At 43.7% G+C, this 144,179-nt stretch overlaps 3 protein-coding genes across 6 annotated transcripts in view; 1 reads left to right on the top strand and 2 right to left on the bottom strand.

Annotated features, from left to right (window-relative positions):
* Positions 1–39,261, top strand: part of tcf7 (transcription factor 7) — a 139,926-nt gene extending 100,665 nt beyond the window's left edge. Inside the window, exons 6-12 of one of the 4 annotated variants that reach the window (XM_083635470.1) lie at positions 7,291–7,380; positions 10,019–10,135; positions 12,531–12,693; positions 19,791–19,898; positions 20,999–21,046; positions 28,718–28,766; positions 39,041–39,261. In XM_083635470.1, coding sequence (XP_083491596.1) covers positions 7,291–7,380; positions 10,019–10,135; positions 12,531–12,693; positions 19,791–19,898; positions 20,999–21,046; positions 28,718–28,766; positions 39,041–39,117 — 652 coding nt within the window. In that variant the 3' untranslated portion in view covers positions 39,118–39,261. Of the gene's footprint in view, positions 1–7,290; positions 7,381–10,018; positions 10,136–12,530; positions 12,694–19,790; positions 19,899–20,998; positions 21,047–28,717; positions 28,767–39,017 lie in introns of all 4 variants that reach the window. The other 3 variants (XM_083635472.1, XM_083635471.1, XM_083635473.1) reach the window with 3 other exon arrangements.
* Positions 39,262–43,676: 4,415 nt separating this feature from the next.
* skp1 (S-phase kinase-associated protein 1) lies at positions 43,677–73,119 on the bottom strand. The gene is made up of 6 exons (XM_083641438.1): positions 73,006–73,119; positions 72,190–72,289; positions 71,889–71,962; positions 66,763–66,906; positions 49,670–49,810; positions 43,677–45,076 (listed from the first exon to the last, which is right to left on the bottom strand). The coding sequence occupies exons 2-6, from the start codon at positions 72,284–72,286 to the stop codon at positions 45,041–45,043; spliced, it is 492 nt and encodes a 163-aa protein (XP_083497564.1). The 5' UTR covers positions 72,287–72,289; positions 73,006–73,119; the 3' UTR covers positions 43,677–45,040.
* A 1,104-nt stretch (positions 73,120–74,223) lies between these two features.
* ppp2cab (protein phosphatase 2 catalytic subunit alpha b) lies at positions 74,224–102,816 on the bottom strand. Its single transcript, XM_083641772.1, has 7 exons — positions 102,532–102,816; positions 82,108–82,317; positions 80,087–80,260; positions 79,601–79,690; positions 77,275–77,436; positions 76,022–76,140; positions 74,224–75,824 (listed from the first exon to the last, which is right to left on the bottom strand). Exons 1-7 carry the CDS (start codon positions 102,631–102,633, stop codon positions 75,752–75,754), a joined length of 930 nt encoding a protein of 309 aa, XP_083497898.1. The 5' UTR covers positions 102,634–102,816; the 3' UTR covers positions 74,224–75,751.
* Positions 102,817–144,179: the final 41,363 nt, after the last annotated feature.

Raw genomic sequence — 144,179 nt, 5'->3', positions numbered from 1 at the left:
GATGTCCAGCACTTCACTCGTCCTCATATAGCCTGCTACTACTGGATAGCTTTAGCTTTAGCTTTAGATCAAGACTGGATTGGCCTCATCATAGCGGAAAATACGAACGTGTCTTCTCTGCTATCAGCGGAGACTCCTGTTTAACGTTCTGGTGACATCATTCACCTTATATGGACCAAGAATATGAGGCATCCCATCGATGGTGACTGCATGTCGAATAGGGCTGTGAATCTTCACTGGCCTCACGATTCGATTCGATTACGATTCAGAGGGCTACGATTCGATTCGATAACGATTATCGATGCATCTCGATGCATCTCGATGCATCTTAAATCGATGCATCACTTTTTTTCCCGAATACATGATTTTTTTTCTCACTTTCTTTTTTCTCATTGTGTGGCTACTTTTAAAGTAAAAGTGCATTTGGAATTGCATTGTATTATGATCCATAATTAAAATAAACAACTGCATGTACTTCCATTATATTTTATTTGATTATATAATTTTTTTTTTTTTTTTTTTTTTTTTTAAATAATCGATTTTTGACATTTGTGAATCGATGCAGAATCGTGCAGGTCCGCATCGCGATGCATCTTATAATTGATTATTTTCGACACCCCTAATGTCTAATGTTTACAACTGCATTGGTCCTTTGGGGTCCTTTGCTTATATAGGCGGCTAAAAGTGCCTGACGGAAAAAATTGCTTATTATGTTCATAGCTGGGTAAGTCCCGCTAGCATTGATGCTAAGTTAGCATCGACTTTTAGCTGTGGTAAAGAGATGGCCCGCAGTGACAACATAATAAACACACAGGCTTAGCTAAGGGTCTTACCTACATGTGTATGATGGGGGCATAATTTGTGCTCATAACATGTATAACTAACGTTACTTGCTGGTCTAAGCAGAGATGATGAACAGTGCAGCGGCAGCCACACTGCAGCCCAGAGGGAGCGCTTGTAATTTACCCCGGCATGTGCTGAAACTGGCACAAGTGGGCAGAGTTTTTTCTTTCATTTCTTGCTCCATAAACATGAACGGTCTTACCGGTGGACATGTTATTTAATTGGTGTATGCCCCACCACTGTGTAACACCGGTGTAACACCGGTAACATCGACTACTTAGGGGAAATGTAGTGGAGTAAAAGTATGCATTTTATTTAGGAAATGTAGTGAAGTAAAAGTGAAGGTTGACAGAAATATAAATACTCAAGTAAAGTACAGATTCTACTAAAAAGTGGTAGTGTAATGAAGTATTACTACTTAGTTACATTACACTACTGCAAACTCAGCGTGTTATAGTCATTGAGATCTAGAGGCATGATAAAAACCCACAGCAGGCAAGCAGTCCCCCGTGAAATCACCAGGGAGAATTGATGAACTTACTTCTTATATGATCTTATCATGGTGCTTTGCAGGAGAGATCCACTTAAAGGGTAAAGAGACTGCATATGGCTTTAAACTGCATGGCAAGAAAATGTCTTGTAAAGGAGGGAAAAGAGTAATCTGGTGGAAGAAGTGAGGAAAAGTCACGTCATTTCATTTAATGCCTTCTAATATTCAACTTGCCCTGTTCTCCATTGGAACCGAAGTAACGTCTCAAATAAACTAGAAACTAAAGTAGGCGAGTTCACAAAGCAAAGCCTCGCTCCAACATCATATCATAGATGAGTGTGTGTTTGTCTCAGATTATACATTGTTTCCATTGTGGAAGTCCCTCAGCCTGCATCTATCGTGGATTCGATTTTTCCAAACAGTTCCTCCTGAGGGTGGAGCAGCAGTGTAGTGCAGAAAATAGTCCGGTGTGGGACCTCTGTACAGTCTGTAGTGGCCATCTGTAACATATTCCATCCTCGTATTGAATGGCTTCTCATTTCATTAACTCATAATGTCAGGCTTCCATTGATTTATGGATCAGCAACACACATCCATTTATTACAACCTATCTCAAATCCCCTCCAATAACACTTAAAGGCTTACATCAAATGTCATGGAGATTTGGAATGGAAGTGTGTGTGTGTGTGTGTGTGTGTGTGTGTGTGTGTGTGTGTGTGTGTGTGTGTGTGTGTGTGTGTGTGTGTGTGTGCGTGTGCGTGCGTTTGCGTGTGCGTGTGTGTGTGTGTGCGTGTGCGTGCGTGCGCTTGCGTGTGTGTGCGTGTGCGTTTGTGTGTGTGTGTGTGTGTGTGTGTGTGTGTGTGTGTGTGTGTGTGTGTATGCGCGTGCGTGCATGCACGTTTGCTTATGTATTTGCTTACATACTTCAACAGTGTTTCAACAGGACACTTAGCTGTCTCTCTCCAGACTTTTCCCATGTCTCGCAATTGTGATTCATAGACTTTCTTAGACAAGAGTAACTCACTGTGGATTTTCAATAGTATTATTAACAACTAATCTCCTCTAACCCAGATGATCTGCTTGTCTTGGCTCCTTGTGGTGTGTTTCTGTGTTGAGAAGGGGGCAGACAATGAATGGTTAAATGTCAAACAGTTGTCTTCCATTGTTTGGACCATGGCCTCCTGTCCCTCCAGGACCAGCTCCATCTGTCCCGTGGCTGGCTGGCTGGTGGGTTAGCACTTAGCAGCTAACCCCGTCAGCTGACGGGGGCGTCAGGACTTAACTGAAGAGGAGTATTGTGTTTCTCCCCCATGAGGAGGCAGCATTACAGTGAAGAATCCCTGCGGTGGCCCAGCGGGATGCTGCGATACTGTACTGTATCTATCTGAAGTTAAAGGGGCGTTAAGTAATCTGTAGTCCCGCTTGTAGAGACTATCTCCACACTTTGTTTAGCGCTGTACCAGCGCTGGAGAGAGTCTGGCTCCACCTACTCACATTCCCCTATAGGGAAAAAAAACACTCTGCCTTGTTTGCATTCCTTTAAACCAATCACAATCGTGGTCGGCGCTATGCCCAGCGATGGTGTCCTTGCGAAATAGCCTCGAGTGGGAACTTGTTTTGGTCGGACCAAATTGCTAAATCGAATGAGAAATGAAAATGCCACAGAAAACAGTAAAAACGTACGTCGAGCATGTCAAACTTTCCATTGTCAACATGTAGGTCTAGGTCATGTAGGTCTAAGTCGCAGGTTGTTGTTTCACGTAGTGACAGGTACTTTGAAAACACGCCAACGGCGGCCAATCAGAGCAGCGCCTCATTATCATGGCAAAATCACCCCTCAGAACAGTGCATAATTAATGAGGGGAGAAACTGAGAGGATGGAGAGGCTCCACAGAGCCTGAATTTGTGCGTTGTTGTTTTTTGCAACATAATTCATAACCTTATTTTAAAGACCACTGAGAAATGTTTTAAACAGCTAAAAAGAGCATTATATGGGCCCTTTAAGGCCGTTTGTGTCGCTATATAAGTATATGGTTGGCTTTTACTGAAAATAGGAGCAAAGCATGATAGCTATTTGCCACTGACGTTTTCAAACCCAACAGTGCTGACTGAACACGATGTCACTTTGCAGTCTTGTAATGACTTTGTAGTAATTTCTAGTCAAATGACAAGAATAATAGACACAAGGTCACGATTTCAGACGGACAAGCCCGTCTTTATTGTCACACGGTTACACATCAACACATGCACGGACGGCCACAAACACACACATGCTGACGGTGGCCGGTGAAATTTGTCCTCTGCATTTAACCCATCCTGGCTTGTCCTTTCCTCCGGGGGGCAGGCCAGGAGCAGTGGTCGCTTTTCTCGTACAGCGCCCGGGGACCAACTTCGGATGTTGTCGTCACTGGTCAGATGACGATGACGATCTGATCTTCTGCATGTTTTTAATGGGGGGGGGGGGGGGTTATATACGGAGGAACCCCCTGGGGGAGCACGGGGAGAACATGCAAACTCCACACAGACAGAAAGGCCCTTACGACGAGATACCCCACCTGGGCAGTAGGCACTGAGGATATGGGGGGGAACACAGCCACAGCGCTCACAGTGTCCCAGGCGAGAATCGAACTCAGGACCTTCTGACTGCGAGGCGACAGCTCTACCACTGAGCCACTGTGCCCCCTAGGTATGGGCCAGTACAATAGGGTGGGTTGCTCCGCCTCATGTGAGCGTGGAAACTTCCATTCCCAGCATTCCTCTGTCCAGCCAGGCCTTTCACACTGAGGAATGTCTGTCTGGCTGTCAGCGTCCAGTCGCGTCACTAAGAAGCTGCTGTCTGCAGACAGTTATTACGACAAAATGGAGGGGAGATGACAGTGTTTTGTGTCACGTTGTGTATTTGTCTGCGCGTGTGTGGTAACATCCTACTTGCTTGCGTGGACACATACATTTGCATCAGCACGTGAGCTTGAGGTTGTGTGTCAGTGTGTGCATGTTGTCGAGATTCTGTCAGTGTCTGCAGGTCCTGAAATAATCTTCAAATGTCTTCAATGACCTAAACTGGCCTAGAGAATCGTATTGATTTGAGTTAAATACAGCATTTTAAGTCTTACATTTGGTTTTAGAGGTCTTATAAATGTTGTGGTTCCTTAGTATGCGTGTGTGAGAAATCAACCTACATATACTCTGATATTCTGAGCTGGTCTGATCTCAACTATAAAGTCCCATTAAAAGGTGTGAAATCTTAAATTTAACTTGATAAAACTTCTGCTAAACTAAAGGCTAGGTCCACTGGATGATTTTAACACTGATTCTTCTAACACCAACTGGACTGGACCATCCCAACCGTGGGGGGTGGTGAGGGGGTTATCCTGTACAGTGAATTGTTCTGAGTCTGAGCGGCTCTGATCACAGTCAAGTTTAGTTCTGATTACCACATGATCGGTCCTCCAGGTTTAGACCCAGTCGTCCCTGGATCTGTCCCCAGCTGAGACTCTCTGCTCCCTGGCCTGATGTGTAGTGCTGCCTCCTGCATGGAGGATGGATGGAGAAGAGGGGGGGAATAGAGATGGGGAAGAGTGTGTGTGGGGGGGGATGGGTGAATATGATTGGAAAGGTGGGTCGGATGAAGGTGGGGAAACAACAACCCAGAAGGGTAAACGGGGGTTGTTAGTTAGACTGGAAGGTGGAAGGGGCTCTTCTACATATGAAAGGCTCCTGCTTACGTTCTCCTCCCCACCCACCTACCCCCCATGGTGTGTGTGCGTGCGTGCGTGCCGTGCACGTGTACATACGTACGTGTGTGTATGTGTATGTGTGTGTGTGTGTGTGTGTGTGTGTGTGTGTGTTAGCTTTTCTTTTCCCGTGAGGCCTTGTATTGACACACAGAGTCACAGCTGACTTCTCCACAGGGGTATCAGCATGCATCACAGCATCACAAGAGGTTGTGCAGCTCCACAGTCTGGATCATTAGATCACGTTGTGTGCAGATGCTTCCACAGGTGCAGAGGGTGTAAAGGAAGCATTAAGCCAGTGGTTCCCAACCTTAGGGTCGCGACCCTAAGTGGGGTCGCCTGGAATTCAAATAGGGTCGCCTGACATTTCTAAAACAAAAAACTAGCGAAGATGATTAGGGTCACTTGCGATTTTTTTGTTTTTGTTCTGAGTTTAAAGTCCCTGGAAACCAGAAATATTTCTTTATTATTTAGCATTTTGAGTTCATCACATCACAGGACCCTATGTTAATAAGCCACCAGCCAAATTTGAACGATGATGAACGTCGCAAAGTATATAAATTTAGGTTTGACAGTCATGGCAAAAGTCATGAGAATCAATTAGTTTTTAGAGTGTATTTTCTCCCGCGGACTGTGTGGGCGTGTCCTGTCTGCAGCAGGGAAATTTCTCTCTCCTTCTCTCTCTCTCGGAGAGAGAGGGAGATAAGGAGAGAGAGAGAAGGAAAGAGACATACATGGGGTGAGTGAGTGTGTGTGTGTGTGTGTGTGTGTGTGTGTGTGTGTGTGTGTGTGTGTGTTCGCGCGTTGCTCTGTGCATAGCGTACTGAGAGGAAGAGATCTCTGTTCTGCGAGTGCACAGCGCTACCGTGTGTGTGTGTGTGTGAGTAACCTCGCACACACTGCCTGCTCTCTCTCTCTCTCTCTCTCTCTCTCTCTCTCTCTCTCTCACTACTCCCAAGAGAGAGAGAGAGAGAGAGAGAGAGAGAGCGAGCAGGCAGATAGCGCTGACACACAGCAGCACACAGAGTGGGAGGGAGACAGACACTGAGCGAGCGCTGTCGGGCAAAGAATGGACAAAAGGAGAAGGGCAAGTTGCGCGCGTGTAGAAAGGTTATATAGAGCTTATGACGTCATAAGATTCTGCATTTGGGCACCTCGCGCACTGCTCTCTTCAATGAGGAAGTACCTTGTAGAATCTTGTAGAAAAGTGTCGATTTTAAGGCTTTGGGTTGAAAGTAATGTACCGTAAATTTCGGACTATAAGCCGCGGCTTTTTCCCCGTTTTTTGGCCCTGCGGCTTATATAACGGTGCGGCTTATCTATGGATTTTTTCGGGAAAAAAAAAAAAAAAAAAAAAAACGGAATTCTCTCTTCTTTAGCACTCTTTCTAACTATAAATCCACTTCTGTTTTAATTTCCTCTCTTGCCCTCTTTTCACCACACCGCGGACACTGTGTGCACTGTAAAAAAAAACACAGGTGGTGTTGTGTTATGTTGTTTTGTTGAAATGTTAATAAATGGGAGCTTCCTCAAACAGCCATCTCTTTCCCGACAATCCCCTCTGTGCATGAACCCTTACATATGGTAATTAAACATTAAAACACAATAAAAAAAAAAAAAAAAAAAACATTAAAACACCTGCGGCTTATAGTCCGGTGCGGCTTATATATGTAACAAACAGGCAATTTTGCTGCTGCGGCTTATACTCCGGTGCGGCTTATAGTGCGGAAATTACGGTATAATAATTTCGGAGGGACACAATTAGTAACATAAGACCCTAAATAACATAGTTAGAACGTTTTTGTGGATTTTGGTTTCCAGGGACTTTAAAGTGAAAGTGATAATCTCAAAATGTTCTGTTTTGTTCTCTTGGATGATGTCACTGATGATATTATCGATGGTGTACCGGAATTTGAATGTCTCGGGTCCCTAGATTTTTGTGACGTCAAAATCGGGTCACAAGCCAAAAAAGGTTGGGAACCGCTGCATTAAGCCATGGGGTTTCATCATAGACTATAGAGGCATGAAGCAAGTGATTTCAAAGTGATCTTAACTTAGACAAAACTGAACGGAATACACAGAATTTCACTGATTTTAAACGTGGAATTGAATTGACTAGAATTGAATTGAATTGAATTGGAAAAGCTGAATTTGCCTATGGGGATGAATGAAGTCTCTGAGCTGGCTGAACATCTGTCCCCCTTGTGTGCTGTGCGGAGGCAGGCAGGGCCAGCCTGTCTACCCCACCCTGTCCTCCTGTGGCTTCAGGCAGTCCTACCCCTCCAACCTGCCCAGCGCCTCCTCCTACTCCAGGTACCAGACCGAGCCGGGCCGTGCCGAGAGAAAGACGCTGGCTACGCTGTACAGTACATCAGCTCATGTTTACAGCACCTTCAAAACGGCTCAACCAGAGGTTCCATTGGACCTGGTACGCTCATGACATGAGCACGGGTTCAAGCCCTGTGTCAGCTGTCACTAGGCAGCTAACCCTAACCCTAACCTGTGTCAGCTGTCACTAGTCTGAGGCCGTGTGGATGTGCTGTAAACAGGAGCAAGCCAAACTGAGCCAAGCCGAGCTACTCGCTGCCGCAAAGGCCATCGCTATGCAGTGTTGCTCAGACATGAATCTTGCATCTGCCTGCACACACACACACACACACACACACACACACACACACACACACACACACACACACACACACACACACACACACAAACACACACACACACACACACACACACACACACACACCTTTAAACCCAGATCTTTTATTGTTTTGGTCAGTTGTTTTTCACACACACAACATCTCTCATTCATTCCCAAATGAGCGCCTCTTTCCCTTTCTTTTGTTGTGTTTTTTTTACTATTATGTCCTGTTGCTTTTTCCCCTGAATTGTGTATGTGATCCTGCTCCCTGCTCACATCCCTTACACCCTTACACTCCCTTACACACATGCAAATATTTCTGCTTCTCCATCACTTATGTATGATCCTGCCATGCTGTTCCATGCAGCAGGGCCAGCGAGAGTGTGTTTGTTTTGTGTGTCAGTGAGAGAGAGAGCTTGCATAAGTATGTATGTGCATAGCAATTCTCTCTCTCTCTCTCTCTCTCTCTCTCTCTCTCTCTCTCTCGCTCTCTCTCTCGCTCTCTCTCTTGTGCTGCTTGCTCAATTTGATTCTGGATTCTGTACCATAGCAAGACATTGTAGACACACACACAACATACAGTACATGGTAAGTCTTCCTGATCAGTGCTTGCGACAGAAATATGCTTCCCTGCTGCAAAGCTTTGCCAGTCCACCAGGTTCTCCAGTGGGTTTCAAACACAGCAGTGTGATGATATGACCGTTTCACTTCTACAAATCCTGGATATGATTTGTTTAATGGTGCCACAGGTGGGTTTTCCATATAGGATGAAATAATGAGTAAGTTTAGACAATCCCAGGAAGGCATTTGAAAGCTTACAGCAGTAGATGCCTCTTACACGCTACACCTTGCAGGTTAAAACTAATATTATTAATTGACCACAAATGGCCAGCAGCTTCCGTCTGTTGCCACTTCCTCATCAGCAGTGTCGGGAGTAACTATTACTAGTTACTGTAATTCTACTACTTTTTTGCAATAACTAGTAATCTAACCAATTACTTTTTTTAAATTGAATAACTCAATTGCAATTAATAACATTTAAAAGGGCTAGTTACTAGTTACTTGTTACTTGAATACGTGAAAATAACGGACAACTGCAGAGGATTATCCGCTTTATGATCATCAGGCCAAGTCTGGGGAGAATCGCCGCCTGCCACACGCTGCAGCCAAAGCCTCCAGGCTATAAGCCTCCCCAATAAGCTCATGTTCAAGTGTCCCATGCAGGTACACTGATAGATACAATACAATCTATCAGTATGTCTTCTTGTCCCACACTGTGCCACAGCAACACTAAAATAATATGTGCATTATTAACTGAATCCAAGCAGACTTTTAAAAGTAACACAAAAGTCACTTTCCCTAGTGACTTAATTACTTTTATTATGCAGTAATTTGTAAAGTAATTCAATTACTTTTTTGAGAGAAGTAACTACGGTACTAACCCTAATTACAAATTTCCAGTAACTTGCCCAACACTGCTCATCAGTCAGACTGTGTGTTGTGGCAGTTATATCTGTGAAGCAGCTGACAGAACCAGACATGGTAACCCACCTCACCACCAGCTATAATAACCTTATCTGAGGACGCGTGTCAAGCGTCCATCTTTCTCTTCTCTCTGTTGAATGGAGTTGTTTCAATAACAGCAGCAGACAGCTGAAAACGGCTGTCTCTTTAGATTTTAATGCAGACTTGAACCAGACTACACTGATAAAAGCAAAGCTTTATTGACAACATGTTCTTAGTGTGTTACCTGAATGAAGACCTCACAGCTAAACTGCTTGAGCTTGAGATATGAAAGAGGATTGTCTTTGCCTCCCAGCCTCTCCTTCAGCATGGCTAGGTCGCCCTCTAGTGTTGACAAGGGGTTACATTCTCACTGTGGCAAAATACACAGCAAAGTAAACAGCAGCCACCAGCTAAATGTTTCAAAATTGTACTAACTACACTAAAACTGTAGAACCAGATAGAAAACCTGTATTCAACTTCAGTCAGTCTTTTCTATTAAAAAATGCTTTTGGAGGCTATGAAATCCAACTTTGAGGCTACTAGCCACTGTGCCCAGCTGACCTAAATGAAGCATTTGTTGTTTGGCTTTTCACGCTTACAGGCTCATCGCTACCTCATAAACCTCACAACCGCTTCAGCTCTCCTCCTCCCTCCACGCTGCCACACACAGGTGACACTGTTTCCTGTGAATTGACCAAAGCCATCTGTCTCTCTCTACCCTCTCTCCCTCTGTCTCTGTACTCTCATTCTCTCTCTCTCTCTCTCTTTCTCTCTCTCTCTCTCTCTCTCTCTTCTCAGGTTCTCTCACAGTCTGATGCTGGGCCCATCTGGGATGCACCCCACAGGGATTCCCCACCCGGCCATAGTGCCCCCTACAGGCAAACAGGAGCATGACCACTATGACAGGATGTACGCGTAAGTGGCTTTTTCCCCATCGCACTATGTATCACGTCGCACTCCGTCTCTTGTCTCACTATAGCCCTTTTCCCACATGCGCTTTGTACCGCAAAATGACCGGAACGTGGTCTAATGCCTGCAAGTGAGAAAGGCGCCGTGCCGGTATAAGCGCGACCCCGTCGTCCCCGACATTTCACCACTTTCGACCAAGTCAGAAGAGCGGTATGCTCTTAAGGGGACGCAAGTGGAAACGGGTGCAGTCATTTTCCGCGACAGCGGTCCTTCAATCATGGGCGAGGAGTAGCCTACACACGTTGCTTAATGTTCCAGCGGGCATAATCTAATCATTCGCGCACATTAAAGCAAACTGGCGAAATTATCTTGTGATAGCCTAATAAGAGCAGTAGCCTATGTCAGCTTGCTGATTTCCGAAGGCAACCCCGGACACATCAAACGAAGCCAGTCTGCTTTCTCTACATACATACAAGCGTTGAGCAGCTTGCAAGCCTTTCTCGCTGTGTCTGTCTGTGGCTGCTGCTCTCGAGCAGACAGGGGAGGGGGTAAATCGGCTGTGTTGATTACGCTGGCGGCTTGACGCTGCTCTTAAGTCAAACGAGTGTGATTTATTGTGTGACAACTGACAAGCGAACTTATTTCGAGTTTTGCCGACCCCCCAAATAAGCTCCCCCTTCCCCCCGCCCCCCCCAACATACAGGTAAATTCGCTGATAGATTCCCACATGCGCGAGCCGAAGTGTGAAGGGAAATGTCCGATATTGACTTACAGGTAATTTTCCGGTATGCATGTGGGAAAAGGGCTTTTGTCTCTCTCCTCCTGTCTCCTCTTCACCTCTCTCCTCCTCTCCCCTGTCTCCTCTCCTCCTCTCTCCTGTCTCCTCTCCTCCTCTCTCCTCTCCTCCTCCCTCTTGTCTCCTCTCCTCCTCTCTCCTGTCTCCTCTCCTCCTCTCTCCTGTCTCCTCTCCTCCTCTTTCCTATCTCCTCTTTTCCTGTCTCTCTTCTCTCCTGTCTCATCTCCTCCTCTCTCCTCTTCTCCTCTCTCCTGTCTCCTCTCCTCCTGTCACTCCTGTCTCCTCTCCTCCTCTCTCCTGTCTCATATCCTCCTGTCTCCTCTCCTCCTCTCTCCTGTCTCATCTCCTTCTCTCTCCTGTCTCCTTTCCTCCTCTCGCTGTCTCTTCTCCTCCTCTATCCTGTCTCCTCTCCTCCTCTATCCTGTCTCCTCTCCTCCTCTATCCTGTCTCCTCTCCTCCTCTATCCTGTCTTCTCTCCTCCTCTATCCTGTCTCGTCTCCTCCTGTCTCCTGTCTCGTCTCCTCCTTCCTGTTTCATCACTCCATCCCACCTCTCCTCTCATGCCTGTCATTCCCCATCTCCTCTTTCAATGCTCAGCAATTGTCAACTCTTAGATATTCAACTCTGTTCTGGCTGTGTAGTTATATTTGTATACCAATGTATACTCTGTTTACCATTCCAACTTGTGGACAGCTTTTTTCCCCCTTTGCAGTGTTCAAAATATGTTGTGCGATATCCTCGTTATCTGTATATATTTGGGTTTATTCTTCTATTATTGACTTCTAGAGTTCCATCAATTATGTACATCTTCAATGCTGATGCTGATACTAATGTTTAAAGGTCCCAATTCGTGCAGCTGTAACCTCTTAAAAACGTGTGTCTCTGGTCCATAAAACATGATTCTGGATTAATTTGTCGAAAATATAGCAACCCCGTTTGTTGTGACGGAGTTCTCACTTCCTCATCTCGTCGCTTCCCAAGAATGGTCTGTTTCTATAATATATTCAGAACTAACAGTTCCCATTGGCCGCTGAGGGAGAGCCCGCCCCAGGCTCCCAGCGGCCAATCAGATTAGCGTCTGTGGACCAGCACGCTAGGTTGCGAGCTATTGCTAACTTAACAGTTACTACGCTAAAGAGGACATCTCAAAATGCCTAGACTTACCGAATGCACCTCCGCAGTTGCTGGATCACGTACAGTTGGCGTCGCTCCAGCTAGAAGTGTTAATTTTGTGGCTATAGACAAAATGGTGCAGGTAGCTTGTGTGAGAGAGACCCACGCAGTATGCTTGAGGACCATCGTGACGTCCCGATACCCCGTCTGGGGAAACGAAGCGTTTGGGGGTGTGGCTTGAAGGAGACTGCAGGGGGAAGCTGGATAGGGACAAATCCAACTGTGGCAGTTCTGAGGTTGTGACCACTCATTACAGGGAGGGCTGACAGCAGTATATATGCATGTACAAGTAAAAACAGCTTTTGCATGGAATGGGACCTTTAATGTGACCAAGGTAAGCAACCCATCGAGGCAAATTCATTGTACGTGACCCCCCTGCCCCCCCTCTCTCTCCATCTCTCTCTCTTTCTCTCTCTCCTCCCCTCCCCCCAGGAAGCCCCAGGTGGAGGCTAAGCGGGAGAAGGAGCCTAAGAAGCCGGTGATCAAGAAGCCGCTGAACGCCTTCATGCTTTACATGAAGGAGATGAGGGCAAAGGTCATCGCAGAGTGCACACTGAAGGAGAGTGCCGCCATCAACCAGATACTCGGCCGGAGGGTGAGACGCCGTGAACACACACAATCACACACACACACACACACACACACACACACACACACACACACACACACACGTGTGCACAAACATCCAAAGTAGAGCTGCAGTCATTAGTAGATTCATTGATTAGTCGATGAACAGAAAATGTATCTCCAACTATTTTTACAATCACTTAATTGTTTAGACCAGCGGTTCCCATCTTTTTCGACTCATGACCCACCCCACCTTTGCGGTCCACATCTGACCTCAACAGTACAGATAACGTGTTCTGAGAGCTTCTTCTTTTTTCAATAACAGGAGCTGTCCATCAGCACCACACAGAAATCAGAAACTAAAAGTGAGGAAATGTCTGCAATAGGCTAATTAACGGATAATTGATTACAAATTTAATGACGGTATCATTCAACAATGGAAAAATGCATTCTCATACATAATAATAATAATTACTTATTACTTACTACAACGGAAAGGATGCTGGCGCGCTTGGCTGCCGCTTCTCCCTCCAAAAGTTTGAATTAGTTTGTTTTCTCTGCAATCGTTTTGATTTGATTCAGATTTAAAAATACTACCTCTCGATCTGCCTTAACAATCGTTTGCCCACAACGGATTACTCTGCTATCTACCTGGACTACCAACACAATCTACTGCCCTCCTTCTACTTCATCTGGCTAACGTTAACGTTACAACTTCACCGCTTAGGCACTCACCTGTGTCTGCCGGACTTCATCCACCACTGCAACTGCAAGCTGGAAGGTAGACCCCGGACAGGCCACCACCTGTCTCGGTGCGGTTAGCCCTCACTGGCTAGGACCGCTGCCTTCTACCTCGAGCCAAACTAGCTCCCCTCAGCTTCCAACCTGGGCCTAGGCCGGCTCGTTTCTCCATCTGCCATGCTGTGGTTGGTCTTGTTTTATCTGCTGTCAATTTGTCTGTCACAGCCATCATCCACCTCCACCACCTGTCCCAGCTCTGTTTCGGCCATGGCGTTACGCTACACAGCCATGCAACTCATCCGGCTAAATCATCTGCCTCCTATGGAATCCATCACGTCAATAAAAACTCTTCTTCTACATCGCCACCGTTACATCCATAGAGGCTCCCGCCGCAAGTTTATTTATAAATCCACCAGCATAAACACCATCCCATCTCTATGGTCCGAAAACAGCTCCCGCACTTCCTCATTACGTCACCACAACAACACGTCACGCCATCAGAACAACCCCCACGTGAATGCTTTCAACTTCCGCCCATTACCCACTTCCTCTACGTCAACTTCAAAACAAAAGCACCTGAAACCCACCCTGTTCAACACAAGATCCCTCAACAATATCCCCCTGGCCAAAGCACCACAGCCCATTCAAACTCAACCACTTCTGAAAGTTGCTCTGTTTAACGCCCGGTCCATAAATAACAAGGGCCTCATTGTAAATGAATTCATAACTGACAATAATCTGGACTTTCTGAGCATAACCGAAACATGGCAAAAACCTCAAGAATATTTCTCACTCAACCAGACCACACCCCCCGGACAATCCTACATGGATAAACCTCGCCACCATAAGCTCGTGGTGGTATTGCCACAATTCATCGACAAAACATCAGAACAACTGCAATAACCCTCTCCTCTTTTGAACACCTTGTTTTTAAACTATCTGGTCCTAAACCGCTGGTCTTTGCAGTCATTTACCGCCCCCCCAAACCTAACCCTGCCTTTCCCTCAGAACTGTCAGAGTTCCTCACACAACTCTGTGCCATCTCTCCATCTGTTCTGTTACTTGGTGGTTTCAAAATACTGTACATGTTGACTCTACTGACTCCAAATCCGCTACTGAACTCCTGGACATTCTCAACTTTTTCAATATCACCCAACATGTAGATTTTCCCACCCACAACAAAGGACACACTCTGGATCTGATCTGCACCTCCAGCATCTCCATCAACAGCTATGACCTCACCATCTCTGACCATCTCGCCATCACCCTGGACATTCTCATCCCCACCCCCCTCGTGAAACAGAAGCGCTCCATAACCTTCCGGAACTTTAAATCCATCCACCCCACCTCCCTTTCCCCCCTATTGGTCGACACCGTCCCTGACCCCGCCCTCATCCAGAACTCCCCCCCCACTGAACTAGTCAACACCTACAACCACACTCTCACCTCCTGTCTCAACCAACTCGCTCCCTTAAAAAACAAATCGGTCTCCTTCACTCACTCCGCCCCCTGGTACACTGACCATCTCCATCATCTCAAATCCAAGGGCCGCCAGCTTGAACGGCTAGCAAATAAAACCGGTCTCACTGTCCATAAAGATGCCTACAAACTCCATCAACAGCACTACAAGGAAGCCCTCAACAATGCACGCTCCTCCCACTACTCCTCTGTCATACAATCTGGCAGCAACAACCCAAGGACACTTTTCTCCACCATAAGCAAACTCCTCAAGCCCATGGACACCATCTCCATTCTCCAACTCCTTTACTGTCAGTCAATGTGACTCATTTCTCTCCCACTTTCAAAGTAAAATTGACACAATACACACCCAACTGGCTAATTCCTCCACCTCCACTGTCTCTGATCCGGAACCCGACCTCCCCCCACCTCCAAATCAACCACTCTCATCCTTCTCTGAAATCACAGCATCTGATCTATCCACCATCATGACTGGCATGAAATCTTCAACCTGCATCCTGGACCCCATCCCCTCCTCCTTAGTCAAGGCCTGCCTCCCCTCACTCTCTCCTCTGATAACTACTGTTATAAACTCCTCTCTGTCCACTGGCCTTGTCCCCCCTGCCCTGAAACTCGCTGCCATTACCCCGTTACTAAAAAAGAACGGACTAAATCCTGACAACCTCAACAACTTCCGACCCATCTCCAACCTCCCATTCCTGTCAAAGATCTTAGAACGAGCTGTTGCCTCTCAGTTAATATCTCACCTTAAATCCAATAACCTCTATGAAACCTTTCAATCCGGTTTTCGCTCCAGACACAGTACAGAAACTGCTCTATTAACGGTCACCAATGACATTCTCCTATCTGCTGACTCTGGTTCCCTCTCCATCCTCATCCTCCTTGACCTCAGCGCTGCCTTCAACACCATCAACCACTCCATCCTCATCTCTCGCCTCCAGTCCACCATTGGGATCACAGGCACTGCCCTCTCCTGGATCAAATCATATCTCTCTGACAGACTCCATTTCATCTACATCAACAACTCCCAATCACCCACTGCCCCAGTCCCTCACGGTGTCCCCCAGGGTTCAGTACTTGGTCCCCTACTGTTCATCATCTACATGCTACCACTTGGACAGATCCTCCGCAAACATGGCCTCCGGTTCCACTGTTAAGGCTGCTTTATGCTCACCATGCCATGAAGGGCGCGGGGGTGGAGCGAGGGCCGGACGCGTCAAATTACATAAATGTGTTGGGCGTGGTTGGGCGCTACCTCCGTAAGGCGCCCACCGTGTACCTAAAGATCTTTCTCACAGCGCGACCTCCGCACGGCTTCTCTCCAAACATGGCCGCTTTCAAGCCACTGAGCCCTGAACACTGAGCTGTGTTTTCACCACATTTCTTGACCCATGTGGTAGGCTAAACTTTAATTTGCAACTGTTAGTTTTTAGTCATTTCACCAAGTGTGTTGTGTTGAGAGCATGAGAGAGATTAAAAGCAGCACAGAGTAGGCTATCAGGGCTGAGAACTGAAACGGCTTTCAGTAAAAACAAGTTTGGTGATTCATTCATGTGCTGATGTATGGTCGTTTGAGAGTGAAAGCACACTCAGTACTGCACATAATAGCGTTTCATTGCGACTTTTCACGGGCTGTTCTCGCTATTACCATTGAACAATACATGCTGATCACTTGGCTGATCACTTCTGAGTATAAAAGCATCTGCCCCAGCGCGAGGTCCGCACGGTGACTCGCGGAGACTCGCGGAGCTCCACCCCACGGAGCTTGCTTGAGTATAATGAGCCCTTTACACTGACGACACACAGCTCTATCTTTCCACCAAGACCATCACCGCCGACACCCACTCCACCCTCACCACCTGCCTTTCTGATATTAAAATCTGGATGCAAAAAAACTTTCTGAAACTCAACTGTAACAAATCTGAGATCATTATCATTGGCCCAAATTCCCTGACCCGCTCCACCCAGGATTTTTCACTTACCATTGACGCCTCCATTGTCACCCCCTCCAACCACGTCCGCAACCTTGGTATCATCAGAATCAGAATCAGAATCACTTTTATTGCCACAGTATGCAAGTTACATATGAGGAATTTGTCTTAGTGTCTGTATGCAGCATAGCGGTCACATCAATATACAGAGATAAGAAGTAGGAAGATAACTAAAGACAATCGCAAAGTTGCAAGTGCAATCAAATTGAGTAAATATATACAATATGTACATGAGTGGTGAAGTGTTCTGTGGATGATAAATATGAATTTACGTTGGATTTACATGAGATTTACAGACCGAGTTAAATAAGAGTTTACATTGAATGTACATGAAATTTACAGGCTAAATTAAATAGGCATTCATGTGCAGGGAATTTACATGAATTTACAGTCCCAGTTAGACAGGCATTAAATTAGATATGAGTTCCAGTTTTATGGGGGGGCGGGGTTCAGTTGAGTTTAGGAGGAGGTAGTGAGTTTGTGAGTGGGGGGGGGGGGGGGGGGGGTTGTTGGTGAGGTCCTTGGCGGAAGGGGTTTACGGGGCTTGTTGGTGAGGCTGATGGCGGTTGGGAAGAAGCTGGTCTTGTGGCGGGTGGTTCTGGTCTTGGCAGACCTCAGTCTCTTGCCGTGGGGGAGTGTCTTAAAGAGTTTGTGGCCAGGGTGGGAGGGGTCAGCCATGATCTTGCGAGACCGCTTCAGTGTCCTGGCTGCGTGCAGGTCCTGGAGGGATGGCAGGTTGCATCCGATTATTTCTCAGCGCAGCGGATGATGTGCTGAAGTCTGTTGATGTCTTTGAGAGTGGCAGCAGCATACCAGACGGTGATGGAGGAGGTGAGGATGGACTCAACGATGGAGGTGTAGAAGTGCACCATCGTGGCCTTTGGCACTTTGAATTCCTTCAGCTGCCGCACAAAGTACATCCTCTGCTGTGCCTTCTTGGTTCCCATTTTAGGTCCTGGCTGATCCCCAGCCTGGCTGGTCCCCAGGAAGCGGAAGGACTCCACAGTGTTGACTGGGGAGTCACCCAGGGTGATGGGGGAAGGTGGGGCTTTGTTCTTCCTGTAATCCACAATCATCTCCATTATTTTTTAAGCATTTAACACCAGGTTGTTTTGACTGCACCAAGTCACCAGATGGTCAACTTCCTGTATCTGTATTTGTACCGACTCATCTCCGTCTGTGATGAGCCCTATGAGGGTGGTATCGTCTGCGAACTTCAGGAGCTTGACGGACTGGTGACTGGAGGTGCAGGTGATCATTCTTGACCCCACCCTCTCCTTCCAAACGCATGTCAACCAGATCACCAAAACCGCCTTCTTTCACCTTAGGAACATTGCCCGTCTACGCCCCTCACTATCCTTCTCTGCTGCTGAAACACTGACCCATGCATTCATCACATTCCGACTGGACTACTGCAACAGCATCCTTTATGGCACACCCTCCAAAATCGTCAATAAATTACAATACGTCCAAAACTGTCTCACCTTTCTTATTTCTTATTTCTTTATTTTTCTCTATTAAAGTTGTTTTTGTGTGTGTATTGTAAAGCATCTTTGAGCACTAGGAAAAGCGCTATATAAATCAGATGTATTATTATTATTATTATTACTTTCTCTCTCTGTCTCTCTCTTTCTCTCTCCCTCTCTCCCCATGAAGATCGTAATGCACATGATTTGGCAGCCCACTTGCAAAACCTTCATGAGATTCAAATTCAAGATTCAAGATTTTTATTGTCACTCCATGGTACAAGTATCACGTGTGAAATTCTTGTGCTGTGGACTCCGTTTACAACATAGTACAAATGTAGGCATATGAGTGCAAAAACAACAAGAGACACAACAAGCAATAAGGCATGAGGTTGGGGATGGCTGGTTTAGACACATTTTTAAGAAAAAAAAATAGTAAAATTATCTCGTTCCATCTTCTAAAACATTTTCTGGTTTCTTTAGTCTTCTATGACAGTACACCTGGGTATCTTTGGGTTGTGGACTGTTGGTCAGGACAAAAGAAGACATTTGAGGACGACATCTTGGGCTTTGGGGTGATCAACATTTTTCACCATTTTGTGACATTTTAAACGACAAATCGATTAGTCGAGAAAATAATCGACAGATTACTCAATGAAAATAATCTTGAGTTGCAGACACAAATATCATACAGACACACACTTTCATGCTTACATTCAGTCATATGGGGTACAGTGTAACTAACACACACGCGCACACAGACTAATCCCCTATCTTGGTCAGTCTGTAATTTCACACATGAGGAACATGAGAGAGCTGTGGTAATGTGAACTGCTGCCATGTGACCCGTCCCTTCTGCTCAGCTCTGCACTGCTGGGATCAAAACACTGACCGGCAGACAGTTTAGGAATGAACTTGTGAATTCAAATTCGGCTGAGCAACTGGAAACAGAATTACATTCTGTTCCCCAGGGGAACTGGGGGGATTATCATGATCCTCCCACGTGCTATGTCCTGCCGGTGATACTCCTTGCTGTCAGGTGAAAAGAAGCGGCTGGCACATGTATCAGAGGAAGCATGTGCTAGTTTACAACTCTCCCCAGATCAGCAGAGGGGGTGGAGCAACGACCAGGATGGCAGGGGGAATTGGCCATGTACAATTGGGGAGAAAACCCCCCCAAAAAACTACGAAAAAAATGTGGGGGTGGTGGGGGGTAACAAAAAGCAAGGTTTTCACCCGACGGCAATGATTCATAGGCCAACAGCAATGTGCGACATCTAGGTCTGAACAATAATAATCTCTCCTTCTGCGTGTGCGTGTGTGTGTGTGTGTGTGTGTGTGTGTGTGTGTGTGTGTGTGTGTGTGTGTGTGTGTGTGTGTGTGTGTGTGTGTGTGTGTGTGTGTGTGTGTGTGTGTGTGTGTGTGTGTGTGTGTGTGTGTGTCTCCAGTGGCATGCGCTGACCCGTGAGGAACAGGCCAAGTACTATGAGTTGGCCAGGAAGGAGAGACAGCTCCACATGCAGCTCTACCCCAGCTGGTCTGCCAGGGACAACTATGTAAGACCTCCTATTCCTCCTCATCTTCCTTTTCCTCTCTTACTCTAGACTGGCTTCCCGCTGCTCATGCAATTTCTGGAATATCATGGAATTTTTAGAGAGGTGTTTTCCAAACAGGGAAAGACAGGTAATTTGATCAATTATCTGGTGAAGTTGGCTGTTTTCCTCCATAAACCCAGCTGTTTACCGCTTTACAACTTTTAAACAACATTCAACAAACCTGAAAGGAATACACTTTTTAGGTCATGGAGTTTCATATCAGGGCCACAGCGGGAGTCCTTTCTAGAGTAAAGAAGTCATTGGGTTGCTCTGAAACTGAAACAACTGCTCCTCTAAATGTGTCCAAAATGGAATAAATCCTGATATTGTGATACTTTTTGATTGATAATTGGCAAATATCACACACAAGGATGTACCTTTTTTAATTATTACAGTCAGTCAATGAGTCTGAAGATGTTATTACGTTATCTGGAGACTGATTAGAGCACATTAACATGTTTAGAGGGACATTTTAGTACAATTTGACAAGTTATTACAGTATTCAACATTTACTATATAATCAGCTGATATACGCCCCAACATAGACATAGACATGAGATTTGCTAAGTGATACAAATTGTAATTGGCAGCAATTGCATCTTGAAAATGTCAAAAGCTGTGTAAACGTAAAAAAAAAACATCAATTGATTCAATTGGTCATTTTGATTATTTTCTTTTACTTTCAAAACCTACAAATGCTAAAATTTTTAATTATGAAACCAGGCCAACCACTTGACTTCTTTGCCCCCCTTGACTTGCTATGAAACTAAGAGTTAAGGCGGGGTTTGACAAGTGCACTCCATTTCTCATTGTACATCTCCCTCCAGACCTGAAGAAGTAGCCTTACCTCGCTTATTCTTCCTAGCTCCTGCCTCCACACCCCCGCATGATCATTGGCTCCCAGGCCTGTCAGTCAAATGGGACACACTCCTATTGCATGAAATGATTTCAGTTAGTTTTGCCGTATACCAGAGTTGACCAGGCATAATGTCTCTGTATGGATAATGTATCTGGGCTGCTGTGTGCCTCTGACTTGTCAGTTTGCTGTTGAACTCTTGCAGGAGGCGGGCCTTAGCGGGGTCGCAGGGGAAAAGAGTAAAGCTGATTGGGTAGGGACTCGTCTTATGGTGGATTTATGCCTCTGTGATGAAAAGAATATGAGTATGTGGAGAGCTGCACGAAAACGGGTTGTGGGCATTTCTGTGCAGAGTTTGCATGCAGCTTCCAACAGATTTTCACTGTGCCCTGTCTCGCACGTCAGTCTCACAAACAGCGCACAGGCAAGAGTGGTTGTCTCTCAGCAGGAGGTGGTCGTGTGATGGGTCAGCTATAGATGCATTCTGAATAGAAACGCAAAAGAAAAAAGCTGCATGTTGCTGCTGGGCTGTTAGACTACACCTCGTCCAACACTGAATCACACAGAGGTATAAATCAACCTTTACTAACAGAGCAGGGTCGCATGGCTGGCCTCGCCACTCACTGGCACCGTTTATTTTGTAACCCCATTAAAATACAGCACCTTTGTTTCCCTCATTAATATTCAATTAGACAACAACAACATAATATGTGGTATGAGTTGTTATTGTACCAAAAACTATTAACACTGCAAGAGGGGCTGTTTATAGGTTTAGCTGTAATGGGTAAATAGGGTTGTAATATCCAGAAAGTATTCAGTCAAGATCAGGTGAATGAAAAGTTCTTTGGTGGTAACAGAAGCTGCTTAAACCAGCGTGGGGTCCTGGAGGGTGTTCCAGGGGGTTCAACTTAAACCATGAAACCGTTATTTCTTTTACAAGATGTTAAGACATTTAGAGAATGTAGAAGAATGACTGTTTTTGGTCATAGTTTCACTGTTATCTCTCAAACTACAATACAGATATGATAGAGAGGAAATTCTGGATAAAATCAAACCTAACAATAAAAGCATCCTCGGGTCTGAGAGACAGAATCTCATCAAATAGGGGTCCGTGGCCGGTGGCCCTAATGGGAACTATATGAGGCTCCTTGATATGAAAAGGGTGGAGAATCCCTGCAGTAAGGAGGACAGTGGGAAGCGGTTAAAACTCTCCTGTGTGACTGTCTGTGTATGTGACTGGGCTGAGCTGTGCAGAGCGATGGGCAGGATATAGTGAAGTTATGGTGACACTTTACTCGCACTGTGGTTTATAACACATTCATAACAGCTGAACACGCGCTTCATAACAGCTACATGTCACATTCATGCACACTAATTAAGTGCTAATGTCAACTTGCATTTATTTTTCACCTAATTCCAATGCCATTTCTGACAAAACATGCCAATTTATAGAGCAGATTTCTTTTTAAATAAAATTATTATTATGATATCATGAATGTGTTACAAATCGGAGTTCTAGTAAATAATCTGTGTAGCGACTATTTCCATATGCATGGAGCTTATAGCTCATTCTATTCTAGTTCTGTTGTGTGCAACTTGGCAAGGAATGGATGGATGTTATGGCTTTAAGACTTTTAGCTAACTCACCCAGGCATAGTGCTCGCTGTCAGTTAGCTAACTCACCCAGGAATAGTGCTTGCTGACAGTTCGCTAACTCACTCAGGCATAGTGGCTTGCTGACAGTTAGCTAACTCACCCAGGCATAGTGGCTTGCTGACAGTTACAGTGGGTGATCTGTTCATATTTAACCACCGGGATGCTGGGCAGGTAACTTTTTGCCATCTCTTAACCTTTTCCTAAAATCTATTTTTAACAACGATGCATTAATACTTTCTGCCAACAAAGGGGACACTGTGCCCCTTTTAACTCCTCCTGAATTAACCTTGTGATCAATTGGCACTTTCCTTTCAAACTGGCAGTGAAGGATTTCACGGTTGAGTGACGTGCCGAGTTGTCGACATTCCATTTAAACAGTCGGTAAACCAGCCAGGGTTAGCTCTAGCCAGGCTAGCCATTGTTAGCAATAACAGCTGATAACAATGCATTTCGCTGTATTTTGCTCATACAAACACTGCAGCAACATGTCCACACAGATAGAAGTTAGACCGTGCTGTGTGTGTACAGCTGATTTAATGAGACGCAAACAAGACAGAAGTGCTAATAAACAGTATTTACTACGATTTTAACTACTATTGATGCGCAGAGCAGCCATCTTGGATTTTTGAGGTCGGGGCTGCTGAGGCTCCTATGAGTTTGGGAGAGAAACGAGCACTGGTGACGTCACCGTCGGGGCTCATGACCTTTGAACCGTCACATTCCCATTTCCCAGTTTTAAAGGAATGGGCCAATACTACCAAGACCCCCATCCTGCATCTAACCTGCAGCAGTACTGCAGTGTCCAAAGCTTATGTTCCCCCCAAAGAAGGTTTGGGGTGAATAGGGCTGGGCGATATGGACAAAATCAAATGTCACAATATATTTTGACCAAATACCTCTATATCGATATTGTTGCGACAGTATTGTAGGGATTGTTGCTATCACAAAATATTTACACAATGAGATTTTTGATATGTAATCATAAGTAATGGGTAGTGTAGAAGTAAAAAGCACTCGCATACCAACGCGGACCCCCCAATTCCTGGCAGCGGTACTTCTGGCTCGGTCAGACGTTACTACAGAAACAAGTGGCCGTGTCTGTGGGTGGGAAGCCCTCGTCGCGTATGAGTTCTGGTCGCTGCACAAGCGCCTCCTCTGGTCGGTCGGGGCGTCTGTTCGGGGGGAGGATGGGGAGTGAACTGGGGGAAAGGCATGATCCTCCCACGCACTACGTCCTACCAGTGAAACGCCTCGCTGTCAGGTGAAAAGAAGCGGCTGGTGGCTGCATCAGAGGTAACATAATCAGAGGGGGTAGAGTAACGACCAGGACAGGGAATTGGCCAAGTACAATTGGGCAGAAAATGGGGGGAGGGGGTTTGTGGGACTAAAACAATTTGGTTAGTTCAGAAAAGTACATGACTTTTCAGTAATGCAGCCTTTAAAACCAGGAAAAGACAACACTTATGACACATCATGATATTATGATATCTAGTGTCATATCACAATATTGATATCATTTTGATATATTGCCCAGCCTGATGTTGCTCCAGATATTCCTCTGAGGCTGAGCAACAGAGTGCAGAAACACAGCAAGCAGCAACACAAAGAGCATGCAACACAAAGAGCATGCAACACAAAGAGCATGCAACACAAAGAGCATGCAACACAAAGAGCATGCAACACAAAGAGCATGCAACACAAAGAGCATGCAACACAAAGAGCATGCAACACAAGCAGCATGCAACACAAAGAGCATGCAACACAAAGAGCATGCAACACAAAGAGCATGCAACACAAAGAGCATGCAACACAAAGAGCATGCAACACAAAGAGCATGCAACACAAGCAGCATGCAACACAAAGAGCATGCAACACAAAGAGCATGCAACACAAAGAGCATGCAACACAAAGAGCATGCAACACAAGCAGCATGCAACACAAAGAGCATGCAACACAAAGAGCATGCAACACAAAGAGCATGCAACACAAAGAGCATGCAACACAAAGAGCATGCAACACAAGCAGCATGCAACACAAAGAGCATGCAACACAAAGAGCATGCAACACAAAGAGCATGCAACACAAAGAGCATGCAACACAAAGAGCATGCAACACAAAGAGCATGCAACACAAAGAGCATGCAACACAAAGAGCATGCAACACAAAGAGCATGCAACACAAGCAGCATGCAACACAAAGAGCATGCAACACAAAGAGCATGCAACACAAGCAGCATGCAACACAAAGAGCATGCAACACAAAGAGCATGCAACACAAAGAGCATGCAACACAAGCAGCATGCAACACAAAGAGCAAATCCTGCGCAAACTACAGACACACGTTTGAAATAATGTCAGCTCCGTCCTCAAGTAAACCCCAACACCCCTTCCTTCTCCACCTGAGACTGCAAAACCAGAACAGTCACCGGACCCACGAGCAAAACAGGAAGTGAAGTTCCACATGTCGCCCACGCAACTGTGGGGGGTTTCTCCTCCGAGTCAAAAACACATGTACAAAAACAGACACACACACACATACGCCCACAGACACATTGCCTCAGAGCGCTGGATTTGCAGGTAGTAGTTGTTGTAAACCACACAGACGATGCTGAGAGTGAGCTGAGGAGGGCAGACACTGTAGTGTAGGCGTTGATTTCTCTACCCACTTCCTTCATCTCGCCATTCTCACCCCAAAATATGAGACGAATACACTTCACCATCTGTGTTAACAACTCTTGATGCTGACGTTCACATCAACAGTCTCACATTACAGTCTACAGTACCTGGAGATGGGCAGCATGGGTACACAAAGACGAGTTACTAGATGTTTAAAAAGATCAGCACAAGAATATGTCAAAAAGCCTTTATTCGGTACTACAGTAGTTAACTCATAGTTTAGGATGCAGTGGTTCTCAAACCTTTTCATGTCAAGGAACCCCTAAACTTACACAAATTAGACCACGGACCCCCATTTGATAAGACTTTGTCCCAGGGTCCCCCCATCTGATAAGATTTCTACTTTTAGATGTTTTATTACAGAAAGTGTATGACCAGAATAGTTATACATTATTGTGTTACTTATGGTTGGAATGATAGTGAAAATGAATTATTCCCCTTTTTGCTGGGGACTCCCTGGAAACCTCTCAAGGACCCTTGGGGGTCCTCGGACCCCACTGTGAGAACCACTGTAGACAAGCAGAATAAAGGCTTTTTTGACAGATGTGTATGGATTATGGAGTGCATCAGATCTCTATTTTCCACGATTACCACCCATTTATATCCAAAGAGCACCAATCCCTGATTGAGAGCTTAGCTTTATACTAACACTTTGCAACATAACCTCCTATCTGTTCTACATGTAGTATGCTTAGCTTTATACTAACACTTTGAAACATAACCTCCTATCTGTTCTACATGAAGTATGCTTAGCTTTATACTAACATTTTGCAATGTAATTATCTTTTTGTTTTATTTTTGTTGTTCTTGTTTCTATAAAGCATCGAAGACCTGACCCAAAACTGTCCTGCACTTTGCATGTTTTGCATATCCTCAGTTCTAAATATTGTTCTGACTTTACATTTTGGGACCAGGCATCATCATGAAAAATTCAATGTTATGTCAGACTCAAGAGTTGGTGATTTCAGATGAAGGTGGTAAGCAAACGTATATCAAACAAATGGGGAAAGAAGACCAAATGAGACAATATAACTAACTATCCTCTGATCCTATTGGGGCATTCCTTTAAAACTGGGCAATGGGAATGTGACTGTTAAAAGGTCATGAGCTTATACGAGCACCAGTGCTCGTATTTTCTCTCCCAAACTCATAGGAGCCTCAGCAGCCCCGACCACAAAAATCCAAGATTAAAATTATTGCTCTGCGCATCAATAGTAGTTAAAATCGTAGTAAATACTGTTTATTAGCACTTCTGTCTTGTTTGCGTCTCATTAAATCAGCTGTACACACAGCACTGTCTAACTTCTTCTGTGTGGACATGTTGCTGCAGTGTTTGTATGCGCAAAATGCCTTACTATCAACTGTTATTGCTAACGATGGCTAGCTTGGCTAGCGACCGGATCTGACATGTTTAAACAAATGTGACGCAATTCAACAGTGAACTTGCCAGCTCGCAGTTTTATGCGAATGGAATGCTAACAAAACGGATGTGACGTCATTCAACCGCCACATCCCACTTTGTTTGCGATAAAGGAACGGGCCATATTATCTTTACAAACTAATCTGAGTCTGTTATCATGCCGCCTGACTGAAGACCAACTCCTCAGTCTGTTATCATGCCGCCTGACTGAAGACCGACTCCTCAGTCTGTTATCATGCCACCTGACTGAAGACCAACTCCTCAGTCTGTTATCATGCCGCCTGACTGAAGACTGACTCCTCAGTCTGTTATCATGCCACCTGACTGAAGACCAACTCCTCAGTCTGTTATCATGCCGCCTGACTGAAGACCAACTCCTCAGTCTGTTATCATGCCACCTGACTGAAGACCAACTCCTCAGTCTGTTATCATGCCGCCTGACTGAAGACCGACTCCTCAGTCTGTTATCATGCCGCCTGACTGAAGACCAACTCCTCAGTCTGTTATCATGCCGCCTGACTGAAGACCGACTCCTCAGTCTGTTATCATGCCGCCTGACTGAAGACCAACTCCTCAGTCTGTTATCATGCCGCCTGACTGAAGACCAACTCCTCAGTCTGTTATCATGCCAGCTGACTGAAGACTGACTCCTCAGTCTGTTATCATGCCACCTGACTGAAGACTGACTCCTCAGTCTGTTATCATGCCACCTGACTGAAGACCAACTCCTCAGTCTGTTATCATGCCGCCTGACTGAAGACTGACTCCTCAGTCTGTTATCATGCCGCCTGACTGAAGACTGACTCCTCAGTCTGTTATCATGCCACCTGACTGAAGACTGACTCCTCAGTCTGTTATCATGCCACCTGACTGAAGACTGACTCCTCAGTCTGTTATCATGCCGCCTGACTGAAGACTGACTCCTCAGTCTGTTATCATGCCACCTGACTGAAGACTGACTCCTCAGTCTGTTATCATGCCGCCTGACTGAAGACTGACTCCTCAGTCTGTTATCATGCCGCCTGACTGAAGACTGACTCCTCAGTCTGTTATCATGCCGCCTGACTGAAGACTGACTCCTCAGTCTGTTATCATGCCACCTGACTGAAGACTGACTCCTCAGTCTGTTATCATGCCGCCTGACTGAAGACTGACTCCTCAGTCTGTTATCATGCCACCTGACTGAAGACTGACTCCTCAGTCTGTTATCATGCCGCCTGACTGAAGACCAACTCCTCAGTCTGTTATCATGCCGCCTGACTGAAGACCAACTCCTCAGTCTGTTATCATGCCGCCTGACTGAAGACCAACTCCTCAGTCTGTTATCATGCCGCCTGACTGAAGACCAACTCCTCAGTCTGTTGCCAAAGTGACACATAGAATTATGGAAAAATAGATCCATTCTTTTTTGTAGGATAAAGCCTTTTCAATTCATTTTGGAGTGGGCGTCTGGGTAGTGCAGCGGTAGATTCCCTGCCTACCAACATGAGGGCTGCAGGTTTGAGCCCTCGTGTTGCCTCCGGCGTGGTCAGGCGTCCATAATTGGACAGATTACGGGTATGTGTCCTGGTCGCTGCACTAGTGCCTCCTCTGGTCAGTCTGGGCGCCTGTTCTTGGGGGGAGGGGAAATGGGGGGATTTAGTGTGATCCTCCCACACGCTACATCCTGCCGGTGAAACGCCTCGCTGTCAGGTGAAAAGAAGCAGCTGGCGACTGCACGTTTCGGAGGAAGCATGTGCTAGTCTACAACTCTCCCCAGATCGAGAGAGGGGGTGGGGCAATGACTGGGACAGCAGGGGGAATTGGCCAAGTACAATTTGTGAGAAAATGGACAGGAAATCAGAGAAAAACTTGATAATTTTTTTTTGAGTCCCTTGAATCTCATTTTTCAGGACTAGCTGGTCTCATTTCATCCAAAGAGAAGCCAATCCTGCAGTCTTTTAAAAGCATCCCAGCCTGCAATCTGACTCATAGAATAGCTGCTTTTATCAGCCACAGACAAATTCTAGCATTCATTTCAAGCCCTCACAGTGAATATACTGAAGCAGTTCCCATATCACACACACACACACACACACACACACACACACACACACACACACACACACACACACACACACTCACAGCTGATCCAGACTCATGGCTCTGGGGGGGATTGTGTGTTTTCTCACAGGGCAAGAAGAAGAGAAGAAAAAGAGAGAAGCAGCAGGACTCCAACACAGGTAACAGCCTGTCTCAACTCGGGATGTCACCATACTAGAATTTCTAGCTTCAGTATCCAGGAAAATATCGATGCTGATTACTACTTACTATACTGATTACTCGATACCATTTCCGATACCAAGGGGGGTGGATGACAACACATCGAGAGGCATAAAAATAAACTAAGACAGATGGACGGACAGACACAGGCTTCTCCATAATCTAGGCCCGATAAAACTCATTAAAAACTTTGCACTTACACAGCAGATTAACCCCTGCTCTAGACTTTTTAGCTTTTAGCTTGTTGAAGCAACAGATACCCACCAATGAGAGGGAGGGAAAAACCAGTAGTGTGTTTGATTTTTCATTAAGAGAAAGCACTGCTGGTATCAATACTGTTGCAAATGAGTAATGTACCTATCTGTTTCCAAAAAAAGAATTATCGATACTATTGATACTTTTGACAACCCGTGTACTCTCAACCGCTCAGGACAATATCCCTGCTTGTTTCAGTATCCGAAAAATCAAACAGCTTGCGTCGACTTTGAGGAGATTTGGTTTGAAAGTTGAACTTGCGCTGGTCGTCTGTAACGCGATCTCTCTTTGGTCTCTTTGAAGCAGGATGTCTCTCTAACCTCAAACCACCCACCCACCCTGCTTTCCACAGCCCTGTTTAAACTGTTGGTCCTCACCCTCTCTGATGATCATGTCGGTTTTCCATATTCTATTCAAAGATTTCAGATTTTCAAGTTTTGGGCGATTAGCCCGTTGGTCAACTTATTTGTCAAGTGATGAGATCGTTGGCTCTGGTGCTTCATGTCAACACTTCTGTAAGCTACACGCTATTTTGAGTGATACCGGTAATTGCGAATTAGCATTAGCACTTAACACCAAAGCGATTAAATTATAACTTGGTGGTACGTAATCTTAGATATGCAGCCAAGTCTGGCAATTTTGTGTAAACTGGAAAAATGTGCACAAAATCATACATGTTTTGAACTAGCAGGGACTACTTTTCCTGCTTCCATAAGTGAATGTGCTGGGTGACATGAAACTGTGTGGAGCTAAAAATAATAATAATAATTAATAATAATAAAATGGGGGGCATGGTGGCTCAGTGGTAGAGCTGTCGCCTCACAGCTAGAAGGTCCTGGGTTCGATTCTCACCTGGGACGCTGTGAGCGCTGAAGGAATGCGTGCCTGTCCGCATGTCCTCGAGTGCCAACCGCCCGGGTGGGGTCGTCAAAAGGGCCTTTCTGTGTGGAGTTTGCATGTTCTCCCCATGCCCCCTGGGGGTTTCCTTCATATAGGAACCCCTCACCAAAACATGCAATATCCTGGTTGCTAATGTGGTTCCTCCTCTGGTCGTTAAGGGCGCCTGTTTGGAGGGAGGGGAACTGGTTGGAATAGCGTGAACCTCCCAGGTGCTATGTCCTACCGGTGAAGCTTCCCCTGTCAGGTGAAAAGAAGCGGCTGGCTAACTGCCCATGTCTCGGAGGAAGCATGGAGCCAGTTTCGGCTCTCCCCAGATCGGCAGAGGGTGGAGCAGCAACCAGGATAAAATAAATTAAATTAGCACTAATGGGGGATAAGAAATCGGGGGGAAATAAAAATAAAATAATAATAATAATAATCACTACGACCACCTGAAATTGTTCCAACAATAAACTTTGCTACATGAACTATATTGAGCTATATTTAATTTTTAACATTTAGGAATCTACCAAAGGCTAATTAGGGCCCGAGCACCGGTCACCGGTGGCGAAAGCCCTATTGCTTTCCAAAGGATTTTTATTATTATTATTATCATTCTAGCGCATTTTTTAAGGGCTAAACTTCTTGTTACTTTTGATCGTGCTAGTGGCCTACTCAACAGTGTATGCTATGTGTAAGTGTTAGCATGTGTCTGTGTAAGTGTTAGCATGGAGCAGCAGAGCGATGTGTAGACTATGTGTAAGTGTTAGCATGGAGCAGCAGAGCGATGTGTAGGCTATGTGTAAGTGTTAGCATGGAGCAGCAGAGCGATGTGTAGGCTATGTGTAAGTGTTAGCATGGAGCAGCAGAGCGATGTGTAGACTATGTGTAAGTGTTAGCATGGAGCAGCAGAGCGATGTGTAGGCTATGTGTGTTAGCATGGAGCAGTAGAGTGATGTGTAGGCTATGTGTAAGTGTTAGCATGGAGCAGCAGAGCGATGTGTAGGCTATGTGTAAGTGTTAGCATGGAGCAGCAGAGCGATGTGTAGACTATGTGTAAGTGTTAGCATGGAGCAGCAGAGCGATGTGTAGGCTATGTGTAAGTGTTAGCATGGAGCAGCAGAGCGATGTGTAGACTATGTGTAAGTGTTAGCATGGAGCAGCAGAGCGATGTGTAGGCTATGTGTGTTAGCATGGAGCAGTAGAGCGATGTGTAGGCTATGTGTAAGTGTTAGCATGGAGCAGCAGAGCGATGTGTAGGCTATGTGTAAGTGTTAGCATGGAGCAGCAGAGCAATGTGTAGGCTATGTGTACGTGTTGGAATGGAGCAGCAGAGCGATGTGTAGGCTATGTGTAAGTGTTAGCATGGAGCAGCAGAGCGATGTGTAGACTATGTGTAAGTGTTAGCATGGAGCAGCAGAGCGATGTGTAGGCTATGTGTGTTAACATGGAGCAGTAGAGCGATGTGTAGGCTATGTGTAAGTGTTAGCATGGAGCAGCAGAGCGATGTGTAGGCTATGTGTAAGTGTTGGCATGGAGCAGCAGAGCGATGTGTAGGCTATGTGTAAGAGTTAGCATGGAGCAGTAGAGCGATGTGTAGGCTATGTGTAAGTGTTAGCATGGAGCAGCAGAGCGATGTGTAGGCTATGTGTAAGTGTTAGCATGGAGCAGCAGAGCGATGTGTAGACTATGTGTAAGTGTTAGCATGGAGCAGCAGAGCGATGTGTAGGCTATGTGTGTTAGCATGGAGCAGTAGAGTGATGTGTAGGCTATGTGTAAGTGTTAGCATGGAGCAGCAGAGCGATGTGTAGGCTATGTGTAAGTGTTAGCATGGAGCAGCAGAGCGATGTGTAGACTATGTGTAAGTGTTAGCATGGAGCAGCAGAGCGATGTGTAGGCTATGTGTAAGTGTTAGCATGGAGCAGCAGAGCGATGTGTAGACTATGTGTAAGTGTTAGCATGGAGCAGCAGAGCGATGTGTAGGCTATGTGTGTTAGCATGGAGCAGTAGAGCGATGTGTAGGCTATGTGTAAGTGTTAGCATGGAGCAGCAGAGCGATGTGTAGGCTATGTGTAAGTGTTAGCATGGAGCAGCAGAGCGATGTGTAGGCTATGTGTAAGTGTTGGCATGGAGCAGCAGAGCGATGTGTAGGCTATGTGTAAGTGTTAGCATGGAGCAGCAGAGCGATGTGTAGACTATGTGTAAGTGTTAGCATGGAGCAGCAGAGCGATGTGTAGGCTATGTGTGTTAGCATGGAGCAGTAGAGCGATGTGTAGGCTATGTGTAAGTGTTAGCATGGAGCAGCAGAGCGATGTGTAGGCTATGTGTAAGTGTTAGCATGGAGCAGCAGAGCGATGTGTAGGCTATGTGTAAGTGTTGGCATGGAGCAGCAGAGCGATGTGTAGGCTATGTGTAAGAGTTAGCATGGAGCAGTAGAGCGATGTGTAGGCTATGTGTAAGTGTTAGCATGGAGCAGCAGAGCGATGTGTAGGCTATGTGTAAGTGTTAGCATGGAGCAGCAGAGCGATGTGTAGGCTATGTGTAAGTGTTAGTATGGAGCAGCAGAGCGATGTGTAGGCTATGTGTAAGTGTTAGCATGGAGCAGCAGAGCGATGTGTAGGCTATGTGTAAGTGTTAGCATGGAGCAGCAGAGTGATATGTAGGCTATGTGTAAGTGTTAGCATGGTATGCTAACAGGTAAGTTGACCAACGGCCGAATCTCCCCAAATCTCTGTGTATAGAATCTGCAATGGCAGTTAATATCTGAAGTACGACTTTTGGAGCGGACAGATGAAACCAGAGAGGCTTGTTACTTTCTGGAGACGCTGTAAAACTGCCTAAAAATCTCATTATAAATCAAACATTGACTTGAAACCCTTATGCCCGACCCAAGCCTCAAACAAGGAGGGGGAAATGTTATTTTGGTGATCGCTGACCGTTTAGAACTAAGGAAGTGAAAAGCCTCTGAAAGCCTGTACTGTACTAACAGTGTGAAAGCATGGCTGCACCGGCGCTCTCTCTCTCTGTCTTCACAGCCTATTTCCTGGATGAGTGACTTGGTTAACAAAGTCGTATGTGTGTCTTGCTTTGTTGCTCTGTTGGTTGTTGTTTTCACTGTAACTGGCCACTAACAGTTTGACTTGATGGCTTTCTGATTGGACAGCTCTGTCAATGCTTCTGTTGCCCTGACAAGCTCGTGTCTCTCTCCATTTCTCTATCTCTCTCTCTCTCTCTCTCCTACTCTTTCTATCCGCACTCTCACTGTAACCCCTTCTTTCTGTCCTCCTGCTTGTCTCTCTCTCCTTTCCGCTCCTCCTTGTTTTGTGCATGCTGTGCGTTGTGCTCAGACCCGGGCTCTCCTAAGAAATGCCGGGCTCGCTTCGGCCTCAACCAACAAACGGACTGGTGCGGTCCCTGCAGGTGGGTACCAGACCTCCACCTCACCACCCCCCTTCCCCCGCACTGCTGCTACCAACCCATGCACTCATCCTCTCTTCCTCTCTCCAACCATTTATCTATCCACTCAGATTTTACTTTACGTTCCCACCACGGCGGGGAAAAGGCTTCACTCACGCAAGTTGGCCACGCAAATTATTCACCAACGTTTATTTTCAACTTGAGCCAAAGGGGCGATGAGGCAAATATCGCGTCATGATTCACACTGTGAATTTGCAAGTTTGTGAAAATCATCCTTATGTGAAGTTTTAACACCCAGTTTAGTTGTACAACTTTTCAGAGCCTCTGTGGAGGCAGAAATAATTTCATTGGTGGAGTTAGTTTTCTGTGGGCAGAGCCAAAAACAGATTTAACTGACTGGCAAACTTGAATGGTAAATAAGGAATGTGAACAGGCAGAGAAATAATATTTTCACTGAGCTTTAGTCTGTTAGCCAGAAAAACGATGGTTCTTATTCAAATTAGCTAAGATGTAATTAAAAATGCACAACTTTGTATATCAGAAAATAAAAAATTAGTAGGGGGGTCTTGATTAATTTACAAAATATCATGTATATGGCAAAATGTCACTTAATTTTCACTATTCATTTAAATATGAATAGTCATATGACAGAATATTTTTGTTTTGAGGAAACAAAGTAACCATTTACCATATATTTGTTTTGGATGATATGCGTATATTTTACGAAACCACAGTAGTTACAGTATGGAGGCAAAATATCTCAAAATTGCCCAAAATCACTTGAGCAGTCCTGCCCAGATAAGCATTTTCCCAGTGATGCCTAAAGTGACACATGAGCCATGCAGTACAGGCCCTGAGCAGTTACTGTGGTTAAAGGGGAATACCACTCAACAGAAAGGACGTCACTGAATGTTTGAATACCACTCAACAGAAAGGACGTCACTGAGTGTTTGAATACCACTCAACAGAAAGGACGTCAGTGAGTGTTTGGAGAGTGGTTGCCTGCGGTTATGAGGGACATGCCACCATGTTGGAGGAGTGATAACAAAAAGAAAGATTATAACGTTTCCCTGCTTCTGCGTTCATCATTTTTCCCTGTTTAAAATATAATTAAAATCACCCTACCACACAGAAATGAGCCATTTTATTTGGTTTCAGCATCGAGGAAGAGATGACAACATTACAGTCTTTCCTTTTGTTGTCACTCGTTGCTTCATAGCCACGGGTAACTGCTCTCTTAACATTCGCCAAAAGAAATTCAGACTTCCTACAAGGAAAAACTTAATGGAACAGCTGTGTTGGTGTGAGAATGGCTGGAATGTTTCTGAATATTGACAACTCCTTTCTAAAGTTATAAAACTACAACCTGAAGCTGTCAGTTTGCAAAGGTCAGTAGACATTTTGTTGTCGGGTACCCTGGCATTAACATTCAGAGTCAGTGTATTTGCCTTCTGCAGTAGAAACTACATTTGAATTTGGGTGCAAAGAGCTTAAAAACATACAGAACAAATCATACCGTCAACATATAAAAACATTTAGATACCGTATAAAAGAGTAAAAAAAAGTGAGATAAAAAAAAATGAGAAGGCAAAATAGCGATTTCTGTGAAATAGGGCCCACCCACAACACTTTGCAAGTCGATTATATCGCAATGGTGGGTTCTTTCAAGAAAACGGCAAAACAGGTTTTGTGCAGGACAGTCCACACAAGCTGTGTGATGTGGTTTGGTGACGATTTGACAACATTTGAAGGAGAAATAGCGAAAAAACGCTTTTGGACAACATTGTAAATGGCGGAAAATCTAGTTAGACAGAGGGCAGCTATAGTGCCACCGTAAGGTCAATCGGTGTAATTCTTTAGACCAGAGTAGAAGAGTACTCTATGAACCTATGTACCCAATTTGGGAACAGTCGCTCTTATGGTTTGTGAGCTACGGGTACTTATTGTTGTCATAGCGCCCTCTATAGTCAAAATGACACAATTGTTTTTTCTCAGCTCAGAGTACATAGCTGCACACCTGTACCAAGGTTCATTCGCAACAGACAATGCGTTCCGGAGTTAGGGCGATTTTTGTGAACTAGGCCATATCCACAAAAGGAAGTCGATTATATTGCAACAGTGTGGTCTTGCAAAAAAAACGTGAAATAAGTTTTGTGCAGGACTCTACGAACGTCAACGTTACCACTCGTTGCTTCGCGGAGCTGCCACCACTGTTTTGCCAGCGGCGTCCCTGATTGGCCCGCTTACATTGTAATTTCAGGAAATCTCTGTGGGTGGGTGGAAGTCCAGAGCGATCCGTGGAGCGAAACAGAATGTGAGGTCATGTGATCAGGATGGTCTTACCAGGCTAGGAATCAGTGTTGTTCTGTAGAAAAAGAACGCTGCTTCCGCCATGGCCTTATAGCAGCCCCGCTGTCTTCCCCATCATCACGTCATGGAAACCTGTGTGTGTTTCGCTTAGAGACAACAAAGGGGGGTGAATGTGGTTAGAGCGAATCCTTATCACCACAGCTCAACACACACACTCTCTCTCTCTCTACTCCACAGCTCAACACACACTCTCTCTCTCTCTCTCTCTACTCCGTGCAGCTTTGCATTTGGACGGTGTTCTCAGGCACATCTGCTTTCAACTTTCTCCATTCATGCAGTGCGGTGCAGCCGCCTTTTGATGGTGAACTCTGACATTTAGAAATCACTTTCTCTCTATTGCCGTCTCACCTTCCCCCCTCTCTCTCTCTAAATATGGCCTAGTGCCTTTCCTTGCGGTTAAACCTGGTGACTCATACCATATTCTGGTAATGAGCATGAGATCCTGTTAACTGCTTTGATGCTGTGCTTAGTGGTATAACACCTCAAGAAGCACAGCAAGCTACAGGCTTTTGTTAAATAGATCAGTTAAACATTTCAGGAGGTGGTGGTTAATATTATTATTCAAGGGATGCTAACAGACATGTATGAGAACAGGGGTACTATAAACTGAAGCTAATTTAGGTATAAAAACTTGTATGAGTCCATAAAATCATTAATTCTCAATGAAAAAGCTTAATTTACTGCATGTTACTGTTGTAGTGAAGTAAGTAATTATTCAACTGAGTGGTATTCCCCCCAAAATAAATAAATAAATATACAGTGATATAAACTGGCACAAATACTGTATTATGTCCTTTTCCATGATGGAAAATATAAATACATTTAGCTCTAAATTGACTGTAAAACCTGGTTCTATTTAATTCACATACTTCTCTGTTCCTATAACAAAACACAGCAATTTGGTGCTAACTCCCCCTTGATTAAATATACAAGTCCCCATATTAAATCTATAGAACCCTGTACAAAAGTTATCTGATCATACCTTAAAGGTGGGGTCAGATTCTACTTTTGTTATTGAAATGATTTATATGAAGAGTTTCATTTCACGATTTGAAAAAAAGGACACCAATTTTACAAAATAAAAAATAAAGATAAACACGTTTTTATTATGTAAATGGTACAGTGATAGCTAACATAAGTCTTGAATTGACAAAATGGTAACAGCTGGTAAGTAGGGAAGGGATCGGATGATATTTCAATATATCGCAATCCGAAAATGTGACAATACGTATCATAGGGCAGGAAAATGAATTGTGATATTAGCTCAGTTACCTAAATTATAATATTTGCACTTTGTTATGACATGTTTAAATTGTTGTTTACATTCTAGCAAGTCAGTACCATCACGAGAAAGATATGTGGCTCAGAAATAAATACAATTCTGCAGTCAGGCTTTGTTGTCTTTGAACTTTTATGTATTACATTGTATCGCGGTTTTATCGAATCATTATCACAAATCGCGTCCCATCCCTATTGGTCAAAGTTTTGCAAATGTATCTTTCCCAAACTGACTGTGAAGTTCTTTCTAAATGAACTGTATACATTGTATAGCTGAAAACACTGACACTAATGACTTTCTTTTGTTGGTTAATACAGTTGTTTTTTTAGCCTGCTAAAACCACCCTGATCATGTGAACTCTGGCCCTCCACATTGATTTCAGTGGGTCAGAGTACTTGTCTTGACAGTCAAGTCAAGCTTATTTGTATAGCCCTAATTCACAAGCATGTCTCAGAGGGCTTTACAGAGAATATATCTAGCTAAATCTAGCTAAGCACAACAACAATAACAACAACAACAACAATAATAATAATAATAACATGATTGAACAATCTTATATTAGAGAGAAGGAGGGGGAAGGGGAGCGAGGAGGGGGAGGAGAGAGAGCAGAACAGAGGGTATACTGGGGCTGAACGATACGGTTGAAATCAATGTCACAAATAGTCACAGGGGTCAGTTTCGAAACATACTAATGTATATCACAATATGGTTTATATAAGCAAAGTCAAATTTAGTCATCCAATTATCATATTATCAATCATATATTATAATAATTACCTAGTGATATGATGCCACTGAATAGGTCTTCACAGAGAATATGTCTAGCTAAATCTAGCTGAACAAAACAATAACAGTAATAATAATAACATGGTTGAACAATCTTATGTTAGAGAGAGACAGAGTGAGGGGAAGATGGGGGAAGGGGAGAAAGTGGGGGAGGAAAAAGCAGGGAAAGGGAGGAGGGGGAGAAAGGTAGGAAGAGAGCAGGGCTAGGGAAGAGGGGAGGAGGAGAGAGCGGAACAGACAGCGTATACTGGGGCTGGGCGATATGGTTTAGAATAGATCAATATCACGAATAGTCACAGGGGTCAGTTTCGAAACATACTAATGTATATCACAATATTGTTTGTATAAGCAAAGTCAAATTTAGCAATCAAGTTATCATGTATTATAATTACCAGGCGATATGATGCCACTGAATAGACAACAAATGATTAGTCTGACATTTATAGCCCAGCCCTAGGGCATACAGCAGTAGCAACAGCTACAGACAATCTGACTACTCTAACTTTAAACAAAACTAGCACACAAGGAATCTAACTAGTCTACAGTCTATTCTGCCCTGTCCTGACCTACTCTAATCTAATTTTAGCCTGAACACTATAACGGTCAAGGCTAATCTACAGCCTAACCGAAACTATTCTGACCTACCGGCTCAATTTTGCTCTCACAATCCCTCAGCCATTGAAGGAGAGCCCCGGCACCCCCCACCCTAGCCTCCACTCCCACACCCACAAAGATGTGAAGTCAAGTCAAGATAACTCCTTCACCCAATTAGCATCGTCAAATCCGCTCAGAAGAACAGCAAACACATATTTTCTGCAGAGAAGCTCAACTGGTGCATACTCTTGTTCTTGTTTAATTGTTGTTATTGAGTCTATTTCTGCAATAACTGCACTTATGACTGTTTTACTCTACTAATGTTAATGTTACCGCTCGTTGCTTCAGGAGACACCATTACTGTTTTGCCAACGACAGCCCTGATTGGCCGGTTACGTTGTCAACTACGGCGCAGTCCATGATTGGCCCGGTTACATTCTAATTTCAGGAAATCGATGTTGGCGAGTAGAAGTCCAGACTGAGATGTAGAGTGAAACAGAACACGAGGTCATGTGATCAGGATGGTCTTACCAGACATGCAGTGATGATGATGATGATGATTATGCCTCAGCATGACTGATGCAACCTGAGTGAAACCCAGATGCTTAAACCATCCACGCTTTATTCACAGATAACTCTCTTGACTGTTCCTAGGAGGAAAAAGAAGTGCATTCGCTACCTTCAAGGAGGAGGCTGCCCCAGTCCAGCTTCTTCAGATGGAAGTGCTATAGACTCAACTCCCTCCCCCCCACCCCCTCCCCGCTGCCCGGCCTGCTCCCCCCTCTCGCCCGCCTCCCCCCCCTCATCGCGCCTCCCTCCGCCCGCCAAGCACACGCAGACACACACGCAAACCAGCAGGGGGAAGCAAGCTACGCTCAAACACACACACCTGGAACTGTCCGGCAAGCACACAACAGCCTCCAGGGCGGAAGGACTTTCTCTCAAAGTCCTGACAGAGACTCAATGATGGCAGGGCGATCTGGGGCGGACCATCCCGCCACACACAGCAAAAAAATCACCATCTTAACAAGTCAGTCTATTATTGAGTCCTAAAAGAGTAATTTTCTTAAAATAAGTGAAGAAATCTACCAATGGCGTTTCATTTGTTTCCATAACAGTAAATCAACTTGTTTAAAGAAACTGTAGAATTAAGTGTCATTTTCCATTTACCATCCATTGTCTTGATGGTAGTGCAGTGATCGGACTTATTTCAAGATACTGACATTTCGAGAACATCCTGAAACAAGTTGAGCAAACAAGTGGGGTTGCACTTCCCACCTCATCAGCAGACTTTTTCTCTTAGTGGAAGAAAAAGAACATTTGAAGGATGAATATGAGACTAAGTGACTTGTTAAGATGACTTTTTTTGCAGTGCACACACCCTCCAGAGCCATGAAGAGCACCTTCATCTTCCTCCCCCGCCGTCATCCGCATGTTCATCCATAGATAGTATATTACTATAGATGGGTCACCACAGGCTCCACCAATTCTAACAAATGGTAGCAGCAAGTCTCCTAAATGGGCGTGGTCAACCATTGACTCAGACCTGCCGAAAGTCTCCTAAGTGGGTGTGTCCATGGAAAACCATGGGCAAAACGGGCAAAACCCACGTGACAAAATGACAGGAAGTGAGTTGAAGTTGGGCCGTCTTGCTTGAATCCCATCGTCTTTGGTTCATCTCTTTCATGTGGGCCTTTTGTTGAAGTAATAATCATTGTTTAAAGGGGTCAGCAGGGGGCGGTAGCCAGGCAGGGTCACCTGGAGATTAGGAAGACTGTCCTTCAACCAGGAGTTTCACCTGGACAAGCATCTCTCAGGCCAAGCTGCTCTGGAGGCACAAATAATCTCATTAGTTGAGTTAAACCAGAGTGGGGGGAGTCACGGTACATACATACAGTATATATATATATATATATAGTATATCTATATATACACACGTATTTGTGTGTGTGCAAATTACTCACCCCCCCCCCCCACCCCCACCCCCACCCATTATAACCAGGGTCAGTGAGTGAGGCAAATCTACCAGGCACCAGCATGTGGCTGGTTATAATTTTGGACCCTGTTCATGACCATGGAGTTCATGATGTTGGAATGTCAACTATTCCCGTGATGTCACATGCATTTCCTATCAATATGGTGCTTTACCATACACACACCTTATTGGCAACTCTGCATCCAACAAAAGTTTGTAGTAAAACTCCAGGGTGCAGCTCCTCAGGTGCTTTTCTACAGCTGAACCTGTGTGTCTCTACGTGGGTAAATGAAAAGAGTATTACACAAAAAATATTTTTGATTTTTTTTTTCTTCAAATGAGCCTTTCAAACAACTGTTTCATAAACAAACACACAGAGCTGAAGCTGCTGCCATTTTTGTCAGACAAGTATAAGTTGATGAAAGGGCTAATTTGGCATCACGCTGTGATTAATCCATACAGCAAGGACTGTGGCAGAAGACTGCCGTAAAGCTCTTTTTCAGCCTGTTGCAGGTATACTTCCCCCCAAATACAGGGGGTTTAATTCTTAACAAAGGAGATGCCACCAGTTCCCGTCTTTGCAAACCATACACAACTATGACTTCAAGCCATTACAGCATCCAGCAGTCACCCAGACCAGAGCAGGAGAGGGGTGCAGAGACCATGGACCAACAACAACAACCAACCAGCCATAGGATGGAGAGTTTCACTGTTTAGCTGAAAAAATGGGGCGGCTTGCACAGACTCAGAGAGACATAATCCTGACAATTGGTTATATGTAAGATTTTTTACAAACACCCGTGCTGCTCTTTTGACATCTTATTTGCAGCAATTCATGATCACAAATTTTGACGGTTACATCTGAGTGAATATTTTCCCTTCAGTGCAAGTTATATTCATTTGTTTTAGGCACTTCCAGGCTGTCAATCTCTTGCTAGACCAACTGTTATGTTTTGTTTTATTCTTTCACTTTGTATGAATCTAACATCGTTTTAAAGTTAGACATATTTTGCCGGTGTGAAACCCAAGGATTTTTTTTTCAAGCTCTGTTGGCTGTTTCCTATGACTGAATTTTCTGCAGCTCTGTAAACTAAACTGAGACCAAATGGGTACTATTATATTTCATTGTGTTGTAAAGTTTTATAAATGTTGGAATTCCCTATCTATAATTAAACTTTTATATGTTTTTATGTAAAAAGAAAGAAAATTTACCAAAAAAAAAGTTCCAGCTGATACTCCTTTTTAGTTCCCTCCATTTCTAAAAGCAATACATTCAATTTGTGTTTGTCCTCAAGAGAAAAAGCATTTTGTGCATAAGTTTACATTGCTATTTTTTGTCATTGTGTTACCGCAGCAGCGTTCAGATGACACTTTGTGTTTATTCCTCAACCAGTGCATGCTCCTGTGTACCAAAAATACAAAGAAAAAAAACAAAGACTTTCATTTCACTGTTTTGTTTGCAGCATCAAACCCGGCTTGCAAAGCTTTGGAGAAACAAGTGTAGGTTTTATCGGTTGTACAGCTGAAACTGTTTTCCTCCACCAGAGAGCGCTCTTGTGCTAGAAATGTTTTTAATTTGTGGGCCTGTTCATATCAGTGAGAACTACGATGTCTTTTGTATTTTGTTAAACGCATTGAATTACTTCTGCCTCTGTTGTAATACTCTTGTTTTTGTTTGATGTATTAAAATGTTTTGAATATCAATGCATCTTTGTAGCAATAAAAATTGAAAAAAATTATAAAAAATTTGAATGGGTTTTCAAGAATGAGGATTCAAGTTACAGATAAGTCAAATGCAGGCCAGGGTTCCTACACATTGTCCATTTCAAAATGCCATACTTTTCCAGACTTCTCTGTGAGACCATATTTGACATCTGAGTACACAAGGGTGTCACTTTGTGTTTAAGTGCCCCATGACACTATGGCCACAACACAGTTTGGAGGTTTTGGGTTTGAGCCTCAGTGAAAGCTTGGACTTTGAAGAACTTCTCAAGTGAAGACTGAAAAGCTCTGACAGAAATGACTTGACCTTGTGAGACTCAGTGACTCAGTTTGACAGCTACATGACAGTTTTGAGATGAAAGACTGAAAAGCTCTGAGAAAACCTGTCAAGAAGTGTAATTGAGTTTGATTGCTGCCTAGCACTGAAGTTGTGGGTTCAAGTCAGTTTTGAAGTGACAGCCAGAGTAAAGAGAGAAAAGTGCTCAGAGAAGAGGTGTGAGAGCAAAAGGGAGGTGGTGCGATAGAGTTGACCACATAGAGACACGGGAGCCAGCGGGTGGCCGGTTCCATTCCCATCTCCACCACCACTACCTGGAGCTAGTAGGGGCCTGAACAACCCACCCACCCCCCACTTCCAGAGATATGAGCAGGGGATTATGAGAGAGGAGACCACAGGCAGCTGAAGTTTTACCGACATTGAAATTAAAATTTCAATGGAAATATGCCCCTTGAAAACATGAAAACACATCTGACTGTTTATATATTTCTCAGTTTGGGCTTCGGCATCTGATTTGAACCAGTAAACTACACACCAAGGAGCTGACTGAGCTAGAGCCAGGGACTCCCGTCTCCATCAGCGTATTGATATCAATGTTCAAACTACTGATGATAGATACATCACTGCTGGGATCTTACAGTCAGCAGTTTATCATGTGAACATTTCTGAAGCCAGAGTCTGATGCAGGGATTGAACGAACAACCTTCTGCACCACGTCCATGTTTATCTGGGTGAGCTACAGTCCATTTCCTCTGGCATAAAGCTGAGCAATATTATGGACAAAATAAATCTATATTTTTAGGCTAAAAGGTGATACATGATATTTCTACAAGTGAGCTTAATGTTCAATTGTAAGTCAAAGCCACATGTGATGTAGGGCTGGGCGATATGGACAAAATCAAACATCACAATATTTTGACCAAATAGCCTACCTCAATTTTGATGCACAATATTGTCGAGATGACTATTGGTGCTTTCACAAAATATTTACACGACATTTTTGATAATCAGTACAGTGGATATAATGACTAAGTGGGTAAAGGCAAATAATAGAACAGCTAGAACAGTCTGGTTAAGTTCAGAAAATGACATCACTTTACTGTAATGCAGCCTTTAAAAGCAGGAAGACAACATTTATGCGGTATCACCATGTGTTTTGAATATCTGTCCATGCCTCTTTGTAGCATTAAAAATCATTTGAAGGGGTTTTCAAGAATGAGGATTCAAGTTACAGATACCGGTAAGTCAAAATGAAAAAAAAAAAAAAATCATGCATGACAGTTTAAACACAAACACAAATGACAGACATGAACCTTTTCATATTTTTTTTATTTACTTCTCTAATGGTTGATAATCCTAAACGCCATAATCAGAGCAGATCTGAGAAGAGTTTCCAATTCAATACAACATGAATTAGAAATGAGTTAACATTACCCAAAGTTGTGTGACAGCACACTACTTCTTTGACAAGTACTTCTAGTCCACAGGACATTATGCACACACACTTTTCCCACCTTAAAACTTCAGTTTTCCTGACAGCTTTATCCTCTCCTTTTACATGAAAGCACAAAGCCGATGCATTTACACCCCCCCCCCCCCCCCCCAAAAAAAAAACTTTCATTTCAATTGTCAAAAAATCCATTTTATTTAGTTAGCTGAGCTAAGAGAAAACATGTCCAGTAAAAAAAGACAACCATAGCAATTAAAAATAGGGAAAATATGAGGTGCACGACCTAATCCCCCAAAAATGGGGGGAGGGGGGTAGAACCAGCACTATCCATTTCATGTGAATATACCAGTGCTTTTGAACCTCTGTGCCATGCAGGTGTGCCATGGGAAATTGACCAAATTCACTTAATTGGTCCATAAAAATGAAAAAAATGCATCAAACCGAAGTTGAGCACTACCGCCACCCACAGGCAGCGTGATTAGTAGCCTAATAAGGATTTCAAACGAGAGCAAGATGAAACAAGAGATGCAGGTAGAGGAAGCTGAAGAGCAAAACCCTGGGCTTAGGTCTCAGAGAGTGGCTAGTAAGAGGTGCTGATTATGCTGCCATTTAGTCTTTTAGCTAGTATTTTGTTTTCCTTGTTTTAATAAGATTTAATAAACCTAACTTAAATTTAATAACCTGAAAAAAGATGCAGGCAGACATGGTCAGAATAAGTGACAACACAACAAAGATGTTAGAATAGAAGAGGAAGAATCCAGACTCGACTTGATCCTCCTGATCAAAGTGCTTCCAGACTTAACCCAGATAAAGAGCCCACAAGCAGGGTCAAAAGAAAGCAACAACAAAAAACGGTGAGCTCGCGGCAACGTACTATGATGCTACCGTTTCATTTAGTAACATTTGGGATGGCGGTGTACCGTGGGATTTTTTTCAATGTGAAAAGTGTGCCTTGGCACAAGGGAGGTTGAAAAACACTGTGGAGTAGATAAAACAAGATAAAGTGTGAAAATGGAAACAAGCTTTTTCTTTCATTTAAATTAAACGCACCACACAGGCAAGTTAAAATGGTCATGCTACTGGTATACAGAAATTAAGGAAGGGACGGGGGAGGGCGTCTGTGGCTCTAAATATACTAAATGTAAATATTAACAAGTATGAACAACGCCAGTGCAACCAGTTAACTGGAACAATCCTCTTCAGTGTGGTAGTGTTGGCAGGCTCCTCCCCTTACTTCTCTTCACACCACTGGTTCTCTTTGCGTACCTGCGGATGGAGAGGACAGAAGAGCACTCACTCAGTTTGCTTACATATTCTAAAGCATGTCCATGAAACAGACTGTGCAGGTGAATACTATGATCCCTCCCTTATGTGTTCAATTCAATCATGATACAGGTGATGGGCGAAGTAGTAATACAAGTTAAATGATGGTCTCGACCTAGTTTCAAGATGAAGACCAGACACGCTGCCACACGCCACACGTAATCTAGTGACATAGCGACCCCATCATCACATGTAATCCTAGCGTGACGACAAGTGCAGTAATCCCAGCGTGACGTTGCGTGACGCACTTGCCTAGGTGACGCCGCTAATGTCGTCAGTGCAGTAATCCCAGCGTGACGTCCGCGTGACACACTTGCCTAGGTGACGGCGTTAACGTCGTCAGTACCGAGGCTATGACGCGGCAGTATTTATAGCCACGCCGGGCACACCACCGTCCTTGTTCCCTGTCCTCTAGCCGCTGCACTAAGCTGATCTAATTCCCTCTCTGGAAGCCGCGTTTCACCCCACCCACCTCCCCAGTCCACCACCAATGTATTGACTCCCGAAGAATCCCCTACGGCGGGGGGTTCTCTATTCTAGCCCGAGCAGATGCCCTCCCGCCTCAAGAAGAGAGGCATCTTGCCATGGAGTCACTACGCCAAAGAATCAGTTGCCATGCTGCCACGCCATCAGAATTAATGCCATACCGCTTCAGGCCATGAATCTCATCGCCATGCCATACTTTAATAAAGCTTGCTGATTAACCTTACCCTCTGGTCTCTCATGATTGAAAAGGGATTTTCAGGCTATTTTTGAGGCCTCATTCAAATGAATTGGAAGTCGAAATCTGAACGTCCCAGCTGCATCCAAACCCGGTGAGTAGTTTTCGCCGCTGTCCAGTGCAAACCTTTTATCTCTCTAAAAAAAAAAAGCTATTTTTCACAAGGAAGAAAAAACATTCCCATTCTTCTAACTAGGGGTGCACCAATCACGTTTTTTGCCACCGATCACCGATTGCCGATCACCTATGAGAAATATCTGCCCAACCGATCATCGACCGATCACCGATTACCGATTACCGATCACCGATATATATATATATACGCCCTGGGGTGTCCGTAAAAACACGAGGCAGGAGACAGATGGGAGTTCAACCGTTTAGTTGTCAGTTCTCTTCAGTACAGTACAGCAGTATAGGCTCTTTACAGCATTATGACAGGAATAGTAGGATTGTGTGTGGTCTGGAAAAAGGAGGCAATAAAATATACAAACAGGTCAGTAACCAAGCTTGCTGTTATATAGGCCAATTATAGTGATAATTAACAACTAATAATATATAAATGATAATTAGGTAAACTGTAAGTCAGTTACTCTTAAACACCAGTCTTGAACCATGACTAAAGCCAAAGAGCTCCCACTCATAGAACCGGGGTTATGCACAATAACCGTCATACATTGGGATCCGCATCGAACGAACATCAAAACGACCCGCCCATCGAGGCCGAGTTACAGTGTTATAATTAGCAGCACTATGAGTGCGATCTACATAATGGTGACAGGGTTACATGACGGGAGAAACAACAGAATCACAAGCTACACACCAGCTAAACTCCATCTGAGTAGTGGCATTAATTAGCGCAACAGACAATCAAACGGCAAATGCACGCAACAAACGTTATTGCAATGATTGCAGGTAGATCGATCTAAAACCAAAAGGGAATGCAATACAGGAATATTAACATAATAATGACTTACTGGTTGGTCATATACGCACACATGGAAGAAGGGGATTAGAACATGTTCAACTGATGTTCAAAGAAAGGAAGAAAGTCCGTCTGAACGGAGCGCACATCCACATACTCAGCCGCACACTTTCGCTTCCTTCAAAGTGCCCGCGGGAACATCAATGCTTGCGTGGAAATTGTCTGTGTGTGCGCGTGCACTACCCCGACTACCACCGTGTCAATCTGGGACTTTAATACACACGGACTTAACAGCATGCAAATGCCTCGGTAGGCGGGAGGACTGGAGGTAACTTCTCTGCTGAGGCTGCTCTAATCACCAGCTGATTTGTGTGATTCAAAGACGCAAGGGGTGTGTTGACAGTCTGGTGCGGTGTGTGCATGGAGGTGAGTACACTGACGAAAGCAAAGCGTGTGCTTTGCAACACAATGATATAAACGTTAGAGCACAATATGAAAGTTAAATGATAGACATTGAAGACATGAAAATGGGCTGCCTCATGTTTCTCACGTGCAGCATGATCGGCTATGCGATCGGCAACATTAAAGGAATATCGGAAACAGCAGATCACATATTTGAGGTCCAAATCGGCCGATACAGATTGCGTGTCGATCGATCGGTGCACCCCTACTTCTAACATAATGTAATAGTAATTATAGCTGCTGCACAGCAATGCGTCGTGGCCGGGCAAGTCTCAAGGCTTGCGCTCTTATGACATCAAAATTGCTCGAGTGACATCAGTGATGGCATCACAATTGCTTGAGTGACTGATGACCACAAATACAACCTAATTGCCCTAGGTAATTAAGGCAATTAGGCTACACATGGGGGCAGAATTCAACGTTTTGATGCACTGTGGGCTCAATTTTTGACCAATCAAAAATCTGTTTGATACTTTTGTGTAGGACAGTCTAACGATGCAGATGCTGAAGGTTGGTGTCGTTTGAAGAACAAATGTGGGAGGAGTAGGGTTTAATTAGTTTTACAGTTTTTGCAGTTTTGCGGTCTTTAGACTTCATAATTGGCCATAGGTTGCATTGTACAAAGGTTTCTCCTCATTTGGGCCCACATTTCGGTGAAAGTTGCAAAACCGTAGCACGTATGCCTGATTTTTTATGAATTTTCAAAGTTTGAAACTTTAGACGGTCGCTGTAGTGCCACCGTTAGGATTATTGGCCCCAAATTTGCGTCAAAGACGTTTGGCATGGGACTGGACCTTTGTGCAAAGTTTGGTTAGTTTTCATGCATGGGAAGTCGAACTTCCCGGGAGAAGAAGAATAATTATAGCTGCTGCGCAGCAATGGGTCGTGGCCGGGCAAGTCTCAAGGCTTTGAGCTATTATGACATCACAATTGCTCGAGTGACATCAGTGATGGCATCACAATTGCTTGACTGACTGATGACGTCACAAATACAACCTAATTGCCATAGGTAATTAAGCCAATTAGGCTATACACAGGGCCAGAATTCAACGTTTTGATGCACTGTGGGCTAAATTTTTGACCGATCGAAAATCGGTTTTGATACTTTTGTGTAGGACAGTCTAACGACGATGCAGATGCTGAAGTTTGGTGTCGTTTGAAGAAGAAATGTGGGAGGAGTAGGGTTTAATTAGTTTTACAGTTTTTGCAGTTTTGCGGTCTTTAGACTTCATAATTGGCCATAGGTTGCATTGTACAAAAGTTTCTCCTCATTCGGGCGCACATTTCGGTGAAAGTTGCACAGCCATAGCACGTATGCCTGATTTTTTATGAATTTTCAAAGTTTGAAACGTTTGAAACCCAAATTTGCGTCAAAGACGTTTGGCATGGGACTGGACCTTTGTTCAAAGTTTGGTTAGTTTTCATGCATGGGAAGTCGAACTTCCCGGGAGAAGAAGAATACAGGCAAATACAATAAGTGGCCCTGCCGCTTCGCTGGCCCGGCCACTAATAATAACATTATAAACCAGTAATATAGATTCAGCCGGTGTCTCGTCATAAGACGTGTGGTTAAATGGGGGAAATCCTCTGCGGCTAGCCCAGCCCAGGCAGACAGGATCGCGGATTCAACCGCCGCAGTAAACGTACATTTAACAGACGTCTATGTACCTGCTCTAGAATGCCCAATCCTGTAGTGTAGAGCCGCAGCACCTTCCTTTGGTGAGTCAGTTCATTGAGATATATGGGGGGGGGAGGGGGGTTGAAGCCTTCTTTTTATTTTTATTTACTTTTACTTCTTTTTTATTACACTCTCTCTTAAAGACCATTTCAATATGAATCAGAATTGAAGGAGTAACTATTCAGACAGAGTCAGAGGAAAGTAAACACAACCTATGCAACAGGGATGCTTTTAGGACCCTGGGGAGGCATAGAAGCCGGACAGACATATATATATACACACATATATATATATATATATATACATATATATATACACATACATATATATATATATATATATATATATATACATACAGTATATACATATCTATATATATATATAAATTAGGGGTGTCAAAATTAAATCGTATAATCGATGCATCGCGATGCGGACATGTGAATCGAATCAAAGACCGATGAATCGTTTAGGTTTACATTTCTGTTGACATTCAGATTTTAAAGCACTTAGTAAAAAGGGGACTTTATCTGACTGCTTGTATTAATTGATACAAAAGTAGCCATGTGCAGTAATAATACAGAAAATTGAGGATTTGATACTTGGAGCTGCAATACTTTGAGCTGTATCGAGATGCATCGTGGAATCGAAGATAGATGAATCGTAATCTTTGGCCAGTGAAGATTCACAGCCCTAAATAAAATAGTTTCTTAGTATAATGAGAGCGAGAGAGAGAGATATAGTTGGAAATGCTACCTGGGCTTCTTCCTCCTCTGTGAAATCATTTTTGATGTTGAAAGTCTTCCGGATCTCCTCCGGGGTTTTGCCTTTGATCATGTTGGCCACTGTTTTGCAGGTGACGTCTAACAGGCCTTTGATGTCCAAATAGTTGGCGGCCTGAAACAGAAAAAACCACAGCAACATGGAGAGGGGGAGGACAGTAAGATATAAGAGACAAATCAGTGTTTACCCATAGCCAGTTCTCTGCAATGTAGTTTTTAAAACAATCAAGACTCAATGTTGCCAAACGCGAGAAGTGTTGTTAGTGAAGCAAAACGGTCCTAACTTATTGCACAAATGCATTTGTGCTCGTTTTGAGTCAGGGTGCGTCTGTGCCGCCACAAACTGAATGGAGACACAGTTTGAAATGTAGCCTAGCTAATCAGATGGAAGATACTCTGGCAGTTAGCTCACTTAAATGCATAAAATAAGGTCTGTGGTTAACGAAAGTTTATGGAAACGCGAACCTGGGTTCTGCATGATCTACTCTTCAAACTTGAATAACTTTTATGCCTTTTGAAGCAAATTAGAAAAATAGCATTATAAAAAACGCATTTACATTCCAAGAGTCATAAAAGTTGTTCACGTTTGTGAAGATTATCATGCAGAACCCAGGTTCGCATTTCCAAAAACTTTTGTTAACCACAGACCTTATTTTATGCATTTAAGTCAGGGATGGGCAACTTTGATGATAGAGAGGGCCACAAACAAATGTTCTCACTACCAGAGGGCAAGATTTTGCTGAGGACTGGAGGCCGAACGGCGCCAGCGCGAAGAACTTGGGGCATTTGAAGCCAGGTTTAGAGGAATAACTAATAATAAGTTGTGATGTCATTATTCAGTCTTAACACGTTCACTGCCAATGACGAGTTGACTCGTCAAACACAATCCAACCGTTCACTGCCAATGACGAGTTGACTCGTCAAAAAATAAAATTTTTTTTTTTTGACGGTGCTACGTGGATCAATGCCCCCCACGTCTCCTATAAAAATATTGGAAGTATTGAATGTGTATAATCTATTTTACCGACCAACTAAGTGGCGACAGTGCTCTCCCGACAGAGAAAGCCAACCAAAAACAGCCGCGGGAGGAAGCCATTCTCAAGGAAATGGCTTGGCGATTTTACAGTCATCAGTCACCAGACTCGCCCGAGAGCGGCCGCGCCAGCAGCAGCACACCGAGAGCGGAGAGCGGTGCTGGCGTGGGGGATTGCAAATTTGCATAATAGATTATGGGTGAAACACACTTTGAAACACCCGCAGAAAGGCCAGAATCGCACGCACTCCGAAAACCCAGAAACGAACGAGCCTCATTCTCATACTGTAGGCGAAAACGCTTTCACGCTGCTGCACACGGGCGCACAACGGTGGGGGGTTCCAAAAATAGACTGGGTGGGCAGCATAAAGCCTAGAATCGCACAAAGCTTCATCAAAGCTCTCAACCGAAAATCCAAGAAACGATTGAGTCCCATCCACAGTCCACACTCGCCACACTCGCAGACGAGGGGCCGCCAGAGAGGGAGGCTGCTCACTGCTCAGACAGGCAGGAGAAACTGGCTTGTGACAAACGCCACCAGACACGCCCACGGAGGGAGGAGTTTGAAGGAGAGGGTGTTCAGAACTATATTGTTCAGATGTCTGATCTCTCACTGATGCCAAAAATAAATGGTTAAAGTGACTGTTCTGCCTGTTTGATTGAATTTCACAAAACTGCGATTATCTCAGCTTCCTGTCTCAGACGCTGAAACCATGCTGTACTCAACGGCTAATATCTACATAACTACTAACTCTACAAACTAACTCTTTTAGACAGAGAAAGCACACATTCTATTAGTACTTTTGTGAACTTCGTGTTCACAAAGTCCAAGCAGAAAATTATCCTCGGCTCTTGTAAAATGAGCCAGAATCCTCAAAAAACGGCTTGGCAGAAGCTACCTACAGTAAAAAAAAAACGGCTGGCAGTGAATGTGTTAACCACCAATATTTGATGCTTTTCTCACTCACTCCTATGTCACCACCTGCTCTCCCTGCAGGGCTTGAAATTAACTTTTTTGACCACCTGCCAATATGGCTGCTAGATTTAATTACCAGCCAATTAGAATTTCCCCTTTTTCTTGAAAAAAAAAAAACAGAATATGAGTGAGTTAATTTAAGCATAAGTATCAGTAAATGGCCCGGGGATTCTCAAAGCCTGTGTTGAGGGTCACACAAGAACAAAAATGGACTCCTGAAGCTAAATAAATCCAAAACCAACGAGTTAATTATTTAAATTTTTACTTCAATGTAGAACAGTAATTTCATACACATGAGATTACTTTTAGCCTTTTAGTCATAAAGATTATACGAGGGATCAGCCGAGCAGCATTTTGGTAAACAAACCGCGTCAATCGGTGGCAATGGCAATGGAACCCTATGGAGCGTGAGCTTTGGGAGGCTTGAGTGTCTTGACTCTAGCCGGCTGACTATTTACATTTTGAAAACTGCGACAGTTCACACAACTTTAACACGACATGCATAATACATCAAACTCTTGAGATACTTTTGCTCTCACTCAGAATGTCAAAAATATAAGCGATGTGATGTATAGTTTTTGAGATATTAACGTTTGTTTGGCACAACTCGTACTAATAACTGCCGCAGGGTTCCGCATTTCTGGGTGGCAAGTGACATCACGCTGATTCGTCCTATAGAAAGATATTCCATATTCCAGACTGAAATGTTATAACAGAAGTGGAGTATTGGCCAGAATGACATGAACATTTGGACACTTATTCAGCGGGTATCTTGGATGTTGTGTTCAGGTGCACTGTAAAAAAAAGAAGAAAAGAAATGCAATTCCAGTGCAGGCCGCACCACTGATTTAAGTGAAACCCCCATGTTAAATCCCATAGACTTTTCCACTGAAGAACCTGGAAAATACTTCCGGACTCAGTCCTGAGGCTCTCTATTCAGGCTAAATATTAGGGATGCACGATATGGATTTTTAGAGTCGATACAATAACCGATAAATATATGCTTCTCCTGGCCGATAACCGATACGATGAACCGATAATTATTTCACATTTTATAATAATAATAATAATAATAATAATAATGATTAACCGGTTAATTGATCGTTAAGGTCCAAAAATGCATGAAATTCCCATCCCTAGTCTGAGTGAGCCGATTGGACAGAGTGGAGCTGTGGGCAGCAGATAGGCTATTGCCATGCCGAAGTTGCAATAAAGTGAATAAACATCATAGTTATCGAGGCTGACAATGCAACAACACCGCAATCTTCTGATCTATCATTCTTATTAGTTATTAGTAGATGATTAGTATGAAGCGCTCCCTGGCTGCATGGCACAGTGCAAAGTGTGGCGATACGGTAGGTCTGATATAAGAGTTGAAAATCCACTGAATGCACTTTGTTGCAGTGATAAATATAACAAGATAACAGAGCTTACTTGTATAGTGATAGCATACTATATCTTGGAGTAACGTTGGTGCCTGTGCAACGATGAGACATGACGTCGGCTCCATGCATGGATGTTTGTGTCAAGTACTCTGCTTTGAGAGAGAGCCTGGTGACGTGAGGTTATTGTCAAGTGTAAGCTGTAAGCTGAGGGAAGCACTCCCTCTTTATTATTTGGTTACTGTGGTTGGAGTTCTGAGTTTAAAGTACGTCTCCACAGCTGTGTCTTGATAATGTGCCATGCCCAAGTCGCCACTAGATTGACCATACACATGGAAATGGAGATTGAGCATACACATGGAAATGGAAACAGGTATAGGTTGTGACACACACACACACACACACACACACACACACACACACACACACACACACAGAGATCAACAACACTTTGCTTAATGTTAATAATTTGAATATTTTCAATTAATATTGCAGTTGGATAAACTGAGGAAAATGCATTTTAACAATGGGTCGTGTTTGACACCAAGATTTTTATTTTTACTGCAAATGTATATCGGTTCCAAATATCAGTTATCGGTACCGATAATCGATCTCGGTAACGGCCCTGAAAAAACCATATCAGTTTTTCCCGTTGTACCGAACAGTGACCCCAAAACCGAGGTACCCTCCCGATAGTACCAAACCGTAACTTCTGTGTACCGTGACACCCCTAAAAAGGACCACTGGAACAAACGCCGTGAACATGATCCGGCTACTTTTTCAATGTGACTGGCTACTCAAAAGTTTGGGGAACTCCCTGCATCGGTATGGACTCCCACTAAAAAACATACAGAAGATTGTCACCTGATCAGTGACGACAAAGAACAGAAGTGGGTGCCTGGGCGCTGTACACTGAAAGCTGCCCACTGCTTCTGGCTGCCCCCAGGAGGAAGGACAAGCCTCAATGGGATAAATGCAGAGCATGTATTTCACAGCACCACTCTGTGTGTGTGTGTGTGTGTGTGTGTGTGTGTGTGGGTGTATTGCCTCCGAAAAGTACCGATAAGAGTACCGTTAAAGTACCAGATCGATAAGCAGTATCGATAGAGTAGTAGTATCGTTAATTTCCTTAATAATACCCATCCCTAATGTTCACAGCTCTACCAAAACCTCTTCCCAATCCATCATCACTGCATGCTCACAGCACTGCTTAAGTTACCTTTCACGAGCTCTGCTCGGTTTACCTTCCGCATGCTCTCTGGACAAAATACATTAAAGTCTAAAATTAGCACTGGGCTCTTTTGCCCCTGGCCTGGCCTTAGACACATTTTGTCAGCCTATTTTCAAATCCCTTCCTCGTCTACATGGAGGGCAGTCCAATCTTCCAGCTGTTGCTAAGCAACTTTTGTATTGGTTTTAACTGACTGAAAGTGCTCTATGCGCCACCTCAGCAATGAATGCAATAAACAGACCGCAGCAAAGCATGGTCATTGGTCACTAAAAACATGCACATTCAGCTGTACAGTACAAGGCAAATAAACTATGACATGCATTATATCATGTTCAATCATGGTTCGCTCAAGTCAACAACATCACAGGTTGAGATAGGACCGGCAGAGCCAGTTCAAGGGTGTCATGCTTTCTGGTTCAATAATCTTTATTAAAACAGACAAAAATGACAATACTACAAGACAATATCAACAAACACACACACCGATGACAACAACAACAACAAGAGGGCGACACACTAACCATAGAAATCAGAGAAATACTGCAATGAGATATGCAATCTCAATCAAAAAGCAAATAAATCAGAAGGGTTAACCTGCATATGAAGTAGGGATGTGCGCGACTAGTCGTTTAATCGTTTAACCGCCTACTAATTTATTAACCGTTTAGTATTTTACTAGTCGGTTAAACGCTGCATGTTCTTCACGCCTCGGCTTCTTTGTAAACAGGCTGAGCAGCCAGGGAGAGAATTGCTCCTCCTCCCCACACTCGCAAAACAATTACGTCTCGACTCGAGATCAGCCATCGCAAAAAGACAGAGAAGATGCAACGAGCGTTCGACGGGGCAGAATATGTGGCCATAACTTCAGACAGGTGAACGTCCATAACCACCGAGTCATACATGACTATAACATGTCATTATCTGGACGAAGGACATCTCCGCAGCTGTGTGCTTCAGACATGCGCCTTGGAGGAAAGACACACCGCTGAAAACTTGGCTGGCCACCTGCGAGGTGCGATGAGTGAGTGGGGACTGGATAACAAAGTCGTCGCCTGTGTGCATGATAAGTAACGTGGTGCTGGCGACCCTGCTGGACTGGGAGTCGGTACCGTGTTTTGCCCATACTCTGCAATTAGCAATAAATGACGGGTTGAAGGCGAACGTGATGGGCCGACTGATAGATTGGTGCTTGCACACGTTTGAGCCACTTCCACCACAGCACCGTGGCTACGGTGGCACTGAAGGAAAAGCAGCTGCAACTGCGTGATCCAGGAGACAAGAGTCCCCCAGACAAACTCATGCCGAGCGTTAGGCTGCGCCTATACTTTGATATAAAAACCAATAAACGGGGCAACTCCAATCTTGAACAATCTCAGCATGAGACGCCAGCTTTATTATTCTTCCGCTTCCAGCATAACCTAGCATCATGCACCCCCACAACAACACACACACTCATAAGAGCCTACAGTGCATTGGGCGTCTAGAACGTAAACATAAATTATATAGCGTTATCACCTTCATAAAAATAGCTTACACAATCATGCAAGACACGCTGGAACTCCGTCCTACAACATTATTCATAATAAATGCCATGCATTGCATTGGCAAACGTATCAGAAATCTATTTCTCTTTAATTTGTTCAGCTTTATTCAGTCAGTTGTTGTTACATCAATAGAATTTAAATTAACAGCTTGTAGGCAACTGAATGTTTGGGCTAAAATAGCTCCTAAATACACAAAACATTTGCATTTTAAACTTTTTATTGAATATGTATATTAAATTGCGAGTTTTCTTGCTTATATACTAGTCGCAAATTTGAGACTAGTCGGCGGGGAAATTAGTCGAAATTCCCATCCCTAATATGAAGTTACCTATGTATAAAGATATCACGATTCAATTCAGATTCCTGGTATCATGATTCCATTCAAATCTATTTTAGATTCCTTTCCTCTTTTTTTTTTGGTGTCATGCTTTCTGTTTGTTTTTTGTTTCGAGTTACTGCCCACTGCCCAGCAGTGAATGCGAATTATATCCAATTATATTAGTACTGTCTGGTCAAAAGAAATGTCACAGGTTAAGCATAAATGAAATAAATATGCAGTTGGGATTTTTTGTTGCTTTTCCCCACGTTGTACCCAACTCGTACCGAACCGTGACCCAACCCCTCCAACCGAACAACACAATGTTACCCTAGGAGTGTGAACATACTGGACTACAAGTTCAGCTCACTCAACTCAAAATAAATAATTGATTATTTGAGTGAGTCAAATTATTTGATTTGAGGCTTAAAGTCCCCATGAAACTTCCTGGAAAGCAGAGTATCTTTAATGGTGAGCTCATGCTGCACTAGTAGGGATAAATATAATTTTAATAATAATAATAATAATGCATTTTATATAGCGCTTTTCAAGACTCAAAGACGCTTAACAGTAAAACAAGAAACAAGCAACAGGCAGCAGACACAGGCAACAGATACAGGGGACAGGTACAGATAACATTGGCGGTTCAGGGCAAGGTTGTATGGAGAAGCAGAGGAGAGGAAGAGAACAGGAGGGAGGGGCAGGTGGGGGGGCGGAGGGTGATTGTTTGGAGGAGGTGGTCAGGGGTAGGGGAGGTTGTAAGCTTGGGAGAACAGATACGTTTTAAGTCGGGTTTTGAAAGTGGGGAGTGAGGGAGAGTCACGGACGGTCTGGGGGAGGGAGTTCCAAAGTCGGGGTGCGGCACGGGAGAAAGCACGGTCACCAAAGGTTTTGAGTCTGGATGGGGGGATGATGAGGGTGGCAGTAGAAGAGGATCGGAGTGTACGTGAGGGGCGATGGGGGATGAGGAGGTCAGTCAGGTAGGGGGGGGCTAGGCTGTGGAGGGCTTTGAAGGTGAGGAGGAGTAGTTTGAAGTCGATGCGTTGCTTGACGTAGAGAGCTGCGCGGGCCTGAAATCTCGGCCCGAGCCCTCCCCGGCCCGTGACATGCAGGCCCGTGCCCGACCCGGCCTGGATGAGTCATGAAATTAATTGGCCCGAGCCCGTTGCGAGGCCCGACATCAATATCACGATATGACGACACATCTCTTTCTCCCTCTCTGTGCATGCTGCCGCGCCGCTGAACTCGTTGGTCCAAAACGTTGCTAGACTGTGTTGCCTATAAAGACAAACACTGCAGCTTTCTCTCTGTCTCTCTCTCCCCCTCTCACACATGCTACCGTGGCCTATCAAAATCCACACATATTGTCTCGAGAAAGAGAACGTTAGATTGTTTAATTGCCAACAGCAACAATGGCCACAAACTGAAACATTATGTCACTCAAGCATATCGAAATTAAAACAGCAGACTTGCATTGAATAACGTCACATTAGTGTCCTCACAATGTATGGTAGATGGGTTCGTTTTGAACAGGTTGAAATGAGCTTTCCCTACTGCAGTGGGGACTGTTTAACTCTCCCCTCGCAAACTTTGTTTTATGTCCATCGATCTTATTTCTCTCTCTCACGACACGGACACGCGGCTTGTTTTGTTGTTGTTTTTTACGCTGACAGTGACAGCATGCTGACTGAACGGTGGATTGTGGACTGGAGTGGCAGACTAACGTCACGGTGAGGGTGTGTGTGTCTGTGTGTGTGTGGCTGTGGCTGGGCGAGTGTCTGTGCAGTGTGCGCTCCTCCTCTTTGTGTGACTGCTCTGCTGTGTAAAATCAAGCGAGTAATACAACGTTATTTTATTTAATTATTGAAAAACGGCCCGACCCCGGCCCGGCCCGGACCTATTAATTAAAAAAAAAGAAAAAACGAGCCCGGCCTTGGCCTGTATTGGCAGGCCCGAGGGGCCCGCGAGGGTACCCTCGGGTTTGCAGCTCTCTAGCTTGACGGGGAGCCAGTGGAGAGAGTGGAGGACAGGGGTGATGTGATCGCGGGACCGGGTGTGAGTGAGCAGGCGGGCGGCTGAGTTTTGGACCATCTGGAGTCTATGGAGGGAACGGGAGGTGATGCCGGTGAGGAGGGAGTTGCAGTAGTTGAGGCGGGAGGAGATGAAGGCATGGATGAGGGATCGAGCAGCAGGGGGGGAGAGGCAGTGTCTGACTTTAGCGATATTGCGGAGATGGAAATATGAGGTTTTAACAACAGAGCTGACGTGGGGATCGAAGGAGAGGGTGGGGTCCAGGATGAAACCAAGGTTGCGAGCCAGGGGGGAGGGGGTGATGGTGGAGTCGTCAATGGTGAGGGTGATGGGTCCAGTTTTATTGAGGGTGGATTTGGTGCCAATGAGGAGGAGTTCCGTTTTGTCACTGTTGAGAGGAGGAAGTTGTGGGTTAGCCAGGTTTTTATTGCAGATATGCAGTTTTCGATGTGGGTGAGGGGTGGGTTCTGGAGGGATTTGGTGGTGATGTAGAGCTGAGTGTCGTCGGCGTAGCAGTGGAAGTCCAGGTTGAATTGACGGATGATGTGACCAAGGGGGAGTATATAACAGATGAAGAGCAGGGGGCCAAGGACTGAGCCCTGGGGGACCCCCTGCAAAACAGAGGAGAGGGTGGAGGAGTGACCGGAGAGGGAGATTAACTGTTGTCTGTCGGTGAGGTATGAGGTGAGCCAGTCCAGTGCGGTGCCCTCAACACCCAGTTGGCGCAGCCTTTGGAGGAGGATGGAGTGGTTCACAGTGTCAAAGGCTGCGCTCAGATCGAGTAGAACTAGGATGTTGAGGGCACCAGAGTCAGCGGAGGTGAGGAGGTCGTTGATGACTTTGGAGAGGGCGGTTTCGGTGCTGTGGTAGGGACGGAAGCCAGACTGTAGGGGTTCGTAGAGGTTGTGGGAGTGAAGTTGGGTGGCGACGATGCGCTCGAGGGTTTTGGAGAGGAATGGGAGGTTGGAGATGGGGCGGTAGTTGGAAAGGTTGGCAGGGTCGAGGGTGGGTTTTTTGAGGATGGGGGTGACAGCAGCAAGTTTGTAGACAGAGGGGACGTGACCTTGGGAGAGTGACTGATTGAAAAGGGCAGTGAGGTGGGGGATGAGGGCGGGGAGGCAGGCCTTGGTCAGGGGGGTGAGGAGGGGGTCGAGGGAGCAGGTGCAAGACTTGGAGGCGGTGATAATGTCGGTGATGAGGGAGGAGTCAACAGGGGAGAAGGCAGTGAGGGAGGGGGGAGGTCAGGGGGAGGGAAGATGATAGTGGGGGGGGGGAGGGGCAGAGGGGTTGGCGATGGAGGCAGTCAGGGAGGAGTGGATTTTGGAGATTTAGCATCACGGTAGGAGGAGAGGTGCTGTTTGAAGAGTTCGGCGTGGACAGTGAGGTGGGTTTTCTTGTGAAGTCTTTCCAGTTGCCGGCCGGTCTGTTTCATCGTGCGGAGTTGGGGAGTGAACCAGGGGGAAGAGGAGGTGAATGAGACTGTGGAGGTTTTCAGGGGGGCCAGGGAGTCAAGGGAGTCGGTGAGTGCAGAATTGAGGAGGGCGGCATAGTCGTCAGGGGAGGAGGGGGCGGAGTCAGGGAGGGGGAGGGCAGAGGATATAGTCTGGGAGAGAGTGGGTAGGTCAATGGATTTAATGTTACGGAAGGAGATGGTGCGTTTGTTGGGGCGGCGGGGTAAGGGCAGGGGAGCAGAGAAGAGGATGCCGTGGTGGTCAGAGAGAGGGAAAAAGAGAGGGTGAGGGTTGGAGATGGGTAGAGAGGAAGAGCAGACTAGATCGAGAATGTGACCTTTGGTGTGGGTGGGGAAGTTGATGTGCTGAGTGAGGTGAAAACAGTCGAGGAGAGAGAGGAAGTCAGATGTCAGAGGGGCGTCGGGTTGGTCTACGTGGATGTTCAGGTCACCGGTGAGAAGGAGGCGGGAGGAAAGAGAAGAAGCGATGGTGAGGAGTTCAGAGAGAAAAGAGGGGTGGGGCTTGGGGGGGCGGTAAAGAAGAAGGACAGTGATGGAGTTGGGAAGTGAGAAGGCAAGGTGTTCAAAGGAGGACATGGATGGGAGGTTGAGGTTGAGTTCGTTGATGACTAGGGAATGTTTATGGAGAACGGCGAGACCCCTGTTGCCATGTTTCAGTGAGGAGGAGAAGATCAATGTTATTGATTTTCCAACTAATGAACCCATCAAGATCTTTTTTTTTAACAATCCCTCTCTCCCATCAATTAAAATTGATTTCCCTGACTCATTCCATAGATTTAGAATTTTGAATGATGGCAGGGCTCGACGTTAACTTTTTAAGAGTGGCAACCTGGCAAGAGCTTTTGGTTGCCCGAATAAAAATATGGTTGCCATTTTTAGTCGCCTTATATTTTGAGTAATTAAGATGCTATGCAGTCATAAGCTGGCTTAATAATGACGATTTGACAGAAAAGTAAGTATAATAGTCTATAGTATAGTAGCAGTGTTTCCCACAGGATTTTGAGAATTTGTGGTGGGGGACCGCAGACCCCCTAGGGGGGTGCGGGGGCATGCCCCCCCCGCAAGATTTTTTTAAACATTTTAAAGTAAAATGCATGAATTTGGTGTACTTTGAGAAAGCTTAAGAGCTAAATTAAAAGGCTAGATCTATGAAGAACATGTCATCATTATAGTCTAGTAGGAACGGGGGGTCCCCGCGCACCCGAAAGATATATTTTTCTAACATAGATTTTTGTACTCCTCAAGGTGTCTAATAAACAAATTTTGTTGTTACCCCGTTGAAATAGTGTCCCATGGGTCCGTTTGGCGGCCATCTTTGCGGGCATATTGCGATGTCTGATGAAAATGGATAAGGTCATAACTTTTGAACTAGACGTCATACAGAGACAAATGACACCACTTTTCTGTATGATTTCTGCATGAGGAATTGATTGAGAGGGTTGTTTTAATGATTTTAACAGGTTTGGTATAGTAAAACTCAAAAACATTTGAAAAAAGTGTCTAATTTACTCTCAAAATCTTGCAAAAGAAATCTATCTACATATTAGTCCATGGGCCAGAAGGGTTGGGAATAATGCTCATATTGATTTTTGGCAAGGTATACATCTCTAGAGTTAGAAAATATGTGAGAGCATTGCACCAATGGTAGCTAAATGTGTGTTATCACTCGATTTATAACACCATGCAAAACATAATAGTTGCGGGACTTTTAGGGACATTTGAGGGTAAGTTCATGCAAATCAAGTCTAAAAGCACCAGATTTTGCCCAGAATTAGCCCAGGGCATGCTCTAACAATTGAGCCAGAGTGCCCGAGCCGGTGACCCCCGGGGTCACCATGGCGGCCAGATCCAATATGACCACTGTCCGAAAAAGATTTTGGCTATAACTTTTGAAAGAGATGAGCTAGAAATACAGACTTGGTGTCTATCTTATGTTTTTTGACCATTAGAAAGGTGTTGGAATGCTTATCTTTACTAATGAAGATGTGTGTGGACCCCTAATCTGCATATTTCCAAGATGGCGACTACCTGAATATGAGTTTTACCATAACTGTTGATGCTTTTAGTAAACTCGGTGTCCATTTTATGGTTTTTGAGTTTTAGAAACACATTGTAATACTCAGATTTATGATTGAATCTATCTATAGCACTCTACTTTGCATAGTAAGTAGGCTACCAATATGGCCGCTAAACAACTTTTTTTTTTTTACATACACTTTTGTAGTTGTAAGAATGAGTTACCATCAAACTGGTGGAAACAAACAATCTACAGTATTTATCTTACATATTTTATTGAAACAATTAGTGAGTACCACTTAGGTATGTCCATGGGTTGGGGGGGGTTAAGTTAGATTGAGTGTAAAGTGTTTTTTGTTTATATCCTTATATCCACAGCCAGATTAATCAAATATTGTTGTCTTGACCGCATTGTTGGTACAGGCACTCTTGCATCCACATTGAGGTGCCACGGGCTCCAGCTTTACAGCATTCACAGCATCCACTACATGACTTTTTGCAGCTGCAGCAGAGAATGATGACTCAGGCTTTACTGGCATCTGAAAGATGGGTCCAGTAAGGTTCCCAAGTCTTGGTCATGGGAGTCCCAGTACCAGCCCCACGTACTGAACTCTGGATATTTTGCTGGACAGAGGTTGCCTGATTCCAGTAGAAGCTGGTCTGCAGCAGTCCCCATTTGACATGCTGAATCAGTGCATCTTGGGTGGGAGGCAAGTTCTCAAGGGACTTGGTACCATTTGAGAAAAGCGGATGTCTGGCTTCATCTACTTGGCTGGAGACACAGCTCTTGCTGGACATGACAACAACCATAATCCTTCCAGTCTTTGGACATCGACATCTGAGTTGATCGGGTCAGGTTCCAAGGTGAAGGCATCCACGGTCTCAGTGAGATCCGCATGTTGCTTCCCAAGCTGTCCATCCACTCCTTTTCCCATAGCCCTGGAAGGCTGATGTAGTATCACATCATTTTAGCACATGGAAGAGATGTAATGCCAGTGATCTCTGGGGACCAAGAACATTGCAGATTTTGTGAACATAAATGTACTTTCCACATGTGAAGCCGATCCAGTGCTCTGTGAGGCCTAATGTGTAGACGAAGCGTATTGCAAGTATTACAACGTCACTGTCGGACGTATGGATCCTGAGTTTCTATGGCTACTGGCCGCAGCATGTGCCAGGTGCTATAAATCATTCTACTGTAGTGTCTGCTTCAGGATGGTTACAAGGCTGAAGTGCAGATATGTCATATTCAGATCTGTTGGAAGGTATAACATCCTTCTTGGGAGAAAGGAGGAGTTCATCCCCTGGTCGCCCTCACCTTGGGGTTGTCATGTACAGCAAAAGCTGTGGCTCCAGCCAAGTAGATGATGCTAGACATTGGCTTTTTTCAAATGCATCAAGAGAACCTGCCTCCCACCCAAGATGCACTGATTCAGCATGTAAAATGGGGACTGCTGCAGGCCAGCTTCTACTGGAATCAGGCAACCTCTGTCCAGCAAAACATCCAGAGTTCAGTATGTGGGGCTGGTACTGGGACTCCATGACCAAGACTTTGGAACCTTACTGGACCCATCTTCCAGATGCCAGTAAAGCCTGAGCAATCATTCTCTGCTGCGTCTGCAAAATGTCATGTAGTGGGTGCTGTGAATACTGTAAAGCTGGAGCCCGTGGCACCTCAATGTGGATGCAAGAGTGCCTGTACCAACAATGAGGGTCGAGACAACAATATTTGAGTAATCTGGCTGTGGATATAAGGATATAAACAAAAACCACTTGTCATCTGAAGTCTTTTATGCAAAATCAGTCACCCTGGTAAATCAAAAGGACTGAGCACTTCTAACTCAATTCAACCTATTGACATAAGTAGGCTACTACTCACTTGTACATATAGGCACCAATATATGTTTTGTTCTGTTGTTTTTGTTTCTGATATTGTAATATTTTGTTCAAATTCTAAACACCTTTGATAAGTATTGATAGCATTTCACATTTATGGAGAGCATTGATGCACAGACTGGCTATTACCTGTATCAATGGGAATGGGTTCTACTCTATTTGTCTAATTGTTTCAATAAAATCTGTAAGATACATACTGTAGATTGTTTGTTTCCACCAGTTTGATCGGAACTTATTCTTACAAGTCTACACTCAATCTGGGTGAAAGTGTATGTAAAAAAAAAAGTTGTTTAGCGGCCATATTGGTAGCCTACTTACTATGCAAAGTAGAGTGCTATAGATAGATTCAATCATAAATCTGAGTATTACAATGTGTTTCTAAAACTCAAAAACCATAAAATGGACACCGAGTTTCTAAAAGCATCAACAGTTATGGTAAAACTCATATTCAGGTAGTCGCCATCTTGGAAATATGCAGATTAGGGGTCCACACACATCTTCATTAGTAAAGATAAGCATTCCAACACCTTTCTAATGGTCAAAAAACATAAGATAGACACCAAGTCTGTATTTCTAGCTCATCTCTTTCAAAAGTTATAGCCAAAATCTTTTTCGGACAGTGGTCATATTGGATCTGGCTGCCATGGTGACCCCGGGGGTCACCGGCTCGGGCACTCTGGCTCAATTGTTAGAGCATGCCCTGGGCTCATTCTGGGCAAAATCTGGAGCTTTTAGACTTGATTTGCATGAACTTAGCCTCAAATGTCCCTAAAAGTCCCCCAACTATTATGTTTTGCATGGTGTTATAAATCGAGTGATAACACACATTTAGCTACCATTGGTGCAATGCTGTCACATATTTTCTAACTCTAGAGATGTATACCTTGCCAAAAATCAATATGAGCATTATTCCCAACCCTTCTGGCCCATGGACTAATATGTAGATAGATTTCTTTTGCAAGATTTTGAGAGTAAATTAGACACTTTTTTCAAATGTTTTTGAGTTTTACTATACCAAACCTGTTAAAATCATTAAAACAACCCTCTCAATCAATTCCTCATGCAGAAATCATACAGAAAAGTGGTGTCATTTGTCTCTGTATGACGTCTAGTTCAAAAGTTATGACTTTATCCATTTTCATCAGACATCGCAATATGCCCGCAAAGATGGCCACCAAACGGACCCATGGGACACTATTTCAACGGGGTAACAACACAATTTGTTTATTAGACACCTTGAGGAGTACAAAAATCTATGTTAGAAAAATATATCTTTCGGGTGCGCGGGGACCCCCCGTTCCTACTAGACTATTACTGTGCTGTGGGTTTACAATGACAAACTAAATTTCTCCCTATAGGTCAGGGATACTCAACTTGCTTTGCCACTTTCGTGAAATGATAGAAGGCGAGGGGCCAGTTAATAAACAAACAATATACATTTTTCTGTAGCGGATTGTAGGTTTTTGGGGTGTCAGCCGGAGTTTAGGCTGACAGTGTTGTGCACACCGGATAGTTAGTTAGGTTAAGTTAGTTAGGTTAAGTACATACATAAGTGCCTGGGTAACAAGCAGATGGCAGTATTTGACAATTTAGCAGCTAAATCATAGATTATTGAAAGATATTCCATATTCCAGACTGAAATGCTATAACAGAAGTATTGGCCAGAATGACATGAACATTTATTGGACACTTATTCAGCGGATATCTTGCATGTTGCGTTCAGGTGCACTGTATAAAAAAAAAAAAAAAAAAAAAAAACATCTTATTGTGGCGGTCAAAATATTATTGTGGCGGCCCGCCACAAATTCCTTTATGTATGGGAAACACTGAGTAGGCCTATTCAGTGCACGCGCCGGGTGTAGTAGTAGTAATAATAATGATAATCATAATAATACATAATGTGTAATTTCGTTTTCTAAACAAATCTTAGTTATTTTTTGTTTTGATAATGCATTTGCACTGAAAGGATTTATTTAACAAATATTTGTGAACTTTCATTTTCATATATTTTTTAACAGTTATTGTTCATATTGTGCTTAATTTATTAATTAAAGCGTTAATGATAATGAAGTAGCCTATGCCTCTCATTCATGTTCGTTCAGGGATACTATGATGACAGTGGTTTGGGGCCCCCACTCTAAGATTTTGTATGGGGCCCCAAAAGGCCCAGAAGCGGCCTTGGCCCACCCCTCTCTCTCTCCAACCCGATCTCATGGGGTGCATGTATGACACGCGGGTGTTTTCTCGTGGAATACATACGCGGAGTTTCCGCGTGCAGTTCAGACGCACTTGGCCGCGTCCACTTACATTAGAAATCTAATGCATACTTTGCAGTTAGCCGCGACGCACAACTATAAAGGGGCTCGCCTACCTCTGTAATCAGGAAATTCTGCACAGTCTGCGGCCTTACTTCTTCTTCCTACATTCACCAATCTCAAATGAAAGTACACACCTTTGAGCCACGGCTGTTGTCTCAGAGCACGCCGTTTGTTCGTTCTGAAATAGTCCATAGTTTACGAGTAGGTCTGTTTCCCCTGACACGGTTGTCCTCTTTTTCTCCAATGCCATAGTTTTTTCGTGCAAGCGGTTAATCTCGTTATTTGTCAGTTGAATCATCTTTCTTGCTCGTTCATTTGTGATGTTGACACCACACCAGGTTAACGTTAGTTGGGGCTTTCACACAGCCAGACAACTTATCTGTTTGGCCATATCAAACGTGTGCTTGCAGCTGAGCCAGTGTGCGCGCAGCGTCTGACCTGAGTAAACACACCGCACGTGTCTAATGGGTTCCTTCTGGTAATTAGCAACATCATTCCGATTGTAACAGCAATAAAATGTCAGCGTGTCACTCACAAGTATTAAAAAATATGTATTTGGTGCATATTTTGCTGTTTGCTGCTTATTTTTTTACATGTTAAAATGTGGTTGCCACAATGGCAACCAAAGGCGAAGAAATGGTTGCCATTTTTTTTTTTTTGGTTGCCCGGGGCAACCGGGCATCCGTTAATGTCGAGCCCTGGATGGCTCCCAGCATTATGAACTGATCGAGTTGAAAGGGAAATGACCCCACCCCTTATCTGAATGTCTCACTGCCGGGTCATGAACCACTGGTTAGGAAACACTGTTCCTGCGTGCGTGCGTTGCATGCCCATCTGAGTGAGTTGTACTCACCAGAATGAGTTCAAACAAGGTGCCCTGGTCCACTTTGAGGAACTCCTGGTCCCATACAGGAATGTCGTCTGTCCTCTTCTCCTTGTTCTCGTCATCCTCGGGGGGAGGAGGATCATCTTTGTGATGAGTGCACCACTGGATCACCTGAGGGGAGGACGACACACAAACACACCTTAAGAAATGAACACAGACTTTGGTCAAGACAACCAGTCAGATACCATGGCATCCATCAGCGTTGTGTTACAGGTTGTGCACAAAGGTTTCATAGCACTGAGGAATGTACTTGCGGTAGCACAATTACAATAAAATGTTCAATTTAGGTTAGGTATAACGGGTTAGGTATAACGCCAAACTGTTGCACTATAAGTTATAAATCAGAAAGACTACCGGTACATACACTGTCGCCTAAGTGACGTCACTTTCTCTACCGGCAAAGCTGAAGACCGGCGACATGCCACGAGCTTCCACGAGCTATGTAGTTTTTATACGAAACTAACTCCTACGTTTCAGTTTGACGACAAACTGCGACTTTTTTGACATGTAAGGTTATGTTTTAATTGACAAAATTCTCAAATGTTTTTCAGCCAAGGACCCCTTACAAGATAGAAAATATAGCAGGGACCCCCTCATTCTGATCTGTGATTTTGGGCTAAGCTTAATTGTTTCCACGGTAACATGCTTGACTTTTAAATTGATAGGTTTGTTAGATTAGAATCTAATCCATGAACCATTTTAGATTTAAAGCATAAAATATTTTCATTGAACTATGAAGCTTTTGCAAAAAAAGTTTATTTTTATTTTCCTGAAAACTTTTCGCGGACCCCCTGGCAATGTGCCACGGACCCCTAGGGGTCCGCAGACCCCCATTTGAGAACCACTGCATTAAGTTTGTATTATGCTCACCCTGCCGTGAAGGGCGCGGGGGTGGAGGGAGGGCCGGGCGCGTCAAATGACGTACATTTGTTGGGCGTGGTTGGGCGCTACCTCCGCCGGGCGCTCGCCGTGTGCCGGATTTTTTATCTCACAGCGCGAGCAACGCACGGCTTCTCTCCAAACATGTCCGCTTTCAAGCCACTGAGCCCTGAACACTGAGCTGTGTTTGCCACATTTCTTGACCCATGTGGTAGGCTATAAACTTTGATTTGCAACTGTTCGTTTTTAGTCATTTCACCAAGTAAATGTGTTGTGTTGAGAGCATTATTGAGAGAGATTAAAAGTGACTTTTCCACAGGCTGTTCTCACTATTACCATTGTACAATACATGCTGATCACTTTCTGAGTATAATGGCATCAGCCCCAGCGCGGGGTCTGCACGGTGACTCACGGAGACTCGCGGGGCCCCACCCCCCACGGAGCTTGGTCGAGTATAATTCAGCCTTTACACAGCTAATGCTAGCCTTGAAACAGCTACTGTAATGTTAGCATGTATGTTAGCTGCGCCTGCTAACCCTCGGGACTGCGGCATAACGTTAAGTCTATGGACCGCAATGTTTCCCTTCCGCTCTCCCCAGCCTCTGGCACCTCCTGCCCGCATTGTATTTGTTATTAAGAGTGGCTAATTCAATATATTGGTCTTAAGGCCATGGCACACCAATCAAACATTCTCAAACAAACACCAACAAACACCAACAGACAATTGTCTGTGAATGTTGGCAGATGTTGGAGATTGTTTGAAAGCATGGCACACCGACCAAACATATTCAGCACAACAGTCCCAAACATGTAAAAAAGAAACACCAGAAAAATAGAAACTGCACTGTGTTACAGCACATAGAAGATGGCTCAGACTGACAAAGTTAGTTATACATCTGTCGAGTAATACAATGATACACCCAGTTTATTTCTTTTGTAGCGACAGATGGCCTTAAACGCCACACTCACGTGACGCTTCTTGAGAGAGAGGTGAGCGAACGTGCATATTTCTGCAGACTTTATTGAGGGACCATGAAGGCGTCATGTGACAGGCAACGCTAGTTGAAGCCTGGCAACCCGTTCTCACTCTGAGCGCGTCGCATATTGACGCTTTGTCCTGTACCTTGTGCGTCGCTTGTTACTAACATGGTACCCTTGAGCGACACATGAAACGACTTGGGCTTTCCGACTAAACTCAATGCAAACCCATGGAAGTCATCTTTGACGCTTATGGCAACTGCTCCCCTATTAGCCTAACTGCTCCACCATTAGTCAACTGCTCGCCCATTAGGGTCTGGAGGAGCTAACCTCTCCCAGACCCTAACCCTAAACCTAACCTCTCCCACCCCATGCCTAAACCTAACCTCTCCCAGACCCTAACCCTAACCCTAACCTCTCCCACCCCATGCCTAAACCTAACCTCCCCCAGACCCTAAACCTAACCTCCCCCCAGACGCTAATGGTGAGCAGTTGACTAATGGGCGAGCAGTTAGGCTGATGATGGAGCAGTTGCCATAAGCGTCAAGGTTGACTTCTATGGGTTTGCATTGAGTTTAGTCGGAAAGCCCAAGTCGTTTCATGGGTCGCTCAAGGGTACCATGTTAGTAACAAGTGGCGCATAAGGGACGGGACAAAGCGTCAATATGCTACGTGGTCGGAGTGAGAACGTGTTGAGCCTGGAGGTCCTGCTGATGGCAGCTGCAACAGTGTTTTCTCTGCTATCAACCTGGTTAATCTCGCTATATTCTTCATCACAGCGGGTCATTACCCACTGTGCACTTAATCGTGCACTAGTTCTGCATAAGCACCTGCCGCTCTCTCCTTATTTTACTGACGTTCTCAGTGATCACACGGCTGTTTACATGTGTTTCTGAACGGCTAGCTAGTTATTAGCATAGCTCGTTGTTAGCCGTCATGGATGTTCTCTCTCTCCCTCATTATGTAACCTTGCTGCGCAAAACATTACTTATTTGCGGGAGTGCATGGGAGAAGTCTCCCGCTAGTGTTGTTGATGCCCAGTGTGATGGCACATGGTTGGCAGAGAAACGTATGTTTGCTGCGTCGCGTGTAACGTTATTTTATAGGAGGCTCTGCCTCTGACCAAACTGACCAGACAACCGCATGCATTAGGCGCGCATGCGTGAGCTCCGTTTCCATGGATACGCGACTGAAAACATGGGAAGTTACCAGACAACAGCGAACAGCGAACAACGCCGGATTGAACAAGTCGAATCCTGGCAAACATGACAGAACATCGCCAAACACGAACAGACAAGGGCAGACAGCTATGGCACACCAAACGAACATTTGTCTTTGTTCGTGTTTGTTTGTGTTTGTTTGACAATGTTTGTTTGGTGTGCCATGGGCTTTAGAAAGCTGCTGCAGCAGCAGAGTTCGCTTGCATGATGCACACTAACTGATGGTGCATGACGAAGTCATGACCCGCCCTAATCTGCCTCTGATTGGCTAGACTCGTTGCGTTCGTCGGTTGGTTATCGCTAGTCTTTCACAGTAGTAGTGATCTGAGTGAGAGTGGATTCACAACACACGATACGGATACTGTCCAGTGCATACACACAATTGAATTCACAGGCGTCAATGCCTTTTTGCATAGTTTTAACTGACAAATCGTATCAGCGTACTTTGATGCCAAAATGTGTGCATGCTACGCAAAATGCGTGCAGGTTGGGCAGGTCTGGAGGTGGAGTATATTGAAAAGAGAAGGGGTCCAAGCACCAGCGGAGCACAGATCCCAAGAAGCCAAACTCAGTGACTGTGGAGATGTGGATTTGGTGGTTAACCATGTCCATGACAACCGATCGGTCAGGCAACATCAGAACAGAGGGCTGACCAGCAGCTCTAGCTGATTGCAGTGTTTCCACTACAGACAACAGCACAGTCTTGGAGTGTGTCCACATTTGAAGCCAGACTGGTTAGGATCATACAGTCAGGTAGCACGAATTAGACGACAAATGCAAATTGAATCTAGGCAGGAGAGTTGAGGCAAATAGGCAAATCAGGTTCCGAGCAGGAATCAGGTTCCGAGCAGGGATTTACTCATCAAGAGGACACAACAGCAGACATCAGGGCCCTAAATAGGTCACTGGTCTATTTCAGGTGGGTCCCTACCTGACTAAGAGTAGCTGTGCATTTTAATGATCTAACGTAAAGACCACATTACTCCAATCATTGCATCCCTATTCTGGTTACCTGAGACTTTCAGAAGTGATTTTACAGATCACTTTAAAGGTCCAGCGCCTTGTTGCATTTCAGAGCTTTTAGTGCCATACTGCCATATGAACCGGAAGGCAGCCTGAGCTCATCATCTCCGTCTAGACTTCAGTATATTTGCCATCAGAGCTTGTACACTGTGGAATGGCCTGCCCATGAAAATTAGACTGGTAAAGTCAACGTCATCTTTTAAATCACTTCTCTAGACAGTTTTACAGACTTGCCTTTATGCAATTGCTATTCATTTTCTGTCAGTGTTTTGCACTGTTTCTCTAGCCCTTTGTAAACATTTTTAATGCCCAATGAACTTGTAGAAGACACAGATAACCCTGCTTGCACAGCCTTCTTCTTCCCCGATTTACCTTGTAGAAGACAAAGAAAAGTTGCTTGCACAGCCTCCTTCTTCCCTAGATGGGATTAGTTTTAACAAAATAAAGCAAAGACAAACTGACAAACGAGAAGCTTGTGCCTCAGCATTCAATGAATGAACATGGCCTGGTAAAGCAGCAGTAAGTGATGAAACAGCTTACGTAACAAATGGTATCACTGTATAATCCTGATAGAGAGGTATATTGATTATTACTGAAATGGGAGACCACACACAGTATTTCATCAAGAGTTTGTGAGTTCATGATATAGATTACTCAAATTTGGCTTCTCAGTTTGACGTGCACATAAAATAAAAAACAATGTCCCATCATGGCCTGTCACTAACTCCTGCCTCATTGGTGTTGAAGCAGACAAACACCGATGCTACTGTAAGAAGTTTTAAAGTTGTTTCTCATTGAGCCAGCTTGTCGGACTTATAAATCAAAGTAAACTCCTTAAATAGAAAATCATGGTATTCCTTGCACAGGAAAACTAATGATTTCCACGGCTGCACCTCCCCATCAAAACAAACTCTTCCTCAAACTTTTTCTGATCATCTTGTTGAGGGGTGTGCGCATGTACAGTATGTCTGTGTATGTCTGTGTGTGTTATACCTTCTTTAGGATAGCAGCATTGACATTAGGGAGGGGAACAGGGTCATCGTCGCCTTCATCGTCCATTCCCAAATCTGTCCAAGAGCCAATGAATGTCAAAACTCTGTTTTTCACTCTGTATTAACAGGTCAAGTAAATAACCAGAAAGTAACCTCAAATGGGTGCAATCTAGCAACCAGTTATCCATGACATGCCAATTGATTACTTAATCTTAGATTAATCTTAGTTGACACAGTTATGAGTGGCTAGCTGTGGACTTAAAACCATGTAATAATACACTGAACATAATAGATAACGTTACCTTCTAACATGGTCTTGATGGTGACCGACTGTTTGGCTATCTCCACATCCACCTCGAAGATTTCTCCATCAGAACTCTGTAATTTTATTGTGGGCATTATCTGTAAAACAGAATAATCAGGTTATTTAGCAGGTGTGAGCAAGCTAGTTAACAGCTATGAAACGAATGTTTACTGCGTTGATTGATTTATCCTGAGTCTAAAGCTAACATTTAGCTGTTAGCTAGCTACGTGACGGTAGGTAGCTACTAGCTAGCTATAACTTACATAAGCCACAGACTTGGCGATAATGAAACAGTGCACACAATTAGGGGTCAACGTAGCGTTAGTAATTTTGGGTAACGTTAGCCCGGGAACTGCTAAAGTGAGAACTTACGCAGGCGCTGCTACTGCCAGGTACACGTAGCAGCTAGCTAGTTCCAAGCGAAAAACCAATGCGATGAGTCGGCGGTAATGCTAACAGAATAGCTAGCTATCTAATTCGCTAGGTTAGTATTGGCGGCGATAGAATAGATAACCGACCCAAGGCACACTCATGAGTCATGACTGAACAAAACTTTATGACTGAAAGTCAAGCGTTGCCTAGAATAACTGATTAATGTTTCACAAACAAAATTGTCTTCTAAGCTAGCCAAGCAGCTATCATTAGCTAACGCTAGCAGGTTAGCTCAGCTGGCGTTAGCACCTTGCATTGCCAGCGAGGCCTCAGGTTTCAGGCTATCCAGTTAGGATGTAAACAACAAAGCTAATCAATTCAACTAAACTTCCACGTTTGAATAAAAACAATATTATATCTCATGCTTTATCAGTTGACTTACCACGAATGTTTTAATCAAACCTAAGGGTAAAATTCTCCTGAAGTCAACGACAAGGCCAGACAGTCGTGTAGGTAACAAACAACCAGGGGAAGTCTCTGGTAAAACCTAGTCTGGTCAGTCAGACGGGAAGAGAAAGGAGGGGGCTGGATGCGCCTTTTCACATAACCTTCCACGAACTAGTGTTCTGAAATGTCATGCCAACCTGTCAACATTTTTACAGTTTACAGTGTGTGTTTTTTAAGTAAACGGTTCAACCAAACTGTTTTTCGATTGGCATTTTATGTAAATAACTAGGCTGCTATTAAATTCCAAACAATACAGCAGAGTCCATGCTGCAGCCTATAAATCAGGGGCGTAGTGGAGGGTAACGCAGTTTACCCACTGTATTAGTCGATGAGGGGAAACAGGTGGGCAAACTACTCACCTTGGATAGTTTACCCATTACCACTACACCCCTGCCCTAAATGGTGTCCACCCGCTATGTCGACCACTCGCAATGCCGACCTTAGGTTTAGGCTCTAAATGCCATATTGGCAGCTCGGTATGAAAATCTTTCTCAGTGGCATATAACCACTGATGCATAAAACAATACCATTTTGAGTAGTTTCCAATAGCAGTGCACCTGAAAGAATAAAGATTACTTGGGAGCAGTGATCCTCAACCTGGGGGTCGGGTCGGGCCCCCCCAGTGGGTCCCAAGCTGAGTGTGAACATTTTATGAATGTATTATCTAGGTATGTGTAATGTCACCACACAGCCATCTTGGTAGGGAAATAACAGATTGTAATTAACAGGTAATTATAATCAAATAACAGTCACAGCCAATCAGCTGTGTGTATAGTAAAGCACAATAGAAAATGCATGCGACATCATGCGAACACTAAGTATGATGTATTTTTCCAATTAATCAAGGAAAAAGCTGTTAATAAAAATCATTTGGTATCAACACTCAGTGTTCTGCCAATAGGTGGCACTGGTAAATCTATTCCCCAGGAGGAAGGTGGTGGTCATGTCACACAGTAAAACACACTCCCTGCCCTGGCTAGCTGCTTGGCTTCCATCAAATTTAATCACAGGACAAAAGTACAAAGTGGCCTTACAAAGCCGAGATCAGGGCAGTCAATTATAAGACCGTGAAAACAGCACACACACTTCAAGGAGCCACCTTTGTCTTTATTTGTCAATGGTTTGGATAATACAAACTCTTATGTGAGAGTGAGTTGACATGGATGAGGAGTACTTCATCATCTGTCTGCCATAAACACCAGGCTGGGCGGCTGCATAAGAAAGGCTTTCCTTTCAGAACAAAAACCTTGCGTACAAGTTGGTAATAAAAAAAAAGGGGGGGGGGGGGTCACAAAGTAAAATTGTCTGTAGTGTGGAATCTCTTAATCTTTTGACATAATACATTTCCTTTAGATTTACAAAAGTGCAAACAGATCGTTTTAAATTTCTCAAAATATTAAGGAATCCACGTTAAGCAGCTGTGGCAATGTGGGATTCAAATACTTAAAGTAACAATGCATCACTGCTGCTTTGGACTGGGGTGAAGGGTTCAGCATGAGGAATTCAAACATCAGTGTTGTTTACATAGTGGGGTGGGGATCAACACAGGTCTTCAGCAATGATCATGGCACACACCTTTTGGTCCATCCAGAGACACAGACTTTGTTGTTGCTAAATGCTTCTTTCAGTCTTTGTGTGAATATATCTTGTGGTAAATGTAGAGAAACGGTCAATCAAATTTCCCGGGACATTTCCCAGCAGACTGGGTAATGTGGGTGAAAAAGCGTGCCCTTGCCAGGGGCCTGAATCCGTGCCGCAAGTCGAGCCACCGCGGATGGGACCCGCTCGGCTGGCCCGGAGGCGTGACACCATTTCCTGGTTGAAAATGGCGCCGCGTTTCCTGGTTATGTTTAGGAGAGTAAACAACCCAACGGCAAGTAAAACATCTTGGTGAAGGTTAGGCGAGTACAACAACTTGGTTGGATTTAGGCAAGTAAAACAACTATTAAGGTTATGGTTTGGGTTAGGTTTAAAAAACTGAACACATCGGACACAGCATGTTCACGTGCGGGACAGGAACCCGGCCCTCCTGCAAATTTCCAAAATGTAGGGTGACAGGGGGCAACTCATTAATATTCATAAAATAAGCGCCACCTGATTGGCTGATACAACGGGCAGGCTCTGATGTGACACATCCAGCATTGCTTGCTTAGCAAATAGGTCTACAAAAAAACAGCTCTGCTAATAGCCTACCTACACATTATATTCAGGAGATACAAAACAAAATGCATGCAGTTTACTAGAGCCAGTAATATTAAATATTTTAATAATAAATAAAAAACAAAGAAAATGTAAGCAATGTAATTAACTAATGTTAACTGGTATGCCATGTTCACAGCCACTGCACGTTGTATCGGCCACTCAGGTAGTGATTAAACATGCGTCAGAGCCTGCAGGTTGTATTGGCCAATCAGGTGGCCCTTCCGGAATCTAGAATTCCCGGGAAATCTATAGATTTACCGTGTCGATTTTCCCTTCCCGGGAAATCTACAGATTTACTGTTTCTCTACATTTACCGTAATATACAATGTACACTGCTGTGTAGCCCCCAGTCCCACAACCTCCCCTTAGTCTCACAACCTCCCCTTAATCTCTCTTTCACGTTGTCATCGGTTGAAGGTAGTATCATATATAATCATGGTAATACTGGACTGGACTGTACAGGGGTCAAAGCTCAGAGTTTACAAGAAGTAGTCTGGGGTGCGGCGAGTGACATGTGGCTCCCCTCTGCGAGGCGCAGGGTCAAACTGCAGGCTGGGGGGAAACGGAGAAACAAAATTTAGATTTGGCAATCAAAAATATTTTGATACAAATACATTGTGACTGAAATTAAAGCCGGGCAATAATTCTATATTATCGTTTATCGTCTTTCAGTGGAATCATATCCTGATTAAACTATGACTTTGGGATATTACTAAATTGATAAACATTTTGTCTTTTGTCGTACTTACAAGGAGTACTTGAGGGTGTCGTCTAGTTCCATGATGGCCGCCTGGTTGCCGCAGCGGTAGCAGTAGTTTGGAGCGCTGAATATTGTCACCACATTCCTCTCATGGCACCAGTTGTAACCCTGGGGGAAGCAGATGCATAATTCACTGGAGGCATAATACTAGTGTTCGCCGTATCATTGCTTTACTGCAGTGGTGGTGAGCTCCTTTGTGCTATGGTCTTTTAAATTGTGTAGTTTTCTTTTTACTCCATTTCTACTGTTTTATGTGATTATCTTATGTGTTGCTTTTCTTTTAGATCTCTCTGGACCACAATACTGGTTTATAATAGCCTCTACGATTTTATAGCCTTTCCTTTGTTTAAAAAACAATAACTTTGGTGCTATGTTTTTATGCCTCCGCCGGCGATAGCCAGGCCGGAGGCATTATGGTTTTGGGTTGTACGTCCGTCCGATGATCGTTAACGCGATATCTGAGGAACGCCTTGACAGAATTTCATAAAATTTGCCTCAAATGTCAACTTGAACTCAAGGATGAACTGATTAGATTTTGGTGGTCAAAGGTCAAAGTTCAAGGTCACTGTGACCTCACGAATGCCATTTCCAAGCTCGATGCGATATCTCAGGAACGCCTTGATGGAATTTCTTCCAATTTTGCTCAAACGTCGACTTGGACTCAAGGATGAACTGATTAGATTTTGGCGGTCAAAGGTCAAGGTCATTGTGACCTCACAACCGCTCGTTAACGCGATATCTCTGGAACACCTTGACGCAATTTCTTCACATTTTGCTCAAACGTCAAAGTCTGGACAGACATGGATGTCGACTGCTCACTTGTTGGCGGAGGCATATATCCATGGTGCGGTCCTTTCTAGTTTCAAATTGTGTTGTTTCGTTTTATTCTCATTCTATTTTTATTGTATTGTATTATTCCTCTAAAAAACTTTGTAACTAAGTAAAAGTGCTATATAAATATATGTATTATTTGTATTATTATAACTTTTGACTATGGTGAGACATTTTGTCCATTTGTCCACTCTACCAGCCACTTTGACAACCAACACACATTCAGAGGTCCTGTCTTATTCTAAAAGTCACATTAGGATTAGGCTAGTCAAATCATGTGTGGTGAATTTTGGAATCCATCAGCCAATGTGGCCAGTGGATGTAAAGTTTGTTTCCTGTCCTGAACACAGTCATCCTCGGCAGCAGTATCTCAGATAAGAGACATACAGATGCGCATGCACGCGCACACACCTCCATGACCAGCTGGTGGGCGCGGGACACCAGTGTGAGCCGGTTAGCATGGTTGAAGGTCTCGGAGATGTCCTGGCCGAAGGTGTAGCCGGCCCCGCGGGGGGAGATGCCCCAGCCGCCGCGGTCATCAGGGTCCGACCACAACAGGTCACACATGGGACCCTGCGGAGGAGGAAGACGACAACAGTTAGGGCTGCAACTAATGATTATTTTCATTATTGATTAATTTGGCGATTATTTTCACAATTCATTCGATTAGTTATTTGGTCTATACAATGTCAGAAAATGGTGAAACATGTTGATCACTGTTCCCAAAGCCCAAGATGATGTTATGTCCTCAAATGTCATTTTATCCCGACCAAGTCCAAGTGAAATGTTATGTGGTCTCTCCTGTTTCTAAATATATTTGAACTGTTTGGTTTGAACAAGTAAAACTATTTTTATAAGCATTTTACGAAATGTCTATGGGAAAATAAATGGCGGATGAAAATCTCTGGTACAGTGCTGAAGCAGGAAGTAAGCGGTCACTTTGCCTCTCTATATGCATAAAACATAAAATGTCCAATCAGTACCACTATAACATATTTTTGAACACTCCCTCCCTCTGATTATATAAAACCTCCAACTTCACAACTTTCAAAGTGAGAAGAGTGACAACATGATACAACGGTGTATTTTTGTTTCCATTTCTGAAGACAATCCCAATGTTTGTTATTATATAGTTAGGTTGGTTAGGTAGTTAGGTCAGATCATATAAATATCTGGGCATACAACATATAGACAGCATGCTAAAATGGAACGTCCAGGTTGATTATCTGTGTGCCAAATTGGCACGACGACTTCACTTTCTTGACTTAGAAGACTCAGACTGTTGGGAGTGAGCACCCAGATCATGACAACTTTCTATAATGCTGTGCTGGAAAGTCTTATCAGATACGGTATGGCTGCATGGTTTGGCATTCTTACTGTCCAGCTCAAATCTAGAATTGTAAAAATGGTAAAAACAAGTGAATCACAATGAAAGTGATAGGTATGAAAGAACATCTAACTCTTCAGACCATCTTTGAGAAAAAGGTAATCAGTCTGGCACATAGAGTTCTGAACGATCATCACACATTTTATTTTCCGAGTATGATTTGTTACCTTCTGTCAGACGTTACAGAGGCTAGTCAATACAAGAGTAACCGCTTTAAGCTCTCCTTCCTCCCAACGTCTATTGCACTACTTAACAAACAACCAGCCCTACCTCACGGTTGTAGTATCCCATAGGATGATAGGTGGAGGTTCTCTATAAAAGGAGGTATTGTAGCTTATGCTCGTTTAAGCTCTTGCTATGCTTATTTATTTGCTCTCTTATTTTCACTTGATTTTATATTTGAGGACTTTTATTATTTTATTATCTTAAATTTGACCTCTGTGAAGTTTGTTGAGGTTTTCTCTTTTTACTATTCTACCTCAAAGAGGTAACAATGTATGAAATCTCTTTACAGTGTATGTACAGTACACCTTTTGCACAACCCTTGGTACATGTGATGCTGACTGAATGATTTTTTGTATTTTACTTTGCCTATTTTGTTATCTTGAAAATGTCTGAGTTGAACAAATAGTGCAATGGGACTTTGCAACTATTATGTCTTGGAGTGCACTTACCTGAGTTACCTCTGTTGACATTAGTGCAAGTCCCAGTGTTACTTTGTTTGTTGGTTGTTTGTATGTTGTGTGTTTGTAAAGCCAGGATGTGTTGGTTGTTTGTATGTTGTGTGTTTGTAAAGCCAGGATGTGGCTATATGCACTTTTTGCCCAAGACACATTTCCCCCAGGGGACAATAAAGTTGATCTCATCATCTCTCATCTATTGTGTGACCGGCCCTGAGGTCTGCCTCCACTTTAGAATCTTTTAACTCAAGGCTTAAAACTTTTCTGTTCCCCAGGGCTTATGTCTTTATTTAGATTGATTTCTTATTTATGTAAAGCACTTTGAATTGCCGATGTGTATGAAATGTGCTACATAACTAAACTTGCCCTGCCTTTTCAACAGCCCCTCCCTACAACCAGAAATATGTTAAATTATAGAAACAAGATACCATCTACAGTGTACATGCCATTTCCTTCTGACTCATGGGTCAATATAGAGTATCAATAGAATCCCATTACTTTTATTGTTCTGCTATAAGTGTCATTTTGCAATCAAGGACATTAATTTCTTCCCATTTTCTGTTCATCACGTTTTAATGTCCATCATTCTTAACTTTGTGAATGTGAAGCAGCTTGTAACTTTGCTTTTGAAGTGTTTGAAGAGTTTAGACACATCAAGTATTATTTGCACCTCATGTGGCACTTCCTGTAAACGGTCCAGGGCTCTGATGTGATCCAATGTATCTATGGACGGCGACAAGCCTCCATGAAGACAGAAGATCTGAAACAAGGAGGCAGAAGGGTGAGAGTAGTATTAGTGTCAAATACAAATCATTCTCTCTGCCCATCTCTGGAATTCCAACAGTCTGTCCTCTCACGGATACTTGTAATGCTATACATACTCAGCCCCACAATGGAAATAAGTTTAACCACTTTATAGTGACAACCTGATGAATTATTTTATACTGTATGCTTGTTGGTGTATTGTATTTTTTTATTTGTCGAATAAATTCATTAATTCATTCATACATACATGTTAGTTTAATAAACATTGAAACCATAAAGTCTTGTTCACTAGAGACTGCCCAGTAAAGAAGGAAGGGGCTCAGTAAGTAAGTAACTAACCAAACCTCGTTATCTGTGAAACTGCCTAAACGCAACGTGCGCGCCTCCTCACCTGAGAGTCTACCAAGGCAGTGAGGGGGAGGTAATCGAACAGGTCTGTGAAGTACTTCCACACGTTGGCGTTGCCATATTTCCTGAGGCACTCGTCATAGAAGCCGTACACTTGTGTGATCTGTCTGCTCTCGTGGTTCCCTCTGAGGATTGTGATGCGCTCCCGATACCGGACCTGAAATAGAAGGGTACAGATACCAAGAATGATAAAGAGCTGTATGTTAATTTCTCCACCCCCACCCAGTCTGCCCCCCATGCCCCGAAATCTGGGAGACTAGAAATAGAATTGTACAAAAAACAATTCAACGGGCATATGGGTAGTGTAGAGATAAAGGCACTCGCCTACCACCGCGGAGACTCGGGTTCAATTCCCGGCAGCGGTACTTCCGGCTTGGTCAGACGTTTCCACAAACACAATTGGTCGTGTCTGCGGGTGGGAAGCCAGTGGGGTACGAGTCGTGGTCGCTGCACTAGTGCCTCCTCTAGTCGGTCGGGGCACCTGTTCAGGGGGAGAGGGGAACAGGGGGGAATAGCTACGTCGCTACGTTCTGCCGGTGAAACTCCTCGCTGTCAGCTGAAAAGAAGCGGCTGGCGACTGCACATGTATCAGAGGAAGCATCTGCTAGTCTACGGCTCACCCCAGATCAACAGAGGGGGTGGAGCTACTAGGGCTGGATCAGAAAACCCACGGTTCGGATCGCGTGACAGATTTTGAGCCACGGATCATGGATTTTTCGGATCAGCAAAAAATTAAAAAATTAAATAAAATCTCAGATATTTTCTCTCAAAATCAGATTTTCGATTTCAATTTGATTTTTTTTATACTATTATACTTCTCTAACCATTTGTTGCCCTGCACAGTTCAAAAAGTTTTTTCTCATAAGTGACACAATTTACGCTTTTACTCTGAAGGCAGAACCACCCAACTTCCTGTTTTAGCGTGGCACTGCTATGCCTAACTTCCTGGCTGTTGCTTGCTAACCTGCCGTCACTTGACACTGGTATGTGGGCAACTGCTGCATAGTATGAGGAAATTCAGACAGGGTGAGTCTGGAAACATAACGTTGTAGCTACTTAACGTTAAGCTACTCGGTGGCCCCACGTGTTGTTTTGTTGTCCTAAAGCCAACATTTCCCCATCCGGGGTGTGTGTGTTTATTTATGGCTTTCTCATGCCACAATGCCGACATACAGTAGCGGTTCTGTCCACCACTCTTCTTCCGTCATCAGATTTGACAGGGAAGGCAAAATGCTTCCATACAGCTGATTACAACAGTTTCAACCAATCAGTGAAATGACCTGGTGTGGTGTCTGGCTGGAATGACAACCTGCAGACTCTCGGCCCCCCATGGCACATTACTGCTGTGTTTTTACACCAAGGTCTTGCTTAACCCTCGTTCACACCAGACGCCGAAGCCACGCAGCGATATTGCAGTTTCATTTTGGCGTCCTTGTTAACAGGCGAGACCGTTCACACCAGCCGCACGCCACACTGAAGCTACGCTGCAGCGAAAGTTTCAGCTTCTGTTCTATTTTTCAAGCATGCAGGGCGCTGCACCCGAGCTGCCAAGCATGAAGTCAATGCAAGTTGTGAGCGGGGGGAGGGCGAGCCGAGCGAGGCACTGAAAAAAAGAGTGCTTCTGGTGTGACCGGTTTAGCGTGGCACTCAGCTTCAGCGCTGCTTCTTAATAGCACCTGGTGTGAACCGAGGCTTACTCTGGTTGCAATCCTGCTTGGGGTACAATACAGGTAGGGGTTACACCATTAGGACAATTAATAGTATCAAATAAGTTAAGTTGTCAATTATAAATGTATTATGAAGTGTGCACACACACACACACACACACACACACACACACACACACACACACACGGTATTTGCATAAACTCTTTGACGCAGGTCTTGCAGGAATACTAGCATACCGGTACTCAAATGCCTCAACTTGCACCTTACGGTATTTTACTCTGTGAGGCATTAAAAAAATATATAATTATATCAATAAATAAAGCCCCAAATATTTACCTTAAGTGCTACTAGTAAACTGACGGTTTCTACAGAGTAGTAACCTCTGTCCACGTAGTCTCCCATGAACAGGTAGTTTGTGTCTGGAGATTTTCCTCCGATCTTAAAGAGCTCCATGAGGTCGTGGAACTGGCCATGCACGTCGCCACACACCGTCACCGGACATCTCACCTCCTGCACATTGGACTCCTTGGTCAGGATCTCCTTAGCCTGGAGAAAGCACACCACAGGCAAACACACAGGCAGGCAGTTTGAGTGCTTGAATTAAAAAATAAAACAAAACAAACAATGGAAGAGACAGAAAATCAAGATGGCTACATTATGAGATGCATTATTTTAATCTTACTTGAAACAATTCCACATCCTGACCTGACACTGCTGTGAGGAAACTCCTTCCGCATCATCTTAAATGAAAACGAAAACTAATGCGATAAGGAAAATGTATCATGTTTATTTTGCGCATGTCATTTTGTGTTCGATTTTATTACTTGATACTAGGGGTGTCACAATATATCGTCCCACGAAATTTCGCGATAGTAAAACGTCACGATATGTATCGTTGAGATGAAATCTCATATCGTGAAAAAAAAAAAAAAAAAAAAAAAAATTTTTTTTTTCAAAAGTAGACAAAGAAACGTCTTTGTTTGTTGAAGTTCAATGTGTGGAAAGTAGTTCAGTTGAACAAGTCTCTGAAGAGACACATGAGAAGTTATACAGGAGAGAAACCATTCAATTGAGTTTCTGGCAAAACTGTTTACTTGACAGGAAAAACTGAAGATGCATAAAAAATAGACTAAGAAAAGTCTTGTTGTTTGAGTTTGAAGAAAAACTGAAGATGCATAATGAGAATTTATACTGCTGAGAAACCTTTTAGTTCAAAGTAAATCTAAGTGACGGTGTAACTCATTCTATTTCAAGATAAGCCTTATCTCCAATGTTTTTTCTAGTTGTTATTGTAATAACAATTTCCCACAACAGCATGTTTTGTATTTGTGCATTTCAAATAAAATACTACTTTTCCAGTCATATATTGTCATTATTCAAGTAAAAAAAAAAATTGTTAAAATCGTATCGTATCGTATCGTTATCGTGAACCCAGTATCGTGATACGTATCGTATCGTGAACTGAGTGTATCGTGACACCCCTACTTGATACTATTTGCATTTACATTTTATACGCGGGGGGGGGGGTAAAAAAAATGCTTCATATAAAAATAGAAACAATATGTCTATATTTAGGCATTACAATTTTTCCCAATTTCCATAAGCAGTGAAGCTAGGTGATAGTGTATTCTTTGTGTGTTGCTCATTCAAATGCGCCACACCCCATGTGTTCCTGCATTGTAATCGCATGCTCCATACATGGCAATTGTCTTTTTTCTCCATCTTGATTTTAGCACAGGGACAACTTCCTGACAACATAACACACTTTTCACATCAGCCTGTACTGGAGGCCACAATAAACCCAACCCTGCCATCATCACCGCCACCACCATAAGCTCTCCCAGGATATAAGCCCCTTCTGTGTGTGTGTGTGTGTGTGTGTGTGTGTGTGTGTGTGTGTGTGTGTGTGTGTGTGTGTGTGTGTGTGTGTGTGTGTGTGTGTGTGTGTGTGTGTGTGTGTGTGCGTGCGTGCGTGCGCTGTTTCCTGTGGGCCGGCCTTGCAGCAGTTGGCAAGACAGCACTGTACACCAGCAATTCCTAGAATCAATCAGCATGATTCTGCAAGAACTGAGGGCAATATGGCCGCCAGTGTTTTCAGAGGAAAACACTTGGCTACTGTTGTCTGCTGATGACACAGTGAGTGCGCCAATTCACTGCAAACAAGAGAAGCTCACATGCTGATGAGAAGGACAAATCCATATAGGCACAGTGGAGTGTTTATCTGCCCAGCTGATTCACAGAAAAGGGCTTTATCCTGCATCAGGTAGCTTCTTAACCACAGTGCTCTTGGTCTCTGTAAACATAGCAACACTCAGAGCTGAGCTTTGCATTGATAAGCATCCATGTTCTACCCAGTGGGCTAGCCCACCCCCTTCCCTCCGATGATGCGGAAGTGAATTAAAAAGCTGTAGTTCCTCGAATGGCCACTAGATGTAGGGGGCAGTAGGCATTCCCCCATGAAAATGCCCAACTTTGTAACACGATTGAACATCTTTCCAGTCAGGGGCAAAACACGGTTTTGGTCGATATAGCTAATTTCACCTTTTCATAACAACTGTAGGGGGGTAATTTTTTTATATAGACGGTTTTCACCAGCTGCAACCCCACAGCACTTCCTTTTTCTCAGCTTCATCTTCAGTGTTTTATGGCAGTTGGCATCCTTAAATGTTGCATTACCGCCACCGACCCAATTGTATCATCTTCACAGTGCTAACTAACTATTTACAGTGTCCACTTTCTCAGCCGTTCAGGGGGAAACACAAATATACGTCTATTTCTTTTTATTTTTCTTGCTATGTAAACCTTTAAATGTAAATATAGGCCTATGCGTGCAGCGGAGCATGGAGCGACACGGCCAAATATCAGCCTGCGCTCAGCTTGAGAGAATTGTGAGTATCTATTTATTTTGAGCGGGGAGCAGTCTGGAGCGTAGCGGCCGTGAGTGATGGAACAGGTGGAAAGGGCCGCTCCATGAGCGAGGAGCGGTAATTATCACCGCTCCACTCCGCTCACATGCTTAGTCAGCTTACTCTGTAACATGTAGCTTGTATTAGCCTCTCAGGCTAGCTCTGGACCAGACGACAATGTTTCCTACTGCTACCCAGCGTGTGCACGTCTTTCCAACAGGGGTGGTTCGTTATGGCAAGTATCAACAACAACAACAATAACTAACTACAAGACATAAAAACCGAAATAGGCTACGTTGTTACTGTGTGTGTCGGGGACACGGCCTAACATTAACATTTAAAGGCCCAATCCGTCAGTACTCACTATTACTGACGCCGGTGGCCGTTAGTGTAACTGCAGGCAGCGTGTGAACGAGCTGACGCGCGGGCACCATACTCGCACGCGCACAAGCAGTTGCCTGGCAACAGCAGAGCTGTTCGTTGCTTTGTAACGTTAACTCATAAAAGTCACTTGAAAACAGCAACCTGCACAATTTATCGGTCAGATCAGCCTCGAGATGCCCAGGAAGGATTCTGGATGAATTAGGGGACGTTATTGTGGCATGTTTGGTCGTGTTTTGGCTTGCGTTGGCTGCGGGAAGTCGATACTCATGTTAGCACAAGCCAGGAAATAGCCTGCTCCCCCTGTATGTACGGTAGCCTACCGTGTAATGCCTGGAGTTGACCAAACTGAACAATCAAACAATGTTTCATAAGCATAACAGTAACGTTAGGCATATTTACGACTGTTAAATTCATTATCCACACAAGACGGTAACGTTATTAGTGGGGCTGGTGGTAATTTCTATAAATGTAAATTAATATTAGTTAGCCGCGATTAGCATCAAGCTAACGTTACTAGTATGTGCAGTCCCACTGCAGCCAACTGCAGTCAGAGCCTGCTGGCTGCGGGAAGTGGATACTCATGTTAGCACAAGCCAGGAAATAGCCTGCTCCCCCTGTATGTACGGTACCGTCCAAACTGAACAGTCAAACAATGTACCGTAAGCATAACAGACAGTAGGCTAACGTTAGGCATATTTCCGACTGTTAGATTCATTATCAACACAAGACAGTAACGTTATTAGTGGGGCTGGTGGTAATTTCTATAAATATAGCTAAATCTATTAGTTAGCCGCGTATAGCATCAAGCTAACGTTCAGGCAGACTCACCACCGCAGCTAAATACAGTCAAACAATAATGTTCCATGACCATAAGCATAACGGTAGTAACGTTAGGGTTGCATTACTTCACACAAGACGGTAATGTTAGCAGAGTTTCTGACCAGGTGGTCAGATATTTGTACTACGGAGTGACAGTAAAAATCTTGAATCTTGAAAATCCATTAGCAAGCAGCTAACGTTATCTGGTCAAAACCACATTACAGTAGCTACAAGCAGCAAGTTTCCTTCATGAACCGAAAACACAGTCCTGACTCTAGTTTCCCCCCGATGTCGGTCACATTGCTGCTGTCTGGCCAGACGGGCTTCATTAGATAAATATTTATTTATTTAGTCTGGACTTTTTCTGGAGTCTGTGTTGTTGTTTCCTTTAGCTAGCAGCTAGCGACGAACGTAACGTTAAAAGCTACTTCAGCCATTTCCTGTTAGCGTCTAGGACAAGAGACAAGCTCGTGAACGTGCGAGACGTCACATCCTCTAGCTGTGGCGGGAGATGCTATCCACTTCGAAACTGCGGTTTTTCCATGTATGTTCTGAACGGCTGGTCTGAGAGAAACGGCCCTGGTCGCCATTTTTAAGTTACGTCAAGGCGCATTCACTCATTGCCAATAATAAACACTTTGTGCACATTTATTTCTCGCCAGAACCGACGGAATGGGCCTTTAATTTGAGCCAAATATCAGCCTGCGCTCAGCTTTGTATACAGGAAGTAAACCGGATATCCAGGTGGGTTGTGACCATTTGTTATTGTTGTCAAGTTAAAACAGTCTGTAACTCGCCCGTTTGGAGTAAAATAGATGATAGAAAAGGGGGTGATTGACAGATCGCCTGTCCAGTGATCGCGCAGCTTGCCAATCACGGACCAATAGCAGGCGAAGCTGCGGCTCTGGGAAACTCCAATCTCACGTGAGGTGTGGAAGGACTCAACCTATTCCCTCCCACTCTGCTGACGAAAAATCCAATGTTTGAACTCCACCAGGGAGAAGACATTTAATGGGATAGCTACGTCCATATTATTTATGTCTATCGTTCTACCACTATGTCTCTGTAAATTGCTTGCATGCACACTGTTGCTGGATTGGGTCCACTGCAAACCATGTATAATTCAGAATAATTCCATATATGGTTTTGAAAATGGCAAGGCAAGGAAGATCAGATTTTGTGTGCATTACGATCTGTTGATCAGACGATAAGACGTATAGAAACGAGAGGTCAGCAAAGAGAAGAGAGAGTGAGCAAAGTGGGGCTGACAGAGTGCTGGACCCAGCCGGTCAGCCTGGACCCAGCCGGTCAGCCTGGACCCAGCCGGTCAGCCTGGACCCAGCCGGTCAGCCTGGACCCAGCCGGTCAGCCTGGAGGACCCAGCCGGTCAGCCTGGCAGATGGACAGAGCCTTGCAGTGACTGGTGCTACTAAACAGGACAGACTGCAGCACTGCACGATGATGACCTATATTACACACAAACACACACACACTCCCCGTGCTTATACTACCATGTGGCATCACGCCTTTCAATGACTGAGCTGGCTGACAGACTGACCAGCGCTTCCATCTGTAAAGCCATTGAGTGGATAAGCCAGAGAGAATAGTCTAGATGCCTGTATTAAAGAAAGAAACGACTAAATGGAGCAGCAATTTATTTTAATTTTATTAAAATAATTTGAGTGGAAATATACAGAGATGTGGAAATTAACTCATCCGAGCAAGCAAAAATAAATAAACGTGCTTTGAAATGGGGCAGGTCGGTCTGTCTGACTCGGACTGTTTTCAGAGTTAAACAAAAGGTGGTCCACCTTTTCAGAACCACACAACACAGATACAATAAAGCATGTGCTCAGAAGCAGAGGGGTTGCATTTATGATATTAAACATTATAATGCTAAATAGATGCTAGACAGCTAAAATGCATTAAGAAAAATTGCACTGAGAAAATAAATGACCACCAGAACAAACACCGCAAACATCCCTTACTCCCTACTTTTCCTATCTGGCTGGCTACTCAGAAGTTTAGGGTGCCGATGGGATCTTTAATGACCACAGAGTGTCAGGACCTCGTTCATCCGAAGGACAGTGCTCACTCACAGGACAGAATCCCTGTCTCTGCTCTTGGTCATTGGGGAGATTATTCATCACGCCAGATTATTCATCAGACCATTCAGACCAGAGGGGAAGAGCACCTCCTACTGGTCCTCCAACACCACTTCCAGCACCAGTCTCCCATTCAAGGAGTATCCTAGGCCAGACCTGCATAGCTTCCCCAGGAAAGCCCGAATCAGAATCAGCTTTATTGGCCAAGTATGTACACATACAAGGAAATTGGCTCCGGTTCGCTGGAATGTGAGGAAGCCGGCCCGAGTGGCAAGGAAGGTGGTAGGTAGGCAGACTCAGCAGACAACTTCAATTCTCAAAGATGGAGATTTATTTTTGAACTCTCAGTGTACTCTCACACAAACAAAAAGAAAAATTAGGTTCAGGCTAAAACAAACAAGAATCACAAAGGATAATTAAACATTAGCATTAACTACTATATACAATGCAGAATGCAATAATAATAATAATGAGTGTATGAAAGAGCATCTATATTGAAAGTGTGTGTATGAAGGGAATATATGTACAGTAATGGGTATATACACTTATAGGCAGTTATTGATATAGCAGTATTAATACAGTTTAAATAAGCTACATGACGGTCAGGTATTGCAGTTATTTGTGTGTATAAATATCGTAAGCTACATGTATAAACAATACTGTAGTACAAACAGTAATCTAAAGCATGAGCCACTGATGCTTTTAAAGTGGAAACCCTCCATCTTCCACTTCCTGCAGAGTGATGCAGAGGATTTTCCCCAGGAGAGACCTACCCAACAATAAAACAACCTTGTGCCTTGATCGCAGTTTCCCTTACCCAGAATTCATCTCACCTCATCATGACATGTCTACAAGTTGCTTCTCCAGCGAATGACTCAGAATGTAACCTTAAACTTAACTGCATGCATAATAATGGTAATGATACATCAGTTATTCAGTTTCCTAATGTGGCTCACCTCATCATATCCAAGTTGGTCAATGTAAATCTGGTGTGAGGCCCACTCACCATGACCTTGCTCTCCCTTGTTGTTTGATGTTGCAATTGTCAGATACAAGTTATTTTTTCTCACTTCCAGTGAATCACTGAATTTATTTTATTTCTATCAAATATTTATTTTCTCCTATCCCCTTGACTCAAGACAGAGACCATGTGTCTTTTGCCTACGTGTCTTTTGCCAGGTGACTATAAAGTAGAATGTTATTAACTGACCAGCCTGGTTAAATAGAGATTAGGTCTATTTAGGGCTGTCGCGGTCATCGCATCACCGTGGTTATACACTCACGTCATGCCCACCGCAGGGCAGGCACAGACTCAAGCTGATAACATGCCCACTGCAGGGCAGGCGCAGACTCAAGCTGATAACATGCCCACTGCAGGGCAGGCGCAGACTCAAGCTGATAACATGCCCACTGCAGGGCAGGCGCAGACTCAAGCTGATAACATGCCCACCGCAGGCTCAGACTCAAGCTGATAACATGCCCACCGCAGGCTCAGACTCAAGCTGATATCATGCCCACCGCAGGCTCAGACTCAAGCTGATAACATGCCCACCGCAGGCTCAGACTCAAGCTGATATCATGCCCACCGCAGGCGCACTCAAGCTGATATCATGCCCACCGCAGGCGCAGACTCAAGCTGATATCATGCCCACCGCAGGGCAGGCGCAGACTCAAGCTGATATCATGCCCACCACAGGCACAGACTCAAGCTGATATCATGCCCACCGCAGGGCAGGCGCAGACTCAAGCTGATATCATGCCCACCGCAGGGCAGGCGCAGACTCAAGCTGATATCATGCCCACCGCAGGGCAGGCGCAGACTCAAGCTGATATCATGCCCACCGCAGGGCAGGCACAGACTCAAGCTGATATCATGCCCACCGCAGGCGCAGACTCAAGCTGATATCATGCCCACCGCAGGGCAGGCGCAGACTCAAGCTGATATCATGCCCACCGCAGGCACAGAATGTCTCTCCGGTTGAGTTGAAAGTGTTGGTGGCAGCCAGGGAAACCCCCTTTTTTCCCACGTGTAGAAAAAAAGTCATTCTGGAACAACAAAGTGAATGCAGTCGGGGGACCAGAAGCGTGATTTAGTGGCGGTAAAAAGCGCTGGTATGACCAGGTGAACCAAAATGCTTGCTTACCACAAATAAATCCGAGGAGCATTTACTCCCTTTGCTCAGCGAGTGAGGACAGCCTGACGCAGGTGCCCCGTGTGAGGTGGACATGTGAGAGAAAGTGCGCACACACGCCTCTCCACTGTCATGAGAATTATTGGCCATACATCAAGGCAAGATGTTGGCTCATATTTGTGTCCACAAATGCAGATAGGAGTGTGCATGTTGATAGGAGTGTGCATGTTGTCTGATAGGAGTGTGCATGTTGTCTGATAGGAGTGTCCATGTTGATAGGAGTGTGCATGTTGTCTGATAGGAGTGTGCATGTTGTCTGATAGGAGTGTGCATGTTGATAGGAGTGTGCATGTTGACTGATAGGAGTGTGCATGTTGTCTGATAGGAGTGTGCATGTTGTCTGATAGGAGTGTGCATGTTGATAGGAGTGTGCATGTTGACTGATAGGAGTGTGTGCATGTTGATAGGAGTGTGCATGTTGTCTGATAGGAGTGTGCATGTTGATAGGAGTGTGCATGTTGTCTGATAGGAGTGTGCATGTTGATAGGAGTGTGCATGTTGTCTGATAGGAGTGTGCATGATGTCTGTGTTTCAATTATGAATGCTTCCTTGCCTGTTGAATGCTGACCAAATAAATATTCCTGCTGGCTGTTTTTTTTTTTTTTTGGCTCTGCTAATTTGTGCGGTATGGAAAAAATCAATACCGTGGCTGGCTGCCCTATGAGGTCTATAAGGTCTTGCAGGTTATTGCAGTGAATAACTTCAGCTAAACAGTGGATTCTTATGACTGAACTCCAAAATGACTTCATATAGGCTACTGTTAATGATCAACGTAAATCATCCAGGGCCTCATTTTATATATCCTTCAACTCTACCGGAGATTTTATTGTATGACCATGTCATAAAATATGCAAAAAAAACATAATATATCCATACTATTCATACTTCTAAAAACAGAATTAGCTTTTGACATGCTACATAAATCAAGAGAAAAGCAACTAAAAAATGCATTGTGAACCACTGATTCCGGCATCAAACCAACTTTCTCCACAACTCACAATTTAAACTTAGATCTGGCAATAAGCCCAATTTGATGTGTAAGAACCTTTTTATCCGTGCGACAACGAATCACAGCAAGCAGCAGTGATCCCAGTTCAGCTGTGAGTGAAAGGGATGAGGGCGGCCTCGCCCACAGTGCCACAGACCATGACCACACCTGCATGACCACACCTGCAGCACAAACTGGGCCCAGAGTAGAAGTACAGGCCCAGACGTCACTCAGACACCACCCAGTCAACCAACGGCTTAGCCCAGTTCCGAGAAGTCAAGTCAGCATTTTCCCTAGCTGCAGCAATATAATCCCATTAAAGTGCTAGTTAAACATGGTCAAAGGTCTTCTTAGAGAGCACCTGAGGCAGCTTCAGCTTGACTACTGGCTACGACAACAACAACCACAACAAACGGTGACATCACTCGAGGAGTTTACGGGAGTTCCGATATAAGCATCCTCCTGACAACAGCACTATAATCAGGGTGTAAAATCACACCAACCACCGGCCAAATGACATGAAACTTTGGCCTTGTCTCGTCAGCTTGACTACTGTGGCAGTTTGTGAAATGTGCAGAGTGGCTCTTCAGCATCTTATACTGTCTGGCACTAAAAGGTTGCATTTGTAGGGTTATAACATTACTGTCTATCACAAGGTTTTGCCATTTCTGCTCTGCTGAATATAAGGTCGTTTTCACACATATTTGGGTCGAGCCAGGCGCTGCCGCAGCAGTGAAAAGTATACAATGTTTCAATTTTCAACTAGAGCGGCTTCGTTTCACATGTGTTTTTTATCACCGCGCCCAGGCCGTCGTTCTACAGAGTGGAGCGTCATGTATCCATGCCAACCAGACGGAAGTAGACGTGTATAGCGTAATTCCACCCGGAAAGGAAGCCCGGCATGTAAACAGAACTGAACGATTGATTGAAAAGTTTATTTCTATAGGGACAGATACATAAACATAGAGCATTCACAGTCTTTGTTATATATCCTGACATTTATAGCCTATTGCTAGTTTGCAATATTTGTCCCTAGATGGAGAATGGAGAATGAACAACGCCGTTTGCTCTTGGTACTGCTTTTTGCATTGTACATCGTTTGTCTCTTTCAATATCGGTAAAGTGTTGAATTTGAAAACGAGGCACGGCTGCATCTGGAAAACAATGTTTTCATGTAATGGAGGCGGCGGATGCGAATCTCCAGACAAAGCAGGACAAGGCGCAGATTGCTTCTGTTGAACCGTGAAGCCCTCACCATACGCAGATATTATCGGCGAACAGCCAGGTAAGTTGTAAACATTAACGTTTGTAACGCTAGGCTTGCTATGCCCTTGGTGGTAATTTGGCCAATAACTGTTTATGCAATGTTTGTGAACGCCGAATTGACGTTAACATTAGAAATACAGCATTAGAACGAGCTGAAGTCGGCGCGCGTTCACACATCACTCGCGCCGTATTTAGGGTAGGGTTAGGGCGACGCAAGCCGCTCCGAAACCACCCTCTCCAGCTGAACCGAGAGCGAGTGAATTACGTCGACTACGAGTTCGAGTGGCATGTTCACACTGACCCAGTCGCGCCGTGTTTGGCCCTAAAACTCAGTTAAGTCGACCTAAACGTTCCGGTGTGAAAACGACCTAAGTCTCATTTTAAAATTCATATGCAGCTGACTGCTACAGCATTTTATAACTTTAAGTGCTGCACAAATCTAGTTATTCCAATGTGTTTTTCCTGGTACAACTGTGAAATCAGTGGGCAAGCACTAATCTGTGGCCACTGCCATTGCAGCTACTGTGTTGAACACCATTTGCTGTCCCTTTATTGTGTAACCTTGGTAAACTCAGTTTGAAGTGCACACTATATAAAGAAAGATTTACTAACATTATGCTGTCTGTTAGATAGACAGCCATGGACCATCTATATCAGCATCATGGACAGCCATGGACCATCTATATCACCACCATCTATATCAGCTATCTGAATAACATTACACACATAATACACTGCTATCGTTTTCAACATTCCTTGCTTCCTTTATCAAACTAATAGTACAGCAGCTAACATTGGCTGCATATTCACCCAGTATAACGTTAGATGGTCAGTGATTTTCACTGGATGCAGTCTGCATCATGCAGGGTAAAACCTGAATACTCTCCCTACTGTTGCCTGATGCCACACTGTGGGATATGTCACTTTCCACCACACCCAATACTAGGGTTGGCACGATGGACGATGGCATCGACCATCATGATGGGCCGACCCCCCATCGACCTCTGAGCCTTCTACATCGGATCATCGTAATTAATTATCTCTTCGAATTAAAATTGTAATAATAAAATAATAAACTAGAACGACCGCAACGCGGACTTATGCCTCCGCCATTAGTTCATTCTTGAGTCCAAGTGGATGTTGGAGCCAAATTGGAAGAAATTGCATCAAGGCGTTTCTTTGCAGAATTGGATATTTGAGCCAAATGTGAAGAAATTTAGTCAAGGTGTTACTGAGATATGGCGTTACCGAGCTTGAAAATGGCATTTGTTAGGTCACTGTGACCTTGACCTTTGACCTTTGATAACCAAAATGGAATCAGTTCATCCTTGAGCCTAAGTGAATGTTTAAGGCGAATCTGATGAAATTCCGTCCAGGCGTTCCTCAGATATCACGTTAACAAGCTTGAAAATGGCGTTTGAGAGGTCACAGTGACCTTGACCTTTGACCTTTGACCACCAAAATCTAATCAGATCATCCTTGAGCCTAAGTGAATGTTTAAGGCGAATCTGATGAAATTCCGTCAAGGCGTTCCTCAGATATCGCGTTAACAAGCTTGAAAATGGCGTTCGAGAGGTCACAGTGACCTTGACCTTTGACCTTTGACCACCAAAATCTAATCAGATCATCCTTGAGCCTAAGTGAATGTTTAAGGCGAATCTGATGAAATTCCGTCAAGGCGTTCCTCAGATATCGCGTTAACAAACATCCGTACGGACGGACGGACGGACATCCGTACGGACGGCCGGCCGTACGTACGTACGTACGTACGGACGGACAACCCGGATCCATAATGCCTTCGGCCTGGCTTCGCCGGCGGAGGCATAAAAAGGCCAAGTCCACTTACCGTGACGCGCGGGGGACGCGCCGGTGACATTAAACAAGCGCGCCCAGTTCAGTTTAGGAAAGCCTCCACTCCCCCACTTCCTCCCCCTCCTCCGCTCCACTGCTTCTCTGAACTGGGTGCGATTGTTTAATGATGCCGGGGCGTCCCCAGCGCGTGAGAAGTCGGCTGTGTTGTGAACATTTTTAAGACAAAGAAGAAACTTCAAGTTTTTTCCTGTTTTCAACCCAACGTGAGTACAAGTCTTCAACTGTGAATTTAACTCGCCTGTTTCCAAAGTGAAAGTTGGAGTCGCTCCATACTAGATAGAGCAGCTGCGTTTCTCTAGCCATTTATCCTAAACTCTCTCTAGGTTCAAAAGCCCACGCGAATCTAACGTTATATCAGCCAGTAATTCAGTTAGTTTTCTGCCAGCTAGTTAAATTCAACACACACACGTTGTTGGTGAGGATCTGTAATAACGTTATTTGTTTTGCGCCGTTCAAATTGCTGGTAGTGACAGCCACTGCCCACTTCAGTCACCTGGCTCTGTGCTGTAGCACAGAGCAGAGGCTAATAGCCTATCCAAGCCCGCTGGTATCATAAAGCTCAGCTGTCCTGTGTTGTTAACGTGAATGCATTGCAGCGGCTAGCCAAATGGAATTACAGCAATGCAGCGACTTAATAAATAAATAATTATTCCCCCCACCCGCAACGATGCCATCATCCAAAACGATGTTTCACTGTAAAACAATCACGATGGGTATTTTCATGACATTGCACAACCCTACCCAATACAAATAAAATGAAGTTAAAGCATTTAAACAACATAATGCAATAACACAACACAATAAGCACACCAATGACCAATGGTATAACAAGGAAAAACTATAAAAATGGAAAGCCATTTTTATAAAAATTGTTTTTTAAAGTGGATAGTAGGGGTGGGGGGAAAAAATCGATACACCATAGTATCGCGATATTTTGCCTGACGATATTGTATCGATATTTGGACGCCAAGTATCGATATAAAAAAAAAAATGCAGGCCATGCCATGCCAGGCCACCGGGCATCTGCCCGAAGCGCTGGATGGTGCAGTACGCGCCTGCAGTGGCGTAATGAGTCCAGAGAAGCTTAATAATGTATAGCCTACGTGTGGGGCAAAAACAAAACAAAACAAAAAAACACTGCATGTTTTACTTCCGGTGAAGTCAAGGAAAAGGAGTTAGGAGTGACAATATATCGCAATATCGCAATAGTCAATATATCGCAATACTAGCATATCGCAATATCGCAATACTATCGTATCGTGACTCAAGTATCGTTTTAGTATCGTATCGTGGGCATCTGGTGATTCCCACTCCTAGTGGATAGTATTGGACATATTAGGCAAACCGATTATTAAAAAAAGTTTTATTATAATTAAATGACAACAACAGCCAATGAATGTCGCATCATGATAATACTTTGAATTGTAACATCAGAGATTAATAGAATCATATCGAATACATGATATATCATTCTGTATAAAATTTGAAATTGTGCCCCTAGTACAATTCTCCTAACTCCTAACTTTTTCAACTCAGGAGCACATGTGCTCCTTGGGAAAATGGTAAGCGTGGAACCCTGGCTTGGGGGGGGAGGGGATGGGGGTGGTGGATGAGGCATGTGTCAAGTCTAACTAAATTTGCTCTGCATAATAGGCAGGCTCATAAAACCTATTTCTGATCAGCAGAGCTTCTATGCATTCACCTTATTTACGACCGGCAACTGGATAAGTTATGAAATGGTGATGTCATTACTCTGTAAACAACTTGTCAAACAATAGGGGACGTTACTGCTAGAGGACAGTAGGGCTGTCACTTTTTCCCCAAATAAAGTTTGAACGAACTTTAATTGCCCGAAATTCGTTCGAATATATTCGAAGTTTTTTGGTTAATAATTTTTTTTTTTTTTTTTTTTTTTTTCAGTCCAGGCCAGCCCGACGTGTTAGCTTGGACGCTCACAGTCACAACACTGCCTCACAAACTTGGCTGCATCCAACTCGAGACAACTTTTCAGACCCTGGAGACAATCTTTCTCATAAGAGACTAACGCAACAAATCTGGAGACTTTTTCTGACATGGGATTAACATTACCAGCAAGCAGCAGTTGGTTAATTTTGGTTCATAAAAAAAAAAAAAAAAAAAAAAATCGAACAGTCAATTTACATATCAAACACGAACCCCTCCCCCACATTCGAAGTTGCATTCGAATTTCGAATGAAAAGTGACAGCCCTAGAGGACAGGTGCTCCGATCGATCGGCACGCAATCTGTATCGGCCGATTTTGACCTCAAATATGCGATCGGCTGATTGCAGAATTACTTTATTGTCGCCGATTGCATAGCCGATCATGCTGCACGTGAGAAACATGGGACAGCCCATTTTCATGTCCTCAATGTCTATCGTTTAACTTTCATATTGTGCTCTAACGTTTATATCATTGTGTTGCAAATCACAGGGTTTGCTTTCGTCAGTGTACTCACCTCCACACACCACACAGACTGTCAACACACCCCTTGCGTCTTTGAATCACACAAATCAGCTGGTGATTAGAGCAGACTCAGCAGAGAGAAGTTACCTCCAGTCCTCCCGCCTACCGAGGCATTTGCGTGCTGTTAAGTCCGTGTTTGATCCATATTTGCGTGTATCCTCGTAACGTTAAAAGCTCCGGTTAGCTTTAGCCGCTTTAGCTTATAAATCTATGAAATAGTTTCCTTGGGTCGAAGTTATTTTTTTTGTGTAACCGGGAAATCCCGTAATGGAGTATTTTTGTTGAGTGAACTGAACTGCATTGAACTTGTAACATGGAAATCCCGAAGTGGATTTTTTTTTTTTCCTTTATAAACTGAACTGAGGGAACTGGACTGAACTATAAATAAGATTCTTCTAGCCATTGAGTTCAACAGTCTTGTGCTCCAATTATCTCACACACAAAAAATCATGTTGGCGGTTTCCTTTAGCCTACACAATATAAAATATTGATGTAGAAAAAAAGATGTGCTGCACTTTCAATTTGATGCATGAAATGTAGGCCTATATGTAAAATGGAAACGGTTCTATAATAGACTGCTATAGCTGCTTAAAAAAAATATATATATATATATATATATATATATATATATATATATATATATATATATATATATATATATATATACCGGTGATCGGTGATCGGTCGATGATTGGTTGGGCAGATATTTCTAATAGGTGATCGGCAATCGGTGATCAGTGGCAAAATATGTGATCGGAGCAACCCTAGTTACTGCAATGCTGAATAGAGAAATCTGTACATGATGTGTGACGTTTATTACGCAATAGGCCCACCTAGCAACAGGTTTCCCAGATTATTTTCCAGATTATGCAGTGCAGGTAGTTTTAATTGTGAGGACAGAGAGTGGTCACAGAATAGCATGAGCTAAATGCAAACCCATGCAGGCAAAATGGGCTACATGGACATTTTACTCTGGCCAGTCATTACCCCAACTGCCTCCCTACACAAACAAGGTGGCACACAAGTAATAGCTCTGATTCATCTCCAGCAGACTATCACCTAAAACCAAAACCATGCCTAAAATCAACCTTCTCAAACAGGCGGGGGCCTCAGTCTCTCAGCAGACCCAAGCACATGAAAATATACTGCTACGGTGTGGGACGCACCCCAGCAGAGGACCCATGGTTTAAGAAACAAGGGCGTAGAAGAACAAATTTCAACTATTTTAACTGACCCCATCAGAGCTGAATTAAGAACAAAAACAATGCTGGCGATAACAGCCACTTTAGAATAGCATGGCCCAGCAGCAGGGCCTAGTTTCTCAGAGAGGGGATGAGCTGCACTGTAGAGTAGACTGAAAAACAGACATAACAAACAGCGATCAAAAACTGCACTAATCCAGCTGACGTTATTCCCCTGGATAACTGGCCAAACAGACGCCGTGACGGCAGAATATTTCCAGCTATCAAAAACGTCAACACTAAACACCAAATTTTGGTGTCAGTCGCTCAGAATCAAAGAGCGAGGACTTCTTTCTTTTTAGACGCCATTTTACACAGGCGTTCAACAGTCACACAGGAAGAGGCAGAGAGATCCATTTCTCCACCCGCAGGAGCCTCAACAGACCAGAATGCACTACAGCCACAAGACGTGGGGCCCTATCTTCCCAAAAGTGCTAATTTAGCATTTGCGCTCGTTTAAAGCCGTGCGCAATGCAAATTGGGGGCGGACACAAGCACATGCCTGTGATAATTGTACTGGGCATTGGCTGCCACATGCCAAAACAGGCGTTTCAGCCTAAAATGTGGGATAGATGGCATTACCCTATCGTCAGCTGCGCGCAATTACTTTGCGCTAAGAGCTTTGCGCTAAGAGCTTTGAAAAGGACCTCTTACGCACAAATACCTCCCTGCGCTGGGAGCGCACCCATAATCTCCGTGCAGCGCAAAGTAGAATTCCTTTTGAATATGTCATTACGCACAGCCTAGACATCAAATTATGCTGCGAAAATTGGGTATTAGCACATAAATCAGTGTGGCAATCAACTATAAGTCAATGAGAAACTTTTATCACATCGCAAAGAGCAGAGAGTTCCCCAAACTTTTGAGTAGCCAGTCAGATTGAAAAAGTAGCCGGATCATGTTCATTTGTTCCAGTGGTCCTTTTCCCAATTAATAAACAAACCTCAAATATGTATCCATGAGTGTGACAATTGAAATAATACAAATAAACATTCTTATAAAGGCCCAATGCTCAATTTAATTATAAATAAAACAATATCTATATTGCAAAACACAAACAGGCAATGTATATTTTTAAGAACAAAGAAAATACTAATAACTATGTTTCCCACATTATTTGGAGAGATTGTGGTGGGTAGACCTTGCTTGGACCCTCTTGGGGGGTTCGGGGGGCCATGCCTAAAATGCATGAATCTGGTTCACTTTGAGAACCAATTTAAGAGGCTAGATCAGGGCACATGAGAAACCCAGATTGTTGCTGGGGGCTGAACAAATATTGTCATGCCGTAACCCTGGAACTTTGATGATAGAGAGGACCACAAAAAAATGTCCTCGCTACCAGAGGGCCAGATTTTGCTGAGGGTTGGGGGCCAAACGGCGCCGGCGCGGAAAAATGTTGGGCATTTGAAGTCAGGTTTAGAGGAATAACTCATTTTAAATGAACAGTTGTGATGTCATTAGTCTTAAACACCAATATTTGATCCTTTTCTCACTCACTCCTATGTCACCACTTGCTCTCCCTGCAGGGCTTGAAATTAACTTTTTTGACCACCTGCCAATATGGCTGCTAGAAGTTACCAGCCAATTAGAATTTCCACTAGCCAAAATGTTTTTCTAGAAATAAACCAGAATATGAGTGGGTTAATTTAAGCCTAAGTATCAGTAAGTGGCCCGGGATTCTCAAAGCCTGTGTTGAGGGTCACACAAGAACAGAAATGCACTCTTGAAGCTAAATAAATCCAAAACCAACGAGTTAATTATTTAAATTTCTACTTCAATGTAGAACAGTCATTTCTTACACATGAGATTACTTCTAGCCTTTTAGTCATAAAGATTATTGAAAGATATTCCATATTCCAGACTGAAATGTTATAACAGAAGTGGGTATTGGCCAGAATGACATGAACATTTGGACACTTATTCAGCGGGTATCTTGTATGTTGCGCTCAGGTGCACTGTAAAAATATATTTATATATATATATATATATATTTTCTACATATTTTCTACAAATATATTTATATATATATATATATATATTTTCTACAGTGTATAAAGTAACCGGCAGGCCAGAGGCCAAAATAGCCAACTGCCGGGGCTTGGGGAACTCCCTGAAAGAGGGAAATGAATTGAGAAAACGTGTTGGACAATGGACATAGGCTATTTACCTTCATAGCCCGGAGGGTCGTTGGCACCACAGACGATCTGTCATTAAGCTCTCTCTGTCCTCGCACGAGTGAGTACACTCTATTACGCATGGAGAGAATTACAGCACATTGCATGCCTCACACAAACAGCCATTGCGAGACGGGAGTCTGATTGGTTTTGATTGACGTAATGCCCAGCATTGCCTGGCCACGCCTGTGAATAATTCTGGTAGTTAAGACCGCCCAAATCCCGTTTGCGCAGGCATTTGGGGGCGCAGATGATTTTGGCACGGCTCTAATTTGCGTCTGCGACAGGTGCCGTGAACGTTTCCGCAACATATTTTGGGGCTTTTTTAACTTAGAAATCAGGGAGGTCACGTCTACCAGACAATTATATCACTTTTAAACAGTTACATTTCTGTATAAATCATTATAATATGCTCCCGTGAGGTGGGGATGCTGCCAGCGCTGGGGTGCAAAACTCTGCATAACACCTGGCGGACGGCGCAAGGCGGACTGCTATCTTCCCTGCCATAAGGCACGTGCAAATGGGTGCACAAGCGCTATTAAGGTGCTCTTATGCTCGAGCAAAGCTCCGTGGGGGTGGGGCCCCGCGAGTCTCCGTGAGTCACCGTGGAGACCTCGCGCTGGGGCTGATGCCATTATACTCAGAAAGTGATCAACATGTATTGTACAATGGTGAAAACAGCCCGTGAAAAGTCGCAATGGAACGCTGTGCAGTACTGAGTGCGCTTTCACTCTCAAACGACCGCACATCAGCACATGAAGGACTCACCAAACTTGTTTTTACTGAAAGCCATTTTTACTACTCAGCCCTGATAGCCTACTACTCTGTGCTGCTTTTAATCTCTCTCAATAATGCTCTCAACACAACACATTTACTTGGTGAAATGACTAAAAACGAACAGTTGCAAATCTAAGTTTATAGCCTACCACATGGGTCAAGAAATGTGGCGAAAACACAGCTCAGTGTTCAGGGCTCAATGGTTTGAATGCGGCCATGTTTGGAGAGAAGCTCGCGCTGTTAGAAAAAATATCAGGCACAACGCGAGCGGCCGCTGGAGCTAGCGAATAACCACGCCCAACAAATTTACGTAATTTGACGCGCCCGCCCCTCGCTCCACCCCCGCGCCCTTCACGGCAGGGTGAGCATAATTCAGCCTTTAGGGGATAGCGCCTGTCGGAAGATAGGGCACGTGGTGTTTTAAGTGAAGAGGGGGGGGGGGGGGGTATTCTGGGAAACGTATGAAATCAGCACCAGAAAAAAGTCAATTACAACAATTTAACACAATATGTAGCCGTGTAAAATTATCCTTCCGACTGAGGGAGAATTTATCCTTCTCCTCCTCCATTCATCCAGAGGCAGAGTTCAGCAGCCCGTCGGATCGAAATTGTGCTGCAACTACTGAGAGGTAACACAAAATTAGGGAAGTGAAAAGGGCTCAGAACAGAACTTACCACACACTCAGGACTTAGGGTATCTTTGACCAACTTGAGGATTGCAATGTCACGTGCACATTCAAAATGTGACATTTTATAGCCTGCTAAAATAAGTCTCCCCACTTATTGACTAGAAGTAATTTGGAAGCAGAGTGAAGGACAGCGGTCAGAGGTGAACCTCGGGCTAAGGTGAACCCATATCTTAACGACATGGGAGAAAAAGGTAGTGTTAGCTACATTCAGGGATGTAGTGGAGGGTAAACCAAGTCCAATCCACTTAAAAACTCGATTCACCCACTTTTTTACTTGAAGAATAGGATTGTACCCACCTTTTCAAGACTTCAAACTTAGAAAAGAGGAAACACTGCTTCTCTGATCATTCTTCATATTGGTGGTTGTTTGTGTCATGACGAACACTAACTGCAGGTCATACCTCACCTAAGCCTTACATTTAAATGTGCCACCAGGTAACTGGAGAAAATGTTACATCATCTGAGGCAATAGCAGCCAGTCTTCAGCTGCTCCAGCTGAATAAGATGCTACAGGTCACTGACAGCCTGGATGAGCAGGGTTGTAAATGTGCTATGTGACTTGCATTCATTCACACTGTGGCTGACCCTGCCTGTTTGGTGCAGTAGCTAGTTTCACAACACGCCCTAGATGTGACAGCTTAACCGGCTATAGTTAGTTCATTTCTAGCAGGCAATTAGTTTTAATTTCCTGGAGAGAACTAGCTAGCTAACGTAAGTAAACCAGTCATACACACAGCTTGGACAGTGCATTGAAATGTACACTATAGACGCCATTTTAAGAATGCCTGGAAGGCGGCGAGGTGGCGAAAGAAGACGATGACAGTAAATTAAGGTGACAATAAATGTTACCAATAATATCTCACCTTCTCGCATAGTGTTTTCACTTGGTTCTCCGACAGCTGCTTGCACTCGTTGAGCTGTTCGATCCACACATCGATTTCTTTAGTAAACGACTTTTCGTCCATTTCTCTGCGTTTCGGAGGTCTAACGTTATGATACGTTTAGTTAGCCGATAGTTAAGCTAATTTCTGTTTGGAGAACTATTCCCTGGTGATGTTCTCGTCTTTTCCAGTGCTTACAAACGGCCTGAGCAGGTGCTAATTGGCCTCTATCAAAAGCCGCCGTGTGGCTCCTGTTGCCAGATATGATTTGACTGAATTGAAACTGAGTGTGTGTGTGTGTGTGTGTGTGTGTGTGTGAGAGAGAGAGAGAGAGGAGGGGGGGTCAGGGGGAGACGTCAGTCGTTTGTGGCCCACCCTACAGATGGATTTATGACAAGCTATTCGCAATAAATACCAGTACTTCCGGTCTTAACTTTCAAAATAAGAGCTTTTTTTTAATACAATTGTTTGATTAACCCTCCAAAACATTAGCTTCACAGCATATCTGTAGCTTTATAGATAGACCAATGCAACAGGACAATTCAGTCAAATAGTAGGCTACGGCAATTATATATATATATGTATATATATATACAGTATATATATATATATATATATATATATATATATATATATATATATATATATATATATATATAGGCTATACGAGGGATCAGCCGAGCAGCATTTTGGTAAACAAACCGCGTCACTGGGTGGCAACGGCAATGGAACCCTATGGAGCCCAAGTGGCACGAGACTTGTGTGTCTGACTCTAGCCGGCTAACTCTGTTTACATTTTAAAAACTGCGACAGTTCACACAACTTTAACACGACGACATGCATATATTATACATCAAACTCTTGAGCTAATTCTGCTCTCACTCAGAATGTCAAAATATAAACGATGTGATGTAGGCCTATAGGACGAATCAGCGAGACGTCACTTGCCACCCAGAAATGCGGAACCCCGCGGCAGTTAATAATATGAGTTGTGTCAAACAAACGTTAATATCTCAAAAACTATACATCACATCGCTTATATTTTGACATTCTGAGTGAGAGCAGAAGTAGCTCAAGAGTTTGATGTACTGTATAATGCATGTCATGTTAAAGTTGTGTGAACTGTCGCAGTTTTTAAAATGTAAACAGAGTTAACTGGGTAGAGTCAGCTACTCAAGCCTCGTACCACTTGGGCTCCATAGGGTTCCATTGCCGTTGCCACCCAGTGACGCGGTTTGTTTACCAAAATGCTGCTCGGCTGATCCCTCGTGTAGCCTAGCTACTTTTCATTACTCTGTTTTCCCGTTTTCTCATACAATTTACTTGGAGTAGGACATTGTATTATAATAATAATAATAATAATAATTATTATTATTATTATTATTATTATTATTATTATTATTATTATTATTATCCTGACATTTTAAAATGGTCAATCACTCTTTTTCCGGTATCTTCCGTCTGTTTCCTGTCGAGCTTGACGCAGCAGCAGAGAGGCGCCCAACAAGCAACCGGAGACTGATGACGCAGCTCTGTTATTGGTTGATCGGGCTGCTTTCTTTCTCTGCGATTTTATTGGCTCACCAACAAGAGAAAGTAATACACCAGAGATAAGACATCACTCCCTATAATCAGGAACAGGTTGTGTGTTTTATATTTAGTCTGGCAACAATGATGATGAAAGGAGAAACAAAGAGAAATGCAAAGCTTTTAACTGTTTTACATATTTTTTTAGTTAAAGGAACACTCCGCCCATTTTCAACCAGCTTTGTATCATTAGAACATCAGTAGTATATCAGAAAACTGTAAACGGTTTTGAAGTCTGTCATTTAATTTGACAGTTATTGAGTGTTAAAGTGTGGACTAGTGACATCACTGGTCCACACTAACTCAAATTAATAACTCATTAACTCAAATCAACTCTCAATAACTGTCAAACTAGATGAATGATGAATAGTTTGACAGTTATTGAGAGTTGATTTGAGTTAATGAGTTATTAATTTGAGTTAGTGTGGACCAATGATGTCACTGGTCCACACTTTAACACTCGAGACTTCAAAACCGTTTACAGTTTTCTGATATACTGATGTTCTAATGATACAAAGCTGGTTGAAAATGGGCGGAGTGTTCCTTTAAAATTGGCTAAAGTGGGTGGGCGATGTGGCGGCGGTGTCTGTCACGATTGTGATGTCATCAGTGATGTCATCGGTGATGTCACTTGAGCAATTGCGATGTCATCAGTGATGTCACTTGAGCAATTATAATGTCACAGTGATGGCATCATCAGTGATGTCACTCGAGCAATTGTGATGTGATCGGTGATGTAATAAATCCTTCCTGGCTGAGCCTATGTGGTGGGAGAAGAGGACAATTTTCTGTTCTTTTGTAAATTTTATTTCTATAATCTGAAACTCTGTAAATGGTTTAGCCCGGCATCTTCTCGGCCTGTCCCGGAGGGGGGTCCCCAGATGGGGTCCATAGCTGGGCCCCTACAGTACATCGGCCCTCACAAGGTTCCTCCTCAGCCAACAAGTCACTGAGGCAATCCATGTGGTGGAAAGGTTTCCTTGTGTCTCTCCCACACCTTATGTGTGTGGGGGCGGGGGCCGGGGTGGGGGGCATCGGTGCTCTCCATCACTGGTCGAGGGTTGCCGGTAGGTTAGAATAGCTTAGGTTAGGCGATAGATTAGCTACAGCCTAACTGTAGGCTGTAGACCTGTTATAGTGCTCAGGCTAAAATCAGACCAGAGCAGAATAGGACAGGCTAGGACTAGGCTGTAGATTAACTAGATTCCCTGTGTTCTAGTTAGTTCCGGTTAATGTCTAGAGTAGTCAGATTGTCTGATTTTCTCCCCCCTTTTCCTGCTCTCCTGTGAAAAAAATTTGAGTGTTTTTTTTTTACCTTTTTTAGCCGTATTTAAAGGAATATCTCATTTTAAATCAACATTAGGATTATACTGTTGTGATGTCCTCTTCAGGAGATCAAAGGATGCAAATTTGCCATCAATATACAGGTCTCTGATGGAAATCAGACCCTTCTCACTCCAGGTACGGAAAATTCCGTCTAATCTTGAGGGTAAAAAAGAGTGATTAAAACAAATTGGTGTGTAAACAGAAACATCTGGTATATTCAAAACACTCCTAACCTGTTTCAGAATTCTGATAGAGTTTCTCATAACAAAACTTAATTTTTTAAAGGTCTCGGGCTCCTCAGGTTTAGAAAATAACATGGCTGGCAGGGAGGAGTTGGCAATAGAGCCGGCCTCCATTTTTAGCCACAGGGGGGTGCCAGGAGTTATATTGCCACAAGTCCATTGTCACCAAAACATCATTGCCCTCACACAAATTCTTATTTGGGTTTTTGCAAGTGAAATTTCGCAATTCTATGGTTCTTATAATTCCAGATGTAGGACAAAATGATTGAGTCCAGTTCTTTAAAGAAAGCTGATGTGAGAAAGATAGGAATTTTTTGACAAAGATAAAGGAACCTGGGAAGTGAGACCATCTTTATTGAGTTTATACGGCCAACCATAGACAAAGGGAGGATTTTCCAGTTTTCAATACATTGCTTAAGTCTTGAAACAAAATCACCAAAATTCAACTTGAATATTAACTTAGGATTTCTGGGTATGGTCAAGCCAAGATAGGTAAGGCGGTCCTTTGCCAGTTTGAATGGGAGACTTTCCAGGAAACCGGGAGTGAAAACATCAGAGAGAGGCATAAAGTCACTCTTTGTCCAGTTAATAGTGTATCCGGACAGCTTGCCAAAGAAGGTGATTAGTTCTAGTAGAGGAGGGATTGATTTTTCTGAATTATGCATGTATAATATTACATCGTCAGCATACAAACTGATACGTGTCTCGATACCCGCAACCTCCAGGCCCGCAAGACTTGGGTGACTACGTATTTTTAAGGCAAGGGGCTCGAGCGCGACGGCGAAGAGGGCCGGCGAGAGAGGGCAACCCTGCTGGACCGAGCGAAGCAATGGAAACCTGGTTAACTTGTCACCATTGGTTATAATTGAACATGAGGGACTAGCATATATGAGCTTTACCCAGGAAATGAATGAATCACCAAACTCGAATCTGTGCAGTGACTCGAACATATAGGGCTCTATCTTCCCACTGGCCTTAGGCGCAAAAACTGGCGTTAAACGCAAAAAAAACCGCGCCTTGCGCCTGCCTTGGGTAGATAGCAACATGCACAACAGTTGTGCATAATTCTACGCTTAAAAGGCGTGGTTATAATGCTTAAAGTCGAGCTGAACCCAAAAATGACTTTTCTTTTCTTTTAGTTCAAATACCTGGGTATGCAGTGCACCTAATTAACTCATTGAGTGCCAGCCACTTTTGGAAAACGGATGCTCCCAGTGCCAGCCCTTTCAGAGCGTTTTCAGTGATTTCTCGAGGCCCACAGAATATTGTGTGATATTACTATGTAAACACCGAACACGCCCAAAGAACGATGAGACTCTATTGTATCATCAGCAAAAAAAAGTTTATTGATATCATTTTCCGTTCTTTAGTTATCAGCCGGAGAAGATAGGTTGTTTTCACCAAAAACAGACGTTTCAAACTAGAAGCTGAGATAATTAGCCTTTTGTGAAATGAAGCATTTCAAGCACATCACTGACTCTGAAGCTAATATTTTCTGATGTAGTGACACCTCAAAAATAATTTCCTTCAATAAAACAGCGAAAACAAAGGAATTTTGTTTGGCAAAATAATATTTTTTAGCTGCAACCAGCAGCGCTGGCCCCTGCGTGCGCAGACCCTTCACCTTCTTGCTGGTCTTGATTTACTGCTGGTGGGCATCAGATATTCTAGCTTGTGTTTGGCAATCTGTCCATCGAGCCTGCTGTCACAACACCAACACTGTTGTATGCTGCCCTGCGTGCCCCACCCCCCTCAACTGCACACCCCTCCTCCGTGGGAGTGTCTCTGGTGGCTCTCTGCTGCGTTTGCTCTGCACTGAAAAGTGCGCTACACCCAGCTTTTTCACAGCGTTGCGCCGTTTTTGTCGCCGGCTTCCAGCTGAGAATAATGTAACTTTTCAGAAAGACGCTGGTGTCGGCAACTAATCATGTGGAGGGGCAGCGGAGACGGAGGGGCTCAATTGTGGCAGCAGCTTGGCTGCTGTTCACAGGCACAGCTAACGTTATGCTTCATGCATATCGATGCATACCGATGCGGTTTCCGTTTCCCCATGACTTCTCTGTTTTTTCCTCACCTTTCTCTAATCTGGAGAGCACTGTCGCCACCTAATGGGTCCGTAAAATAGCTTATACACATTCGACATCTCCCATATTTTTACAGCAGATGCATCAGGCTTTGATCCACGTCCCACCGTCAAAAAACGCAATTGACGACTTTAGTCGTCATTGGCACTCTACGTTACTATTTGAATTGACGACTATAGTCGTCATTGGCACTCAATGAGTTAATAATGTAGCCAAAAAAAATCACAAAAATCTAATTTCTTTAGTTTTTCACACTTTTTCACATCAAAAGTTCATTTTTCAAGATTTCATTGATAACAGTAATGTACAGTTTGCTTACGTCACCTAGTACCAGACAATTGTCCAAGTCCCTCTGATCCGAGTCCCAAGCGAGTCTCAAGTCAATTGGTCCCGAGTCTCAAGCAAGTCCCAAGTCTTTCCTTTTGTCGGCAAGTCAAGTCAAGTCAAGTCACAATGTTATTTCAAGTCAAGTCTCGAGTCGAGTCATAGGTTATGTCAAGTCGAGTCACAGGTTAGAAAAAATGACAAGGCAGAGATTATTTAGGCTGCGGACGTGCGCGTTCACGTTAACACACTTCTCTCAGACGAGCTCCAGACAGCTGACAGACAGCTCCAACTCAGCTCAAACTTATAGAGTTGTATTCAAAGCATAGAAACGTTCTCACAGCTCAATTTAACAGCGCCAACACAAGCAGTTTGATCACAAGTGCAATCAGTAGGCTACTGAATGCGATGGCAGACTGCGCACTGCGGGCAGTTGACGAAGTCATAGGAAGAAATTGAAAGATCTTCCGATGCATTAGCCTTGTACCAAGACGCTGATTACATTACACTGCATTACATTGCTGATGCGTCTATTTACAGCACATATCGATCGATATTTTTGGAGAAGATTTCGGCCGCATCACGCGCAGATCAAGATGAGACAGCTGTCAGTGAGTAGCTACGCATTTGGGTGTAACTTTTACGCCTGCTCCATACACAGACGCAGTGCATACAGGGTGCACTAGTCATAAAATTAAGTTAGTCGTAACTTTGAGTTCTACATCGGACGTAGCGTGTAAACCTAGGCGTACGCCCAGCTGGTGCACTCGGCTGATCTTGTCACAAGTCCGAGTCGAGTTTCGAGTCATTTTCTTCCAAGTCCGAGTCGAGTTTCAAGTATTTACCTTCCAAGTCCGAGTCGAGTCGGAAGTCGTCAAATTTGCGACTCGAGTCGACTCGAGTCCGAGTCCCTATGACTCGAGTCCAATTGTCTGCCTAGTACTATCAAATTTCTACCCCATTTCAACCAATCATATCACCACATGCAGCTGTCAATCAAATCTTCATTTCAGGATAATTTTCTCTTCCAAATGAAGTAGAAAATGGCGCCTAGTGCCTGTCATCTGGCAGAATTCCTATCCCATAAACTAACTACTAACTTGGCCAATTGTTAGAAACATGAACAAAAAACAAAAACTATAATCTCTAAGAATGCAAAGAAATGGTGGCTCGTAACTGGCTCGTTAAAACGCGCATTCCAGGGATATCGTATTTAGAGAAATAGCGTAAAAGGCGCACGCTTGAGAGCGTGGTTGTCAGGGGTCTGCCCTTGGAGATTCCAGGCGGGCGGGCAGCACCCATGCATCGGCTTATCCGCTCGCTCTGCACGAAGCAGCTGGCTGGCTGCCTGGTACTCCACGGATCTCACTTGCGTAGCACGACAACACGCTGAATCCCACTCGATTTGGGGGTGGAACACGCCATGATTGACCAATGCCAAAGCCAGTCGACAGAATGATACTATGACCCGCCTCTCAACTTGTCATCTCAGACAAATTATATTTTCAGTCTGAAACGGACTGCGACGCACGTGACGAACGGGTTCAGTTCGACTTTAAGGCCGCATGTAGCGCCGACACAAGAATAGCCAGTGCGCCGGTCCATGCCCACTAATCTGCGCTGTGCCTGGCGCTAAGCGCTAATTTAAGGCCGTTGCAACGATAGAGCCCATAAGGCCACTCAACCTGATCGAATGCCTTCTGTGCATCGAGTGATAGAATTGCTGCACCATTAGTGTTACTGTGATCTGCGTATATGGTGTTGAGGAGGCGTCTGACATTGGAGAAAGAGAACCTGTTTGGGATGAACCCTGCCTGGTCAGCATGGATGATGGATGACAAATGTTTATTTAGCCGGGTTGCCAGCGTTTTAGGGATTACCTTTCTGTCAAAGTTTTGGAGCGCTATGGGTCTGTAGCTGGCCGGGTCTACATCCTCCTTCCCCTTTTTTAGAATGAGGGAGATGTTCGTTTCATACAGCGTTTTAGGCAGGACGTTATCCTTCTTAGAGCTAGATGTCATTCTGAGGAGGAGTGGGGCGAGGATGTTGCAAAATTTCTTATAGAATTCGGCACCAAATCCATCTGGCCCAGCCGCTTTGCCTGATGGGAATGACTTGATGGCGGAGGTTATTTCTTCCAATGTAAAATCAGAGTCTAGGTCCTCTCTGGCAGTGTCACTGAGTTTCGGCATCTCGAGAGGGTCAAACAAATCTTTCAAATCAGATTGAGTAGCATCACACTTTGATGAATAGAGTTCACTGTAAAACTCCTTAAAACGGTCATTTATCTCCTTGGGGTTAGTCAGCAGGGCGCCTCTCTTCGATTTGATGGAGAGAATTGATCTGGAGGCCTGCGCACCCTTGAGCTGCCGCGCCAGGAGTTCATCGGGCTTATCTCCCAATTCAAATTGCTTTTGTCTCAGTTTTAGAAGGAGAGTGTTTATTTGACCACTCGGGATACAATTATATTCATATTTCAGCTTCAATATCTTATTATAATCTACAGGGGCTTTTGAGACCTGGTATGCCGCCTCAAGGGCGATAAGAGCATTTTTGATCTCCGATAATCGTCTTCCTCTGTCCTTTTTGGCAGCGGACTCGTATGAGATTATATCTCCGCGAATGACAACCTTTAATGTTTCCCATAGCGTGGAGTCTGAAACTTCACCATTATCATTAAATTCCATGAAATGTTTTAATTTGGTGGCAATATATTCTATAACTTTCACTTCAGCAAGTAAAGCGGGGTTGAAACGCCAAGAGTAAGTTTGTTTGGGAAGAGAAAGACTTAAGGTCATTGTCAAGGGGCCATGATCAGAAATCAATATGTTATGGTATTTCATATTGGTGACGTGGGAGATTAATTGAGAATCTATTAGAAAGTAATCTATTCTGCTATAAGATTTATGGACATGCGAGTAGAATGAATATTCTCTGTCGGTTGGGTGTTGAATCCTCCAAATATCTACTAAATTCCTAGATTTAATCAAATTGTTTATGACCTGCACTGATGATATATTTGGGGGCGGGCGTGCGGATAATCTATCTAAATGTGGATCTGGATTTCTTTTCTTCTTCTTTTTACCTGGTTAAATAAAGGATATTGATTGATTGATCTAAGTAACAGTTGAGGTTGCCGCAATTATTATATTTGAAATACTAGTGTCAGGGAGCAAGTCAAAAACTTTTCGGAAGAAATTTGGATCATCATTGCTTCTTTTTTGGGGGGCTTGAGAACTTGCTTGTAGCACTGCCCTCATCACTGAAACTGAAAATGTGATGGGTGGAGGAGATTGGGAGTGTCTTGAAATACCAAGTACAGACTGGAAAGTGGGTTTGAAAAGCCAGAAATCTCAGCACATGGTGAAGCCTATCGTTGAATGACTGCTATTGATGAACAACCAACAACCCTCTAGATATATGTTGGTCATTTTGTGCTGTTGGACAGTAAAAATCTTGTTGGTTGCCTTATTAGTATGCTGACACTAACACCACCTACTGTACTGAGTACCTTTCCACTTCTGTTCCCATCTGGCAGTCTGCAAGCTATTTTGATGGATGGCGCTATTTTCCGTGTTTAACAAAATCATTTTGCATAATCATATTTTCAACAACTGATAGTGAGCCCACTTTCCTCCAGTCTGCCTGGTCTGCTTCTACTGCAGGTATATGATTTACTATGATTCCCAGAATGCCTTACAACTGCCATAGAACTTGCCTCGTTGAGCAGAAGCTGGGGGTCCCAATCTCCTTTGAAAATGCTCTGTGTACTTTACTGCCATTGCCTTTGGTTTTGCAAAAACAATACTTCCCTGGTTTCTAAAGATAAAAGTTCACTTTCACTCTATCACTCCTTCCTGTTTCACTCCACACATTGTTTCTGTAATCTCCCTCCCTCTCCCCCCATCTCTCACCCTTTCTCTCCCTCCCTCCCTCTCCCTCTCCCTCTCCCTCATTAGTCCAATCATAATTTGCTCCATAGAAACAACCTGGCAAGCACCATGGCAACAATTAGCCTATATTACCATCTCTTTCTTTTTTTCCCACCTTTGCACTTCTGTGCAGTGGGTTTGTCCTGAGCACTTCTGTGGTGGGTTTGATCCTGAGCACTTCTGTGGTGGGTTTGTCCTGAGCACTTCTGTGATGGGTTTGATCCTGAGCACTTCTGTGGTGGGTTTGATCCTGAGCACTTCTGTGGTGGGTTTGATCCTGAGCACTTCTGTGGTGGGTTTGATCCTGAGCACTTCTGTGGTGGGTTTGATCCTGAGCACTTCTGTGGTGGGTTTGTCCTGAGCACGTATTCTATTCTGTGGTGGGTTTGTCCTGAGCACTTCTGTGGTGGGTTTGTCCTGAGCACTTCTGTGGTGGGTTTGATCCTGAGCACCTCTGTGGTGGGTTTGATCCTGAGCACTTCTGTGGTGGGTTTGATTCTGAGCACTTCTGTGGTGGGTTTGATCCTGAGCACCTCTGTGGTGGGTTTGATCCTGAGGACTTCTGTGGTGGGTTTGTCCTGAGCACTTCTGTGGTGGGTTTGATCCTGAGGACTTCTGTGGTGGGTTTGTCCTGAGCACTTCTGTGGTGGGTTTGATCCTGAGCACTTCTGTCGTGGGTTTGTCCTGAGCATGTATTCTATTCTGTGGTGGGTTTGTCCTGAGCACTTCTGTGGTGGGTTTGACCCTGAGCACATTTGTTGCAGCAAACCCCCCAAAACCCAGTGTGCATGAAGAGCAGATGAGTTCCTGTGACAGCGTGTGTGCAATATGAAACACTGTTGAAGTGAAACAGAGCCAGAAAATGGCCTCTGAATGTTGCACTAAAGTCACTCAGCACCACTGGGAACGAATAGGAAAACAATTGAAGGGGTAACAAGTCAATAGGAACAATGGGGATTTTCTGTTATCAGTGCTATGAAATTAGCTCTAAAAATTCTAATAAATATTCCACAAACAGTCGCAAAGTCAGTCTCCTGTATGTTATTGATAGATCAGCTACAGATTGTAGAGTTTGATGATAAGGGTCTTGGTTCAGGACATTAAGGGCATAGTTATTAAAGTCCATAAATATTAATTGAGCTGGTGCTACTGTAACCGAGGTGAATCAGCATTGATTCCTCGTGAGTCCAGTGTGGTAGCGAGTGGATTGGTTAAACTCACTCCCCAGTATGAAGGCATGTTAATCAGCTCCGCCAAGGGAGCTAGCTCTCTTGGTGGGGTGGTTAGTGTCTTTGACTCCCAAGCCGAAGGTCGGCGGTTCGTATCCACCCCTGGGCAAGCCCTTAACATGGGTTGCCGTTACACTACTATAACATTTGAGTATCACCCCAGACTTAAAGTTCTGCCATGGAGAATTATGTAGGTAACAAAGGCAATAAAGAGTAAGTAAAGTTTAGGTAGGGCACAACACAAATCTCTGCACTCTATATAGGCTATGACCCCCCACGCCCGCCTCAAACAGACTGTATCCTGTACTGTGTAGACTGTAAATCCTGTACTGTGTAGACTGTAAATCCTGTACTGTGTAGACTGTAATACTGTGTAGACTGTAAATCCTCTACTGTGTAGACTGTAAATTCTCTACTGTGTATCCTGCAGGCGTGGACTGCATAATTGGGCACGTCGGGCAAATGCCCGGTGGCCTGGCCTGGCCTGGCCTGCAAAAAAACTAAAAAAAAATGTGGTGCCCGCAGTCAGGCCACTCACTGAACAGTAGGCCAGGCGCCGCCTACTGGTTTACTAGTGGTTTTATTACTTTATTCACGGTTAAAGTGGGTGCATCTCATTGTAAAATTGGACTCGGCCCAAATTGGGCTTCAAACGGCCCAAATCTGGCTTCAAACGGCCCAAATTGGGCTTCAAACGGCCCAAATCTGGCTTTAAACGACGCAAATTATGATCCCAGTCCGCCCCTGGTATCCTGGCCTCACATGATGGAATCAAGCCAACAGGAAATTGGTGTGCCAGTCTTGTTATTTTCAGTGCAGGTCTTTGATGAAAAAGCTGTGAGTCGCTGGTGATCTGAGTCTGCAGTCTCAGTTGGAGACTCACACTGGAGAGATAAAAGCAAACTGCTGACAAAATGTGTTTAACATGTTTTATCCAAAGATTGGACCTTTATTTGATGAGCCACATGATGCCACACACACAACATTACCCCTCTTACATCATCCATTTGTGTTTTTGCACCGTGACACAAGCACCATCTTAATTAATAATTGTCTTATCCTAATTCAATCCTGTCAGGTGCCTTTGTAAACATGATGAAACGCCAGGCAAGATGAAAGGAGGAAGACAAAAATGGAGGAGGCAGTGAGCAATATGCTCTATGTTCAATGAGTCTATAATTGAACAGAAAGGAAGATCCCCCCCCACCCACCTAAAAATCTGCCAAGAATCAAACCAAGGCTGGAAAGGTTCCTTTTACAGTTTAATTGATTATAAATTAGTGTAGATTCTAGACATTACAGGATAATGTATTAGATCCCTTCAAATATGTTTTTCCCACAGCGCTGGTCCAGCAGGCTCCCCCGGGGTCAGTCGGTGGAAAAGTCAAGACACTCACTCACTCACTCACTCACTCACTCACCCACCCACTCAGTCATGTACGTTTAGTGAGGCTAGGGAATAGAGGAGCTAGGGATAGGAAGGTGGTAGAGAGACGGGATGCAAGGGATGGGTAGGGGGAGTGGCTAGGGGGATGTGGGTGGTGGGGGCGTAGTGCTATAAGGCTAAATGGCCACACCACTATGCCCTGGGCTTAAAGGTTTGCACTTGTTTAGTAGCTTAATCAGCTGTTTTTTTTTACAGGTTACTACAGTCACCATCTTTTAATGATTACAGATCAGATAAAATCTGATTACATCTATGTTACTCCCAGCCCTCTGAAATCAATGTGAAATCAAAGTGAATTCATATTCGCTTTTGTTTTGCCTAAATTCTGTTTTAACACTAATTCTAACACTAACACTAATGCCCAAAATTCCATAACTACTAGAACAACCATAAGTTGTCATTTTGACCACTAGATTCCAAACTCTATAATCTCTCATGATAAATACCCAGTTGAGAGATTAATGCATTTATTGTGTTAAGATATATTTAAAAAAGACAAAACAACACCAAAATGTGAAAATATAGAATGTGAAAATATAGACTAAAAAATAGGTCTAGAACCCTGGGAAATTCAGTGAGGTCAAAATGATCGCCTATGGTCTCTATTTTAAATGACAATACAGACACTTTTAGGAAAAGTCAGGTACCTTTACTTTTTACTTTACTTTATTTGTTTATTTGATCAGGACAGTACACATTAATCAACAGTTATCTATACAGTCATCTATATGATAACAGTAAATATGTCGGATTTAGCTAAAAGCTAATTTGCATCCGTAGCCCTCAAGACTTAAAAACATACAAGATAAAACACAACATCAAAACAGAATACAGTAGAAAAAATGTCAATAGAGACAACAACAATGTGGCCAAATGGAAAATGGAAACAACAACAATGGAAATGGAAACAACAAGTGGCCAAATTGACATAATAATAGTGCATTGAAAACTAAATTGCGCGGGATAAAAGTGGGAAATTACAAAATAATAAAGTGCAAGGGTAGAGACATACGAAATAATTATGGTTGGTTATGGTTGCAGTGTTGATTTATTTTGAGCCATTCCTTGAGGTTTATTTTGAAGGTGCATGGGATATGTGGGGCATTCCCTTATTGCAACTGGGATACTGTTCCAGATTTTCCCACCAGTGACAGATAGGACATTGTTACCGAAGGCGGTGCGCATGTGGGGAATCTCGCAGTCTCCCTCTGGCAAGCCCTGGTGGTCATGCCTTCTATACGGTTCTCTGTTTGAGAAACTCACCCAGAGGAGGCGGCGCGAGACCATGAAGACATTTAAACACAAAACAGGTGTATCTAAAAGTTATAAAATTATCGAAATCTAAAAAAAATTAAGGTACTAAAAGATACCAGCAGCATTGTATTTTTTTATTAAATTTTTTAATTATTGCACATATAAATGTCAAAAATGTCAAAATGACCGCTGTGGACTTTCTAATGTTAAAAGACCAACACCATTTCCCTCCTGCAACATTCTCCCTGCAATCCAGCAGAAGTGTGTGTGTGTGTGTGTGTGTGTGTGTGTGTGTGTGTGTGTGTGTGTGTGTGTGTGTGTGTGTGTGTGTGTGTGTGTGTGTGTGTGCGCGTGCGCGTGCGTGTGTTAACATGCACACCAAAACAGATTCCCAAATGCGGCAGGCAGAAGATTGAGCCTCCCCTCTCTCTCTCTCCCTCCCTCTCTCTCTCTCTCTCTCTCTCTCTCTCCCTCCCTCCCTCTCTCTCTCTTTCTCTCCCTCCCTCCCTCCCTCTCTTTCTCTCTCTCTATCTCTCTCTCTCCATGTCTCCTTTCACCTCTACCCATCGGTCTTGTTTACCAGAGTGCTTTTTCCTCATAATTGAAAATCTCTGTTTGCAGAGCCTGTGTGTTCCTGTGTTGCACAAAGCAGGAACAAAGATGTCTGCTGTATACAAATATATAACCATAGCACAGCATCCTCTGGATAAGCATCTCAATCATGTATACCAGGGCCAGGCAGGTAGACTATTCTGGATCTTGACACAGTTTTGCTTGTGTCATAAGCAGCTTCCAAGTTTGGCTGTTCTGGATCACGAAGTTTACACTGCAAGTCAGATTTCTTTGCCTCTATCTGATTTTTGTGACCACCTGTTTACATCTACTTTTTAAAATGACCCATATCCGATACCTGTGTTTACACTTGCTGAACAGTTGAACCACATGCATGAGGGCTTGGTTTGGTTACCCAAACGGAAGTAAATAACCAGCTGGCGCCATTTGCAATGGATGCAAACAAGACTGAAATAATAATTCCAGCTATTGCTTTCCTAAGTACCTTTAGAGGTCTGCAAAATATTGGTCACATTTTAAGACGGAGAAGAAAGAGGAGAGCCTTTAGTAGCCTGTATGGATGTATAATAAGAGCGGTAGCCTGGGCATATGCTACATCAGTTCAGAGGGATGTGTGGATGCAGGAAAGGATCTGTACATTTACATGACAGTTCATTCATATCAGATTTATTTCCACATTATGATTGAGGCCTGAAACAGATCTGAGAATATGTGCTTTGTTCTTGTTTATACGTTCATAGTACATATCCAATATGTGCCACATGTGAGCAAAACATTGGAATTGGGTCACTTGTATGAGTCAGTCTTAAATGCTGCCTTAAATACTGACCTCCTGGCCTATTTTCAATCCTGATAAGCGTGATCTCGTTTTCCACATGAACAACCATCACTCAACAGTTCCTCCATCACTGTGTGATTGTTGTTGCTGGTCCTGCTTTGGTTTCCAGCAGCAGAGCAGGGCAGACGTCCAAACTGGGGTGCCTCTCCCCTCATGTGACCGGCCTGCCTTTATTTGCTTTATCGTTCTGTGGTTTTTAGACTAAACCTGATTCTAAGTTTTAAAATATGGGTCACTGCAGTCTCTGTTGTATCACAATTCTGTCCCACTTCACTCACAGCTGTATTAAGGTTATTTTCTTGTCTGTGAGATGCCTTTGGGAAACCTTTTAGTTCCCTACACAGAAGAAGTACATATGTGTCAATGCCAAGTAAAAACAAAAATCTTAGCTGCAATTTTTAGCTGCAGACTTCAACATCACCACCAGCACTGAGGTTGAATGTCACTTGGTCCTTCTTAGGATTCCTCGTCATCTTCTAATGTTTATTTTTATCTGTCTATTTTAGGGTCAAAGTGCTTCCTCAGCCGCTAATAGAAACTATGCTGAGCCATCCTTAGACTCTGCTTTTTGTTTCTTCTTTTTTTGAGTGTAGTAATCAGCCAAATTGGAAATACGGTAACACTTTACAATACTGTAACACAAAAAATGGGTAGTTATTGAGGAACTAGTCAGGAACTAACCATTAGTTCATGAATAGTTAATGATTAGTTCCTGAATAGTTAATAGGTAGTTCCTTAATGGTAGTTACTTAGGAACTGACCATTAGTTACCATGTTAACGAACCAGTAAGTAATGATTACTTCCTTAATTTTTTTCTGCTAGTTCATGAGTAGTTAATGGGTAGTTACTTAAGAACAGACTATTAGTTACCATAGTTGTTACTAGGGAATTACGGTAATCATTAGTTCATGATTACTTTACCATAGTTACCATGTCTGTGCCCCCTCAAGTAAAGCAGGGCTTCATGCTTAGTTGTTACTAGGGAATTAATCATTAGTTCATGATTACTTCATCATTACTTACCATATTTGTGCCCCTTCATGTAAAGCAGGGCTACATACTTAGTTGTTACTAGGAAATGCATCATTACTTCATGATTATCTTACCATTAGTTACCATCACCCTACCCTATAACAAACAGATAGCTCATTTGGTAGAGACTAATAATCTTGCGTTCTTGGGGCCAAGGGTTCAAACCTCACCTGGAACAACTCTTATATTTATTTGTTATAGGTAGGGTGATGGTAACTAATGGTAAGATAATCATGATAATGATGCATTCCCTAGTAACAACTAAGTATGAAGCCCTGCTTTACTTGAGGGGGCACACACATGGTAACTAATCATGCTATCATGTAGACTGTGATAGTCTACATGATATAACCGTATAACCCTATATACGGGTTTACCATCACAAATATCAAATATCGGGTTTATCATCACAAATATGGTTACGTAAAAATCGTGGCCTGCCACAAACAATTAAGGATCCCCAAACCTTTGAGCAAACAGTGAGCCAGCCACCGCCTTTCTTGGTCGGAGAGGACAGCCCTGTGTCAGAGGTTTAAAACCCCACAGTATTATTAACCCCCCGTATAACCGTATAACCCTAACCCTAACCCTTATAGCATAATTATGCTATAAGTTAACATGACATGACATCTCACACATATAGATTCACCCATGGCAGAGGACTGCTCCTTTTGCTGAGACCTTGTCCAGTGCATCGAGTTCCATAACAACTGATAACTCCAAGTCAGGCCAGACTGGAGCAGCGCACACACAAAGTTCATACACCTCCTCTCTGCTCCTCTTCCTTTACAGTATAAAGCTTATGTCAAATTGTGACATCGCCGCTGAATATTTGACTCTGTATAACGTATCAGAATGTGTACATTGAGGTTCAGCCCTCTGACAATACATATTGCAGAGAATGTTATGGTAAATAAATATACTTTCATTAAGACATCTTCCTGGACTCCTGGCTTCAAATTCATTTTGGTTTAGGCTATCAGCTGTTATATATACATTTAGCGGATGTAGAATGGTTAAGGAATTCCATTCTCTATCACACTGTGATACAAAACAAACAAAAAGCAATAAATAATAAGCGTTTATCTGGCAGAGAGTTCACCGGCACAACCGTCTCGTTCCATCTTCCCATCAGACCGAGTTCCTGGAGCTGTGCGGATGTGCACAAAACGACACACCACTGGGGTGCGTTCACACGCAACAACAACAGAGCACTCAAACAAGACATTCACATACACAAAACGAGGAAAATTGTGGTGTTTTAGTTAAATTCATAAGTGAACCAGATTAAACCCGTTACACGTGTGTACCTCCGTGTTGTAAACAAGACATGACCACATGAATTTCCCCTTGTGGGATAAAGTTGACCATGACCTTGACTTTGACTTTGACTTCATAGAGGCAACAGACAAAGGCATGTAACACAATACAGGAGTGTACTCTAAAGTAAGCCCTTGTTCACGCAGGATGCCGAACGTATCAGAGCTGAAGCTTGAGGCAGGCACAAGCTGAACTGATGCCTAACCGTTCACACAAGAAGCCTTCTCTTTTCCTCTCAGCGCCTCCTCGGCGCGCCTTGAACCTGCCCACAACTCCCATTGACTTCATGCCTGGCAGCTTCACGCGTCACGCTTGGAAAATAGGACTGAATCCTGAATCATCACTTGAGCAAGGTGTGAGCGTGGCTTCAGCGTGGCGCGCGTGCGGGTGGTGTGAACGGCTTCGCCTGTTAACAAGGACGCCTAAATGAAACTAGTGGGTTCAGCGTAGTTTGAGCTTAGGTCTAGCATTGCTTATTGTGTACACGGGGGCTAACTGTCAGGCGCAGTATGGAGGGACAGGCCAATTAAGGAAACACCCAGGCACAGTTTTATCTACCACCAACCAAAGGTTCTGATTTTTCAGCCAGTCTTAGCGGTCGAACACACCCATGGCCGTATCTAGCTATGAGGACGGGGAGGTCCGGACCTCCCCTAATATTTCAGAGAATAAAATAAAAGCTGCATGGAAAAGCATGAAAAACACGGGATCGCTTTTATTTTGAAACGAAAGGCAGGTCAGGCAGGAAGTCATCTGACGCCGCGTCCGCGGTAACTTGATTCCGAGAGAGCAGCAGCATGGTGGTGTGATGACAATGTCTGTCTGCCTGGCGAGATAATTGAAGGTGAGCGAGCTGCGAGACAGTGAGCGAGTGAATGACAGACGAGGTGAGTGAGTGACACTGACAGAGTTTTTAGCAACAACCAAGAAAGTAAGTGTCTAGTCTGTCTCTTAAGTAACGTTACCTGTGTGACACGTTGGGAAGCTACTGGCTAATCATGCATGATGCCAATTGCCAAGCTCCCGAAGTCAGGTATGCAGGTGTAACTCCGTTGTGTAGGTGGTACTTGCAGCAACCCATGTTAAGGGCTTGTCCAGGGGTGGATTCGAACTGCCGACCCTCGGCTTGGGAGTCCAGCATGTTAACCGCAACACCAAGAGAGCTAGCTCCCTTGGCGGAGCTGGTTAACATGCCTTTATACCTGGGGAGTGAGTTTAACCAATCCACTCGCTACCACTCGGGACTCACGAGGAATCCGTGCTGATTCAACTCGGTTACACAGGTGGCTGTATGCATGGTTTCAGTTTCATGACCCAATAAGTAACAAAAAGAGGTGGTGTAAAGTTAAAAACAACATAATATATTTTATTTTATTTTATTTTTCAATCGTTCCTATCAGGAATAAATAAATGTTATTTTTCATTTGGAATATACTAAACTGTATATATACACTGTATATATAGTATAATTATAGTAATATATATTTGATAACTGATAAAAAATTATAGAACATTGTCATGATATTCTAATTTATGGTGATGCACCTGTATGTGTTGTAGTAGACTAGATTTGACCGAGGTGGGTATTTGATACTGAGCAATAGGCATCCTTCGCACTATTCAGTAGCTTGAAGCCTTAAACCATATCAAATAATGTTTGTACATTATGCAGGGTTTCATTCACTTATTTGAAGAGTACATGAGCCCACATGTTTGTGTCATCTACTATGTATTTGTTATTGTTGCATTACTCTTGCTAGCCTATAATTTGATAATAATCACATTCAATAATTTGAACCCTTCATTCCAAATTATTTTCAAGCATTATAATGTAATGTAAATCAATGACAATGTCAATGACAATAAATACATGTTCTTGCCAGCCAACAGGTCCCTCTGTATGTTTTTTTTATTATCGATGATGACTTTGTGTGTTGTGTACGGCTTGGGTTGTGTACCTGTGTTTGTAGTGTCATTTTGATATAAATTTGGCTAAAACAGTTTGTGTTTGTTAGTTACAATTATGTTGACAGGAGAGCTGAGCAGGTGGTGACATGAAAGAGAATATACTGAATAATGACATCACAACAGTATAATCCTAATGTTGATTTAGAATGATATATTCCTCTAAATATGGCTAAAAAAGGTTAAAAAAAACATTTTTATTTATTTAAAATGATATATTACTCTAAATATGGCTAAAAATGGGGGGGGGAAACCCTCAAATTTTTCCGCCTCCCCTTGCTGGACCTCCCCTATTTCGAAACCCTGGATACGGCCCTGAACACACCATATGCCAAAGCCATGCAGAACTGAAGCTTGAGGCAGGCTCAAGCTGATCTGACGCCTAACCGGTCACACCAGGAGCAGTCTCTTTTCCTCAGCGCTGGGCTTGGAGCTGCTGCTCCAGCCCCTCCCATCCCTCACAAATTGCATTGACTGCCTGCCTGGCAGCTCCGGATCAGCAGCACGCTTGGAAAATAGAAGAGAAGCTGAATCTATCGGTTCTGCGTGGTGTTGGCATGGCGCAGCGTGGCTTCAGCGTGACGTGGCATGCGGCTGGTGTGAACGCACTCGCCTGTTAACAAGGACGCTGAAATGAAACTGCGTGGCTTTGGCGTGGGATTGGCGTATGCTGTGAACGTGCACTTAGTCTCTGTCATGGTGCCCAGATGGTTATAATAGCTGTTGACTGATATAAAGAGCTAGCCTACCTACTGCTGCTGCTCAACGGCTACATTTAAATGATCTCTAAGCAGGTTTGGATAAAAGCCCTTTTAATTCCAGCCGGGCAAAAACACCATCCCACATGTTGAAACCACATGTTGTTGTTGTTGTTGTTGTTGTTGTTGTTGTTGTTGTTGTTGTTGTTGTTGTTGTTGTTGTTATTCTTGTTGTTGTTGTTGTCATTTGTTTTCTCCACAATTGTACTTGGCCAATTCCCCTGCTGTCAGGGTCGTTGCTCCACCCTCTCTGCCGATCTTGGGAGAGTTGTAGACTAGCACATGCTTCCTCCGATATACAGTATGTGCCAGCCGTTTTTTTTTTTTAACCTGACAGCGAGGAGTTTCCCAGGCAGGACATAACGTATCGTTCACGCTATTCCCCCTATAGGCCTATTTTAATGTGTATTGTATGAAGTGATAAGTGCAATCTGTTAAAGCTCACTTTGAACTACTGGTTTTAGCACAATAGTTTGCCAGAGTTACATGACATTGCATCAGTGGTGCATTTGGCAAGTCATGTGATGAATTCCTTTGACAAAACCTTGAACACCGCAAAATAAGGAGAGAAAGAGAGATAGAAACAATGCAAGGTTAAATCAATATAAATGTATTTTTAGCCTATTTTAATTTGAGATATGTATATAATATTGTATGAAGGGTGCATGTACAAGCATACATGTACAACATTCACTGAAGTCAATAGAGAAAATACATGTAGGTATTATAAGCAGTGTCAAAAAGCAATATAAAAAGAAAAATGAAAATCTATGATAGGACTACTACATGCACTTATGTATTTTCTTAATTGTATGTTAATGTTTAAAATTTTACTTTTATAGCTATTACCAGATATTTATATTTTCATATATTTATATATTGTTATAGCTTTGGAAATAGCTATACATCAATGACATGTTCACATGTTACATGAGATGCAGACAGAGATAGTCCCCACTCCCCAGATATAGACAGAGAACTTTACGTTTAAGTGAGAACCTCTCACCTCTCTCCTCCTTTCTCTCTCCTTCGCTCTCTCCTCCCCCCTCTCTCTCCACCAATTGGCATCCAGAGTGTCTCCAGGAAACAGGAAACCATGACAACAGCAGGTTACCTGTTGTCAGTTGCCATCTGAACTCTTGTGCTCCATCTGCTGTCTTAAAAAGGACGTGCAGACTGTTTATCTCCACCTGTGGGCCATGGCAGTCACACACACATGGCAAGACAGAGAAAAGGCCTTCAGAAAAAAGAGGGTTTGAAATTAAGATGATCAATGCATGTATTTGCCATTGTTAGTCCAAATTATAACTGAGTGTGAATTGTCTCTGATACCTGAAACGCAAGGATGGAAGTCACATTACATGTACGTTTGTTACTGTAATTGAGCAGATTTATTTTTCTATAGGCTAGTTGTAGTAGTAGGCTACTTTTTTTTTCTTTTCTTTTTTCACTTTAACTAAGTATGACTGAAGTATTATAATTTGCTACTCCCCATCCATTGCAGAGTGTCTATTTCACAGGCTTTCCATAAACATTGCATCAGAAACTGGCCAATTGTGAGTGATGAGAGAAACAAGGTTAGGGAAAGTCCTGTCCTGCCCTACCAAATGTTGTCCTGTCCTGTTGTTTGTTTTGTACTCTTTATTATAGAGAAAACCTGAAAATTAACAGCATGTACACACAAAACTGTTCATACCAGGGGTAGCCTATATACAAGCAATACAAGAAGAGGAAAAGAGAAAAAGAAAATAAATACAAATAGTACAAGGTATCATTGGTCCATAATAAATTGATCAAAACATAGTTTGTTTTAATTACCTTCTTATTTTTAAGGCCTTTATCGTGGTGCCATATTGATCCCTGTCTTGTCCTGTTTTCCACAATTTTTACGGTTTTGTCCATTTCAAAGAGAGATTCTTTCTTCTCCTCTGAGCATACTGAGATGGGAGGCAAACACAACACGACATAACCCTGCAGTGACTCGAACAAACTCCTAATTTTTCTAGTCTCTCCCTAGCCTCACAACTCAACTATTCAATCTCGTTTCACACACATCTTTTTCTTCTTCTTCTTCTGTTTGGTTTTACGGCGGTTGGCATCCAACATGTTGCATTACCGCCTCCTTCTGGACTAATCCATCCAATGTTCCCCTAATCCATTACAGTCTTGTTATCAGTCCAGTTCCTCTAAAAAAACTGACAACTAGTTTCTTCCCCTCCATACTCCCACACATCCCATTATACCCTTCACACTGGCCTCTAGTTGTCCCAGTCTCTGCAGTCCAGTCATCATTGTCACCCTCTCTGCTTCATATCTCCTGCATGAGATCAGTACCTGCTCCAGCGTCTCCCTTACTTGACACTGACTACAATGCCCAGTTGGATGCTTCCCTATTAACTAAGTGTTCCATTTAAATTGCTGTGACCAATTCTCAATCTACTTATGACTCTCTGCTGTTCACTCCTATTAGCCCCACTATTCCCCACCACTCCCACTTTATTTTGTATATCATGCAGATGTTTCCCCTTTGTTGCCCTATCCCACTGCTGTTGCCACTGTTTAACCGTAATTAGCCTATAAGTACAGATCTTGTTACCCTCTAGTTACAGTCTAAATTCACTCCTTGTACCCCGTAGTTAGTTAGTTAGTAAGAACTGTGAAGCTTCTAGGGCTCTGGCTTGACTGCAAATTGTCATGGTCGGAACATATTGACAGGGTGGTTTCCAAAATGGGAAGGGCTGTGGCAATAACAAGAAAGTGTTTACCATTTTTAACCTCAAAGCTCTTTAATCAGGTTGTGTGCTCACTGGTTTTATGTCATTTGGATTACTGCTCAGTAGTATGGTTATCTGTGTCTAATGTTCTGCTTCACAAATTACAAGTTGCACAAAATAAGGCTGCCAGACTGGTTCTGGGTTGTTCGTATAGAACAAGTGTGAAAGAAATGCATGAACGTCTTACTTGGCCATGTGTAAAAGAAAGACTTTCTGCTAGTTTACTTTTTTTTTTTCATAGAGTCATTAACACCCAGACTCCTACATTTTTTTATAGTAACATAACTTGCTGCACAGATATTCACACATATTCCACTCGGGGGGCGAGTGATGGACAGATAAGCTTACCTCGACCACAGTCCAATTCCATGAAGAGAGCTGCATTTTATAGGTCAATTGTACTTTGGAATAGTCTTCCAAATGAGATTCGCAACACCAGAGAAAAAGCCTGTTTTAAAAGGAAACTTCGGCTTCATATACTTAACACTCAACACTCAACTTAACACTCTTACATAAAAGTTTGATAGTGCTTTTTTAATCTGTTGTATTCTTATTGTTGCTTTTTTTTAATGCAATACTAGAGTTTTGTAAAAATGATTTTTTTTTTCAAATTTGTATTAGTTCTTTGTAATACACTGATAACGTTTTATTATTGTATTAAATGTATTTTAATGTCTTGGACCCCAGGAAGACTAGCTGACGTTACGGCATCAGCTAATGGGGATCCGTTTAAATAAACAAATAAACAAATACTATAACTACAGTGTGGTACCCCGTAATTAGCCTATAAGTACAGATCTTGTTGCCCTCTAGTTACATGCTTATTTGCGGGCTGTATTATAAAGCGTTACCAGTTCCTCTTCTGTATATTTGCTGGTTCATAATTGTATCCTCTTGTCACCAAGGTGAATGGCATATCGTCCTCGCTATCAAAATCACTCATATTTTCGTTCGTGTATTCTATTTGTTGTCTTCACTAACAAGCCGGGAGAAATAACCCAAAATAACAGCTGATCTGCAGAGTAATCCAGCGCCGCGGCTTGGTGCAGGCATTTAGAGGAGGAATACGATAGTTGTACGGTTGGGAGGAAATAGTGCCGAATGAGAGGGCTGTTTGACGGTAAAGTAAAGCGCTGAAAATTGTCAAAATAGAGCGTGCATGTACACTGACATTGATTTGTTTAGGTGGGCGTTGTTTTAGGTGGCTAAATTACGTTTGAGTTCTTGGCCCCCTGTACTAGAGAGACAGAGCTGTGGAGGCTGTTGCTTCAGAGTGCTGGGTCTCGATAGAGGGTGTGCTCAGCGTCCAGAACACTGTACCTATTTCAGTTAGTGTATGCAACTAGCTGATAGGACCCCACTTCAAACAAACCGAACTATCCCTTTAAACTAGAGGGCACTCGGTAGAGTGCATATACCTCCACCACGGCACGTTACTCCCATGATATGTCCCCTTTTTGGCCAGTGGGCGTGGAAAGTTAATCAGTTCGTACTTGGCCCATGACCAGCCTTTCTAAAAAGTTTTGTGGTGTTACCCGACTGGGTGTTACGTGAATCCATGTGAAGTTAGGCCCACGGCCACGCCCATTACCTTTGGCCAGTGGGCGTGGACATTTAATCACTTCTTTGTGAGTTTCGTGCAAATCCGTTAATAACTTTTTGAGATATCCTGCTGACAAACAGACAAACAGAACACGGTGGCGTAGCGGAGGTCAAAATGCTACTGACCTTCACACAGCTCATAACCAAGACACTGCGACACCCTGCAGACTCCACTGGCCTAACAATGACTCCATCAGTGTAATTCAATTAGCACCACCGCCCATGCAGATGTAACAAGACATCACCGTTCTAATGAGCCCGTTAGCTTCGCTCCTCGTTAGCGCTGATGGCCTCACTCCGCCCCTACCCCGCACCTGTTCAATGGTCGGAGAAACACTCGGGGGGGGATACATTAAGCTTTTAAATGTTAGGTTACATAACTCTCAGTCTCAAGTTTCAATGTTCAACCTTTAATTTGTATGTGGGAAGGGGGGAGGGGGGAAAACGTTGACCAACAAGCGACTCCTTAGAACAGCGGTGGGCAACAGAGGACCATACTGACTTACATCAAATAAGCGAAGGGCCACACATTGGAGATCATACCTGCCAACACTCTCACTATTTTTAACCCTCTCTCCTGTTGTGATTGTCTTGTTAATCTCCCAATATAATAGTGATACAAATCCAATGGCTGTAGCAGATGAGATGTATTAACATAAGTCTGCCCTTTATTGAGTTTTTGGGGGTTCGGGGTTGTTGTTTTGTTTTTCTCTGAGGACGTTGGGGGCCGGATTGAGATGGCCCAGGGGCCGGGTCCGGCCCTGGGGCCGCATTTTGCCCATGTGTGCCAGGGGACATTCACACCAAAAGTGCTTTTTTCAGTCAGAACACTATGAAAATCATGTTGAGAGCGCTTCCATTGTGCACAAAACACAGCGCACCGATCGGTTTTTCTGCGCTCCGTTTGTTTTCCCCTGTAGTTGCGTGCAGTACAGATCAGAACACAGCGACCACAAGGACGATAGCCAGCTAGTTTTGTATGTTTGATGTTGTTCACTGTCAACACGAAAGCCAGATTATTGCCAATTCTGGCAGCAGCGGAGGTCGAGAATACCTCGGGAGGAGAGAAGGTAGGAGGAGTGGAAAACACGAGCAGCGCGCTTTTCCTCTAATGTTCAATTTGTTTCAGCTTTAAAACGCCCACAGCGCTCCTCCAAAAACAACAGACGCCACCAGCGCTGAAACGCCAGGTGCGTTCATTAAAAGAGGAGCACATTTAGCGCGTCCTTACATAGAGAATGAATTGCAGAAAGACGCTGGCAGCTCCAAAAACGCTTTTGGTTTGAATGGTCCCAAAGAACTTTCAACCTTTAAGGCATAAGGGAATTTGTATATATAAAAAGTGTCTCCTTAAAAAAGTCTCAACTTTCAACTTTTAAGAGATAAGGACATTTGTAAATAATAATAATAATAATAATAATAATAATAATAATAATAATAATAATAATAATAATAATAATAATAATAATAATAATAATAAATAAATAATCTTTGATCAACAAGTGACTTGTTAAAAAAAGTCCCAACTTTCAACCTTTAACAATTTGTAACAATAATAACAATAATAATGCAAATAAAAATAAATTGTTTGATCAACAAGTGACTCATAAGAAGTAAGGGAATAAGAAAAAAAAAGAAGTTAGATGAACAAGTGACGAGGGACACCCTACCCCCTTATTACCCCCTTATTATAATCACATTATAATGCATTATAACGATTATTATAACTGTGGGGATTATAATGCATTATGATCCATGTGAAAAAAATGTCCATGAATAACCCGCAGTTATAATGTATTATAACACTTGACCGTATAAGTGATTTTAAGATGCTTTAGTGTGTTACTTATGATTATAGTTATAAAGCATTATGAGCGCATTATAAGGCATTATGAGTATGCTTATAATGCGTTATAGACATGGGCTTCATAGAAAGTGTTACCTAACATTGCATTAACAATGACATCATTTTACCGAAATGACACTTAATAACAACAGTCAAACATTCATAAAGCCTCCTTCATGTTCATGACAGGTGTTATGTCATGGTTATGACAGTGTAATAGCCTAAAGTGTTACCCAGACTTTTAAAGTGATTTTGAACTTTGGTAGTATGTTGTGTTGTCTAGCTTCCTGGACATGATATAACCAAAAATCTGTGATTATCTGTTGCTCAGAGTAGATTGGGCAATTGTCTTTTCTATTATTTCTCTCTCTCAATTCACTGCCATTGGGATAGTCTACAAATCACACTGCTGATGTAACAAAAAAGTATATGTTTACCAATAGGCCAATTGTAAATAGGCAAAAAAGAGAGAGACTTTGCTTATTTACAATTATTGGTAAACGTGCTACATATTTTCTTTGTTCTATTGGCATAGGTTTCCTCCAACCAGATTAGGGGTTACACTTCAGACTGAAAGGTTGTTCAGTTGTTGCCCTCTACGGGAGCGACAGATAACAGAGACGCTGCAGGAAGGTGGGGAAGCTGCACAAGCCAGGGTGCTGCCAAAGTTCAACATCACTTTCAAACCTCTCATAAAGGTTATGTTGATCAAGGCAACCTGATCCACTCCAGTAACCAGAGTCCTTTCCTCGTTAAGCTTCCAGCCTCACTGAATACCAGTTCAGCTCAACAACACTTTGTCACCACCTGGCACCTGCCAACAGATCGAATCAGGTTTATTTATGGTGATGAAATCCTCCAGTGCAGGCCAGAGAGCAGAGCCACATGATGCCAATCTGTTATGCATTACATAAAGAACATACTCTTCATTCCTGGCTCTTGGTGGAGCCAGAAAAGCCCCGCACCATGGCCAAGCCCTTTTGTCACTCTGTGACCTACATTCTCACAACAGTGAAATCCTAGCGGTGGATCTATTGATAGCTGCAATCTGGACACCTGATCAAGAGAATGATTGAGCAGGTTTCAACAGCATGATGATGCTCCTCTTGATGTGAGAGGGGGGGAGGGCGTCAGTGCTGTATGGGATAGATAATCCCCCCATAGGGATTTCTACAGGAGCCATGACATTGGTGGTGATCAGGGGAGGGGGCGGGGCGAAACTATTGCTCCAGTGATGGTGAACAGCTGCTGAGGATGCTGGCACAAATGTGAGTGATGACTGCACAGATGTGAGTAAATGTAGTGACATGTGCTTTATATAGTACCAGGAGAAAGGCATTTGTGACGTCACCAGTGACGCCGCTCAAGCAACTGACGTCACCAGTGACGTCACCCGAGCAATGGTGACGTCATCAGTGACGGTGACGGCATCAGTGACGGTGACGGCATCAGTGACGTCATTTGAGCAGGGAGTTACACCCCCAAATGACAAGGGGCATGAACAGCATGGGGTGCATTAAATGATGCTGTAGAGGTCAGTCTTCGATGATTGAAATATAGTCAAGACAACACTTCAATCATGAGAGACTGATTTGTCAGGACGTGGGCTGACTGAGTTTTAAGCAAAATGCAGGGATAGAGGGTTGTGTAAATTGTCAGGATGTGGGCTGACTGATGTTAAAGCAAAATGCAGGGATAGAGGGGTTATGTAAATTGTAAGCAAAATGCTGAGATAATGGGTTGTGCAAATTGTCAGGACATGGGCTGACTTGTCAGGGCGTGGGCTGACTGGGGTTTAAGCAAAATGCAGGGGCGGCTGTAGCTCAGGAGGTAGAGCGGGTCGTCCACTAATCGCTTTGGATAAAAGCGGTCGGTGGTTCGATTCCCGCCTCCTCCAGTCTGCATGTCGAAGTGTCCTTGGGCAAGATGCTGAACCACAAAGTGCTCCTGATGCCTACAGCTCCTAGCAGCCCAGCAGTTGGAGATCAGCGGTCCCCCTCCATCACAAACGAATCAGAGGTAAAACATAGAAATCCAGTTCTAAAAAAGCACCGTTGCACTAAATTATTTCAAACTCTTAATCAAGCCAAGATTGTTTGGGACCCCCGGTGCAAACCAAAGGGACTTTTTGTGCACATTTGAATATTCGCAGTCTTGGTAACAAACGTGAACAGTTAGAGCATCTCCTACATGAGTCCAATATTGACTGCCTAGGAATATCTGAATCATGGTTAAGACAGTCATCTCCAGAAGCCCTTGTATCTATGCCAGGATACAATGTGTTTAGGAAGGATAGAATAAAGGGAAAGGGGGGGGGGGTGCTACTCTATGTCAAGAATACTCTTGCCTGCAAAGAAATTGTATGGTCAACTGACTTCAACTTTGATTGTGTTGGTGTAGAAATCACTCTTTCTAATGAAATGTCCTTTTATTTCAGAATCAGAATCAGAATCAGAAAGACTTTAATGATCCCCGGGGGGGAAATTTTGATTTGCCTCTATAGACAGCGCGCCGTTAAAGTTGATTTCTATGACCAGTTAAAGCTTCTGTTAAACTCTAACAAAGAGACCATCATTTTGGGGGATTTAAATTTAAATTGGGACGACAAACAGAAAAGAAAGAACCTTAAACAAACCATGGATGCACACAATCTAGTACAACAAATTGAACAACCAACCAGAGTAACTGACACCTCCCAAACAAAGATAGATCTAATTTTCACAAACAAAACTGACAGAATTGCTAAAACCTACAATCTGCTGACTGGCCTCTCTGATCATAATTTTATTTTTTTTATTAGGAAACTCAACAAAAAACGGTTCTTAACACACAAATTTAAAAAAACACTTTCTCTTCTAGTTTCGTCCCCCAAAAAAATGCAACAGTGCTTTGGAGATGCTATTAAAAGTATCAATTTGGATGAGACCCTCTCCTCTGTTAACAGAGGAGGAAAACTGCTGTTTGTTTACAAATAAACTTAATCATGTAATGTCTTCTTTCTCCAGGAGGGGGCACCAAAGGTTTAGGAAGGAACGTCAGCTCCCCTGGCTTGATCAAAGCTGCAGATCATCGATGAAGCTAAGGGACTCAAAGCTTGAAATCCGATTATCAACAGATTTTCACCCATGCACACAATAAGGTAACCCAGACTTTAAGAAAAGCCAAAGCAAATTTCTTCATCAGTATAATTGAAGGTGCAAAAGGAAACGGGGGAAAAAAGTATGGCAAATTTTAAATAAATTACTAGGTAAACAGAACAAACAGGAAAACGATACCCTAGAATTAAAAATTAATGACGTTGCAAGACCCCGCAGTGCTGGCCTGTACATTTAATGAATATTTTTTTAAATAGTGTATTAGGAATAACAAAACTTTTCACCCCCTCTGGTGTTTCACCCAGCCCAAGTGTGGATGCCTGGCCCCTCTTTGAGCTGGAGCAAATAACTGAGGAAGAGGTAAGAAAAATCCTTGTAGCGCTGAAACGCTCCAAGGCAAAGGACGCCTATGGCCTAGACACTGACTTCATTAAAACGTACTCTAACGCACTAATAAAACCAATAACCATGTTAGTAAACCAGTCAATCAGCTCAAAGGAAGTGCCATCATCCTGGAGGGTGGCCACGGTGACACCGATTTTTTAATCAGGTAGCAGGGTATCGGTGGCCAACTACAGGCCCATCAGCATCCTCCCCACCATATCCAAGGTTGCTGAAAAATGGGTGTCGAAATTCCACTCCACCCACTACAGTTTGGTTTCCGTGCTCTGCTCACCACTCCACTGAGTCAGCTAACTGTGTTTTTATTGAAAAGGTCAAGAGCATGCTGGATAAAAACCCATATATTGGTGCTGTGTTCCTGGACCTCAGAAAGGCATTTGACACTGTCAACCATCAGGTACTTCTGGCAAAATTATCTAATTAAAAATTTTCTGCAGACACAATACAATGGTTTAAGTCATATCTAACAAACAGAAAACAGTGTGTCATGGTTGATGGTGTCAAATCCCCCTATGTTGACAATCCAGTTGGCATCCCACAAGGATCGATCCTTGGGCCAGTACTGTTTTCCCTGTACATCAATGTCCCTAAAATTAAGAAAAAATCAGCAGGTAGCAGAGCATTTTCTTACCGTGCTCCACATCTCTGGAACAGCTTCCTCTGTCAATTAGGGAGGCTGGCTCCACTGAAATCTTCAAAACTAGACTCAAAACCCATTTATTTTCCCAATCATATGGTTGTGCTTGATGGTTGTGTTTGATGATATCATTCTCTGGAAATATTTATTAGCTGTTGAGTATATACAATCCTGAATTGCTGAGCGTGCTGTCTCAAGCCAGCAATATCAGTATAAACTTAGACTTAACCAAATTTAATAATATGGCATCAGTCGACCCAGTAGCTTAGATAGAAAATTAATCTAATATCCGCTGAATAAACCTAGTCCTGAACTGCTGAGCGGGCTGTCTCAAGCCAGCAGTATCAGTATAAATCTAGACTTGACTTTGTAGTATTGTATCAGTTGTCCCAGCAGTATAGACAGGAAATTATTAGCTGCCAAACTTAGTTCCATTAGTCCTGAACTGCTGAGCGGGCTGTCTCAAGCCAGCAGTATCAGTATAAATCTAGACTTGACTTTGTAGTATAGTATCAGTTGTCCCAGTAGTATAGACAGGAAATGATTAGCTGCCAAACTTAGTTCCACCTCTGCGCAGATTCCTCCGTACCGGCTCTCCCCCCCCCCCCCCCCTTCTCTCTCTCCTCCTCAGGTGCCCTTCATTGCCCTGACGTACACCCCCGCCGCCGCAGCCCTGGATCCGGTCGTCATCGTCCGTACTGGCTCCCCCTCCCCCCCCCCCCCTCTTCTCTCTCTCCTCCTCAGGTGTCCTTCATTCGCCTGACATACACCCCCGCCGCCGCAGCCCTGGATCCGGTCGTCCGTACTGGCTCCCCCCCCCCCCCCCTCTTCTCTCTCTCCTCCTCAGGTGTCCTTCATTGGCCTGACGTACACCCCCGCCGCCGCAGCCCTGGATCCGGTCGTCCGTACTGGCTCCCCCCCCCTCTTCTCTCTCTCCTCCTCAGGTGTCCTTCATTGACGTACACCCCCGCCGCCGCAGCCCTGGATCCGGTCATCATCGTCCCAGATCCGGTCATCATCGTCCCAGCTACCTGTCGTCACTCTGGGCCATCTACCCACTACTCCTTCACCTGCCTGACACCCTTCCACGGCCTCATCATCACCACCGACCCCCATCCTCATCATCCTGGTTACCTGTCGTCACTCTGGCCCATCTACCCACTACTCCTTCGCCTGCCTGACGTCCCCCCCACCCTCCCCTGCACCCTCCCCACCTCCTCCCCTTCCTGTCCTCTCCTCCCCCACTATTCTAAAGCATGGCACCCATTCTACTCCAAAGCATGGCACCCATTCTATCCCCTCCCACTATTCCGCCACTATTCTAAAGCATGGCACTCATTCTACCCTAAAGCGTGGCACCCATAAGCTCTATATGTGAATATGTGTTTATTTGGCAAAGGGATTCACTACTAAAGTCTTGCAGCAAATTAAGTTAAGCATAGTTTGGTCAAAGAAATCGACATACAGTATGTCCGTTTGTAAAATGTGTGTCTATATTTCTCCATCTATGATTGTTCGATTGTTACTACTGTAATTTGTTACTGTTGTGTCAGCTAGCCCTCCTTTCCCTGTTCTCTCCATATAGTCTCTCATACTCCTCCTGCTCTCCCTCCCCACCTCCTCCCGTTCCCGAGCCCCGCCCCCCACACACACACACTATTCTAAAGCATGGCATCCATTCTATTTTAAAGCATGGCACCCATTCTCTTTCTTTCCCCCTTTCCCTGCTCCTTTCCCCACCTCTCCTTCTCCGTTCTCTCCTCCCCCACATTTCCCATTCTCTCCCCACCTCCTCCCTCTCCCTGCTCTCTCCTCCCCCACATCCCCCCGCTCTCCCTCCCCCTCCCCTCTCCTGCTCTCTCCTCTTTCCCCCTTCCCCTGCTCCTTCCCCTCCTCCTATACTCCCCAACATTTCCCATTCCCATTCCCTCCCCACCTCATCACTCACATTCTCCCTGCTCTCCTCCCTTATCCTGCTCTCTCCTCCGCTCTGTCCTATATATCTATATTTTCTATATTTCTCTATCAATTGTTCAATGTGTTATCATTATTCTGTAATTTGCTACTGTTGTGTCAGCTAGAATTAGCTAGACATATTTTCTGTGAAGCCCTCTGGGACATGCTTGTGAATTAGGGCTATACAAATAAACTTGAGTTGACTTGACCTGCCTGACATATGTCCTGATTTTAATGTACAAATGTATGCAGATGATGCGGTTTTTATACATAGTAAAAAAAAACTACCTGATCTCATGTAGTCTTACAAATGTTCTGAACAAGGTCCAACATTTTTTGAATAACATGTGCCTACTGTTAAACACAAAAAAAACTGCATGCATGATGTTCAGTAAACGACCAGTTGTCATCACAAGATCCAACGTGTTCCTGGGAGGGGAGGAACTAGAACTGGTATCGAAGTTCCAGTACCTCGGAGTCACTTTGGACTCAAACCTATCTTTCAGGAAACACATTAAAAAGGTAAAAAGCACAATTAATTTCAATTTATTTAAATTTAAACAAAATTCAGTTGATGCTGCAAAGTCATATCTTCATTGTATGTTTTTTTCCCACATTGAATATTGCTTCACAAACTGGTCGTTTGCAGGTGCCACAGTCTTAAAACCCATTGAAGAGTTTTTTAATAGAGTCATCAAGGTATTTGCTAGAAAACCACGATCATACCATCACTATAACATTCTAGAAGAACACCACTTCTTAAGCTTTGAAATTGTCGAGATCTTTAAGAGTGCTTGTTTTATCTACAAATGCCTACACGGTCTAGCCCCCCTCCTGTTCAGGAATTCATCCACGAGAAAATAATCACTGGACTTGGCATCAGGTCAGACACCAGAGGTGACTGTGAGGTCCATCTAGACTGACCACGTTTGGCCAAAACTTCCTGTCTATAAAAGGCAGTCAAACGTGGAACAGTCTCCCAGTTTCCCTGAGGGAAAGCCCCACCCTGGCCACTTTTAGAAATAAATTAAAACAATGGTTGAAAGCCAACCAGACATGTAATCACTTATATTATGTTTTCTGTCGTTTTTGTATTTTTGAGTGTACCCAGCGCCGCGGGAACTAGATTTTTTCCAAAAAAAATTCCAATTTTTTTTCCAATTTTTTTTTCAAATGTAATTAAAAATATTTTGCAGTGCACTATGTTCCTTTCTTGTTTAAGAATGTTTCGGGAAATGAAAATGTAGCCTATTTAAATACAATTATCAACAATAACAATCAAGGAAAGTTACATGCTTGTAGGCTAGAGAAGAAGAAGAAGCACGCATGCACGCACATGTTGTGTTGAACCAACCAACAACCAATACGAATTGTTTAATCTGGCAATAAAGAAATGTGAACTTGACATGCTATTTTAATAGCCTACTCAAAAATGCACCTCCCACTATACAGCAAAGAGAGGAGTCAATGTTTATTGATATATGCCATTCAGATCAGAATAATTAGTCTAGTCATTAAGTTTGCTGATAATATTTCTATCATGTTAAGTCTGTGTCATGTTAACTGGTGTATTCAGAGCAAATAGGGAGATATAGAGCATTATCATCATGCTATATACAGTATCTCCCTCTTTGCTCTGAATGAGTGAGAAAAGGAGAAAATACTGAATAATTACATCACAACAGTATCCTAATGTTAATTTAAAATGAGATATTCCTCTAAATATGGCAAAAAAATGTTTAAAAAAAACCTCAAATCTTTTTTTCGCCGGGGCCCTTGCGGCCCCCACCGAGAGTCCCTTCCTCCCAGCACCCCCTGCTTAAAATGACTTCCAGTGGCCCTGAGTGTACCTTACTATCTATGTTTCTTTTGAGTGTGTTCTATTAATTATGTATGTAGCTCTTACTGTTTTATATTCCTGTTTTTATGTTTGGGGACTGCGGATGGAATCTAGCCTCGTGCCTCGTGATTGATGTGTTCATTAATTGTGCATTGTCCCGTCCAAATAAACAAAGTAAAGTAAAGGACGTATAGGCCGATGAAGACCAGCGCCCAGTTGTTTGAAGCGAGGCAACCCAATTAGATATGCTGGACCTAGGAGGGCCCAGAGTAGAAGAGGGGAAACTGCTCTAACTAACAGGACAACAAGCTCTGTACCTGCTGCGAGTAGGGGCCGCCGTGGGTGGTACTACTCTCATGGACCGACAACGCCACCTAGGTTTGAGTCCAGAGCCTAGGAACTCTTTTAAAACAGAATTTGAATGGGATAAGGGTAACTAAGGACAATAGGGTTAAAGTAAAGATGGGGGAGAAGTTACAATAAATTGACCCAAACAAAGACTTAAAGGTTCGTCTATCGGATGGAGAGCAGTTAAAACCAGTGGTGTATAAAAAGGTTAACACAAACAGCTGTACCAAAGGAATACGAATTTTATTTCCTAAAGCAGTGGTCCCCAACCACCAGGCCGCGGACCGGTACCGGGCCGCAACGCATTTGGTACCGGGCCGCGAGCTGGTCCAATTATTATTTTTTTTTTTTATAAACATAGGCTATAATATTATAGGCTGTGTGTGGTAGTTGAAACATAGTTTCAAGTTGACGTTTATTTATGTTTGTAGTTAAAACAAAAACATAAATACTGTATAGGCTACATAAAGTACAACACAAAAGGCTGTTATTTACCCTTTGTTGCCACCTGTAGCCTGTACTACGAAGCTAGTTTAATGCCTTATCCGAGTAAGTTTGAGTTTAAACCTGGTTTAGCCGTACTACAAAGCAAGTTAACTTTCAATCACCATGGCAACTGACGCTGCAAAGCTAACCTGGTCGCGACCAGGTTAGCTTCAGAGGATAAGATCAAAATCCATGACAGACCCATATAATCGGCTCTCTGGAGTCACTCACCGTTCATATAAGATCGCCATATGAAAAATAGATTGCAGTCAACTGAGAATATAACAAGAAAAACATTTGTGGCTCTGTAGGCTACATAATTAAATTAAGCCTACTTACCACTTTATGTCTTAACAGCTCAACTATGCGTGGAGAAATATGATCACTATTAATCACCGCAGCGCATATCATAGGCTAAACGGAGCCTCAAATGGAGTGAGGGTGATATTCTCCTACATGCCAGAAAAGCCTATACATATAATATAGATGGGATAAATATGGGATAGCCCCAATACTAAATATGCAGGCTTCTTGCATGTTTCAGCTGGAACTGTGTCCTGTAGGCTGTATGCCAATATATGAGCAAAAATAGGCTAGTTTTTATCAATGAAAAGTATGCCCGCATCGTCTCAATTCAGTCCAGCAGTTTTCTCTTTTATATTAGGATATCATTATTATAGCCTATATATGAATTATTCGATCAGTGCAACCACACACACATAATGAGTGATAGAGATCATTATTCATTGAGCATGCTTTCTAAATCTATGGTCTAAATAGGCTTACAGATTGTGGAAATTTATAGACTGAGATTACACATTTAATGTACATTTACACTCGCACAAAGCTGTAGGAGACAGAAATCGCTGATCAAAGTAAATCAAATGACTGATGTGAATACAAGCGGCAGCTTTAGACAGTCCTTCCCCCAACTATATCCAACGCGGATTTTCATTCTGCCATAGGTTACATTAAATATCCGCTAAAATCTCTGATCCCACTGTGGCTGCGCTTTTTCATTCAATGAGGAAATGGGTGTGGAAATGGGTGTGGGCGTGGATCAACTGAGCTGTTCATAATGTGATTGGCTAGTGCACCTCTTTCGCGTGGACGCGCGCCTGTGCACGAGCGAAAAACGTGCGCGTGCACAGGCAGATCCCAGGTCCACTTACACAGTAGAAAACCAGCGTCGTAGTATCAGTTAACTAGATAGCTTTGATCCTGTTCAGTCAAACCAGATCAAAGGGACTTATCGCGGATCTGTTAAACTAGCTTCGTAGTACAGGCTCCTGGTGAGTAAATATGTAACTAAAACCATTAAAATTGACAACCGGTCCGCAACTTTTTTTTCCATGTATCTACCGGTCCTTGGCACAAAAAAGGTTGGGAACCCCTGTCCTAAAGGATTAACATACAAAAAGCAGTGCCTATCTAAAAGCTAAAAATAAAATAAAGTGGGATTAAAATGCAAGTTATAAAAATGTATGATTAAAATGCGGCAGCTAAAAACGGCCAGGCTAGAACCACAGGGCAAAGCCCATAAAGTGCTGGTGCTCAGTCACTGTCCACGTAGGTGTTCACAGCTCAGAAACCTCCCTCCTCCTGGAGCCAAGCCTGCAGATGACAACTGGAGGCCAGTCAAATGTCCTTTCACAACACATTTATTAACAATGCCACAGAAACACAAACACCGGTCTGCTGAGAGACTTACGCAGAAGGGAGAGATATTGCTCTCTCCCACTGCTGGCCGCTAGTGTGCAGTGTTTTAGGGCTCGGGCTAGGTCCGTCCGTCTTGCTCCACTGCTCCACGCTGCCCCAGGTCACTGCTCTGGCCAAACTTGGAATGCTGGTGATGCTGGTGATGCTGCTGCTGCTGCCGGCCTGCCGCTGCTGTGCTGCTGCTGCTGTCCTGCTGAAGTCCTTCCTCTAGAGCCAGCTGATTGGTTAATTCAGCTCCAACTTCCCCCTTGTAAAGTTAGAGACAATGTGGAAACACCTTCTAGAAAATCAAAGCATGCAAAAAGTCCAAAGCAAACACAACATCCAAAATAGAGAAACACTACAAAACAAGGCCAGGTCGAAACCTGGCATACGGCCGGTGCATGGGATCGTCACCCATGTATACACATACACATTTTAACAATCAACAGAACACATATAAGCCGTCATCTGATTTTCTAATTAACTAATAACTAATGTGCTCTCCCCAATAATAACTAATGTGACAGGATAAGGTCCGTTTGATATGTTGTTAAACGTGTTATTTTACGCCGTTTGAAAGAATTAACCCACCTTGAATTATTTGAACAGGTCTGGGTGCCTGTCTTTCAGGTGCTTGGCGAGATTGGATGTGTTACCCTTGCCATAAAAAGTTGAATGTAGGCTAAGTATAGCCTGGGTAAACCCATCCCCCACGTGACCTGCTCTCAGACCTGTTCTCAGTCACTAGTGACTGGGAACTGAGAGAGCAGAGCCCTGTACTACGAAACTAGTTTAACAGATCCGCGATAAGTCCCTTTGATCTGGTTTGACTGAACAGGATCAAAGCTATCTAGTTAACTGATACTACGACGCTGGTTTTTTACTAGGTAAGTGGACCTGGGATCTGCCTGTGCACGCGCACGTTTTTCGCTCGTGCACAGGCGCGCGTCCACGCGAAAGAGGTGCGCTAGCCAATCACAGTATGAACAGCTGAGTTGATCCACGCCCACACCCATTTCCACACCCATTTCCTCGTTCCATGAAAGCGCAGTGCATGATCAGAGTTTTAGCGGATATTTAATGTATCCACGATTTAATGTCAGAATGAAAATCCGCGTTGGATAGTCTGCTGAAGGGCTGTCTAAAGCAGCAGCTTGTATTTACATCAGTCATTTGATTTACTTCGATCAGCGATTTCTGTCTGATACAGCTGCATACATTGATACAGCAGTAACAAATGTAATCTCAGTCTATACATTTCCACAATCTGTAAGCCTATTTAGACCATAGATTTAGAAACGCATGCTCAATGAATAATGATCTCTATCACTCATGTGTGTGGTTGCACTGATCGAATAATTCATATATAAAATAGCCTAGTATAAAGCCTAATAGCCTAATATAAAAGAGAAAACTGCTGAACTGAATTGAGACGATGCGGATTTTCTGGCATGTAGGAGAATATCACCCTCACTCCATTTGAGGGTCCATTCATGATATGCGCTGCGGTGATTAATAGTGATCATATTTCTCCACGCATCGTTGAGCTGTTAAGACATAAAGTGGTAAGTAGGCTTAATTTAATTATGTAGCCTACAGAGCCACAAATGTTTTTCTTGTTATATTCTCAGTTGACTGCAATCTATTTTTCATATGGCGATCTTATATGAACGGTGAGTGACTCCAGAGAGCCGATTATATGGGTCTGTCATGGATTTTGATCTTATCCTCTGAAGCTAACCTGGTCGCGACCAGGTTAGCTTTGCAGCGTCAGTTGCCATGGTGATTGAAAGTTAACTTGCTTTGTAGTACGGCTAAACCAGGTTTAAACTCAAACTTACTCGGATAAGGCATTAAACTAGCTTCGTAGTACAGGCTACAGGTCACGTGGGGGCTGGGTTTACCTAGGCTAGGCTAAGTAAGCAGCAGAAGCACTATTCTTTTTGTTTTAAATACTTGAGGGCTACATGCCACTGGTGTTGCACTGTCTGCACTCACTGCCATACAGAGTTGAATGTAAGAAGTAAGCAGAAGCACATTGTTTTGTTTTAAAGTTGAAGGCTACATGCCATTTGTTCATTGGAAATGGTTGCATACTTTAATAAAGGAGATCTCACCGCTGTTTACATGCTTTTCCGATCGGCTAACACGCTAGTTATAGCCTACTTAGCTCAGCTGTTAGCTGTTAGCTCTCTGCCTCGCGGTAAGATGTTCATGTTCCTTACGCATAACATTCATGTATATTTGCTGGAAGGGGAGACGTCTCCCGCTACTGTTGATGTCCAGAGACACTGGTAAATGTGTGTTTGTTTATTTGTTGCGTCGCGTGTAACGTTAACATGGGCGTGGACCCTCTGCGGCCGTGAGCGACTCTGTCAAGCTGAACAAGATCAGATCAGGGCAGACAGGAAGTCCGAAACCGGACATTCGTCAAATAAAACAAATTTCAAAGTAAAAGCCCATCTTGATGAAAGGGTGCCAGGAGTCGTGTATGCAGCGATTGGGACACACATGCTCCCATAGGCCAGTGCAAGCACTGGCCTAAAAAGACTTACACATGCTAGTAAGTAAATATAGGCACTGCAAAGCTAGAATAAAAATGTACTGCAAACAAAATAAATGTGGAAATACAAAACAATTGTCTCACTTGGTCTGGCTCACATACCACATAAACAACTTGACAAGGTGTTTACAGTTTCTGACTGGCCTTAATGTCAGTAAAAACTTCACATGTTATTATTAATTTATTGACCTTAATTTAAGTCAATTAAGAGCAGGGCCCAGTTGCACAAAGCACCTTAGGTTAAGATTTCCCTTAGAGTCAGAGTTAAAGGTGTCCATAAAATAGAATCGGCTGCACAAAACACCCTTAAATCTTCTCCATAAGGTTAAACATTTTAAGGAAAACATAAGCACAAGATTTAAGAGTGTTTTGTGCATTCTATTTTATGGACACCTTAACTCTGACTCTAAGGGAAATCTTAAGGTGCTTTAGGCAACTGGGTCCTGATTCTTAATCCAGCATAATAGGCCTATATTATAAAAAGAGAAAAGGAGAATGGGAGGGAAATTGAGAATAAAATAAAATAAAAAATTTGATTCCAAGTTATAATTATAGTTATAATAATTAATAAATAAAAATTATAAAATAAGAAGGCTAGTGATTGGCAGATGGCAACAGAGAACACAATCTACAATATAATGCCAGCAGCTGTCCTTAGCGTATCTCGAGAACCGTTGGTCAGATCGACTTCAAACTTGGGGAGTACGCTTAGGGGGACCTGACGGAGTGCAGAGCAGTGGCGTGCCGTCCATTAGGCGAACTAGGCAAATGCTAAGGGCGCTTGAGCCGTTAGGGGCGCCAGAGAGGGTAAAAAAAAAAAAAAATTTTTTTACAAATGCTTTTTCATGATAATAGGCCTACTATTATTTTACTAATAAAGAAACAAAAAACATCGCATGGATGCATAACTGGGACGTATCCTCAGTGATGTACCCTGGGGTCATAGGATGTTTCGGGTCTCGCAACATCATACACCCTCGCCCAGGTGACCCAGCCGGGGCTGGCCAAGCCCCAACTTACGTCCCAGTAGCTACCCACGGTCAGCCCTATAGGGAGGGTCGAAGGTGGTCATGCGGTCAGGGCCACTCAATCCGCTGCTCCGGAACTACTCTGCCGGGACCGGGGGAGGGAGAGGGCTCTGGTACGTAGAGGGACCGGGCTCTGTGGGTTGCCACCCGGCCGGGTTCCTCCCTCGTCTCACCAGGTCTACGACCTGTGCGCTGCACCAGACTCCCCCGCTCCAAACATCTCATTCCGAGGTGATGGTATCTTAGTGGACACCATGCAGTACCAGTACTTGGTGGCACTGCAGTCTCCACTTGCGGCTTGAATGGCCCTCCTAAAAGGCCTCTCGTGGGTTTTAGGGCTTCTTCCTCACGGAAGACGCAGGCTGGGGAGCTAACCCATACTGCTACCCGGGTGCCGTCCCTGTTCCGGCTGTCAACTGACTCTCCAGTAGTCACCAGTCTTTCCTGGTTGTCACATAGTCTATTCCTATGAGTCACTGGCTAGGCCAGGCTAACTAATAAAGAAACAAAAAACATCGCATGGATGCATAACTGGGACGTATCCTCAGTGATGTACCCTGGGGTCATAGGATGTTTCGGGTCTCGCAACATCATACACCCTCGCCCAGGTGACCCAGCCGGGGCTGGCCAAGCCCCAACTTACGTCCCAGTAGCTACCCACGGTCAGCCCTATAGGGAGGGTCGAAGGTGGTCATGCGGTCAGGGCCACTCAATCCGCTGCTCCGGAACTACTCTGCCGGGACCGGGGGAGGGAGAGGGCTCTGGTACGTAGAGGGACCGGGCTCTGTGGGTTGCCACCCGGCCGGGTTCCTCCCTCGTCTCACCAGGTCTACGACCTGTGCGCTGCACCAGACTCCCCCGCTCCAAACATCTCATTCCGAGGTGATGGTATCTTAGTGGACACCATGCAGTACCAGTACTTGGTGGCACTGCAGTCTCCACTTGCGGCTTGAATGGCCCTCCTAAAAGGCCTCTCGTGGGTTTTTGGGCTTCTTCCTCACGGAAGACGCAGGCTGGGGAGCTAAACCATACTGCTACCCGGGTGCCGTCCCTGTTCCGGCTGTCAACTGACTCTCCAGTAGTCACCAGTCTTTCCTGGTTGTCACATAGTCTATTCCTATGGGTCACTGGCTAGGCCAGGCTAACTAATAAAGAAACAAAAAACATCGCATGGATGCATAACTTTTTTTTTTTTTTTTTTTTTTAGATTCATTTATTTAAAGAATGGGACATTACACATTGATGAACAGTACAGCCGTACAGTAAATATGCCAGGTTGTAGCCCAAGGGCTAGTTTCCACCTGTAGTCCCATGGCAGGTTGATGTAGTCATGAAAGCGAAAGAAAAATTAATAATACAACAAAGAATAAAAGTACGGAAAGTTAGTAAAACCAAAAATGATTAAAACACACAGTTAATAGTACCAGAAAAAAATTAATA

Source organism: Poromitra crassiceps (assembly GCF_964638095.1).
Source record: "Poromitra crassiceps genome assembly, chromosome: 1".
Taxonomy (NCBI): Eukaryota; Metazoa; Chordata; class Actinopteri; order Beryciformes; family Melamphaidae; genus Poromitra; species Poromitra crassiceps.
The sequence above is the reverse complement of the archived record's forward strand: the minus strand, read 5'-3'. Positions and strand labels throughout refer to the sequence as shown.

Bases quoted from the DNA above. Each gene is read 5' to 3' on its own strand.
- skp1 (XM_083641438.1), bottom strand. From the start codon at position 72,286: ATGCCCACAATAAAATTACAGAGTTCTGATGGAGAAATCTTCGAGGTG. The intron at 66,907-71,888 runs GTATAACACACA...TCCTCCCCTCAG, and splicing joins ATGCTGCTATCCTAAAGAAG to GTGATCCAGTGGTGCACTCA. The intron at 45,077-49,669 runs GTAGCATTTCCA...CTCCATCCGCAG, and splicing joins CAGAGGAGGAAGAAGCCCAG to GTACGCAAAGAGAACCAGTG.
- ppp2cab (XM_083641772.1), bottom strand. From the start codon at position 102,633: ATGGACGAAAAGTCGTTTACTAAAGAAATCGATGTGTGGATCGAACAG. The intron at 82,318-102,531 runs GTGAGATATTAT...TGCTTTCTCCAG, and splicing joins TGAAAACACTATGCGAGAAG to GCTAAGGAGATCCTGACCAA. The intron at 75,825-76,021 runs GTAAGTACGACA...GTTTCCCCCCAG, and splicing joins GACACCCTCAAGTACTCCTT to CCTGCAGTTTGACCCTGCGC.